This window comes from Aspergillus welwitschiae (genome assembly GCF_003344945.1).
Source record: "Aspergillus welwitschiae strain CBS 139.54b unplaced genomic scaffold BDQ94scaffold_28, whole genome shotgun sequence".
NCBI classification, from domain to species: Eukaryota; Fungi; Ascomycota; class Eurotiomycetes; order Eurotiales; family Aspergillaceae; genus Aspergillus; species Aspergillus welwitschiae.
Window position 1 is genome coordinate 323,706 of NW_020798722.1, and position 122,602 is coordinate 446,307.

The 122,602-nt window shown below is 50.1% G+C and overlaps 47 protein-coding genes across 47 annotated transcripts in view; 24 read left to right on the forward strand and 23 right to left on the reverse strand.

The window, feature by feature from the left end:
- Positions 1-1,325, reverse strand: part of BDQ94DRAFT_148410 (Lactonase, 7-bladed beta-propeller-domain-containing protein) — a gene marked incomplete at its 3' end in the record, with an annotated part of 1,763 nt that extends 438 nt beyond the window's left edge. The window contains exons 1-3 of the mRNA XM_026767189.1: positions 781-1,325; positions 235-727; positions 1-171 (exon numbers count right to left, since the gene is read on the reverse strand). The exon at positions 1-171 is cut by the window's left edge and continues 438 nt beyond it. Of these exons, the coding sequence (XP_026623748.1) occupies positions 1-171; positions 235-727; positions 781-1,163 (1,047 nt within the window). The remainder of the gene's footprint in view (positions 172-234; positions 728-780) is intronic.
- Positions 1,326-2,383: 1,058 nt separating this feature from the next.
- BDQ94DRAFT_172801 (GMC family oxidoreductase) lies at positions 2,384-5,419 on the forward strand (the record flags this gene model as incomplete). The annotated part of the gene is made up of 2 exons (XM_026772027.1): positions 2,384-4,197; positions 5,299-5,419. 2 exons carry the CDS (start codon positions 2,384-2,386, stop codon positions 5,417-5,419), a joined length of 1,935 nt encoding a protein of 644 aa, XP_026623749.1.
- Positions 5,420-7,372: 1,953 nt separating this feature from the next.
- Positions 7,373-8,158, reverse strand: BDQ94DRAFT_172802 (uncharacterized protein; the record flags this gene model as incomplete). The annotated part of the gene is made up of 1 exon (XM_026772028.1): positions 7,373-8,158. One exon carries the CDS (start codon positions 8,156-8,158, stop codon positions 7,373-7,375), a length of 786 nt encoding a protein of 261 aa, XP_026623750.1.
- Positions 8,159-11,545: 3,387 nt separating this feature from the next.
- BDQ94DRAFT_172803 (FAD-binding domain-containing protein) lies at positions 11,546-12,998 on the forward strand (the record flags this gene model as incomplete). The annotated part of the gene is made up of 2 exons (XM_026772029.1): positions 11,546-12,175; positions 12,228-12,998. The coding sequence occupies 2 exons, from the start codon at positions 11,546-11,548 to the stop codon at positions 12,996-12,998; spliced, it is 1,401 nt and encodes a 466-aa protein (XP_026623751.1).
- Positions 12,999-13,060: 62 nt separating this feature from the next.
- On the reverse strand, positions 13,061-16,387 carry BDQ94DRAFT_161209 (FTFMHR domain-containing protein; the record flags this gene model as incomplete). Its single annotated transcript, XM_026769340.1, has 7 exons — positions 13,061-15,362; positions 15,418-15,469; positions 15,529-15,647; positions 15,694-15,889; positions 15,925-15,945; positions 15,996-16,023; positions 16,334-16,387. 7 exons carry the CDS (start codon positions 16,385-16,387, stop codon positions 13,061-13,063), a joined length of 2,772 nt encoding a protein of 923 aa, XP_026623752.1.
- Positions 16,388-16,699: 312 nt separating this feature from the next.
- Positions 16,700-17,787, forward strand: BDQ94DRAFT_161210 (zinc-dependent alcohol dehydrogenase family protein; the record flags this gene model as incomplete). Its single annotated transcript, XM_026769341.1, has 2 exons — positions 16,700-17,207; positions 17,261-17,787. 2 exons carry the CDS (start codon positions 16,700-16,702, stop codon positions 17,785-17,787), a joined length of 1,035 nt encoding a protein of 344 aa, XP_026623753.1.
- A 242-nt stretch (positions 17,788-18,029) lies between these two features.
- Positions 18,030-18,624, forward strand: BDQ94DRAFT_161212 (uncharacterized protein; the record flags this gene model as incomplete). Its single annotated transcript, XM_026769342.1, has 2 exons — positions 18,030-18,336; positions 18,389-18,624. 2 exons carry the CDS (start codon positions 18,030-18,032, stop codon positions 18,622-18,624), a joined length of 543 nt encoding a protein of 180 aa, XP_026623754.1.
- Positions 18,625-22,358: 3,734 nt separating this feature from the next.
- BDQ94DRAFT_161213 (tannase and feruloyl esterase) lies at positions 22,359-24,086 on the forward strand (the record flags this gene model as incomplete). The annotated part of the gene is made up of 1 exon (XM_026769343.1): positions 22,359-24,086. One exon carries the CDS (start codon positions 22,359-22,361, stop codon positions 24,084-24,086), a length of 1,728 nt encoding a protein of 575 aa, XP_026623755.1.
- Positions 24,087-24,646: 560 nt separating this feature from the next.
- On the reverse strand, positions 24,647-25,368 carry BDQ94DRAFT_172808 (uncharacterized protein; the record flags this gene model as incomplete). The annotated part of the gene is made up of 3 exons (XM_026772030.1): positions 24,647-24,808; positions 24,872-25,092; positions 25,224-25,368. The coding sequence occupies 3 exons, from the start codon at positions 25,366-25,368 to the stop codon at positions 24,647-24,649; spliced, it is 528 nt and encodes a 175-aa protein (XP_026623756.1).
- A 1,806-nt stretch (positions 25,369-27,174) lies between these two features.
- Positions 27,175-28,107, forward strand: BDQ94DRAFT_161214 (copper acquisition factor BIM1-like domain-containing protein; the record flags this gene model as incomplete). The annotated part of the gene is made up of 3 exons (XM_026769344.1): positions 27,175-27,373; positions 27,439-27,510; positions 27,560-28,107. The coding sequence occupies 3 exons, from the start codon at positions 27,175-27,177 to the stop codon at positions 28,105-28,107; spliced, it is 819 nt and encodes a 272-aa protein (XP_026623757.1).
- A 1,126-nt stretch (positions 28,108-29,233) lies between these two features.
- Positions 29,234-30,196, forward strand: BDQ94DRAFT_181083 (alpha/beta hydrolase). The gene is made up of 2 exons (XM_026773805.1): positions 29,234-29,690; positions 29,748-30,196. Exons 1-2 carry the CDS (start codon positions 29,280-29,282, stop codon positions 30,099-30,101), a joined length of 765 nt encoding a protein of 254 aa, XP_026623758.1. The 5' UTR covers positions 29,234-29,279; the 3' UTR covers positions 30,102-30,196.
- A 70-nt stretch (positions 30,197-30,266) lies between these two features.
- On the reverse strand, positions 30,267-35,425 carry BDQ94DRAFT_161216 (uncharacterized protein; the record flags this gene model as incomplete). The annotated part of the gene is made up of 6 exons (XM_026769345.1): positions 30,267-33,653; positions 33,684-33,725; positions 33,756-33,767; positions 33,830-34,044; positions 34,225-34,391; positions 34,638-35,425. 6 exons carry the CDS (start codon positions 35,423-35,425, stop codon positions 30,267-30,269), a joined length of 4,611 nt encoding a protein of 1,536 aa, XP_026623759.1.
- Positions 35,426-35,829: 404 nt separating this feature from the next.
- On the reverse strand, positions 35,830-36,867 carry BDQ94DRAFT_181085 (Aldo/keto reductase; the record flags this gene model as incomplete). The annotated part of the gene is made up of 2 exons (XM_026773806.1): positions 35,830-36,466; positions 36,533-36,867. The coding sequence occupies 2 exons, from the start codon at positions 36,865-36,867 to the stop codon at positions 35,830-35,832; spliced, it is 972 nt and encodes a 323-aa protein (XP_026623760.1).
- A 257-nt stretch (positions 36,868-37,124) lies between these two features.
- On the forward strand, positions 37,125-38,205 carry BDQ94DRAFT_181086 (putative cyclase-domain-containing protein; the record flags this gene model as incomplete). The annotated part of the gene is made up of 3 exons (XM_026773807.1): positions 37,125-37,530; positions 37,591-38,093; positions 38,158-38,205. 3 exons carry the CDS (start codon positions 37,125-37,127, stop codon positions 38,203-38,205), a joined length of 957 nt encoding a protein of 318 aa, XP_026623761.1.
- A 1,143-nt stretch (positions 38,206-39,348) lies between these two features.
- Positions 39,349-41,241, forward strand: BDQ94DRAFT_181087 (MFS general substrate transporter; the record flags this gene model as incomplete). The annotated part of the gene is made up of 6 exons (XM_026773808.1): positions 39,349-39,615; positions 39,676-39,833; positions 39,892-40,088; positions 40,156-40,308; positions 40,364-40,643; positions 40,702-41,241. The coding sequence occupies exons 1-6, from the start codon at positions 39,492-39,494 to the stop codon at positions 41,239-41,241; spliced, it is 1,452 nt and encodes a 483-aa protein (XP_026623762.1). The 5' UTR covers positions 39,349-39,491.
- Positions 41,242-41,476: 235 nt separating this feature from the next.
- Positions 41,477-43,805, reverse strand: BDQ94DRAFT_172816 (transcription factor domain-containing protein; the record flags this gene model as incomplete). The annotated part of the gene is made up of 2 exons (XM_026772031.1): positions 41,477-41,490; positions 41,549-43,805. The coding sequence occupies 2 exons, from the start codon at positions 43,803-43,805 to the stop codon at positions 41,477-41,479; spliced, it is 2,271 nt and encodes a 756-aa protein (XP_026623763.1).
- A 935-nt stretch (positions 43,806-44,740) lies between these two features.
- BDQ94DRAFT_172817 (peptidase M24, structural domain-containing protein) lies at positions 44,741-46,600 on the reverse strand (the record flags this gene model as incomplete). Its single annotated transcript, XM_026772032.1, has 8 exons — positions 44,741-44,934; positions 45,016-45,175; positions 45,229-45,340; positions 45,401-45,482; positions 45,530-45,628; positions 45,679-46,087; positions 46,138-46,404; positions 46,457-46,600. The coding sequence occupies 8 exons, from the start codon at positions 46,598-46,600 to the stop codon at positions 44,741-44,743; spliced, it is 1,467 nt and encodes a 488-aa protein (XP_026623764.1).
- Positions 46,601-46,952: 352 nt separating this feature from the next.
- BDQ94DRAFT_66818 (major facilitator superfamily domain-containing protein) lies at positions 46,953-48,827 on the forward strand. The gene is made up of 3 exons (XM_026776290.1): positions 46,953-47,543; positions 47,603-47,971; positions 48,025-48,827. Exons 1-3 carry the CDS (start codon positions 47,059-47,061, stop codon positions 48,698-48,700), a joined length of 1,530 nt encoding a protein of 509 aa, XP_026623765.1. The 5' UTR covers positions 46,953-47,058; the 3' UTR covers positions 48,701-48,827.
- Positions 48,828-49,532: 705 nt separating this feature from the next.
- On the reverse strand, positions 49,533-51,148 carry BDQ94DRAFT_181092 (phosphoesterase superfamily protein; the record flags this gene model as incomplete). Its single annotated transcript, XM_026773809.1, has 2 exons — positions 49,533-50,520; positions 50,585-51,148. 2 exons carry the CDS (start codon positions 51,146-51,148, stop codon positions 49,720-49,722), a joined length of 1,365 nt encoding a protein of 454 aa, XP_026623766.1. The 3' UTR covers positions 49,533-49,719.
- Positions 51,149-52,206: 1,058 nt separating this feature from the next.
- Positions 52,207-53,696, forward strand: BDQ94DRAFT_148429 (asparaginase). Its single transcript, XM_026767190.1, has one exon. The coding sequence runs from the start codon at positions 52,528-52,530 to the stop codon at positions 53,611-53,613; it is 1,086 nt and encodes a 361-aa protein (XP_026623767.1). The 5' UTR covers positions 52,207-52,527; the 3' UTR covers positions 53,614-53,696.
- Positions 53,697-54,284: 588 nt separating this feature from the next.
- Positions 54,285-55,647, forward strand: BDQ94DRAFT_148430 (asparaginase ahrA). The gene is made up of 3 exons (XM_026767191.1): positions 54,285-54,469; positions 54,527-55,227; positions 55,288-55,647. The coding sequence occupies exons 1-3, from the start codon at positions 54,304-54,306 to the stop codon at positions 55,555-55,557; spliced, it is 1,137 nt and encodes a 378-aa protein (XP_026623768.1). The 5' UTR covers positions 54,285-54,303; the 3' UTR covers positions 55,558-55,647.
- A 1,032-nt stretch (positions 55,648-56,679) lies between these two features.
- On the forward strand, positions 56,680-58,116 carry BDQ94DRAFT_161226 (fatty acid desaturase-domain-containing protein; the record flags this gene model as incomplete). The annotated part of the gene is made up of 3 exons (XM_026769346.1): positions 56,680-56,748; positions 56,814-57,603; positions 57,671-58,116. The coding sequence occupies 3 exons, from the start codon at positions 56,680-56,682 to the stop codon at positions 58,114-58,116; spliced, it is 1,305 nt and encodes a 434-aa protein (XP_026623769.1).
- Positions 58,117-58,375: 259 nt separating this feature from the next.
- Positions 58,376-58,933, forward strand: BDQ94DRAFT_172823 (uncharacterized protein; the record flags this gene model as incomplete). The annotated part of the gene is made up of 3 exons (XM_026772033.1): positions 58,376-58,380; positions 58,430-58,774; positions 58,828-58,933. The coding sequence occupies 3 exons, from the start codon at positions 58,376-58,378 to the stop codon at positions 58,931-58,933; spliced, it is 456 nt and encodes a 151-aa protein (XP_026623770.1).
- A 243-nt stretch (positions 58,934-59,176) lies between these two features.
- Positions 59,177-60,148, reverse strand: BDQ94DRAFT_181094 (uncharacterized protein; the record flags this gene model as incomplete). The annotated part of the gene is made up of 2 exons (XM_026773810.1): positions 59,177-59,881; positions 59,936-60,148. The coding sequence occupies 2 exons, from the start codon at positions 60,146-60,148 to the stop codon at positions 59,177-59,179; spliced, it is 918 nt and encodes a 305-aa protein (XP_026623771.1).
- A 983-nt stretch (positions 60,149-61,131) lies between these two features.
- Positions 61,132-63,051, reverse strand: BDQ94DRAFT_161228 (cytochrome P450; the record flags this gene model as incomplete). The annotated part of the gene is made up of 7 exons (XM_026769347.1): positions 61,132-61,467; positions 61,570-61,837; positions 61,897-62,188; positions 62,246-62,641; positions 62,730-62,799; positions 62,859-62,951; positions 63,034-63,051. The coding sequence occupies 7 exons, from the start codon at positions 63,049-63,051 to the stop codon at positions 61,132-61,134; spliced, it is 1,473 nt and encodes a 490-aa protein (XP_026623772.1).
- A 1,117-nt stretch (positions 63,052-64,168) lies between these two features.
- Positions 64,169-65,991, reverse strand: BDQ94DRAFT_181095 (MDR family MFS transporter; the record flags this gene model as incomplete). Its single annotated transcript, XM_026773811.1, has 2 exons — positions 64,169-65,274; positions 65,366-65,991. 2 exons carry the CDS (start codon positions 65,989-65,991, stop codon positions 64,206-64,208), a joined length of 1,695 nt encoding a protein of 564 aa, XP_026623773.1. The 3' UTR covers positions 64,169-64,205.
- A 519-nt stretch (positions 65,992-66,510) lies between these two features.
- BDQ94DRAFT_181099 (methyltransferase) lies at positions 66,511-68,035 on the forward strand. The gene is made up of 3 exons (XM_026773812.1): positions 66,511-66,835; positions 66,886-67,401; positions 67,460-68,035. Exons 1-3 carry the CDS (start codon positions 66,548-66,550, stop codon positions 67,982-67,984), a joined length of 1,329 nt encoding a protein of 442 aa, XP_026623774.1. The 5' UTR covers positions 66,511-66,547; the 3' UTR covers positions 67,985-68,035.
- Positions 68,036-68,855: 820 nt separating this feature from the next.
- Positions 68,856-70,364, forward strand: BDQ94DRAFT_181102 (putative O-methyltransferase; the record flags this gene model as incomplete). The annotated part of the gene is made up of 4 exons (XM_026773813.1): positions 68,856-68,921; positions 69,017-69,149; positions 69,297-69,423; positions 69,497-70,364. 4 exons carry the CDS (start codon positions 68,856-68,858, stop codon positions 70,272-70,274), a joined length of 1,104 nt encoding a protein of 367 aa, XP_026623775.1. The 3' UTR covers positions 70,275-70,364.
- A 132-nt stretch (positions 70,365-70,496) lies between these two features.
- Positions 70,497-71,382, reverse strand: BDQ94DRAFT_148436 (uncharacterized protein). Its single transcript, XM_026767192.1, has 2 exons — positions 70,874-71,382; positions 70,497-70,818 (listed from the first exon to the last, which is right to left on the reverse strand). Exon 1 carries the CDS (start codon positions 71,228-71,230, stop codon positions 70,874-70,876), a length of 357 nt encoding a protein of 118 aa, XP_026623776.1. The 5' UTR covers positions 71,231-71,382; the 3' UTR covers positions 70,497-70,818.
- A 2,543-nt stretch (positions 71,383-73,925) lies between these two features.
- Positions 73,926-75,186, forward strand: BDQ94DRAFT_161233 (PQ-loop repeat-containing protein; the record flags this gene model as incomplete). The annotated part of the gene is made up of 8 exons (XM_026769348.1): positions 73,926-74,082; positions 74,225-74,259; positions 74,341-74,426; positions 74,512-74,602; positions 74,664-74,793; positions 74,848-74,904; positions 74,955-75,003; positions 75,057-75,186. 8 exons carry the CDS (start codon positions 73,926-73,928, stop codon positions 75,184-75,186), a joined length of 735 nt encoding a protein of 244 aa, XP_026623777.1.
- On the reverse strand, positions 75,047-77,189 carry BDQ94DRAFT_181104 (Zn(II)2Cys6 transcription factor; the record flags this gene model as incomplete). Its single annotated transcript, XM_026773814.1, has 2 exons — positions 75,047-76,536; positions 77,154-77,189. 2 exons carry the CDS (start codon positions 77,187-77,189, stop codon positions 75,196-75,198), a joined length of 1,377 nt encoding a protein of 458 aa, XP_026623778.1. The 3' UTR covers positions 75,047-75,195.
- A 411-nt stretch (positions 77,190-77,600) lies between these two features.
- On the reverse strand, positions 77,601-78,762 carry BDQ94DRAFT_161239 (isopenicillin N synthase family dioxygenase; the record flags this gene model as incomplete). Its single annotated transcript, XM_026769349.1, has 3 exons — positions 77,601-78,278; positions 78,351-78,518; positions 78,592-78,762. The coding sequence occupies 3 exons, from the start codon at positions 78,760-78,762 to the stop codon at positions 77,601-77,603; spliced, it is 1,017 nt and encodes a 338-aa protein (XP_026623779.1).
- A 717-nt stretch (positions 78,763-79,479) lies between these two features.
- BDQ94DRAFT_161240 (cytochrome P450) lies at positions 79,480-81,277 on the forward strand (the record flags this gene model as incomplete). The annotated part of the gene is made up of 3 exons (XM_026769350.1): positions 79,480-79,817; positions 79,873-81,071; positions 81,132-81,277. The coding sequence occupies 3 exons, from the start codon at positions 79,480-79,482 to the stop codon at positions 81,275-81,277; spliced, it is 1,683 nt and encodes a 560-aa protein (XP_026623780.1).
- A 170-nt stretch (positions 81,278-81,447) lies between these two features.
- On the reverse strand, positions 81,448-82,658 carry BDQ94DRAFT_161241 (putative quinol monooxygenase; the record flags this gene model as incomplete). Its single annotated transcript, XM_026769351.1, has 4 exons — positions 81,448-82,032; positions 82,163-82,286; positions 82,376-82,500; positions 82,584-82,658. The coding sequence occupies 4 exons, from the start codon at positions 82,656-82,658 to the stop codon at positions 81,448-81,450; spliced, it is 909 nt and encodes a 302-aa protein (XP_026623781.1).
- A 1,834-nt stretch (positions 82,659-84,492) lies between these two features.
- BDQ94DRAFT_161242 (major facilitator superfamily domain-containing protein) lies at positions 84,493-86,124 on the reverse strand (the record flags this gene model as incomplete). Its single annotated transcript, XM_026769352.1, has 2 exons — positions 84,493-85,923; positions 86,002-86,124. 2 exons carry the CDS (start codon positions 86,122-86,124, stop codon positions 84,493-84,495), a joined length of 1,554 nt encoding a protein of 517 aa, XP_026623782.1.
- A 537-nt stretch (positions 86,125-86,661) lies between these two features.
- On the forward strand, positions 86,662-88,326 carry BDQ94DRAFT_181107 (agmatinase; the record flags this gene model as incomplete). The annotated part of the gene is made up of 5 exons (XM_026773815.1): positions 86,662-86,769; positions 86,859-86,985; positions 87,058-87,720; positions 87,801-87,946; positions 88,031-88,326. The coding sequence occupies 5 exons, from the start codon at positions 86,662-86,664 to the stop codon at positions 88,214-88,216; spliced, it is 1,230 nt and encodes a 409-aa protein (XP_026623783.1). The 3' UTR covers positions 88,217-88,326.
- A 266-nt stretch (positions 88,327-88,592) lies between these two features.
- BDQ94DRAFT_181109 (uncharacterized protein) lies at positions 88,593-90,924 on the reverse strand (the record flags this gene model as incomplete). Its single annotated transcript, XM_026773816.1, has 4 exons — positions 88,593-89,139; positions 89,194-89,837; positions 89,937-90,839; positions 90,901-90,924. 4 exons carry the CDS (start codon positions 90,922-90,924, stop codon positions 88,593-88,595), a joined length of 2,118 nt encoding a protein of 705 aa, XP_026623784.1.
- Positions 90,925-92,973: 2,049 nt separating this feature from the next.
- On the reverse strand, positions 92,974-93,636 carry BDQ94DRAFT_161245 (ankyrin; the record flags this gene model as incomplete). Its single annotated transcript, XM_026769353.1, has 3 exons — positions 92,974-93,258; positions 93,295-93,539; positions 93,600-93,636. The coding sequence occupies 3 exons, from the start codon at positions 93,634-93,636 to the stop codon at positions 92,974-92,976; spliced, it is 567 nt and encodes a 188-aa protein (XP_026623785.1).
- A 2,000-nt stretch (positions 93,637-95,636) lies between these two features.
- Positions 95,637-96,088, reverse strand: BDQ94DRAFT_172839 (NADP-dependent oxidoreductase domain-containing protein; the record flags this gene model as incomplete). The annotated part of the gene is made up of 2 exons (XM_026772034.1): positions 95,637-95,847; positions 95,898-96,088. 2 exons carry the CDS (start codon positions 96,086-96,088, stop codon positions 95,637-95,639), a joined length of 402 nt encoding a protein of 133 aa, XP_026623786.1.
- Positions 96,089-98,618: 2,530 nt separating this feature from the next.
- On the forward strand, positions 98,619-100,098 carry BDQ94DRAFT_161246 (alcohol dehydrogenase; the record flags this gene model as incomplete). The annotated part of the gene is made up of 3 exons (XM_026769354.1): positions 98,619-98,994; positions 99,100-99,758; positions 100,033-100,098. 3 exons carry the CDS (start codon positions 98,619-98,621, stop codon positions 100,096-100,098), a joined length of 1,101 nt encoding a protein of 366 aa, XP_026623787.1.
- Positions 100,099-101,957: 1,859 nt separating this feature from the next.
- Positions 101,958-103,362, reverse strand: BDQ94DRAFT_181112 (cysteine-rich secreted protein). Its single transcript, XM_026773817.1, has 2 exons — positions 102,783-103,362; positions 101,958-102,697 (listed from the first exon to the last, which is right to left on the reverse strand). Exons 1-2 carry the CDS (start codon positions 103,282-103,284, stop codon positions 102,177-102,179), a joined length of 1,023 nt encoding a protein of 340 aa, XP_026623788.1. The 5' UTR covers positions 103,285-103,362; the 3' UTR covers positions 101,958-102,176.
- Positions 103,363-107,221: 3,859 nt separating this feature from the next.
- BDQ94DRAFT_172842 (fungal specific transcription factor domain-containing protein) lies at positions 107,222-109,395 on the forward strand (the record flags this gene model as incomplete). Its single annotated transcript, XM_026772035.1, has 6 exons — positions 107,222-107,462; positions 107,512-108,062; positions 108,137-108,407; positions 108,470-108,645; positions 108,692-108,878; positions 108,935-109,395. 6 exons carry the CDS (start codon positions 107,222-107,224, stop codon positions 109,393-109,395), a joined length of 1,887 nt encoding a protein of 628 aa, XP_026623789.1.
- Positions 109,396-109,573: 178 nt separating this feature from the next.
- Positions 109,574-111,363, reverse strand: BDQ94DRAFT_181114 (L-glutamate gamma-semialdehyde dehydrogenase; the record flags this gene model as incomplete). Its single annotated transcript, XM_026773818.1, has 3 exons — positions 109,574-111,079; positions 111,137-111,241; positions 111,313-111,363. 3 exons carry the CDS (start codon positions 111,361-111,363, stop codon positions 109,574-109,576), a joined length of 1,662 nt encoding a protein of 553 aa, XP_026623790.1.
- A 389-nt stretch (positions 111,364-111,752) lies between these two features.
- BDQ94DRAFT_172844 (pyrroline-5-carboxylate reductase family protein) lies at positions 111,753-112,689 on the forward strand (the record flags this gene model as incomplete). The annotated part of the gene is made up of 2 exons (XM_026772036.1): positions 111,753-111,789; positions 111,854-112,689. The coding sequence occupies 2 exons, from the start codon at positions 111,753-111,755 to the stop codon at positions 112,687-112,689; spliced, it is 873 nt and encodes a 290-aa protein (XP_026623791.1).
- A 224-nt stretch (positions 112,690-112,913) lies between these two features.
- BDQ94DRAFT_172845 (Endoribonuclease L-PSP) lies at positions 112,914-113,294 on the reverse strand (the record flags this gene model as incomplete). The annotated part of the gene is made up of 1 exon (XM_026772037.1): positions 112,914-113,294. One exon carries the CDS (start codon positions 113,292-113,294, stop codon positions 112,914-112,916), a length of 381 nt encoding a protein of 126 aa, XP_026623792.1.
- Positions 113,295-113,659: 365 nt separating this feature from the next.
- On the forward strand, positions 113,660-115,444 carry BDQ94DRAFT_161249 (FAD-linked oxidoreductase; the record flags this gene model as incomplete). Its single annotated transcript, XM_026769355.1, has 4 exons — positions 113,660-113,883; positions 113,950-115,088; positions 115,149-115,222; positions 115,286-115,444. The coding sequence occupies 4 exons, from the start codon at positions 113,660-113,662 to the stop codon at positions 115,442-115,444; spliced, it is 1,596 nt and encodes a 531-aa protein (XP_026623793.1).
- A 436-nt stretch (positions 115,445-115,880) lies between these two features.
- BDQ94DRAFT_172847 (dicarboxylic amino acid permease) lies at positions 115,881-117,782 on the forward strand (the record flags this gene model as incomplete). The annotated part of the gene is made up of 5 exons (XM_026772038.1): positions 115,881-116,242; positions 116,312-116,462; positions 116,530-116,959; positions 117,024-117,128; positions 117,184-117,782. The coding sequence occupies 5 exons, from the start codon at positions 115,881-115,883 to the stop codon at positions 117,780-117,782; spliced, it is 1,647 nt and encodes a 548-aa protein (XP_026623794.1).
- Between the last annotated feature and the right edge of the window lie 4,820 nt (positions 117,783-122,602).

Below are 122,602 nucleotides of genomic sequence, written 5' to 3' on the forward strand. Positions count from 1 at the left end.
CATCTCGAACTGGCGCGGCGACGACCCGTAAGCGGGGTAGAGACCACCGAAGGTGACGTTGGTAGGGTGACTGCCGGACTCATCGGCGCAGTTGAAGACGGCGATGGAATCGTTGTTGGTGCCGAAGGTGTTGTCATCGCGGTTGCTGACGACGAGACGGTTGTTTTGGGGCTATAGTTGGTAGGTATTAGTAGGTTATTGTGGAGGGAGAAGCAAGGGGTAGGTGTGACTTACTGAGATGGCAATTTCTGCGACCTTGGAACCGTTGGGCGGGACAGCACCGCCGTAGGAGTTGGCGGTATAGAACTCTGTGAAGGAGATGGTTCCGTTGGATGGATATGTCACTCTGTAGCCGGTGACGTGGTTTTTCAGTTCCGATGTCAGGTAGAAAATGACATCTTCGTGCTTGGCCTGCTTGGCTGTGGTGCCCGCGGGTGTCCAGAAGACACCGTGGCGGGGACCAGAACCGGGTGCTGCTACGAGGGGAGCTTGAGGTTCAAGAAGTCCAGTGGAGGGGTTGATGTGGAAGATGCGAATCAAATCAGCACCGAGGTCTGGGACGAGGACGAATTGTCCTGTTGGGTCGACGACGACGCCGTGGGAGTGGGGTGCATCCTGTCTGTCCGCGACGGGACCGGGAGCCGGTAGGGTGTATGTGAAGGTTTGGGAGCGGTTGAAGACACCACTGATGGGGTCAAGGGAATAGCTGGTGACAGCTGATCCTTCACTGCGATGGAATGTTAATATGGTAGTGGTATAGAGATAGAAATATGGACGTACTAATGAGCCACGGCGAAGAACTTGCGGTGTGGCACTCCCGGGGCCGAGTAGAACTGCGACATGACCGGGCCGGCGATGGTCTCCAGCTGTACCACCTTGGACAGAGTGCCATTGGGCCGGATGGCAAAGGAGGTCAGGGTACCGTTGGCAAGGTCAACAGCTTCGTCCAGGCAGTAGAGGACACGGTTGTCGTGATCCAGCATCAGCCAAGACGGGTTGGTGCCACAGTCAGTGGACTGGGCGACTGTTTCCAACTCATACTGTCCCTTGGAGGATTGGGACAAGGACAAGGTGGTCACGGTGCCTGCATACGAGGCAGCGTAGAGTCTGGAGGCAACGGCGGAGGTTGCTCCGAAAAGGAGGGGCACAACACTGATTTTCATCGTGACAGGGATATTCAGCTGTATCTCTGCAGCAAGAACAATGTTCACTGATAAGTAATCGGAGTTCAGTTGATCTGGCTGAAGAATTGCGTGGTGGAATTTGTCAACGACCTGGTTGAAGGAGAGAGTCTGGACACGGCGGGATTGGTAAACGAGGTGATTTGCAAGCAGGTAAGTTCCAGAACCCGAGGGAGGTTCTGAGTGATAAGCGCCGGTTTTAACTCAAAGGGGCTGCCTTGTCTTGGCTGCAGACCTGCGTGAAGAACAATTGCACTATCGCCAAGCAGGGATAGCAGAGACTCCACGGTGAGACAGTCCCTTCCTTCATGGGCCCAAATGGGCCTCTAATTGGCCCTCGGCTGACTGCTAGTTTCCGACGGCGTTTCTGGGCGCGGATGCTATGCTCTCGTGTACATCATCTTGGCCCACCTGCCGGCATTATGAGTACGATCCATGGTTCCCGCTGACGGTCCGTAGATCATACTGTGCACGGGACTCTGCAGGTACCTGAAGCCTGCCTAGTTTGATCACCCTGAAACCAGCACTGCCTGTCTTGACCTTGGTGGTGAGTTTGCACGTGGGCTGGCTGTTCAAATAAACTCTCCAATTGACCCTCTCCCCGTGGAGAACACAGCAAACACTATAGGCTTTCCATTGAGGGCATGACGAGGACCCTATGGTTTGTGCACTTGGCGAGGGCTGACCGGAGCACGAATCGGGAAGGGCAGAACTCAGAATTCGGTGTTCTCGGCATGCCGAAAGTCGGTATCCCTTGGCGCCACGATGATTTGCGTCCAGGATTCGTATAGTTCCTCGTCCACGAGGCTGCCTACCGTCAGCGTTAGGCAGTGAGCTATTATGGGGCCAATAAGCCACTACGAGGATGACATAGCCTCTACAGAACGAGAGACGCAGAGGATCAGGACGCCAATCCTGCGCCCCACCTGTCTAAGGATTCGCTTTTGTACTATCCAGGGATTATGGCTTCGGATTAATGTATTCGGGATACCGACGGCTGAGCACACGGAGGATGAGGTTCAGCTCACGGCCCCTATCAGTATGCATTATGAGGATGGCTTCTTGGAAAGCAGAGGAATTGGATTATCGAACAACTTGGTTCTGGACCATTGACTCGAGCGTATAAGTAACCTCGTTCGGTCCTCCTGTCACCTTCTGATCAGCAACCAGCCTTTCCTCTCTCATTCTCTCATCTGCCCATCATGCAGACTCTCCTTGTGAGCTCGCTTGTGGTCTCCCTCGCTGCGGCCCTGCCACACTACATCAGAAGCAATGGCATTGAAGCCAGCCTCCTGACTGATCCCAACGATGTCTCCGGCCGCACGGTCGACTACATCATCGCTGGTGGAGGTCTGACTGGACTCACCACCGCTGCTCGTCTGACGGAGAACCCCAACATCAGTGTGCTCGTCATCGAAAGTGGCTCCTACGAGTCGGACAGAGGTCCTATCATTGAGGACCTGAACGCCTACGGCGACATCTTTGGCAGCAGTGTAGACCACGCCTACGAGACCGTGGAGCTCGCTACCAACAATCAAACCGCGCTGATCCGCTCCGGAAATGGTCTCGGTGGCTCTACTCTAGTGAATGGTGGCACCTGGACTCGCCCCCACAAGGCACAGGTTGACTCTTGGGAGACTGTCTTTGGAAATGAGGGCTGGAACTGGGACAATGTGGCCGCCTACTCCCTCCAGGCTGAGCGTGCTCGCGCACCAAATGCCAAACAGATCGCTGCTGGCCACTACTTCAACGCATCCTGCCATGGTGTTAATGGTACTGTCCATGCCGGACCCCGCGACACCGGCGATGACTATTCTCCCATCGTCAAGGCTCTCATGAGCGCTGTCGAAGACCGGGGCGTTCCCACCAAGAAAGACTTCGGATGCGGTGACCCCCATGGTGTGTCCATGTTCCCCAACACCTTGCACGAAGACCAAGTGCGCTCCGATGCCGCTCGCGAATGGCTACTTCCCAACTACCAACGTCCCAACCTGCAAGTCCTGACCGGACAGTATGTTGGTAAGGTGCTCCTTAGCCAGAACGGCACCACCCCTCGTGCCGTTGGCGTGGAATTCGGCACCCACAAGGGCAACACCCACAACGTTTACGCTAAGCACGAGGTCCTCCTGGCCGCGGGCTCCGCTGTCTCTCCCACAATCCTCGAATATTCCGGTATCGGAATGAAGTCCATCCTGGAGCCCCTTGGTATCGACACCGTCGTTGACCTGCCCGTCGGCTTGAACCTGCAGGACCAGACCACCGCTACCGTCCGCTCCCGCATCACCTCTGCTGGTGCAGGACAGGGACAGGCCGCTTGGTTCGCCACCTTCAACGAGACCTTTGGTGACTATTCCGAAAAGGCACACGAGCTGCTCAACACCAAGTTGGAGCAGTGGGCCGAAGAGGCCGTCGCCCGTGGCGGATTCCACAACACCACCGCCTTGCTCATCCAGTACGAGAACTACCGCGACTGGATTGTCAACCACAACGTCGCGTACTCGGAACTCTTCCTCGACACTGCCGGAGTGGCTAGCTTCGATGTGTGGGACCTTCTGCCCTTCACGAGAGGATACGTCCACATCCTCGACAAGGACCCCTACCTCCACCACTTCGCCTACGACCCTCAGTACTTCCTCAACGAGCTCGACCTGCTCGGTCAGGCTGCCGCTACTCAGCTGGCCCGTAACATCTCCAACTCCGGTGCCATGCAGACCTACTTCGCTGGGGAGACTATCCCCGGTGATAACCTCGCGTATGATGCCGATTTGAGCGCCTGGACCGAGTACATCCCGTACCACTTCCGTCCTAACTACCATGGCGTGGGTACTTGCTCCATGATGCCGAAGGAGATGGGCGGTGTTGTCGATAATGCTGCCCGTGTGTATGGTGTGCAGGGACTGCGTGTCATTGATGGTTCTATTCCCCCTACGCAAATGTCGTCCCATGTCATGACGGTGTTCTATGCCATGGCGCTGAAAATTTCGGATGCTATCTTGGAAGATTATGCTTCCATGCAGTGAGTGGTATGATGGGGATATGAGTGAGGATATTAGGGGATAGTATTTAGACGGTAGGGAGGTATAATCATAGATTGGATAGAATGGGTAGATTACATAGACAGGTTACATGAATAGACGTTCGTTATATGTGAGCAGACAATACTATCAAACAAGGGCATTGTTCAGTTTGTCGAACGATAGTCATATGTTTTGTACGGGAAGAAAGTTTCACTAATTATTAAGCAAACGGATCAGGGGTTGCCAGCTGAAATACAATCATCCGATGTTCTATTTTCTTCGAATTGATTTACCAGTCAGTTAATGAATGCATGAGAGCAACACTGCGCATCCACTGGCTATCTAGTCAATAATACGAATTTTTTTCATGATGAAATACCGACATGGACATATTCTGTTGCTGGTGAAGCAAGCCCTCGCTAAATATGCTGATAACTTCCTATGCCAGTAGAATAATTTCCCACTCTGGCTGCGCGCTCTCAAAAGCTTTCCATTTAATTATAGCCAAGCCAACCCGCTCCCAGAGCTCGCCACCTCGATAAAGGAGAAGAAAAAATGGGACACAGCGGGCTTGATCGAACTCATTGTAAATCCAATCATCAAGGTCGTATTCTGAGAGATCGCGGACCAGGACATGAGCGTAGCACAAAAACACATACTTGCATTTGGGAAGAAGATGGTTTAGATTGGATGGTGTTTTACCGACCAAGATCCCGCACCGATGGCCCTGGGAATCGATAATTGGTATGCGAGTGCGAGGATCATGGCATGGGGGATGGGACCACCTCTCATAGTAGAAGTTTATGGCTGGAACGGCCAAAGTGTAGAAGTGTAGGACACTGTGTCCTGGGTGCTTAGAAACAATATCACACGGAACCATATCATGGAGAGTGTCTTGGGCAGGCGTTCGGCTAAAAATCGACCATGAGGGGTAGCCGTAGTAACAATATCCGGGGGGCTGATGGACAACTCTTTGGACCCCATCTGGCCGTATAAGCTCTATTGTGCATGGTGTAGATATTTCGTTCATCCACACTCCTGGATCAATGCCCCTCGAGCCAATAGGTTTATAATTTATCTGACACACCCAACCTATCCAGGACCAGCTTGGGAAGAATTCTTCATGTCGGCCTGTTACCCTCGGCAGCCGGCGAGTGGGGGTCTCTTTGGGAGACCATAGAAGATAACGAAGGAACTCCCGTCGTGGAAGACCAGCAATAAGTTCTTCATAGCCATCCATTTTATATTTGTCGCTCAAGATGGAAGAGATACCGGTAAAAGCATCTATAATATCGGCAGGATAGGACAATTTCCGTTCCGTGTATTTCTCAACAAGACCCTCATACACTGATCTCGAGCCTCGCCAGTCATACGTATTTTTGTCAACCCCTTTCCATAACAATAGAATCTTTCTCTTCAGTCCGTATGTCTCCTCAAAGTCGATACCCTCCGTGCTGGGTGTGTCTTCGCATCGGACTCTATTCTTCTTGCAGTGAAAATAAACCTGCCGATCCGACACAAACAGACGCCTGGGAGAGAGCAAAACCTCTTGAAATGTCCATCCACGAGTGGTATGCAGAGACAGCCTCAGAGAATCTCCTAGGCTTGGAAGAGAAGAGAAGAGGCGGGCTGTTCTCACGTTTTCAATGATTTGTGGGGGTCTAGAGTTAGGCCGTACACCAGGTAAGCCATGATTGGCGTCTGCCCCACTGAGTGCAAAGATAGTTAAAAGTGCATGGGAGTAGATTTTACCCATATCACGGATGGTGGCGTGCTTTTCCCCACTATCCTGCAAGATACACAGACGGTCTACCCAGAGGTAGCGTTCACGTAGCTCTCGGACAAGCATCATACTGTCGGCGATTGTCCGCGGTATATTACTTCTGTCGGGGGACAGGGCGCCCTTATCCTGCAATGTCTCATAGTTCCCAGTCAATGTCTATAGTCCCCCTGCTTGACCCCAGACGTAGCTCAAGGCTAGATATCGGACATTTGACCTCCTTCGCACTAATCGATTGTCGTGGACATCGATCAAGATTATGTCAATTGGCTCTGATGGATTGGTCGCGCAGTCATGATCTGCACTATTTCCACAGTCATGCAACCAGGAATGCACAAAGGTGAAATCGATCTGGCCATGTTTTATCTTTCGGCCAACATAAGTCGCCTGATAGTTACGGGGCTGGAGTCGCAAGCGATCCCTATCATCTTCTAATATCCCGACACTTCCAATCAACATACGGTTATTAAGGTCATAGCTATATACCAGAATAGGGTCGAAGGCCAAGGTCGAAAGTATGAAGTTGAATTTCTTCACTTTGGTATCGTTGGCGTCATAGGATTTGGCCCGTATGGTTTCCACAGCCAGTTTGCAGAGGGGGCAGCCAGCCTCAACTTCAACTGATTCCCGGATGTCGTGGTATATGCTATCACGAATCGAGTCACGAGATAAGCATTCTGATCTGGGAAACTTGAGCCAATCTTCTATGGGTAGCTTCGCACATCTATGGCAAAGCACGTTATCTGCCGCGTTGACAGGCAGTTGAGATTCTTGATGATGTGCCAAGGTTGTCGTCCCTGGATGAAAAGAAGAATCTAAATTATCTCGACTCATATTCCCCACAGCTCAAATGATGATACTGAAGAGAGGAGAGCTCTGGGAATGACAAGAATGTTGTCCCCAGTGGCATCAGCGGAGTCGAGATTGGGCATCAATGCAGCAACGCCGGTATATTCTTAAGGCTCCATTCTTAAGCTAACCACCCGCACTCGATCTGCCCGACTTGGCAATATCAGTCACCCCAGTTGCGATAGCTACTAGTCTCAATGGATAAAGGTATCTACCACTACTTATGCTGTTCAGGGGTATCTTGCCTAATAACATGTATATATTCCACGTCTCTATTTGAGTACTTGGACCAGACCAATTCACCTTGAACTATACGGTGATCTCCCTTGGCCAAAAGGTATATTAACGAAAGACATTAACACATAAAGCAGAATTAATTCACATAACACATATATTCCATGCCTTCAAGTTCCCAATATACACTTTACAGCACGACGAGTCCATACTAGACACTGTGACTGCAAACACACAACTTAAACACAGCTAGGCGTTATGCCACACATGGATTACCATGTCCCATAGCCCATGTCATTGATATGGGCTTCTTACCAACCACCAGCGGGGCCGCTGGGGACAGGAGTCGGGGTGGGGAATCCACCGAACTGACGCTCCTCAAAGCCACCCGAGGGGGTAGGGGCCGGAGAAGGAGTGAAGGAAGGCACGCCACTGGGGAAGGGGGGAGCCTGGCCTTGCGGGCCCTGCTCGGGTCCCTCTGCAGGAGATCCGAACTGGCGCTTGAAGAAGCCTCCGAAGCCCTCAGAGGGTGCGGGACCGGGGGCACCAGAGGGAGCACCCGCAGTGGCAGACTCGACGGGGCCACCGAACTGACGCTTGCCGAAGCCACCGAAGTCACCGAATGGGACGGGGGAAGGGGAGCCGGAGGGAGGGGGCCCAGCGGGGGCGGACTCGGAGGGACCGGGGAACTGATGCTCCTCGAAGCCGGCTCCGGGGAAGGCGGAGGGAGTAGCGGAGGGAGTAGCGGAAGGAGCAGAGTCGAAGGGACCACCGAAGCCGCCGAAGCCATCGAACTGACGTCTACCGAATCCTTCAGGGAAACCGGAGGGGGCGGGGCCGAAAGAACCGGAGGGACCAGCGGGGGGGCCGGAAGGCTGGGGGCCACCGAACTGGCGCTTTTCGTAGGGCTCGGGGGTCACGGAGGGAGGAGCGCCGGAGACCGAGCTGGGAGGAGGCGGAGGAGGGAAGGAAGATTCCTCAGGAGCGGGAGCCACCGAGCCAGAGGGAGCGGGAGGAGGGCCGTTGAAGAAAGGCGCCGGGGGCAGGGCAGCGACGCAGCCGACGAGGCTGGCCAGAACAGCTCCGGTAAGCTTCATTTTGAAATTAGGATGTGAAAGAGGGAATGACTTTTGAGGTTTGATTCCAGAGTGATTGGCTTGTGAGGATGGTATCTGAAGGAGCGGACAGAGAGAGGCTTTTATAATGATTTCAGCTGTCCTGAGATGCCTACCCATACACCTTCTTGAGGAAGGATCAGCATTTAGCGTGGGAGGTGAACAGGTTACAGAGCACCTGGTAGATTCTCTCCGACGTCGGCATCATTCAGGTACCATGGGGGTTTGCTGGCGAGGTTAGACCACTCCAGGTCCTCAGTTGCCGAGTGGAGAGATCAGCGAGGACGGCTCGTTCTCAAACCAATTGGAATACTTTCTTGATGGATGCCCATAATCTAAGCTTTGAAGCAAGTGCAAGGGGCACTAACAGCGTTTGAGGGCATTATTGTGACGTGGAGGTGATATGATATGGCGGCAATGTAACAAGAACAGGGATTTTCAGTGAAGTCACCGTTGTTTCAGTGTTGCCTGAGAAAAACTCTCATCATATCATTGTACCAGCCACACTGCACAGTTACTGCTGCAACATCTGGGCCCTTGTGAGTTGTCTGTGACCGATCGGCACTTGAAGGTGGAACCAGAACAGGCTGTGTCGATCAACCCTCCAGCCATCCCTGGAGAAAACTGGTCGTGGGATATCAGATTGATAATCTGTATCCAATCAGAGAGACATCTGCCGGGACAATCCTGTCTACAATGGAAGCGAAACGCTCCTGCTCTTCTCCTGTGCCTGGGCCAGACTTGGGCTGAAGCTAACTGTTCGGCCGTGTTGGCCACATTGAGTCAACGGTATCCACACTATTGATTCCACCGGATGGCCTGCAAGGCTGGGATCGTGAATCCTTATTCTGTTTAGGTAATGCCGGTACAAAAGTGGTAGGAGAACTGTCATTCACCATGTCGACGACATGGTAGCGATACTGCGCGATGGTCTTCGCCGAAAACAAGCCTTTCGGCTAGCTCGATTTCGACACGAAGACCATATGACTTCAAGGCTTTGAAGCATGTCAGTTCTTCAAACATGAATTATGACTTTGTGGCGCCCACCTAAAGCGTCTGGACCCTGACGCTCTTCTGGGTGTTGCAACAAGGGACCTGGCAATCAGCCCTGTCCTGAAACGTAGAATGATGCAAAATGGAAGGGTCCCAGCCACATGAGGCCCAGGAGCCTCATTGGAGCATTTCCTGGGAGGTCGGGGTGGCGGCTGTGGTAGCGATACACTTCTGAGGGTTGATGGGGACGCTGGCGTGGCCTCCTGCCGATCATCTTCGGCTCGAGGGTTGAGACTGATGGATCTGCGCGCCAATTACCCCTCCACGGCATCACTCCGGCAACGAGGGTCCACAGAGCAAAGTGATCGGTGAAAGCTGCAAGGAGAACACTATTGACGTAGGTACGATGCAGGCTTGATGACGGTTATGAGCTTATCCACGTTCTGGGACGATACTTCTATCAGTTTAGTAGTTTTCCAGAGTTCCGCTGAGTAAGTACATTCTGCCCCACAGGGATGCCACTCCAGTACTGCAAGCTAGGCAAAGGGTATCTATGGATCAAGAAAGCGAGTGCTCCCGGCTCGTGGCTTCTCCCTACAGAGGGTGAGAAGGAATACTGTACAGACATCTTCCGGCCGAGTAGGCTGTCGAGTCATTCCTAACGCCTAGGGTTAGCTCTGCCGTCGCGGTCCCGCACAAGGAAAAGTTGCGAGCAGAAGTGACATCATGCAGGGCATTGTTGGTCTCTTGTGCTTCCATGCGCAACCTATGCTCGCAATGTGTTAGGAGTATCTACCAGAGTACCTATGAGATATACTGAGTATACTTAAACGATATACTGCAGCTTCTGACCGCAGACGGCGAGATCCACAGCAGAGCAGGTTAGTATATGCACTATCGTTGGAAATAAGGTGAGACATCAATCAAAGCTAGTGTATGTAGCACAGGGCCGAAATTAGCTAGTCTAGAACTCGCACGGCAAGTCTTGGCCATGCTCAGTTTCACGGTTTGACTAGCAGTGGATCCGTTTCAGAGAGTGAAAGTCCAACACAAAGCACTTTATGAGAGTCACATTCGTATATGTTGTTCAATGCCATAAAGTTTGGCAGGAAGTTCAGTCGGCATATATCGATACTCTGGTTACTTGATGCCGAAAAAGGTGTCAGATCAGTTGCCCAAAACAAACCAGGGTCTCTAGACCGGGGCGCCATTCCCGAAACAAGCATCCATCAAAACTATAGTAGAAAGACCGGGAAATATATTTTGATTTCCTGTGTAGCCAGCTACAACCGGAACTTACTCCCCAAACAATGAGATTGCCCTATGGGGACGGATACGTCTTTTCACCCTGACGCAGATGGTTCATTTTCTATCTACATACATTTTCTATCTTCTCACACTTCATCAGTTGTCCCCTCTTTTGAGCAAATAACTGAAATGTCGGCCCGTAGAGTTGGGAGCGATATTTACCATCGGCATTGATCAGGTATTCTCCAGGTCATGTGCAATTCATGGAAACGCGTGCCGTGGTGTTCTCCCCATTTCCGCATCTAATATCATATGCATCCGAATTCTGCCGCATTTCATGTGCAAGTAACCCTATAATAACCATTTTCACACTACGTCATGATCGCTCAAGCAGGAATAGTAAGGGATCTGGAACCGAAAGCTTCACTTAAGATAACAGGGAATGCTATGGGCATGGAGGGTTCAAAAGTACGAGCAGCTGAATAATGGCCATTGATGGGAAATATACACTAAGGACTTGAAGTCTGATTACATTATACACTCCTATACTGATGGAAGACTAGCAACGCTGTAACAACTGCAAAGGATTCACGAGGATCAGTGACCCACAAAAACGCTCTGACCAATGTTCCTCAGGATAGACGAATGGACCAATTATAGATGACGCAGTCGAGAGCCGAGCAAGCTACAAGACAGTAGTGCTGATCCCGAAACACTAATAACTGCATTTGGAGATGTCGAGTGTCAGGCTACTGGAAAATGGAGATGGGAGTTCACTCCGAACGACAGTCAGCGAACTCACAATGAAATAACTATGAACGGATACATGGAGCATTCAAATAATCGCATTAGCGGGCATAGTCTGGCAGTCAGCTTCAGAAATGCCGGGGCTCCTCCCGACCAGTACTTCAAGGTGAAGACTGGGGATGATGAGGTGAGATTATGGAACAACGGACCGCGCGTCAGAGCCAACCTTATCCAAATAAGCTGATAAATTTGATGACCACCTGGCTGTCAGCAACTGCACAGCCTTACGCGACCCCTCTTTTGCTGGTTATAAATCAAGCATGAACACTTCTCTCGTTCGACCCTCAATCTCTCCTCCAAAAACTTATACTGATTGTTACCATGACCGGTTCCAACCAACTTACAGCCCTGGAGGCCTTTCTCCTTTCGCATCCCAGCATCGGCTACATCCCGCCCACCTCCGCCGAGTATGTGCCCACAGCCAACCGGGTGTTCATCGCCGGCATCAACGCCCGTCCACTGGCCATCGTGCAGCCCCAGTCTCCCGCAGATGTCGCAGCACTCGTTAAATTCGCCAAGACCCACTCTGTACCCTTTACCGTTCGCTCGGGCGGCCACAATCTCGAGGCTCGCTCCGTCGTGAATGGCGCCCTTCTCATCGACCTGCGCGCCCTGACGGCCGTTACGGTCGCCCCGGATCGTCAGTCCGCTACCGTCCAGGGAGGTATTCTCCAGGGTGAACTGGCTAATATCCTCTGGGAGGAGGGGCTGGTTACTCCGACCGGTTCTATCCCCAGCGTCGGATATGTCGGCTGGGCCATGTATGGCGGCTATGGGCCCTTTTCGTCTCATTGGGGACTGGGCGTTGATCAGATTCTGGGTGCTACGGTGGTGGATGCTAATGGGGAGATTGTTGTTGCTGATGAGTCCCTCCTCAGGGGTATCCGTGGTGCAGGGGGAATCTTCGGCATCATTGTTGACGTTACTATCAAGGTCTACTCCCTTCCAAAGGTACGCCCACTTTCCCCAAATGATAGTAACAGCAAGTGTACTAAACGTACAGCTCCTCGCCGGCGCAATCATTTTCGACTCCTCCGACATCACTCAAACCATCATTACTTTCAACGCCGCCTATGAGAATCTCCTCAACACAGAGGGCCTCCCTCCTCCACTGACCCTGCAGCAAGTCGCCTTCAACAGTCCTCAGGGTCGCGTATTCGCTGTGCTCTTTACATGGAGCCACCCCGACCTAGAGGAGGGCCAACGATGGGCAGAGAGAATCTCCTCCCTCGCCCCGTTGCTCATGAGCACCGTCGCCCCCACGACCGTCCCGGACTGGTTCACAGGTAATGGTGCCCTGGTACCCGAAGCTGTGTATGGGTCCCTCCAGACTCATAACGTCCGGCGCATCAATCCCGCCGTGGCGGAGGTGATTGCACGGAATGTGGCATCCATGCCGTCTGATCCGGGCACGATGGCCACAATCCATCAGTTACGGGGACAGTCTGCTGGTGAAGACGCAGACAAGCTCGAGCATTCTGTCTTTGCGACAAGGGAGCCGCATTATATGCTTGAGTTTGTGGGATGTGCTATAGATGAGCAAAAGGCGGCGGCATCTGAGGAGTGGGCGGTTAAACTGGCAGAGGAGATTGTGCAGGCCGATGAGGGGAATGTCTTGCCCACGGCATATGTGTCTTTGATGAGATTCGCGAGCCTGAAGCCGGAAGAGGCAGTCAAGAAGGCGTTTGGGGCCAATGCAGAGGCGGTGCGCACGTTGAAGCAGAGGTTTGATCCGGAGAATGTGTTTGCGTTGGCGCTGCCAGCGTTGAAGTAGAACATGGTGGTGTTCTTTAGAAATGGTGATAGTATGCACCGATGTTAATCAACTCGTTTCCCTTACCGGCTTACACTGCCAGAGCTGGAGGAGAGATAATATGTCTCACTACCCCCTTCCCCTTCACCTCCTAGCATGTCCGCAATCCCCCTTAACGCCTCCCCAATCCTCCGCACCAGATCAAAGACATGAATCCCGCTCGAGATCTCAGCCCAGACCTGCGCCGTCATCCCCGCCAGCCGCTGGATCTTCTCCGCTTCACTCTCTCCCTCCTTGCCTTCATCTCCCTCCACAGCATTTGTCTCCTGAATCAAGTACTCCGCCATGCGGAGCAGCTTCCGTTCATCCTCCCGCAGACTCCCCATCCCGTGTGCTGCCACGGCGCTAGCCAGCATCTGCATCCACCGTATCAACAGCACCGCGCACTCTAGGTGGCAGATGGAGTGCTGTACGCTCCAGCTCAAGGTCTGCGTGCGCGCGACGTAGGGGATTCCCACCCGCACAGGGATGCTCAGGGCGTGAATGCACTGCAGGATAGCACGATTGAGGGCCGGGGAACGACTAATATGATCTAGCGGTGGTGTTGGGGAGATGAGTGATTTGAGACGAGTCGTATCGCTGGAGAGGAGCTCATGACAGAGACCCGTCCGACAATTCAATCGGATGTAGGCGAGTCGTAGCAGTGCGGTCGCGTTGAACCCCAACGGTCCCTTGGGACAGTATGGGTCCAGACTCGACTCCCAGGTGCTCTCCCAGCTAGATTGCCAGTGCTTCAGTGCTGTTTCGAGGGATTCTACGAGTGGAGTACGCAAACTGCCACCAGCGGCTTGTCGCTCAAAGTAGATGCGCTGTACCAGGCCGTGAATGAGGATGTAATTGGAAAAGGGAGAGATAAGGCTATGACCAGTGATATCGTTTCCGTTGAGAAGTTCGTTGAGCGTCGAAGTGAATCCGCGTTCATGGAGCCGGGAGACGGCGCGATGTCGCTCCCACGCGGCGGGTGAAGAAGCCCTCCATTCTGCTTCGCAGGATGGTAAACACACGGCCACCTCGCTAGTAAGAATCTGCGGTGGAATATTGAAGATGATGCTCTGCAGGTTAAAGACGATGTATGAGATTAAGAAGGTACGTCGCCGCTGTTGGTGTGCCACCCATGCCAGCCAGCTGAGTTCGGCATCTGCGCCATTGTCCGTTTCCTGAATCCCCAGTGTCCGCACGAGCACCGCCAGCTGGCTGCTCATCGCTAGACTATCCTGCGCGAGGACTTCCTCACCCCAGGAGCTCATGGCTGTCAGAACGATCAAGGCTTGTGCTCGCTGAAGTTCGTCAGTAGTATCTTCAGCCGTCTCGTTTGCACTGGTCGGATTGCTCGAACCGCGGCGACTGTCTGAAAAAGGACTGGCATATGCTGCAGATCCTGGTGAGCGGCCGACTAGTTGCCCGACCAGTCTGCGACGGCGATCCTGCGTGTTCTGGTCAATCAGGGACCGCGCTGCGACGTACAACTGGTGGCCCTTGTGATGCTCGAAGCGATGCAAGGCGCCGACAGCCGCCATTGCGAGGAGGAGCTCGGGCTCGACGGTCTCTGCACGGAAGGTCGGCATATGAAGAAACGGAAGATGGTCATGAAATCCTCGGAAGTAGCCCTCCAAATATCGCACGAGGGCACACCTGGATGGCAGTGAAAAATCGATCAAGGCAGTCCGCTTTGCGGTCAGTTTGTCCACGATCGTCTTGTACGCGCCCGCAGAGATTGCCCACGGACATCCTGCCGCGTCGAGTTGCGCCTCCAAGCCACTTTTGTGCGGCTGGTCATCTAGCGATGGCAGGCGGCGCTGTGGTTGGTCCTTTGGATCGGGCAGGACACTAGGATAGTCGGCTGTGTCGTCGAGAGAGGGAGCAGGAGGACCAGCTGGCGTTGAAGACAGCCGTGGTCCCTGAGACGCCTGCCCCTGTGCAGGAAACTGCTCGAGTAGATCCGAGAGAGAGATCTCAGTGTCCAAGAATTGAGAGGGAACGAAATTGGGAAATGCAAAGGCAAAGTTATCGGAAATTGGGTCCTGCCCCAACTCCATGTCGGGGAAGCTTGCCGGGGTTGGTTGAAAGAAAGTAGGAAGTGTCTGGGATGGTCCGTCCCATGCCGGCGGAGTGATTATACTCTGGAATGGCGCTGTCGGAGCGGACAGATTCGGCGCCGAGATGACATTTTCCAAGCCTGCACTGACTGGTAAGGTCGAGTTGTTTAAATCAAATTGAGCCGGACCAGTGCTCAAAGATCTAGTAGGGTTGGAAGAGGATTTCTCTGGAGGCGATTGGAGTCCAGTGGACGAGTGGGATACCCGGTCATGGCGCCTCAGAAGGTCCCTTCAATATGTTAGCAAGACATTACTAAAGGAACTGTTACATGATAATGGCTTACTGTCTGGAAAATGCACGGCCGCAGTGACATTGGAACGGCTTTTCCTGCGTATCTACGACAAGGTGAGTGTCCACCTGATTGCCAAGGGTGATCCGGTGAAGGGACACTTACGAATCAGCTCATGTCGCCGCAGGTGTTGCGACCGACTGAAGATCCTCCCACAGAAGGTACATGGAGGGACATGGAGTTTGGGTCTTCCTGGAGCCATTCGGAAAGGGATGGAAATGATGCTTGAATTCCCATGATGGGGAAGGTTGGGACGGAAATTCGGGGCACAAATTGGGGTGCAAAATGCGGGCAGAGAAGGAGAGGGTAACATATGAGTCAGCATGCCGGATAGCCCCCACTCTTTCATGGGTTCGGATGCAGTCATTGGCTATCGGTTCTTCAATGATTTCATAAGTTTCCCAAAAGAAAAACGTAACCGGACAACGAAGCGTCGCGACAACGAGCCGTCGGTGACCCTCACCACCTTATATCTCCAAGACATATAATATTGAATCTTACAAAATTGGGTCAGAATTGAAGCTATTTAAATATATAGAGAGTATTTGTTAAGATAGAAGACTAGCACTTACCTGTAAAGTCTTTAGTTGCGGTCAATTTCTATGAGTAAAGTATATACTGCAGTATTAATTTAAAATTAAGCAGATAATAGAAAATACTTGATACTGGCTATTATACTACAGTAATTACAATAAAAAAGGCTATAATTGGTTTGAATATCTAACCAAAGGCAATTTTTAGTTTATTTATATATATTTATCTATATAGTACTGAATTACTTTAATTTTAATTGATTATTATATTTTTGGTAGGCAGAGCGGCGGCTCGTTGTCCCGCCGCTTCGTTGTCCGATTATGTAACCTCTATAAATGTTTTTTGGGGCAAAAAGTAACCATATTTCTGCCCCAACCGCTGCAAAGGAGGGTACGGTTCTGACCCCAATAACAACCTTTCTTAGAACCATCTTTTACGGGGCAAGCCACCAAAAAAACATTAATTGGCTTTTTTCCTTTGAGTTCTGTACCATTGTTTGATTTATAATGATGTTATATCGCATCACGACCGTCATGGCGATTCTAGTTGGGGCAGAAATGTGGCGCCTTCATACATATATAAACCCGCCGACTGTAGACAAATATTTGGACTTCACAAATCAGAACATACGGATAACACTAGTAATTTGAAGATTGTGATATCACATTACTACCGGCGCTATAATTTCGAACAACTCCATCGAACCAACTATTGTCACACATTACAAACAGAACATCCCAACATGTCCCAAACAGTTCTTCGTCTCTCCGCCCGCGATTCCTGGGACAAGCTGGTCCAACATCAAGAAGCCATCCCCTCCGCCGGCAAGCATGAAGTCCTTATCAAAGTCCGCAGTGTCGCCCTGAACTTCCGTGACATTGCCATCTCCACCGGCCAGTACCCCTTCCCCGTCAAGGACCAAGTCGTGCCAGGCTCTGATGCCGCGGGCGACATCGTCGAGGTGGGCGAGGGTGTCTGCGGACTGCAGCAGGGGGACAAGGTTATCGTCAACTTTGATCTTGCTACTACGTACGGCCCCTTGAAGAGCTGGCATGCGGGCTTGGGTGGACCTGTTGATGGTGTCATGCGGGAATACTTCTCGGTGCCTGCACACGCTGTGGTTAAGATCCCGGAGTCTTCCAAGTTGAGCTATGCCCAGTGGGCGGGTGTCGTGTGCACCGGAGTTACGGTATGGAATGCTCTCTACGGCAACTTGCCTCTGCGCCCGGGCCAGTCGGTGCTTTGCTTGGGTATGTCACGATGATTCATTCTTCTTTGTGATTGCATTATCTGACCTGTCTAGGAACCGGTGGAGTGTCCATCACCGGTCTCGTCCTGGCCAAGGCGGCTGGCGCGACTACTATCATCACGTCATCCTCCGATGAGAAGCTCCAGTACGTCAAGGAGAAGTATGGCGTGGATCATACTATCAACTACAAGAAAACGCCCAACTGGGCTGCCGAGGTGCAGAAGATTACGAACGGCCAAGGCGTGGACTACATTCTCGAGAATGGAGGAGCGGGCACCATCAAGCAGTCCCTCGACGCCGTCGCGTACGGTGGCAGTATTGCGGTGATTGGTTTCCTGGCTCAGGCTTCCCAGGAGGAAATGCCGGATGTTGCTGCACTGGCTCTCGGCAAGGGCGCCGTGGTTCGTGGTATCATGACGGGATCCAAGCAGCTGCTAGAAGAAGCGGTGCGCTTCATCGGAAACCGGGACCTTCCCGTGCCGGTCGAGAAGACGTTCAAGTTCAGTCGTGACCAGGTGGTCGAGGCCTATGGCTATCTAGCTAGTGGACAGCATGTTGGAAAGATCTGTATCGACTTTTGATTTGAGCACGGGGTTATGGTGAGCGGGTAGATACATGAGGTGTTATGTATATCATAAATCAAATTGCTGTGATTGATTCACATGAAGCGAATCTCAGAGTCAGCTCTATCGGGACACTGGCCGTGACTAAACTGTAATAAAACGCACAAATCACCTAAGCCGGATCAGTCTATTGTCTATCTTCGCGCACCATATTCCGGTAAGGATTGTTTGGATCCTGCTCCTCCTCCTCTGCCGACGGGATGGTCTTGCGCACGCGACAGGGATTTCCCACGGCCACAGAGAAAGGAGGGATATCCTTGGTGACAACGGAACCCGCACCGATAGTTGAGCCCTCGCCAATGGTCACCCCAGGCAAGATGACAACGTTGCCGCCGATCCAGCAATCATCGCCGATGCGAATAGGATGGCCAAATTCGACGAACTTGCGGCGCGACAGTACACTGACGTCATGTCCAGCCGTGAAGAGATTGACGTTGGGGCCCAACTGCACGCGGTCGCCGATGATGATCAAGCTGGTGTCGAGGGCAGTGAAGCTGGCTTCGATTAGTGTTTTAAACCCTGCTGCATGCATGTGTGCACTCACTTGAAATTGATGAAGCAATCGCGGCCAATGACAATGTTACAGCCATAGTCGGGGTTAAATGGGGGTTCCACAAAGGTTCCCGAGCCGACTTTACCCACCACCTTCTGCAGCAGCTCGTAGCGCACGTCGGCAATCTTCTCATACGACACAGACTTCGCGTCGAGGTTGTTGTAGTCCTGAGTGACTCCGCGGGCCCGATGGCGGGCTTCCATCAACCTGGGGACGATGGGATTATACCTGAAGATGGTTAGGTTGTGCATGAATGGCCCAATGATCAAGATCTCCTACAGCATGCCGGAGATCATGCGCTCGTATTCCTCGCACATGGGAACATGATTCAGACCCCGCGCAATCTCGATGATCTCCGGTCGCTTCTCTGTTGCAGCAACAGACATTATAGCAGGGTATACTAAAAGAAGAGAAGTGGTTTCTGGCGATAGTAGTGTGGTGGGAGAAAGTTAATGTTAATGGACACTTGGGCTCCGGGAACCGCGGGGTAACCTAAATGTGCGGGGCATCCTGGTTAGCCTGCAACCACCTTTACTCGTTGCTGGAGTAACCGCAGGTCTGACTGCGAGGAGTTAAAGAATCCTGGCTAGATCGAGAGACATATCCGGTGCAGATGCTGCGAATAGCTGCAACACGTTTCGGCTGACAATTCGCACCGAGAGTGGCCACTCCTACCTAACTCACCCTGAAGAGCATTGCCGTTCATCAAAGCAGACATGCTCAAAAGGTCCGAGCTATAAAAGGAGAAAAGATCTAGTACATAATCGGCGTAGCAAACGAACAGGCTTATGGTTAACTCTGGTGTTGATTTCAGGCCTGGGTCTAGGAGGTGAGAAAACAAAATGAGGGTCAGTTTATTTGTCATGTATTCACAGCACAGTGATAATACTAGTCCCCTATATACTGCATCTTCTTGTGTGCATCCTCAGCCCGTCCTAATAGTGTCTGGCCTACTATACACCCACCTGTCGTACGTACAAGTACATGGCGGACATTGCACGCAAATGGGAAGTCTATTGTCTGTAACAAAGCTGGGCGTGGCAACGCCCCATCTGAGTCTTCATATACAGCGCTGTATGTCCATAACCAATGAACTCATTTGCATGAGTGAAGGTCTCTGAAGGACTTGATAGAGGATTGTAGACCTGCCTTCAGTTCGAAAAGCAGGAAAGAAAGGGAAACTAAGCGGCAGAAGAAAATGAGGTAAGAAAATAACTGAAAGAAAAGCGGGAGAGACTGCCTACTTCTACCTCAAAGGGCTGAACAGATTACTAGCCCCTCTTATGGGTAAAAGAATGGCCACAATCTGCCGGGTGGGAGGCTTTCGTCGAAGACCGATGTCAAGAACGCGCAGTTTTATTATAATAATCCTCCCAGTCAGGTAATTCCTTGTAATGGCTGCCTAGTCTGCTGGTTGAGCAACCGCCAAGTTGATGAACAGGAAGGCTCTATGCCCCATATCAGTGATTTGTCCGACGCAAAGTTCTCTCCCATTGTGCAGCCAAGATTCTGGTTTCTGAGAAAGATCGTATCGCACTGGTAATCAATCAGATACCAACTTCATCTCCCAGCCCACAGCTATACTATTTTTGTCACCGGGTGGATATGGCTGCCTATCAACTCCCCCACAACATGAACGCAAACGTCAAACGGAGCCATGAGGATCTTATGAAGTTATCACCGCAGAGTAACAAATCCAAGGCCCTCTTTCCGGGGTCCCACTACCGTGCTGTTAAGCTTTTGTTTGTTAGTTAAAACCTTGCTGCCTGAACCCATCAGTGTCTATCTTGCCGTCAACCTCATTAAGAGATTGTTGTGCTGATGTACACTATCATCCTGCATATCATAGCCCGGGGCATTGCTTTATGATCGACCCTGGCATCTCATGATGACCAATGCGATATTAACGAATGAAAATATTCCGTGGTCTCAATAAGCGTGATATGTGACTTTACGAAAGAAAGACTGTGATGGGTCCCTGGGTATCCACTGAACTTTAGGGATTTGCCACGCGTCTGTTTCAACCCTTGTCAGATTCAAAAAGATGCCGCTTAGTAACATGCAGCTAGGGTTACAGCTAATCAATGTGGAGAGGAAACAGCGGGGCCGAGAACTTAGTTCAGGAGTTTGATACGGATTAGATCTCTCCACCCGGCATGCCGAATCATGATTCTGCGGTAGAGGACCTGGCAATCAGCCAGGAATGGGGGCTATTTCCGGAATAGACTGGTGTATCTAGTAGTTTATTGTTTGTCGAAGATAGCCTGAACCGCTATGAATGGTGCCATTCACTAGTAGTCACCATTGGTGTCTCCTCTATGTAGATCGACATAACGACCTTTACTATGAAAACCCCTGGTAAGATCCCTTTACTGTACACTATGGTTATCCTGATCGAAATGTTTTCGAAAGCAGTTCTTATGCTATACGTAGCAATGAAAACGATACCCCCACATAGGTACCAACCAAGGTTGAAGCCAGCAAAACCACGATTCCGCGGGATAGGCTTAATGATTGAAACCTGTGTAGTGACTACTAAAGCTGTGCCGTAGCGTCTAGAACGATCTTCAGAGCATTGCGTACCTGCATTAGTCCGTCAGTGGCGCGGACGCACCACGTACTATGGATAGTTAGTACCTCCCAGTCCCAGGATTATGGATTATACGATAGAGTTTTTGATTCCCGTTCAGCCTTCTTGCCTGGTCCGCATAAAAATATACCCCGGGTCCCACCAGGATACGGGGTCGCCACGTAAGAGCCCATATCAGAAAACTGATGAAGACCTCTTTGACGAATAAGTCCCGAGAATTGGCCGTGAAGAGGTTCCACTCTTCAATTAAGCATAATCCTGCTCATCCACGAGCTGATCCATCAGCCACGAGAGAAGCTGGTGCCTAACGTGAACGAGGATTTACTGTGCAGGATGGGGCAGTCGAATGAAAGTAGGATAGGAAATCTCGTGATTATGTTAAGATGGATGGATTCATGATCGACAAGCTTTTACGTACAGGGCGGATAAAACTTTTGACGGCACGGGGCGACAACGAACCCAGCCTGACTTGGACCCTGAAAGTAGATAGTGCCTGGACCCCAAACTGCCGACATGAGTAAAAATCCAACATCATGAACGTGTATGTAGAAAACCTCATTGAGATGATCCTTGTGCAAAGGATGCCGCAGATTGTGAATGAAAAGGCTTAGTGAATATTGCTCGTGGTAAGGGAGCCGAGAAGACCCTGAAGCATCCGTTTTCATTTTCTTATTTTAAGGTTACGCTAAACGCCGCGCCACGAGGTCACTATTGGCCGCTGTGAAAATCTACCTGAGCTAACAAATTCGATCCGCGTCGTGGAATATCGTCAGTTCTCCATAGGACTCTTGAATAGGAGTAATGACGACAATAATAAGGAAGAAGGCCACAAAGTCATCAACAACTTGTGTTCGAAATGCTCTAGCCTCATCCCGGGTGTATTTGCAGATAATGATGCCCTGGGCCCACCCAGCATCCAGTTGTGACGAATCTGCCAAAGTGCGTTCTAGCCTGTTCCACTTCGAAGCTTTCAATTGATCGGTCTATGTGGTAGACAATATCTATGTGGCTACTAGCGTAATTTGTTCAGTGCCCCGTAGGACACGCGTTCTTGGCTCAACCACAACCACTATCCACTCTGTGGCAGGGGAGAGGGAGGCGTTTGGACTCCACCTTCACCCGCATCCACTGGCACCGTCTCTTGACCAGCTGTTCGCCTGATTCCGCCACAATGATGATCTCCCTTGCACAGTAGTTTAGAAAAGAGCTTGTCATGGTCAGATGCTGGCTATATAAGTCTCGAATTCCTTCCGACCATATCACATCTCCAGAAGACATCAACCCTTCATCCACTCCTTTTTTCTCCCTTAAAGACTTGCCTTAACTTTGTATCTTCGTCAACACTCTTTTCACATTACTTCTGCACCTCAATTCTCCAAGTTCATCATGCGTCGTGCTGCGATGATGGCGGGCTTGACCGCCACCACCGCTCATGCGGCTTCTCTGGCTGATGTCTGTACCACCGCCAATGTCAAGGCTGCCTTGCCCAGCTCTGTATACGGACTCACCATGATTCCTTCTTCTGTTACCGCGTCGCCCGTCTACAACGCCTCTACCAGCGGTCAGGTCTTCTTCCCCGATGCCACCTACGACTACTGCGGCGTCACCTTCAACTACACCCACAATGGTCGCGGCGACACCGTTAAATTGCAGTACTGGCTTCCCGCCCCGGAGAGCTTCGAGAACCGCTTCCTGGCCACAGGTGGTATGGCTTACATGATCACTGGTGGTTCTAGCTATCTGCCCGGTGGTGTCATGTATGGTGCTGTTGCCGGTACTACCGACGGTGGTTTTGGCGGTGAATTAGACACTGTTTTCCTCCTGGCCAATGGCACGATCAACTACGAGGCCCTCTACTCCATGGGCTACCTCGGTATTGGCGAGATGACCACCGTCGGCAAGGAGTTCACTAAGAACTTCTACAGCATGGGTGACAAGAAGCTGTACACCTACTACCAGGGTTGCTCCGAGGGAGGTCGTGAAGGCTGGAGTCAGGTCCAGAGATACCCTGGCGTCTATGACGGTGTTATCCCTGGCGCCCCTGCCATTCGCTACGGCCAGCAACAGGCCAACCACCTTTACTCCAACGTTGTTGAGAAGACCCTCGGATACTACCCCCCTCCCTGCGAGCTGGAGAAGATCTTGAATGCCACCATCGACGCCTGTGATTCTCTTGATGGCCTGGTTGACGGCGTCGTTGCCCGTACCGACCTCTGTCAGCTCCACTTCAACATCAACTCCACCATTGGCCTTCCCTACCACTGCGCCGCCAGCACGAGCAGCAGCATTGGCCTCGGTTTTGGCAAGCGTGGCACTGACCCCGCCATCAACGGCACTGTCTCTGCCGAGGGTGCTGCTGTGGCTGCTGAAATCCTGAAGGGTCTGCATGACTCCAAGGGCCGCCGTGCCTACATCTCCTACCAGCCTACTGCCTCCTTCAGCGACGCTGAGACCTCCTACAACTCGGAGACTGGCGAGTATGAACTGAGCATTGCCTCTACCGGTGGTGAGTGGGTTGCTAAGTTCCTGGAGCTCCGCGATGCCGACAACCTATCTACCCTTGACAATGTCACCTACGACACCCTCCGTGACTGGATGGAGTTGGGTTGGCAGCGCTACGAGGATGTCATGCAGACCACCTGGCCCGACCTGACTGAGTTTGAGAAGGCTGGTGGTAAGATCATTTCATTCCACGGTGAATCTGACCAGTCTATCCCTACCGGCTCCTCGGTCCACTTCTACAACTCCGTCCGCAGTGTCATGTACCCTGACATGTCCTACAACGCCAGTGTCGCTGCCATGGGTGACTGGTACCGCCTGTTCCTTGTTCCTGGTGCCTCTCACTGCTCTACCAACGATGCCCAGGCAAACGGTCCCTTCCCCCAGACCAACCTGGCTGTCATGATCAACTGGGTTGAGAACGGTGTTGTTCCCCAGACCCTCAACGCCACGCACCTGGCGGGTGAGTGGGAGGGCCAGAACGCCCAGCTTTGCTCCTGGCCCCTTCGGCCTCTCTGGACCGAGAACGGCACCAAGTTCAACTGCGTCTACGACCAGGCCTCTCTTGACACCTGGGACTACACCTTTGACGCCTACAAGGTGCCCCTTTACTAAGCAGCCGATCAAGGCTGCGCATTGCACAGTTGACGCATAATCGTCAGAGCGATTCATGTATATTAGTTAGTGTCACTTTCTATGTGCATATTTAGGGTTCACGGTGATGGTCCTGTCTCGATTAGTATTTCTCTAATTTGCGATGGCATCACCTTTGTTGAGCATATCACTTCTACTACTCGACTTCCTTATCTGCATCTGTGAATGCACATGTAATAGACATAATACATTATTCAGCAAAAATCCTATCATCCAAGCTAGAGCCATAAAAATTTCAGCGAATAACATAGTTCAATCTAAATTTAACTGATGAGAAGTTGATTATTGTCGTATTTTCGGGTATAAGTCCCTTCTGGTCCAATTGTAGCCGCAGAGCATTCGCGCTCCTAATACTAGATGGATGTACGTCTATTTATTTCATGTTTCATTCTCATTATACACAGTTATACTACACAGACACGTTTTGTGTCATCCTTATATATTACTTCCGTCTTCCCATACCGCATCCTCATGATCCCCTCCCTCCATGAACTAAAATCTACTCTCATCCAGCAGAACTTCTACATCAAAGCCCCTACCCCGGCCGCAGCAGCCAACACTAGCACCAATGCGTTGAGACCGAGCGAAGTATTTGCGCCGGAAGTAGACGTTGCGGACGAAGCAGAGCTACTACGTGTAGCCGTGGAAGTGATGGTCGCCATATTCCCAGTGTTTGTAGCAGACTGCAATGAAGGTCTATTAGTTACCTCTTGGCGTAGTACAAGACACTTGTACGAACAACATACCCGGTTAGAAGCAGATGTAGCCGTTGCTGCAGCGCCAGTAGCAGAAGAGGCACTAGGAGTGGCGCTGTCCCCGCAAGCCTCGGCTGCAGACTTCACGTCGTCGCCGTAGTATTGCCAGATGTTGTATGTCAGAGCACATTTCAGACAGGCACTGAGCTCAGACTTGTACGTCGAATTGGAGCAGTAATCGTCGCTGTCTTGGGAGATGAGGATGACGCCGCCTGCGACAATTGTCGATTAGCTGCATGAAGGGACAGGACTGGGAAGGGATCTAGCAAGGGAGAAAAGGGATCGTGAGGGTAGTGGAGCCGTTCCAGGAAATCCATATAAATTGGTGTTGCACCACACGTACCGCAATTGGCGTGGCATTCATACAAGGGACTGCCAGGCTCTATCGATTCCCTCCTCACTATAGGGAAAGTGCCAGGGAAGCTCCATGAAAGGCCAGGAGCGACAAGGGCTGCAACAGCAGTGAGAATGAAAAGAAGTGACTGCATCTCTAGATCTGCAGCCGTGTCTGTATTTGGCAACGTGTTAGAGAGAAGTAAGATGCTTCACGTCCAATAAGCTTGTTATGTGGAATAGCTGTGTTGGGTGGGATCAGCACGGTTATATGCTCCAGTGAGTCCGTGTGATGCACTGGCCTCAATCTTGTAGGGCAGTACATCAAGTCATAATTCGCTCCATTATTACGCCGACGCCGGTAACAATGGGAAAGTTGTCAGACCACCAGATCATGTTCCGCCGCATCTTTCTGGTATCCGTGGCACTCCTTTCCACAATCTCTGTACACTAGTAGATATTTTTTTTCGGGCTCAGGCGGGTTCCTGGTCTGGTGACTGCCTTGAGTGCGACGTAGAAGGAATCTGCAGCACAATGTAGGAGGAGCTAGGGGTGGCGCCCGTCTGGACTCTAATAGATTAATCCCGCAAGTGTACACTGAATTTCGGACCATTGAGCTGCCTGAATGGTGCAGGGCTTTTAGTAGTATATCGCGAGGTTACATCATAGTGTCTATCAGCAGGGCATTCGAGGGTCCGAATTTCGGACGTTCATCTGCTTTCGGCTCGGTATGCCAGTCAAGGTAGGGAGTTTCTGGTGGAGCTGGTCTGCCCGGATAAATTCTTCCAGTACGGCCCTGGTCATAGCTTGTCATCCTAATGGGCGTGAATCCCGATGAAAATACTTATCTGATCCGAAGGTAGTGACCAAGAAGTGAGCTAAACCACATGCTGCCAGTCATGCCGGTCCCAGAATACCCACTCAGGAAGAAAAGGTTGGAACGCCAAGAGTCCGTCGATAGCTGGCATCGGTGGTCGGAGATATTGTACAAAGGGAGGAACCCGGTCCATTATTTCCGTGTGTCATAGAGAACAGGCCAACGGCTTGGCAAGCAAGGAAACGGCGTTCGGACAGATTTTGCCATTAGGATGCAGACAGGCATTTTTCCACGATCTGAGACCCCCTCCAGCGCTGGGGACCCACCGGGTACCCTTTCCAAGGCCCACAGCCCCCTATTCGCTTGCTACCTGTTGCCCGTCGTTGACTGTGAGGGTCCAGTGCAATACGTTTAATGCAGTTCAACTGTTTTTCCAAGTGAGTATAGCGAGAAGTTAACTGCTGCAAGCGAATGGAGAGTGGGATTGGGCCGTGGTGGAGCCCCTTCTTATCAATCTGATATGATCCGATGCCGGGAGCTGCCCTTTCCGACTGTCACTTCACAGATGATTCAGATGCATCGGGACCAGAAAGGAGGGGAACTTGCGATTAGTGCCATTCCTTCCTTTCCAGAACCAGGCTAGTCTTACTGATTGATAACTTAACTCACCGTTAGTGGACTGCCACCCTTGGACGCCCGACCCTCTTGGACCAGCTCGCCTACCGACTTGATTTGGAACCGAATGCATGGTGACCAGCTCCAAAAAAAAAAAAAAAAAAAAAAAAAAAAAAAAAAAAAAAAAAAAAAAAAAAAAAAAAAAAAAAAAAAAAAAAAAAAAAAAAAAAAAGAGTGGATGTTTATCACATGCCATTGGTATTCCCGAACTTATTCCCATTGGAGTTGGCCACATCCATGAGACCGGGCCTGTCATGGGTTGGTGCGGGTGCATGGTGATAGAACCGACAAAACGGCGAGCTTTCGGGCGCGAGGTCCGGTATATAAAAGATGCAGGGAACAGATCATCCTTCCAGTTTCTCTTTTGACTCCACGCCGATCAAGCTTCAGTTTCAAAAGGGAGCCACGGAGCCACCTCAGTGTCTGGAAACTCGCTTTATTGCAACTCACCTGCCTTTTCGGGAACAGAATGCCTTCCATGAACATGTTCACTAGCTTGCTAGCAACGGCTAGCCTGATGGCTTCAGGCGTGTATGCTGCCGAAGCCTCCGACATGGGTGCTGCGGCATTCCTGTGGCCACCCGACAGAGCCTGGGGAGCCACCTGGGACACCACAGCCCCCTGCGGTTCATCAGCAGGTGTTACGAACCGTACCGAATTTCCTCTCAGTAAGTAGTGTTCTGCCTTAGTATGCCTCCATTGCATATTGACTGACACCACACTTCTTCATCAGCAAACGGTGCCGTTTCTATAGTCCTTCAGGACGAATCATATTCTGTCAACCTTGCTATCTCCTTTGACAATGGTCAGTTTCCCGGGTTCGCATCATTTCAAAAATTATTAAGAGACAGTAGACCCCACCAAGAATGCCGACTTTACTACCGTTGTGGCTGGAAGCCGCTTTCCCGACGTCGAGCCCGGTCATGAATGTTATTCAGTGCCCAACCCACCGTCCAACATCACTTCCGGGTCCAACGCTACTCTTCAATTGAAATATATCTCCGACTTCGACAATGACGGTAATGAGACGTACTATGCCTGTGCCGATATCACCTACGTTCCGTATAGCTCATTCACTACCGACATCCCATGCTTCAATGTCTCGGAGGCAGACACGAGCAGCTCGTCTTCGTCGTCGTCCTCTTCGGCAACCACATCGACTAGCAGTTCCAGCAGCAGTAGCTCGGGAGGCTCGAATGGCCTTTCTGGAGGCGACATTGCAGGAATCGTGGTGGGAACAGTAGCTGGTGCTGCCCTGATAGGTGCAGCTGCATTCTTCCTGGGTCGGTACTGGCAGAAGAGGGTTCAACGCGAACATGAAGTCGCTATGAACATGATGAACCCGGTGCAGAAGACGTGGTCGGCTTCGACGGCGGGTCGCCAGCAGCAACAGCAGGCATAGGATGCCAGAAAGGCCATGATAAAATCAAAGGGACTGTGTACATAATGCGGATGACTCCTTCCTGGCTGGCCCTTGTCATAAGGAGCGGCTTGAGGGACTAAGGATTATCTCATCGATTATGAGAGACGATGAATGTTATTTTGTACAATTAATGTTGTATCTGGAGAGAATTTATTATCCACTGCATTAGCTTACAGCATCAGATAATGGGAGAGACGTAGTCTTCCTTTTAAGAAATCTGTTTTTAGCTGTAAATGCGGGTTAAGGGGGGTAAAATCTCGTCGGTAGTCACACCATGTCGCGGCAACACTTTTCTACCTTTGTTAGTTATGAGGTGTGGTACTGGCAACTGGGTTGTATGACATGAACATCCAAAGAAGGTCCAGATCTATCATTTAATTCAGCTAAGTTAGATTACTGAGTCAACTGGTAAACCTAGTTACGGCTGGTTTGATAGCTGCAGCATGATTTACATAACCAGTATAGGTAGACTCTCTTCGGTATCAAATTAGGCAAGTTATAATAACAAAATTGCATAAAGACTTCTTGGAACTCATTCCTATATAGCACCTGCAACAATGTAAAAGGAACTTATACGTGAAATGTCCAACCTGAATACTTCTAGAAGGTGTGGCAGGAAAGAGATGGTGGGTGCCAGCAGTGTGCAGCACATAGCCCTACCTACTACCAGTAGTATCCTTATTATTGCTTCAATATGTAGACAGCTTCTGACATGTTGGCTACCTCGCACCTAGCTTATCTGCGTCTTATATGCTCTTTGTTGGGAGCGGGATTCACTGGCCTGACATTGCGCCAGAGATGCTGGTAGCCGCCAAGAACCCAATAGGAAAACCAGTCAGTCTCATAAATTCAAGGCATCACCCTAGCCAGCTGAAAGGGAATAATGAAAGTTAGCGGAGGGGTAAAATAGCCAGCTGGTCAATTCAGGAAGCTTATCCCAATAGGGAAATTTTTGGGAATATGTCAGCACTAACCACTTCCTTTAGCTATCGCAAGGCTGAGCGACAAGCTTCTCGGATGATATTCACCAGCGATCCAGTTTTTGACAACTGTGCCATATATAAACAATTTAAAAGGGCCTGTCATTTTCACTTTGACAGCAACTCATCCCTCAAGCATTATTTTTCATTGAAACAACCTATCCTTTCCCAATGGCAACCCTTGTCTTCATCCCCGGGGCTTGGATCACCCGCGAGCTGTACCAGCCCTTCCTCGATGCCTGCTCTGTTGCTGGCTACCCCGTTCACTATGCAGATTATCCATCCATTGATCCGGCGGATCCTACTGTAGCCGACTGCAAGACCGATACGGACGTTATCAGGAAAACACTACACAGATTGGTCGAAGAGGAGGGCAAGGACATTTTCCTGATGATGCACTCATATGCCGGAATGCCTGGTGCAGCTGCCGCCCTCGGGTTGGCCAAGTCGCAGCGAACCCAGCAGGGCAAGCGTGGTGGCGTAATTGGGATGATCTTCATCGCAGCCTTCCTGGTACCAGAGGGTGTAAGCTGTGCAGGATTGCAAGGCGGGAATCTTCCTGCGTGGATTCTGCTGGATCAGGTGAGTTCTCCTAGAAATAAGCCTCTCGGGGAAGACACACGACTAACGTTCATACAGCCCACTGCCAACCTTAACGTTCCGGCTGACCCCGTCGCCAACTTTGCGGCAGATGTTGATCCGGCGCTGCTCAAGGACCTCAATGAAAATGTCAAGCCTCATGCGACGCTGGCGTTCACCTCTCCTCAGCCGGCTCCTGCATGGGCGGAGGAAGCCTTCCAAGGACGGTTGGCCTTTATTGTCACCACGGGCGATCCTGCGGTTCCAAAGGAGGCACAGTATGTCATGATGGCTGCGACTGAGCAGGAGTGGATTATCAAGGAGATTGATTCCAGTCACTGTGCTCCGTTCATTGATCGGATTAATGAGACGGTTCAATTGGTAGAGGAATGTGTGAAGGAGTTCCAGCTTTGAAATGCATGCCAGGATGTTATTCTGTCACTCTAGTAACTGTCTAGCGATGAATCGTGTAGAAGCATACGTATAATAGAAAAACATTTAAACAACCAGGAATAGAACCAACCAATACGCCAACTTACATTGCACCAGCTCTAGTGCCAATTTGAAATGTAATCGAATCTATGCCTTCAACAATACCCGTACAGTTTCCTCCACCTGCTGCAGCATCTGTGCCTTGTCCTGACCCGCGTTCACAATGATGACATCGCCCTCCGACAGCGTTGGCTCCTCCAAGATATCCAGCTGGGAATCCACCATCGTCGAGCGCATGTAGTGCTCCTCCTTCGCCAACCGTTGAACCATCCGCTTCTTCAATGTCTCCCGATCGGGGACAGACAAAAGCAGAAAGGTGACCGTGACAGGGAAATCCAGCAGCTGAGACAGCTGCCGCAATTCATCGCGGTATACAGTGCGCAGCGCGGAGCAGGTCACAGCAACAGCCGGTGCGGTGGTCTGCTGTAGTCGATCCATTACTGCCCCTCGGATATGCGCCAACCAGTCCCACCGGTCGCGATCCTCCAGCGGAATTCCCTTGGCCATTTTTGCCCGTGCAGCCGGCGAATGCAGGTTGTCGCCTTCGATTACTGGGATTTCGAAGCGCTGTGCCAGAGCCTGCGCAGCTGTGCTTTTGCCGCATCCGCATGGTCCAGTGAGGAAGATGACTTCGCGTGCTGGCGCTGAGGTGGTGGTTGCGCCCGTAGACGAAAACCAGCAGTGGGTGCGGAAGTGTTGGATGAACCGGCTGACCAACTCAGGGGTGAGTCCTCTAGCTTCACGTAGAGCAGGGGCCCCAGCTACGGCCTGCTTGGTGTCGTATAGGAGTACGCGACTAGGCCGATCATGGTCGTATTTGCTGGTGAAGAATTCGAGCAGCTTGATGGGCGGGTTGGCATCGGGATTCTGGTTAGACTCGCGCAACCGTTGCAGCCATTCACGCCGAGGGAGCTCCTCGAATTCTAATCCAGCTTGTCTGAGGAGAGGAAGCAGGTCTCTTGTCCAGTGGTTCAGCATCGGGTTGGTCAAATTGACCACTTCGCCTGCTCCGGAAGCCATGGTCAAGTCAATCACACTGGTCGCCACAACATCGACGGGCGTCCAGGAGAGAATATCATCGAGCTGCGGCAGCGCATGGATGGTTTCGGCCGTCTGGAACATCATAGGGATGGCCTCGGTGGCATTCCAGATTCCATGAACACTGTCGGCGATAATCTGACCCACGCGCAACACCCGAGCGGTCATTCTTGCATGATGAGCGGCGCGGTTCACAATGTGCTCTGTCACTAGCTTGGACTGCGCATATCCCATGCCCTGGGCGCAGGCCAGACTGTCTGGCAGCGCTTCCGGCACCCAATTGCCTGGCGTCCGGGCGACGGTGCTTACCGACGAGCAGAAGGCAAACCGTGCTGGTTGGGGTCCATGAACATCCAAGCAGAGGTCGAGAAGATGCCGGGTGCCCGCGATGCAGCTGGACTCGAAGCTTTCCAGCGCCCAGTTGAAGTTGACGGACCAAGCGCAATGCATCACCGCCGTCACAGACTGCACCAGTTTGTTATATAGGCTTTCCTCGAGGCCCAGTCGATCCGGATTGGCAAGATCAGCTGGCAAAGCAACAACCTTGCGCTCAGTAGCTGGTGACAGAACAGACGACAGGCCACGCGCGCGCAGTGACTGCCGAACACGACGGAAGGCTGCTTCGCGGGACTCCGCACGAACCAGGCAGTAGATGGTCTTGACATGATCCATGTGAGCTAACTTGGCAACAATATGGGCCCCTAGCGAGCCGGTAGCACCTGTCACAACAATATGTTCACCGGTTTCATCGCGAGGCACTGCAGTATGAGGCTTGAAATGGTTGCCGTACTTTTCAATCAGATCCGCCATCCGCTCTTCGACCGGTCGCTGCTCTTTAGGGGCTTGTCCTAGTCGCAGGCGGGTCAACTCGTCCGCCATGGCCTGCACCGAAGGATACTCGAAAACGAAGTTCTGGGAAAGCCTGTGGCCTCCGATGTCGAGAGTCCGGAGAAGTGCCGTACGCAATCGAATCGACTGAAGACTATCCACGCCCAGACTGAAGATGTCGGTCGTCGCACCCAAGGTAGAGGGATCAATACCGGGAGCGACCTCCAGTAGCTGCTCACGGAGGAATGCTTCCAACTCGGCCCCCTCCAGTACCTGGTCACCACTCGCATCCTCGGCCTCGTAGATCTGGTCAATTTGGTCCTGATAATCGCGATAAAAGGCGGCACGAATGACCGTGCCTTTGTCCGTCTTCCGATAGGGCGCATCTGCGGGCAGAACATGGATCATATCCCGGGAGATATAGGCATAAGCCGGCAATTCCGCATTGCAGCGCTCGATGGCCGGGAAGACCGCCTCAATTAGCTGGTCATCTGTCTGGCACCGGCTACTGGTTGCTGGGATGAGGAACAATCCGAGACGAGGCTTGTTGGCCCCAAAGGCAATCGCTTCGGCAACGTTGGGATCATTACGTGCCACGCCCTCGATAATGAGTGGATTTGCCTTCTCGCCGTTCTCCAGAACCAGGGTATCATCCAAGCGGGCGTAGTAGCGCCACGCGTTGGGCTTAGTCGGGTGCTTCTCGAAGAGATCCTTAGTTGCATATGAGTTGTCGGGCCGGTTGCTGGCGACCTTAGAGGGCCAGCCTTCCAAGACGCACAGCTCGTAAATCCCCGACATCTGTTCCTCCCAGCGCAAGTATGGCAACAGGGTTGGACCCGGGCGAACATAGTCCCAGTCCAGATCATCCCGCTCGCGGAAGGAAGTCATCAGTTGACCGGTCTCAGTGGTCCCGTAGTGGGAGACCAGACGCACTCCGTTCTGTACCAATTTATCTCCAATGGGTTTCGGGCAGGACGAGCCTCCAAACATGACCAGCTCCAGACGGGCCATCATGTGCAGGCCCTCGTCGGATTCGGACAACAACTTCAGGGCATATGGGACTGCATACAGGATCTCAATTTCTTGGTGGTCCTTGAGAGTTGCCAGTAGATGCGGGGCTGTCAGAGGCAGATTCGCATTGTAAAGGTAGATCAACTTCTGTGAGTGCATGGCTCGGAAGAGAGAGCTGATGCCGTGTGCGTGAAATAACGGTAGGGTGATGAACCCCCGGAGTCCGAAGTTGTTGGCATAGTTCTTCAAGGCTCCGGCGTGCGTCTGATAGATGGGTTTCGGATGGCCGGTGGAGCCGCTTGAGTGGATAATCCAGCAGATGTGCTTTGCCTCTACGCTGCCTTCCAACTGGGTTGGCGGCAAGGAGAGGGTGTCTGCGCCGGGGAAATCGTAGTTCTCACTCGTCAATACCGGCTGCTGTACAATGGCTGTCCGTGAAGCCACTCTCTCCCCTACCGCCTGGAAGCTGGGATATGTGATGAGAAAGGCAGCCTTGGTGTTTTCGATCAGGCTGACATAGGCATCTTCGGCGATGCGCGTCGATAGCAGAAGAACGGTGTGACCGAGACGGGAAATGGCCAGCAAGGTGATCATGTACTCAAAATCGGAGGGACCTAGCAATCCCACAACCTGTACGGGATCGTCTGAAGACTGTCGCTGTGGGATGACCTTTGAATAGTGGACCGACGCGGCTTCCACCAGGGTGTCCAACTGTTGGCAGGATTAGCTAGTATTTCCCCAGCCTTCGAGCATTGATACGGAGGTATTCTCACCTGTTTGGGGGTGTAGTATGTGTACTCAGTACCCGACGATGGGTAAGCGACAATAGGCTCGTTGCCATGACGTCCCTTGGCTCGAGCCTGTATAAGGTGGTTGATCGTGTGAATGGTTTCCTCTGCAGGTTCCGAATCAAGCTTGTCTACGGATGTTGCGGGCGACGATGCGCTCAGTCGATTAGGGGAAGAGAGCGACGAAGGAATGGGAGAAACTGCCACGGATGCCATCTTGCAATGCACAATGGCGTACGGGAGGAAGGAAAAGTGAGAGGATCGCTACTGAGGAGAAACCCATAGGGGGGTTACCTTGAAGTTTATGAGATGCCGGCCACAGGGAAGACTTACCCCAGCATGCTCGTGTGTCGGACTCCGCATCCTTCGGATTACTCTACGGGCATTGACCAGAATGCCGATTGGAAGATGTATTGGACATGATGCAGATATGCCCTCCATGCCGCAATTCCGCCAACATTTCCGACATTTCCGCCACGTCTTTTCTCCATCGGCGGAAAAGTCTCGTGCGGGGAAGGGAAGAACTAGAGGCGCCAGAAGCCATTCTCTTCATGGCATTTGTGCTATTTATGCGCTTTCTCTATTGATCATCTGAACCATCGGATTATATCTGGCGGAAATACCCCTCTGCTTGTCACGGGTGGACAATTACATCACCGGCTGTGACTCGAGCCGTCTCTGCTCTGTAGGACCTACGCCAGGGTAGCTTGGCTAGGGAGGAACATTCAAAGCAGCAATAGACCGAATGATATCTTATAAAATCCAATTCTAATTACTGCCGGTAAAAGTCGACGATTCTAGCTCGGGATCATAATGTACAAACGAAACCAGCCGCGACAACACCGCAAACTCCAGCTTCAACTTGACGGTATAGAAGAAGGTCTTCAACGAGGTCTGCAAGATAAACAAGTCCAAATATTCCAAGGTTAACAGCGAAATATCCATCAAGATAATCGCTGTGTTGATAGCCAGTAGCTGCTCCATGATATTTGTCCTCCGCTTGCTCCGGTGTGGGTAGAGATAGAGCAGCCGAAACGTCTGCACGATGAAGATCGTCGAAATGATCACCTCCTGCACGAAGAAGCCCGTGAGCTGAACCTTGGCCCAAATGTTATAGACATATGCGAATCGAACCCCGCCGTAGACGGCACCATAAGACAAGACGATCTGCGGAATCTGCAGGATGATGGCGTCGAAGATGATCATGTAGAGGACGAAGCGGAGAATAGTTCGATTCGACAAGATGAGATGAAGTCGCGAATATAGTACGACAGACTGTCCGGTGACCATGACAGCCCAGCCAAATGTTGAGAGCGTCACTGGAATCCATAGCGGCGCCAGCTGGAAGTACTTCAACAGCAGTCCAATGGCTTGCGGGATGATGCCAAGCCCGGTCGAAACGAGTAGACTCCAGAAGTACAGTCCCCCATAGACGTGAAATGTGAGAAAGACGAGGATAATGAGTTCGATTGAGCTGTACAACGCACAGGCTAACAAGCTAGCTAGCACCGCCTGGACAGCCAGGCTGTTGCCTGTATAGCCCCCGGCGATGCCCTCAACGGGGGCCGAGTAATTGGCCATCTTCCCTGGGGAGCAACACCGTCATCCAGGCACATTCTAAGAAGCGACTCCCCCCTGAGATATATGCCATGTGCTGATCGACATAGGAACGAAGTCGGGGGGGATGAAGATGTTCCGGCACTCGGATCCGTTCACCTCGCCTGACACATGTTCCATGGTTCGTTCTACGTTGAACCCCGGATCATCCGCCTGAGCGACCAACCAGCCTCATGCACCGCGCGACTGAAAGCTGGGGTTGGAACCGTTAGCCAGTCATTTTAGATGGGCGTGCTAAAGCCTACCACTGCCAGGGATCTGGCCGGCTGTTTAAGGTGCTGACGCGTGGGTGGCCGGCTAGTTTCATCGGGTTACGCAAACTTATCAAAAAACACTGAATTCTATTTCTAAAAGTACGTTGCGATCGGCTATACAGTAAACTTAACCTTGTTACTGGGGCCTGCAGCCAGTGCAATCTGGCGCACCGCCTCCTCACCGACTTCCTCAAAGATGTCATAGCCCCAATGCCCCGGGAAGTTGAAGCGTTTGTGGCGTTCCAGCGAGTTCAACTGCGCGAAAGCCCCCTCTGGCAATGCCCGGACTCGCAAATTAGCTGCAATTCGAGCGGGAGTAACACTCTTGGATAGCACGACAGTGCCACGCTGCACCCCCCAGCTGGCCAACAGTGGTCCGGGGTCCAAGCTTAGCTCGCCCGCCACGCGGTGCACGAGTGGATCGTCGACGGTGCGCGGCTCGCCAGTCTGGTTATTGCCGAGCGGGGAGTAGGCCTCGATGAGAATGCCTTTGCTCTGGCAGAATTGCAGCAGGTCCGGCTGTTGCAGGTAAGGATGGGCTTCAATTTGGTTGACGGCGGGCACAACGGAAACTTGGCCGAGCAGCTCTTCCAACCGGCGAATGTTGAAGTTGGACACGCCAATGGCGCGTACCTTGCCGGTTGCTAGCAATTTCTCCATGGCGCGGTAGGTGGTGATGTAGTCGATGTTGGCCAAGTCGAACACTCCTTCGTCGTCGAGGGGAAACCATTTATCGCCACCCTTAAAGGCGCTGTACAAGGGGTCAATGCTTAGTCTCCACTAGACGATCCCGGATGATGAGTAGACAATCACTTACCAGGGCCAGTGCATGAGATAGAGATCCAGGTAGGCGACGCCCAGATCTTGCAGGGTCTTGTCGAGGGCTGGCTCCACGTCCTCCGGGGCGTGCTTGGTGTTCCACAGCTTGCCAGTGATGAAGATCTCTTCGCGAGGCACCCCGGACTTGCGAATACCATTGCCGACTTCGGTCTCATTGCGGTAGATGGCAGCGCAATCAATGTGGCGGTAACCCTCCTTGAGGGCCACTTCGACGGCGTTATCTACCTCAAGGGGCTTGGCTTGCCAGGTGCCGAATCCCACGGCAGGGATTTTGGCCCCGGTGTTGAGGGTGAAGTGCGATGGTAAAGACATGATAGACGACAATATTTTCTATATTTTTAAGCAAGAGGAAGATAGCAGATGGGTCTGATGGTGGTGATGATTGATATAGTCAGAGCAGCACAACAAGTGGGTCGGATATCCGACAGACCAGCGGCGGATAAAGGAAGAACTTTCGGAGATGATTGCTGGATCCCTCAGATGCATGCAATTCATTCATTCAATTTCATGATCCCCTCACTATTCCTTCTACCCCGCCAAACACCCCCGAGTCTCATCGCTGCAACGCAATGCCGTTCCACAACAAGCCCGCCTTCGATGACCTGCCCCTCGATAAGACGGGTCCACCCGGTAATGCATGGGGATTATTTGGGCCCAACGACCAGTGTGGCATGTTGAATCTCCTCACCGCCGATCGAACCTGTGCCGCCGCGAGCGAAATCCGCGATGGGGTTCGCATCTCCACCGACTGGCCGTTGGATCGCATTTCCACGCCCGCCTTCAATCGGATCCCGTTCACCCAGACCATCTCCAACATCGCCCCCACCTCTGTCAACGATGACATCCTGCACTTCAACACCCAGGCCAGCTCGCAGTGGGACGGGTTGCGGCATTTTGGCTACCAGAAACAGCGACTGTATTTCAACGGCCGTACCCTCGACGACATTCTGACCACCAAAGTCAATGGGATTCACGGTGCGTATTTCCTTCCGGAAATCATGATCCCGGATGGGTTTGTTCTGACGGTTCGTGCAGCATGGGTGGAAACCGGTGGCATCATCGGGCGGGGAGTCCTGTTAGATTATGTCGCTTGGGCGGAGGCCAACCATGTCCCTGTGAAGCCTTTCACGACCCAGTCAATCACAGTCGCTGTTCTTGAGGAAGTCGCCCAGGCCCAGGGTACGGATTTGAGGCCTGGTGATATCCTGTTCATCCGAGCAGGCTGGGGACGGGGATATGCAGAACTATCTCAAGACGAAATCTCTACGCTGGCCGAGATCCCCACACCTCCAGCTATCGGGCTCGAGTCCTCGGAGGCCACCCTCCGGTGGCTCTGGGATAAGGAGTTTGCCGCTGTCGCTAGTGACACCCCGAGTCTCGAGGCCTGGCCGTGCCAGGACTCCAAGTACTGGCTTCATGAGTGGCTGCTGGCCGGCTGGGGGCTTCCGATCGGGGAGATGTTCGATTTGGAGCTGTTGAGTGTTGAGTGTCGCAAGAGGCAGCGCTGGTCATTCTTCTTCACCAGCGTTCCATTAAAGGTGCGTTATACTGCCGATTGTGATCTGTTTATCCGTAATCATTAACATCCTGCTCTCCAACTAGGTCCCCGGAGGAGTGGCTAGCCCGCCAAATGGAGTTGCCATCTTGTAGCGCTGAACATTAACCATATGACCAGCTGGTCTGGCCAAAACACTGCAAACCTAGACTACCCACCATCCTGATTTGCATGCTGGAATCTCGACGATATCATGCAGGCCGGGGCAATGGGAGTTTGATGAACATGAAGAACACCGTGGGAGAAGGCGACTCTAGAAGAACACGAGCCGAGGAAGTGTAATATAGAAAGCCTCCAGTAGAAATAAAATCTGACTAGGGATTCAACTCTGAACCTATAGCGATGGTGGTACCTGCATGGTACCTCCGATTAGTATCTGCAATATCCTAGCCGCAACTAACGGCCACAATACGGCTCCAGCCAAGTCAGGTCAGCCCAAGCCCTATTACGGAATGAGCTATTCGAGTCACGGTGTTGAATCTTAGCTTTGTCCTCACATGACGTAAAGAGGGGATATGGGACAGGCTACTGACATAAAATCGTGCCATTCATCTGACCCTGTCGGGAAAAGAGTTACATACCTCGAGCTGGTGTTACAGCAGCAGGAAGCGGATATACAACGGAAATGTCGGATAGCTTTGGAAGCTTGAGCGATAATAATGCCAGGTAAACTTTCAAATACCATGTCGCCGTCCCAGTCGGGTGGCAAGCGAGTTAAGCTGCCGACCGCTAGGGTAGAAACGGAAGCACGAAATGCAACCATTAGGGTATACAACGATAGAACGGTTAAATGCCCAACAACTGACTTATAGATTAGGATCATCTTGAACTTGCATACGCGACACTGTTGATGAAAGGGGTAGAGATGTGAAGACTGATGCATTCCGGGCACTCAATGGCCTAAGCATTGGACGCACTATCTAAGCATAGTCGAAGCATTCGGACCCCATCTGGGGAAGCTGACAAGTCAACCACACGAGCCTCGGGTGGATTCAACACTGGCCTGATGCTGATCTGTCGATACGAGGACCCCGGAACAAGTCCGGTTTAGTCAGTGTCAGTCGCCAACCCCAGACAGGAGGAATATCCGCTCCTTTCCCGCTCGTGGGGACCCCGCACCAACGATGGGAGATAGTGTCATGGCATCTGGGGTACAGCAGCCCGACTGCAGCTGCTAGCAATATAAAAGACATTATGCTATGAAATATGAAGGAGGTCGAGTCCTTCTTCCTCCTCATCTTCTTCATTTCGTATAAATCTGCCCATTCACAGGCCTAATTCAATATCCGTCCTTCGCAACCCCTTGTGGCCTTAGCCCTTGATACTGTTCCGATATCGGCTGTTGTAGCCCCGGCAGTACATACCCACATAGTCCGGCAGCATGGCAGAGGTTGATACTAAAGCATCATCTCGTCATGTCGAGTCCACTGGGAAGCCATTGGACGTGGTGGATGAATCGTTCGAGGGCTTGACCCCGGAGGAAGAACGGGCCCTGGAGAAGCGCCGTAAGACTATACGCTGGTTCCATACTACTGGGGTGACCGTATGGTGCTGACCGCAGACAGTGGTGCGCAAGATCGATTTGCACCTGATTTCTTCGTTGTTCCTATTATTCATTTTCAACATTCTGGACCGTTCCAACATCGCCAATGCGCGTCTGGGTGGGCTACAGGAAGACCTAGGCCTGTCGGACACGCAGTATCAAACTGCGGTAGCCATTATGGTATGTCAAAAGACAAATCTTCAGATGTGAAACAATGCTGATCTTTATCGATGCAAAGTTTGTCGGCTACCTGCTAGGGCAGGTGCCAAGTAACATTCTGTTGACACGACTGAAACCCTCCCGCTATATCCCAGCAGCCATCTTTATCTGGGGAGGGATTTCAATCTGCATGGCTGCAGCACATAATTTCGCTGGCATTATGTGCGTGCGTGTATTCCTCGGGTTCGCCGAGTCACCATTTTTCCCGGGGGCTTTGTAAGTACAGTTTACGAAAAGCAAATGACTTTATCTCTGAACATACTCTGACGAGGGGTACTACCAGGTTACTGATAAGCTCATGGTACAAGCCGTCCGAAATTGCGGTGCGAGTAGCCGTCGTGTACTGTGGAAACACCATCGCCAACGGGTTTGGCAGCATGTTTGCCGCAGGCGTTATGAGTGGATTGAACGGCAAGGGCGGGTTGGAAGGCTGGAGGTTTGTGATTTTCCGGCATAGCGTGACCGCGTATAGCTAAACGTTGCGCGAACAGATGGCTATTTATCATTGAAGGGGCTGGCACAATGGTGGCCGGCCTGCTCGCCGTCGCGCTTCTCCCCGACTTTCCTCGCTCCGGGCAGCGGAAGTGGCTATCGGAACAGGAGCAGCGCTTTGCCGAATGGCGTCTCGCCCGCGCTGCAAATGATGAGGTCGATGAGAATGGATCCATTCGTGAGGGCTTGCGCGATGCCTTCCTAGATCCCAAGGCATGGATGTTGATCCTGATCCAAGTCTGCCAGCTCACCTCTCAAAGCTGGACCTATTTTTTCCCTGTGAGCATCAAACAACATGTTTGTCACTATCCTCGTTCTAATACTAATGTGTCATTAGACCATTGTCAAAACATTGGGATTCAGCAACATCATCACACTGTTGATCACGGCCCCAGTCTACGTCTTCGGCTTCATCACCGCTCTAGGCAATTCCTTCATTGCGAATCGAACGAGCCAGCGCGCAGTTCTTATCGCATGGCCCCTAATTGTGGACATCGTCGGGAACGTCATGGTTATCTCGTCGCGAGCCACTGCAGTCAGGTACATCGGAATGTTCTTGATGTGCGCTGGCTCATATTCTGCGTTCAACGTCGTTCAAGCCTGGATCGCCAGTACGATACCCCGAACGCGCACCAAGCGGGCCATTGTGTACGCATTGGTTAACCTGTTCGGTAACTCCTCTAATATATACGGCTCGTATTTCTTTCCCACATCCGACTCGCCGCAGTACCGGCCCGGTGGAATCACCCTTTCGGCATTTGCTGCAGCCGGTATTGTCTTGACGGGGCTGTTGGCATTATATCTCCATACGCTCAACGTGAAGGCACAAAGAGCGGAGGACGGGGACGGTCAAATCCGTTACAAATATCTCTGGTAACCGGCTGTTGAGAAAGTGACAATTGTCAGGGTGTAATCAAATGGCAACATACCAACTTTCACGATGCAACATTTTCACTGTGTAAAGCGGTCCTCTTGTAGCTCTTGCATAGATATGCTGTCCGGCTTCCTTGTACAACGATCCAACCGGACATTCTTATAATAGGTGTATACAAGTCCCGTAGTTGACGGTGTCGGGCCCCAGTCGCACTTCGGCTCCCGTATCACATCCAATATCAACCGGGATATGCTGGATCAATTAGCACTTATTGATGGCCTTCATCGACCGCCGGCATGATAAGACTTACTGATAGGTAGACTTTCCAATTGTGGCCAGAAATCAAGCACCACGTTTTCGCCCATGACGAAGGTGTCCAAGAGGGACTGGGTCCTCGGATCGAGCAACCCTGGGTCAACAGCGGGGTCCAGCCCAGCGAATATGGGCGGCAGCCCGTTCGGATCAAGGTTATAATCTCCGACAGGGGCGGGCCCTGCCTGCTGTTCATGGCGACCCGTCTCACCTCCGTGTTCGGTTGGACGAGGGATCGATTCGGGAACTGGACGGGATAACGCAATCGGTTCTGTAGCTTGAGCGTCGTCATTTTCCAATATTGGGGGGCCAAGGCGGGCCAGCTCGTGTCGCAGACCCTGCAAAATGACACTGTATTTCCAAGAAGGAGCGTTGCGAGCTGTTGCGTCGGCAAGGTGTGTCACTGCCGTCTCAGACAGTCTATACAACATGGTTTCGTCCAGATCCGTGTGTAGGGTGTTTTCCGGGCTCGCGACGAAGTCGAGACTCGCAGATGGCAGACGGTTGCGTCTGACCTGAATCAGATATAGATATATGATAGACAAAGCATTGAATGCGATGTACTGTGAGTACCAAAATGCTGGAAACAATTCATCCTCACGCACGAATCCAAGGATCGATTCGATTGCTTCTCGCGCTGCGGTGAGACACAGATGCAGGTGGTATCGGTAACTGCTTCGGTGCTCAGGCCACATTTGCCCGTAATCCCGCAATAAGAGAGGTCGCGTGATGAACATCAAGGCATGGTAACGAGCCAGCTGCAAAACAGTCAGCTGGCGCCGAAACACCGGAACCAAACTACTGGGCTGGATGACCCCGGAAAGAAAAGGAGGCAGTTCCGCTTGCCATTTCGCGACCTCACCACACAGGCCTCGGATGGTCTCGATCTCCATCTGATCGGAGAGGCCCGCGAGGACGTAAGGTTTTTTAGCTGCCTGGGTGAGAATCTGTGCCAATACCGCATGAAAGACCGGCGCGTCCATCACACAATCACGTCTCGTCAAACGCCTTTCCCGCATCGTCAGGTCCTCGTCATTGACGCGTGTGGGAAGATCTTCATCCAAGTCTTCGTCATGCCACAGTCGTGGTCGACCAAGGATCACGCTGAGATACTTGTCCAGGGTGTAAGAGCACCAGACAAGGCGCCGTTGACACTCCTGCTGCACTAGATCCTCTTCTTCATCATGGTGCCTCCTCGCCCGTCGATTGTGCAACCCAAGGGCCATCATCAGCTGGACTGTTGTGCCAAACACGAACCACGCCTTCTGGGCTCGAGAGGAACTCAGCAGATACAGCACCATCAAAAAACGAGCTTGCGCCGATGCCAGAGTAGGGGCACCCGTCTCGAGCGACAGCAGATGCTCCGCTTGTGCGTAGTAAAGCTCGCTCTTGCGCCAGCCATCCTCGTCGGCGTCTCTCATGCGCCCGTCTTCGTCGACTCGGAACATGGCTGCAGTACTCAGAAGCAAGAGCACGACGGCCTGGGATGCTACATCGAGCTGGCTACCGCTCCGATGGCCCTCCGAACCCTCCTGGTACAGGCGTTGTACCAAGGCATGAATCGTAGGCTGATGGAGCACGCGGTAGGTCGGTGCTGCAAACTCGAAATATCGGCGGATCAGACTTTTGGCCTTGGCCTGGTCTGGCCAGACAAAATCTGATAGCCGAACCTCCGGGACCACACGATCACCGTGGGAAAAGATGGAGACCGCTGCTGAGGCATCGGGCTCTGGTGCAGGAGCAATAGGTTTGGAGGGAGTGGCATGCAAGTCCTCCACAACCCTGCCCAGAAATGAATGTGCTGAGCTTGGACCCCAGTACTGGCCGGTCCCGTCTACTGAGCCTCGTCGAACAGATGCATCGACAATAGCAGACTCGGGGAGTATGCCTGGCCCCGATGCCGGGCTGATCTGCAGGCCTGGACGTACATACTCGATTGCTGAACGAAGTACAGGGGGCGACTGCAGTGGCTGGATCACATCTGGGGCCGGATCTGGACTGCTACATGACCTGTCGGGCTCCCGCAGTGGACGATGGTTCTTGGGACGCGATGTTGAGGGAGGAGGGCTGAGCGCCACACCTCGATTGTAGGCGGAGTCGTAGGTGCATGCCAAGTGACGGCGGGAGCAGGGACCACAGGGGATATTGCCCGTACAAGCCTTCTTTTTGGCCTTGCAAGCATCGCAGGCGCGGGTCACCTTTCGGATCTTTCGTGCGCGCATGGCGGGGGAGGAGGCTTCCTCGCTGGCCGTCATTTTCCGCTTGCTGTTGCGAAGTTCCGCACGCAGCTTAACAGGCGGATGTAAGTAGAGAGTCGCCCCGAAACCCGCGCATTTGCCCTTTCAGTCGGATAGTCGGTTGCTACAGCTCGTCTGCTTGCTCGTAGGATCCCATAGGTAGACTGACTGACTGAGAGGAAATCCGGTCTCAGAACAAATCCGCCGCTTGTTTTCTTTATCCGCCGCCATTTTCCGCCCTCGGCGCCCTCAGCTGACTCGGTGCTGACTCATCCCAAGCAATGCAAGCCGAACGGTGTGTAGGAATAGCTATCGTTTTGGATTCTGCGAAGTAGGATTTCAACCAATGGTTGGAAGCACTTATTGGAAGCAGTGCTACTAGCAGTGAGCAGTTGGTGAGGCTCTGGCCGGAGTAATAGGAAGATGAAACAAGTAGTAGCATCATATTGACATTGGTACTTACTGCTACTTAGTAGGTGTAATCGAAGTTGATTATATATTTCTCAAGGTAGTCAAGTAAGACATCGAACTTAAGTCCGAGACTATTATTGTAGTACTAAGCATTTTCGTTCTAGATCACTTCAAATAATCAACCGCCATACCAGAGGGTTATTGGCATTGCAATCCAACGTCCTTAGAACAGTAATGAAGGTTGTCAATTGTTGCAAAGCACAGCACTACAATAAAGTAAGACGACTATGGTAAAGGGAAAGAGAAATTGCCGACCGGGAGAGCCGTGGGTCCCGTGCTGAGCTGAGTGCCTGAGGCTTGAAGTCTCCACTGCTCTCCACGTCGTCCTCAGCACCTTGAGAGAGCAACACCCAACACAACAATATTCACAGCATCACTCACCATCACCACCACCTCTCCTTAACTGCTGCAGCCTTTCCTATTGGACTCTCTTAAAATTCCCCACGATTCCCTATATTGCATGTATCGCCTACAGCGAACAGCTATGGGTCCCAAGGCCCATCTGCTCGACGACCGGTCAACAGCTCGGCCTCCCCACCCTCCCGCACCAGAAAGATGTCCTCGTGCCGCACTCCGAATCGATCCACCAGATACACCCCAGGTTCCGAGGTGAACGTCATCCCGGCTTGGAGGAGAGTCGCATGGTTGCCCTGGTTCAAATAGGGGCTTTCGTGGGCTACGTCGAAACATCAGCATCAGTCCGACCCCGCAGACGACAAGCCTCCTTAAGGCCCACACACAGACCGTCGCAACTCACCTTTGATTCCAATTCCGTGGCCAACACGATGAGTGAAGGCTTCCCCATACCCGCCGTCCGTGATCACCTTCCGAGCAGCGATGTCGACGCTGGCAGCACTGGCATTCACCTGGAACTGCCCTATGGATCGGGTTTGAGCTTCAAAGACAATGTCCCACACCTACAGAAGTCAATAAAACCACCTCTCTTACGCATGTGAGGAATGACGTATACCTCCAACTTCTCTCGCAAACGTGCGGGGGCGGGCATATCCGGTGTCGATGGCTCAAGGAACGGTGGGAAGAATGTTCGACAGATATCCGACGAGTACCCAAAGAGATGGGCGCTGGCATCGGTCAGCAGCAACAACGGCGAGACGGGAAGCGCTTCTGCGTATGAAGCTCACCCTACATCAATCAGAACAAAGGTCTCCGGCTCGAGAACCTTCGAGCCATTGGTACCTCCATGTGGGTTGGCGGCATTTTCGTCTACCTCCACGGTCAACCTCGCACCTTTGCAGCGGTCGGACACATACCAAACAAGACAATATCAAAAAATGGCTCCAACCCAGCCGAGCGAAGGGTATTGTCCAGGGCACTTGCGATCTCACTCTCAGTTAGACCGGGGTACAAGCCTATTGAGTGTCAGCCCGTCCACAGTGCGACCAAGTCGGGGATCACGAACATTTCCGCATCTGCCGCACGGCTTCCACAGTTCCCGTGTTCACAGCGCGGAGAATTCCCACTTCGGTGTCGGATTTGATCTGCCGGACTCGCTCCACTTCTCCCATCAGCCCGACGATTTCGAACCCGGAGTGACCAAGGCCCCGTTGGATAAAGTCCCTCATTTCCTCGTCCACCATGAGTCGAGGTGCTCGATCCAGAGCCGAGAAGATGACGGAATTTTTGAGCGTGTCGTATGGGTTCCAGTGTTCCTCCCAAGGAATGATCTCGATCGGTTCAAGAAAAGGCATGTTCAGCAGTCGGGCTCGCTCCGCCTCGAAGGATGGGGCTAGGAAGGTCGTCTTTGCGGTAACATGACCCGACGAGTGACGATAAGGCTGCACCACCATAAGAAAGGGGCGTTCCTCCGGCTGAGAGGAGTCAGTACACATATGGCATTCTGGGGAGAAAGAGCGCTGACCTCCCACACCTCCCATTCCGGCTGGCTCACGTTGGCAAAGTATTTAAACGTATACCCCGGCTCCACGACAAAGGCGTCCGCCCCATCGGCGACCAGAGCCCTCGCGAGACGGTTGCGGCGCTCATTGAACTCCTCAACTGCGATGGGCGTAGCAGTATCCAGAAAATAGTATCCTGTCTGTCGGAGATTCTCAATTGAACATCTCTCGAAGGATTCATATGGCGAGACGGATAAGGGTTGCTTAATGGAGGTAAAGGGCGATAGCCTCTGCCCTGGAGTCAGATCCCAGCCGTCGATCCTGATGGCGAAGCATACTTACCGGGAAGAGCGTGTAAATGGTAAGCAATAGTAGACCAGCGCCGGTGATGAAGCGCAGAACAGTCTTTCGGTGTTGATGCGGTGGCTGACGGAGTAGCGGTAATTTCTCCGCCAGCGGGAGAGACTCAGTCTGTTTGTCCAGCATGATGCCGCGGAGACCGAAAGAAAGCACAAGTAGTTGTGAGAGTTCCAAACAATGGATTTATCGCCGTGCTTCTGCAGGAGTTCGGAGGAGATCCGAGCGCCTGCAGGTCCTGAAAAGAGGGGAAGATGCGCTGAAGGATGCCAGCTAGAGATTCCCCGCCCGGCTGGATTCCCCTTGATTGGAGTCACTGGCCATCCCCTTCGCGACGTGCAGCTTATCGGCGAATGTCGCGGTTGGTCCGCCATTCAGGCCGGGGAGGGGACAGGCCGTGCTTCATTGGCCTTATCAGATATGTTGGCGCAGTCGCTTGCGGGAGAAGAGAGGCTCGGATCGGCCGACAGACGGGACAGATAGGCAAGGCCCAGCAGAGATAAATACGTACAACTCGTCATGGCGGGGTCCAGTAGGGTTTAGATAACTGTTAGGTTATTGAGGAAGACGCAAGGCTGACCGCTGAGATGGATCGCAAAAAGGATCAAGACTCGGTACAGACGACGGAAGCAGCTCAGTCTGCCAAACAGACACAGGTGCAAATATCATCAGATGCCGCCGAAGATGTGGCCCCAGATCAAAGCCGTCGAAAGACTTCCAAACTTTCGGTCTTGCTGATGATTGTGTTTTCCGGACTGGCCATTGGCTCCGACGGTTTTAACGCATCCATCATCGGCAACCTCGAATTAATCATGGAAGTCATCTACCCAAAGGCTCTCACCACGGCTGTCGCATCTCGTCTGTCCAATGCCTTCATGGTAGGTATGATCATTGGCATGTTGTCCTTTGGATACTTGTCCGATAGGTTGGGCCGTAAGACCGGCGCAGTCTTGACCACCGTTATCCTAGTTCTAGGGATCGCTTTGAGCGCTGGTGCGAGCGGAACGAATCGGGATGGGATGTTTTGGATGCTGATCATCGCAAGAGGAATCGCTGGCGTGGGTGCGGGTGGGTGAGTTCGCTAATCATCATCTCAAGCAATCAGGGATCTGTTACTCACTCGTTCCCCAGGGAGTATCCGGTCGCCGGGGCTGGAGCTGCAGAAGCCACCGACGAGGATCTGGCCGTCCGAAACAAACGCGGGTTTATATTTGCCATGATCGCCGACCTGTCGGCCTCGCTTGGGTTCGCCTTTGGTGCTTTGGTCCCTCTGCTGCTGCTGTTGTGCTTTCACCAACAGGTCCATTATTATGAAGCCGTCTGGCGGATTTCCCTCGCGCTGGGGGTGATTCCTCCGCTCTCAATCTTCTGGTTCCGTTATCGAATGGCAGTCAGCTCGGCCTATCGCAAGAGTGCGATGCAGAAGCAAGCAGTGCCCTACTGGTTGGCACTCAAGCGATATTGGCGTCCGTTGCTGGGCACTTGCGGATCCTGGTTCATGTGAGCGATTCAGTATATGCTATTGCTTGTTGTGGCTCTAATATCAGTGCTAGTTATAACTACATTTCGTACCCCTTTGGCCTGTTTTCATCTACGATTGTCGGTCGTGTGAACCCGACCTCCTCTCTGGCGCTGACAATGGCCTGGGGCACTCTTATCAACTGTTTCTACATTCCCGGGGCATTCATCGGGGGCTTCCTGTCCGATCGGATTGGGCGGCGGCGGACCATGGCACTCGGGTACTTTCTCCAGGCGGCCCTGGGCTTTATCCTGGGTGGCGCGCTGGGACCCATTGAGAAGTCGCTGCCGCTCTTCATTGTGCTCTATGGCATCTTCCTCACCTTGGGAGAGGTGGGTCCCGGATCGACGATTGTTGTGACAGCCAGTGAAAGTTTTCCGACCGCGATTCGCGGGCACGCCGTGGGATTTGCAGCGGCGTGGAGCAAGGCGGGGGCGGCCATTGGCACGGCGGTCTTCAAGCCCATCCTCGCCAGCTGGGGAGACGATGAATTTCGCGGTACGCAGGCCGTGTTTCTCATTGGCTCCGGGTTCGCCGTCTTAGGGGGGCTACTGGCCTGGTTTGTGTTCCAGGATGTGGATCACGCGCTGGACAACGAGGATCAGGCTTGGAAGGACTATCTGGCTGTTAATGGCCATGGGGATGTGCAGTGGGGCATTGCAAGCAACTCAACCCATGAACTGGAATCGAAGGCAGTGCAGATGTGGTAGTCTCAGAAGATGGCCCAAGGGGCCCTTTATAGTGTTGCTCTTCTGCGAATCTGCTCTGTAGGACCTAAAAATCATCCACCGTAACTATGCATCTTCTAGCACCTTAAGCATCCCGGGAAAGCTCGTAATCTGCGGCTTCAGAGCTTGGATGTATAGACCTGTCGGGATGGCGCTCCCGGAACAGCTCGAGACGGAGGACTTCTTCACACGCATCCAGTCTATTGTGCAGAAGATCGGGCCTGCGGTGATGAGGTATGCACACGTGGTGGTCTCGGCGGTACGTCCAGTTTTCACGGCTGTTGTTCAGCCTTCAGCAGGAACTACTGCCCATGTGGGAACCTCGTCACCGACTCAGGGCAGCAGACCTTCCCCGACAGCGGGCCAGTCGACCCTGGAGGTGCCGGGAGGAGGCGTCGGTGGGTTGAGGAAGCGACCGAGCCAGACCTTCTTCGACAAGGTGGTGGGCACGGCCAATGATAAGTTCTCTGCCTTTTTCACGGTATTTAGGAATGAACTGAAAATAAAGTAGGACTCAGAGTGCAGGCCGCTCCTGCTTAACCGTGTTTCAGAGAGCCAGGATGTGGATAAGGCTAATGGATCAAATCAGGATGGGTTGATGTGGACCAGTATGGAGATTGCGTGAAGAACGTTATAAAGCTCCTGTGTGTGCAGGATGGAATGCAAAGTCTGGAATCTGCGGAATCTCTATAAACTGCCGCAAGACATGTCAATGTAATTGGGATATTCTTCCGCAGCCTGTCATTGGGCTCCAGTCAGTAATAGTTGTGAAAGAGATCATAAGGAAAGTTCTACAGCCGGCGACAGCCATTGATGTATTACAAATATTTATTTTGGCTTTATCATTAATGATACAGGACCTATCATCCTCTGTACCGTGCTAAGCCCAGGAAATATCCGACCAAACGTGTATATCTCGGACGCGGCTCAGCTTTTCAGATCTAACTTGCCCTCCGTTCATTATGCATTAGACGTTTCCACGACTGCACTCAGTCTGCCATTTACTTCCGAAAAGGCACCGGACTCGGCAGGGCAGTCGGGGTGTTATCGCGGGCCCGCGTCTGCACCAGATGCTCAAAGGACGGCGCATACTCGACCCGCGGGGTGAAGGGGTCAAAGTCCCAGAGGTAGCCCAGGGTGCGCAGGATCGAGGAGGCGGAGTAAGACACGGTTTCGCCGGTGACGCTGGTGCCCTTTTGCTCGACATATCCCTTGCCGACCCAGGGGGAGATCAGCAGAGTGGGGATACGACCACCCAGACGGTTAAAGTTGAAGGTGTAGTCCTCGCCGCTTGGGGTGGTGGCCGTGTAGGTGAGGTTATCCGGCCGGGGAGCAAGGGGCGGGGGCACATGGTCGTGGAAGCCACCGGTCTCGTCGAAGCTCAGGATGAAGAGGGTCTCGTTCCACTGGGGCCCGGCGCGCAGAGCGTCGTAGACGTTCTTGATCAGCTTCTCGCCGTCAGAGATCAGGCCACTGGGGTGCATCGAGTTGGTGCCGACACCGCAGCACGAGGGGTTGACGTAGCTGAATTCAGGCAGGGCACCGGCTGCGGCATCCGTGTAGAACTGTTCCAGGGCCTTGACCTTGTCGGTGTTGTTGGAGGTGTAAGTCCAGTTGTAGAACTCGGCATCAGGACCAGTGCCACCAGCCGTGTCCCAGTAATTGATCCAGGAGTGGCCGGTCTCGGTCAGCTGCTGGAAGATGGAGCGCTGGGGGAAGGCATGGTTGTCAAAGGCCTCATCGTTGGTTCCGTGGCCATAGGAAGTGCCAGAGGTGAGGGCAGCCCGGTTGGGGTTGGTGGGCTGAATCTGAGTTAGCACGTTGCCAGCTGAAAGGTGGGGAAGGGGAGGAATGGGGGCTTCATACACCAGGCACATCCGAGTGCCAATGGTTGAAAACGACATAGTTTTGGACGAGCGAGGTGAGCACGGGCACCTGCTGCTCGGTGTAGTAGTTCATGACCTGCACGGACAGCTCGGTGCGGTTGGCATCGGCGCTGTACAGGCGCAGCTGTTCCGTGACGAACCCCTGCTGGGAGGGGGTCAGCTTGCCCTGGGCGATGGCCGCATTGTCGGGGGTGAAGGTGCCGTAGAACTCGATGTTATTGCCATAGACGGCGTGATCGGGATCATCGGTGACTGAGTCGTAGTCTCTGGCCGCACTGCAGACGGTGCCCTGGGAGAGGTCGGTGATGTTGTAGGGGTTGCAGTAGGGGCCGTTGTTGATGGGGTTCTCCAAGCCCTTGATCGTCTGACCTCCCAACAGGTTGTCCAAGGAACGGTTCTCCATGACCAGGACGACGACATTCTTGATCTTAGACTTGAGATTCTGGATGGCCGAGTCGGAGTGAGCCTTATGGCTGGGGTTGGCGGGGATGGCCGAGGCAGCGGCAGCAAAGGCCAGCAGACCGACCAGCGCACTGGGATGCATGGTGAGCTCTGTTGTAATTTAGAGTACAGATGGAGGAGGCAGAATGCGATACCCTGGTGAGAATAGCCATTGACAAGATGGTCGAGGGGGAGCCTTCTTATACCATGGTCAGGGTGGAATTAGAGCTGTCACTCGGGACAGCCTTTCTCCTCGTCTCTCCCCTTGCAGGGTCTGCACGTGGTGGTGTCAAGTGGTCGAGACACCATCTATTTTCATTAAACGAGTACTACATCTTGTGAGTCAAGCGAGCCATTCGCATGGACGCCATTATTCACCCTCCCTTCTCCATCGGTGGAGACGCGAAGCACGGGTGCATCTCCAATGGCATCGATCTGCAGGGGCACGAGGGACCAGTTCGGAGGGTATTTGAGGGTTTACCCCATATCTGGGAGGGAAATACACTGTAGTAGAGACTGGCCGAGGCTTGTCCTACCGTCCTTCTTCTTCATGGCTTTGCCAAATGCACGATCATCGGGGATCGACAGCCCCCGTGCGTGGCCACTTTCCCGTGATTGGCTGCTACCAGCCGTCCGCAGTAGTCGGTCTACTACTACTGAGTACTTCATGATGTTGAATGGCGACCTGTCAAGCAGTCATGCCAGAGGCAATTACTTTGTACCTTAATTTTCCATTGGGAAAGAATCAGAGAGAGAGAGAGAGAGAGAGAGGCAGAGTAAGGGCACAGCCATGGAATAAGAAAAGGGCCGGAACAATGCGGCGATCGGTAGCTTCCGGCCCGCTCGGATACACACCACAGCAGAGAGCCAGGAACAGGAAGGATGGTAGAGAACAGTGAGATCTCATAACCAGTATATCTACAACTAGCACAGGCACCGTGAACAGCCTGGACATTATTCGGGATGGATATTTATTGGATGACGAGCTGGTCCTTCGCCTTGACACCTCAGGCGGCCAGGCGGCCAGGCGGCCAGGCAGCGATAATTTAATGCCTGACCATCACCTGACTGCCTGACTGCCTCACTGCCTCACTGCCTCAGGCTGTCAATAGCAGTCCCGACCGGGTTTGGGTGATTTTTGTTTCTTCGGTGGCATCTTTCACACTCTGGTTGGATCTGTTGAAGATGATGCGCATAGACCGTAGATACTACAGATAACACTCCAGCTGCTTCAACAGCACACACAAACACCGATCGAGTTCAACCATTTCCCCAATCCTGCGATGAAAAATTCTCCTTCCTGTCCATTCATTCCATCGCATCCGCGCACCGCATTGGGAATAGTTCCCCCATCTTCATCGTCCATCCACCAGATGTCGCAGACCACAGCAGGGCCCCCTATAAGACTCTTGCTTACCCACAAGAAATAATGATGGCCAGACTATTTCTCGATCTTGCGTCGCCCGTGTGCTATCACCCACCATGGCCGTACCTCCCAACCCATCTCTGAGCGACTCCGCTCTCGGTTATGTAGTGACCCATCGCGGCAGCGTCGTGGAAAACCGACACCAAGTGCACGCTGCCGTCACCGATGCAACGGGCCGCATCTTATATGCCGTGGGCGATCCCACGCGCGTCACCCTGGCCCGCTCGGCCGCGAAACCTGCCCAAGCCCTGGCGGTGGTGGAAACCGGCGCTCTCGAAAAGTTTGACTTCAATGAGGCGGATCTAGCGTTGATGTGCGCCTCCCACAGCAGTGAAGATCGCCATCTTGCCCGGGCTCGCGCCATGCTGAGCAAGGTCAGTATGCAGGAAGAGGACTTACGGTGTGGGGGTCATGCAGCCCTGTCGGAGGCTGTCAATCGAGCCTGGATCAAGCAAGACTGGACGCCGACGGCCATCGCCAACAACTGCTCGGGCAAACATGCCGGTATGCTGGCAGGTGCCAGAGCCCTGGGTGCCACTACTGCAGAGTACCACTGCCCCACCCATCCCCTGCAGCAGCAGGTTGCCCACGCTGTCGAGGAGTTGGCAGGCTTACCTTCAGATCGTGTCCAATGGGCCATCGACGGCTGTAATCTGCCGGCCCCCGCGTTACCCCTTCAGCATCTGGCCGCTATCTACGCCCGTATTGCCAATGCGGCCGATGCGGTCCCCTCGGATCATCTGTCTCCTCGAACGCAGGCCCTAGGACGCATCTTTCGAGCGATGGCGGGCCATCCGGAACTGGTGGGAGGAGATGGTCGGTTCTGTACCGCGCTGATGCAGGCATTTGAGGGAGCTCTGATCGGCAAGGTGGGAGCGGACGGCTGTTATGCCATTGGGGTGCGTGCTTCGAATTACACGCAGCAACTGGGTAACAGCGGGGCTCTGGGGATTGCGGTTAAGATTGAGGATGGCAATCGGGGGATACTCTATGCCGCCGTGGTTGAGATCCTGCGCCAACTCCAGATCGGCTCTCCCGTGCAGCTGCAGTCGTTAGTCGCATTTCATAAACCCGAGATCCGAAACACGGCCGGCGTGGTGACAGGGCACACCTCGCACCAATTTCGGATGGGCAAGGTATAGTGGGAGGGATTTGCATCATACTTGTTACTACTACTACTACTAGTTACGTACTACTACTTGCCGATGAATAGTAAACAACCTGCTTGTACTGGATATATATTTTGGGCTCCGGGAGTTTTGATAGCAGCAGCCAATCAACCAGTTAATGTTAGTACTAGTACTCTAGTAATTTGTGGCGGATAAGAACCCGGGCCATGAGAACTGATTTGGGGATCTCCACGAGACAACGAGATAAGATGAAATATTGCTGTCATGGGTGATAACTAGATGCTTCGAGAAGGATTCTCGAAGATTGCCTTATCGCATGGGATAATATCACCCTCGGGTGGACCTTCCCGGCTGTTGGGGCTTATCGGGGAAGAGTCACCCCCGATATCGGGGGCTAAGCCTTTTATCAATCATCATCCTATCAGTTTCCACCCACAAGATAGCCTATGGACCCTGATTCCCTTCTAGCCACAGAGACTAGTACTAGTCTATCATGTCGACTCCATGTGGAGAAACCCTGATAAGACCATGTGGAGGAGGAGATAGCAAGCCTCCACAGAAACAATATCATCTCCACCTGCAATCACGGCTGGATTCCGAATACACCCACCGCCTGGCAAGCACATGGGGGTATAAAATGCTGGAACCAGCCAAGATGAACTGTAAGAGAAGCCAGCAGAGACCATCGCATCCGTCTTCATCATGCCTCTCAAGCCGATTCTCCTGTCTGCCCTGGCCAGTCTCGCCTCGGCCTCTCCGCTGCTCTACTCGCGGACCACCAATGAAACCTTCGTCTTCACCAATGCCAATGGCCTCAACTTCACCCAAATGAACACCACCCTACCGAACGTGACCATTTTCGCGACGGGTAGGTGGACCGAGTATACCTCAGGTAGTGCGACCGATAGTTAACCGCAGTTCACAGGTGGTACCATCGCGGGCTCCGATTCCAGCTCAACCGCCACGACCGGCTACACCTCCGGAGCAGTCGGGGTCCTGTCCCTCATCGATGCGGTGCCATCCATGCTGGACGTGGCCAATGTTGCCGGCGTCCAGGTAGCCAACGTGGGAAGCGAGGATATCACCTCTGACATCTTGATTTCCATGTCCAAGAAGCTGAACCGCGTTGTGTGTGAGGACCCGACCATGGCCGGCGCCGTCATCACCCACGGCACCGACACCCTCGAGGAAACTGCCTTCTTCCTGGATGCCACGGTCAACTGTGGCAAGCCGATTGTCATCGTGGGTGCCATGCGCCCATCTACGGCCATCTCAGCTGATGGGCCCTTCAATCTGCTCGAAGCCGTGACGGTGGCTGCCTCCACGTCGGCGCGCGATCGCGGTGCCATGGTGGTCATGAACGATCGCATTGCCTCGGCCTACTACGTGACCAAGACCAATGCCAACACTATGGACACCTTCAAGGCCATGGAGATGGGCTACCTTGGCGAGATGATCTCCAACACCCCTTTCTTCTTCTATCCGCCCGTCAAGCCAACCGGTAAGGTGGCCTTTGATATCACCAATGTGACTGAGATCCCCCGTGTGGACATTCTGTTTTCTTATGAGGACATGCACAACGACACCCTCTACAATGCCATCTCCAGTGGTGCCCAGGGAATTGTGGTGAGTGTGATTGCCTTGATCTCTCTCTATAACACTTGGAATGGACGCTGATGAGAATAGATTGCCGGGGCTGGTGCCGGAGGCGTCACAACCTCCTTTAACGAGGCCATTGAGGATGTCATCAACCGTCTGGAGATCCCTGTCGTGCAGAGTATGCGCACAGTCAATGGGGAAGTGCCACTGTCAGACGTGAGCAGCGACACCGCCACCCACATCGCCAGTGGATACCTAAACCCGCAGAAGTCCCGCATTCTGTTGGGATTGCTGCTATCCCAGGGAAAGAATATCACCGAAATCGCTGACGTGTTTGCTCTGGGCACGGATGCGTAGGTGTCGATGGGACCATTGTATATAATAATGACCGGATATTATGATCATGATAGATTGCAATAGAAAGTGACTGGATACACATCAGCAAAGGATACCCAGCGTTGCCCTCAGGCGTTCGTAGTAAAAGTGTATCCTACTGAAGATCACGCTTGATGTCTTATCTTCTGTCGGGCATGCAGGGTGCTTTGGGTCTGAAGGATCCGAGATCAAACTGACGCGAGCCAGAGTCTGATACATTCATAACAGTGGGTATATTTGAAGTCCATTGATAGTGGTTGTTTGTGTCGGGCAGTTGGATTAGATAGGGCCTGGCTTTGTGGCATATAGTTGGACTAATAGATGGTAATCAATTAGCGAGGGACTGTCTCCTGTCATCATTCTCACATTTCTCACCAGCACGTTTTCCCTGTCTCGCTTGGATCTGCACTAATTTTCCCTCTTCATCACATTTCCACGTAAAGACCATCCAGACATCTTGCTCGGTATTCTGGACCGTAAGACTGTTGTAAAAGGCAAGTATAAAGCGTGATTGGTCTACGTCAAGCCTGACCAACCTAGTAAGCTGGTCTTACTTTGGGTGTAGATGGAGGTATTATGTAGTAATAGGGCAACTAGTTCGCCTGAACTACCACCCAGGCGAGGCACGCCACTGCTGATCAGGCGCGAAATGGAACGAAGTGCGAGGTCCACTTAACTTGATGCACGCGGATACTAAGGCGACCAAGACCCTGGATTGATCGCTATGATTCGCGGAACCCCGCGGGTTCTTCACGGCTTTCGATAAGGCAGGATTGGATCCTCCCAGCCTCGTCTCTGCAAGTGGGACCCTGAAGGGCTCTCCTGCACGTCATTTCTCAGACACTCCCATCTTTTGCTTATTTGCAATGAATCTTATGGGCCGACCCTCAGCTCGGCGTGGGATGCCTGAATCGTCGGTGAAAGTCTATTCGAGCAATCCTGGCCTGCTGGTAGAGGCGGATGATTATAATAACCAAAGCACCCTACTTTAAGGATGGAGGCTTGTCCCTGGTCAACCATCACTCTGGTTATTGACTAGTTGTGTTTGGGAGACAGCTGAAGCCCATTGTCGGTAATCGTCCCCAAAGAATCTGCCCCTGCATCATGGAGTCAGGAAAGACCGGGTTTCGCACGGTCGCAGAACCGCATCCAACACGTCTAGTAGAAGGAGGGGTAGGGATACTCATCCGTCTATTGTGTATATCTGCAACGACTAATCTATACCTGCCGGGATGCAGAATCTAAATCAGAAGGTGACGGTGGACGACCTTCGTCGCGCAGTGCCCGAGTACTGCTTCACGCCATCCCTGTTCTGGTCCTGCTTCTACCTGTTTCGGGACCTGGTATACTCGGGAATTCTGCTGACCGCGCTGTATCAGCTGCTACAAACCAGCGCAGTGCGGAACTCATCACTGCTCTACTATCTCACCGTCAACATGTATGGAGTCTGTCAAGGCATTGTCTGGACGGGCCTCTGGGTGATTGCACACGACTGTGGCCACAGCGCCTTCTCGCGCTGGAGTGTGCTCAATGACAGCATCGGATTTGTACTGCACTCTTCCCTCCTTGCCCCGTATTTCTCGTGGAAGTCAACTCATCGGCGACACCATATCTATGCCAATCACATTGAAAAGGATCTGAACTATGTGCCGCCGCTGCGCCAGTCCTACGCCGATAGCATCGGCCAGGCGGTCGAGACGCTCGAGGATATCGGGCAGGATGCGCCCTTTGTCCTCTTCCTCCGCATCTTGCTGCAGCAGACCATCGGCTGGAACTGGTATATCCTGACCAACATCACCTGCCCTCCGACAGCGGTTCCCAAGAAAGGTAAGTCGATGTGGCGCCACAGCCATTTCGATCCCCAAGGTGCATTGTTCTATCCCTCCGAGTGGCTGTCCATTGTGCTGTCGGATCTGGGCTGCTTTGCTGTGATCACTGGGCTTTATCAGCTTTATCTGCAGTTTGGCTCCTTCGAGACGCTTTTTTGGGTTTATATCGTGCCGTGGACATGGGTGAACCACTGGATCGGTATGTGCAACTCTCCCCTTTCCTCCGGCGAATGAAGTTGTCTAACAGGATCTGACTGAGTACCTAGTAATGATCACTTATCTGCATCATACCCATCCATCGGTGCCTAAATACACCCCGGAATCGTGGAGCTTCTTGCGTGGCGCGACCGCGACCATGGACCGCGACTTCGGCATCATTGGGACGCATTTCTTCCATCATATCTCGACCGACCACGTCACTCACCATTTATTCTCGCGCATCCCGCATTATTACGGGCCTGTAGCCAGTAAGGCGATTGTTCCCCTGCTGGGCCAGCACTACCACGGACGGGGGGAGTTCACTTACCAGGAGCTGAAGACGGCCTTCAGTCGGTGCCAGTGGGTGGAGGAGGACCCTGGAAAGGATGTAGCTTTTGGTTTACGCGCAGCGGAGACGTTGACCAACAGGGACGTGAAGAACACAGGGTTGTGGTATCGCGGAGGACGCAGTCCCTTGCCAGAGTATAAGATGCGCGGATCCAAGTCCCTCTAAGGGCCAAGACGCTAAATCCATGGTAGTAGCACTGTGGAAGGAACCTAGACCACGCTAGATTCCAGTGAAATCAAAGCAGTTATCAGGGGCTGCTGCCTCACATGCTTCTGTCATGGCTGCCTACCTCATGTTCTCCGCGCACACTCTCTCTGTAATAAATTCCTGCCATTTCCCATCCATAGGACTACTTCTGAGTTGTGGTCATCACCTTCAACCACACTCAATCCTACATCAATAACAATCTAAAACGGAATTCACCATGGGGTAAGTCCACCACACCGACTCGGCCCATCCCGAGTCTCACATTGGGCAGTTACACCCACTACTACGGCGTCCGTGACAACCACAGCACAGAATGGATATCTGCATGGCCCCAGCTCGTCCAGGATGCTCGGCGGGTGGTCGATGCAACTGATATTCCCTTGTCCGGTCCAACCGACGACCCCCGAGATGACCATGTCACGCCGCCCCTGGTCAATGAGGTCGGAGGGATTGACATCAACGGTGTTGCAAGGAGTTCGCATGAGCCGTTGATAATCCACCTTCGGGATACCAAGAATTTTGAATTCGTGAAAACAGCCCGCAAGCCATATGATACGGTGGTCGGCTGCATCCTGCTGCGGGCGCACGTGTTAGCCCCGAAACAATTTCGTCTAAGGTAGGGTGATGCACTTCCTAGCTGGTACGACACCCCTTGCTGATATGCGTCAGTTCCGATGGATACTGGGATGAGATGGAATGGAAGTTGGCCCGCAATCTGTACGAGTCTCTCTGGCCAGACCAGCCCCTGCTGTCGCCGTTTTCGGATGAGGAATAGGCCAAAAGGGAGTGACAGAGACGGATCTGGTTGGAGCGGATGAATCTGTGAAGCAGATCTGCGGAGCATTGAAGGAAGGCTTGTTCTTAAAGTTAGTACGATTATGCAAATCCAGAATGCCCTGGCTCGTCGATCGTGAAAAGGAAGCTTCTCCATTCTATCATTCTCTAGGGATCCTATATCCATAACCAAGTGAAGTAAATTCGAGTACAAAACAACAGCCCAGCAAGCAGTTGGCCACCATCAGTCCCCCAGCCAGATATCTCCGGTCGAGGGCACACCCACAATCCATGACTGGTTGAAGTACTTCTGGAGAACCTTTTGTGCATAGGTCTGATCATCCACGCAGTAATCCCCACCAGTTGGCCCGATATGGGGACAGTGCAGCGCAGGATCATACTGCACCATATGTTCATGAACCTCTCGACATAACAGGGTGTTGCGGCCCAGCTCGTAGTCTTTGCCGAGCGGGATTGCCGAGGTCAGGAAGTCAAGACAAGCCGTATTGTTATCGTATTGCTGGTTCGCTCCAGTGCAGTATTGATCATGCGTAGCGCAGATGGTTGTGGCGAGCAGCTGGGTCAGTGATGCCGTAGCCTGGCTGGTGGTGCCGTTGATGGATTCAGCCAGCGCCTCCACCAAAGTATCCAGCAGGAACCCGAACCAGCGGAAGGTGGCATCATATTGCATAATGCGTCCGTCAGCATCCCACATGATCCATGTGTCGATGGTGACCGGTACCAGCAGATTGCCGAACGAGGTGGCATTGAAGGTGACCACGGTGGTCGCGGATGCGATGTTTCCCTGGGCAATGAACTGCGTGATGCTATAGTCAACGGGCACCCCGACGAGGCTAACATGACCAGGGTCGGAAAATAGTCCGAAAATATACTCCGTGTTCAATTCGCTCCCATTAAACACGCGGGTGATGTCTACTCGACCTTGTACCTGCCGGGAGGTGTCAGCGACTGAAGGGCAGAACAACTACCCTGCACCACATACATCCGGAGTAAATATAGTTGAATTAATTGCCTCCATCTGCTCAACATTGGCAGGATATAAGAAGTTGTCCCAGAAGGTAGTTTCCAGCTTCCACAGCTCCTCAACGGTATAATTGGGCGCAGTCCCGTTGGACCTCCCCAGCACCTGGGGAAGCCACAATATCGCAGCCGAGATAGCAGCCGGCCAGAAACGCATGCTGGACAAGATAGACATTTTGTTGATGCTTTAGATTCAAAAGAATAGCCATTTCTAACCTGTGCGCTGGCAGCGCGGTTATGTACTGATTGGTGAAGAATGTCAGGTGCAGCCAAGAGCAGGCTTACATCTGACGAATGACGGTTGGTATGCAGAGAGGCCAATCATGAGATTGGATCGAGTCATCATGGGCAATGGCGAATCGGACTCACAAGCTCCGTGGCATGCCGGTCTTGAGTGTTTATTGGAGATAAATGGATTTCAAAATCCTCAGCTTGCCACGAGGATCATTAATATTTCATTCCCGTCTGCCGTCAGCATCACCTGGACCGGTCTTGGGGCCTATGTCTAGAGTAGGCTGCGGTGAGATGTAGAAGATTACGGTTGGTATTTATCAGACCCTCCTGCTTGTGATCAGCCAAGCAGAATAACCGCAATCGTTAGTCCGCCCAATGATCGCTATGCCCAGTGCGGACGTTGTTGTGGGGTTCAGCATGTTATTTGCAGTGCAGAGGATGGATCTGAAGGTAACTCAGTACCGGGAAAGGGGCGCAGAGTATCTTGCTTCATGGAGTTGAGGTAGCAGATTCAATGTCATTTGCCATTTTGTACCATATTAACTGGCAACAAGATAGCATAGATCCCATTAAAATAGGAGGGAATAACAGAGAACACGGCATTATTCTCGACCAGTTTGTGCATACCACAGCATTGGCTGACGATTGTGGCTGCCTGCAGGAACGCCACCAACTGCCGTTGCTGGGCATAAACAAGACTGTGACACATAGCAGGCGACTAAAGGAAGACACAGGATCAATCGCATCTATCTAAGGTTCTCTTCATTGAAGAACACGCAGTTGGCCATACCATACGCTAATTCGGCTGCGCTCCCCTGGTAGGGCAAGGACGAAAACGTATGATATGTAGCGAATGCATTGATGCAATAACCGCTAGTCGCAGAGGCCGGAAATGTCACTTTGGAAATATGGAACAGAGGCACGTCAGTAGCCAAGGATTCCTGGTGTGCGTGGCTTCATAATTACATCTACCTCTAGACCAGTCCAGTGTAAAGTGCAGAGTGTGTCCCGCTTGATGTCAAAGTCCTTGTTGACCAATTCCATAGAGTAAAGGTACAGGAGCTTGGCGACGAGGATACGGAACATCTGATAGGCCATCTGGCGCCCTGGACACTGACGTGTGCCGATAAGGAAGGGTCGACATGCCTTGAAGACGTCCTTGCCGCTTGATTCAAGCCAGCGTTCCGGGCAAAAGTCATCCGGATTTTCCCAGTACTGTTCGGAATGACCCAGGGTGTAATTGTCGACCGTCACCGCAACCTGGCCAAACGCAGTATTGTCAGTTGTTTATTGCCTGTACCCTGCAAGGAACGGACGGAAAACAGGAAATAACAAGTCGCAGAATAAGTTGAGAACACTTACCCCCGGCGGAACATAGATACCATCAACGGTGGCTCCACAGGATACTCGCTGTAGAATCCCTCCATTGAAGGCTGGCGCGATGCGGAAGGTCTCGTTGATGCAAGCGTTGAGGTAGGGCAACTTGGCCAGACGGTCATCCGACAGCTCCTCGACCGAGGTTCCCACGGACAACACCTCCATTTCCAGCCGTTTCAGACACTGAGGATTCCGCAGCAGATAGTAGAATATTGCGTTCATCATATGATCGGACGTTCCATATATACTGAATCTATGGCTGATTTAGATTGGGCTTCGCTATTGCGGCCGCAAGGTGCGTTGGGCACTCACCGGAGAATCATGCAGTTGATTAGCAACGAGAGCTCAGAGACATCATGAAGCCCAGCCTTAATGGCTGCCTGTCGCAATCGACTGCGCTGGTTGTCTGGGAAAGTAGACTCATCGTCAATGAAGTTGATCTGTGGTGACTGGGTGTTTTGTCCACAGACAAAGCAAATGGCTTGAAATATTTTGAAGACAGTAGTCACATGTTGATGGATGGTCGCCCGGGACATAAAGACGAAGAGCGACTCCATGAAGGATATGAAAAGAGTGGGCCATCTGACGTGGGAGTTGAAATTGTCTATTTCGCGAATTAGTCTCCGCCTCTATACCGTTTTCGCTCAAATCTAGCTCCTACATCGGTCTTCCTCCCGGCCACGATTGCCAAAGGCCACCATGTTGGCCAGTTGCCATAGGTACCGGTAGTTCATCGTGTGTAGGGATATGGGTGTTGATTCAGTCTGACCCACATGATGGGCTGCCAGTTGCTCGCCCAAGGCCAAGTGACAGTACCGCTCAGCACTAACAGCCGTAAGTTCTTTTAGTGTGTTGGTCACCAAGGGTCGAAGCTTCCGGCGGCTTTCCTTGCTCGTAGTGTTACCCAGCGATTCCTCGGTGCCGGCCATATTTGCCAGGAGAGCCTTTCGGCTTCCAAGGAAGGCGAAATTCCTATCACCTTCGAATCCATAGATACTATCAAATGCTGTGACGGTCGCAAATGACAGTTCACTAGGTCCGATGCGAACAACAGGTCCTACAAAGAAGAGTTAATTAGCTCTTTTGTTAGCTCGGGCTTCCCTGACAGTAGCTGAGGAGCCCAGGCTAAGAAGTGGGAGACTGACCATAGGTGTCGTGCAGCTCTTTGAAAGTAAATACCACTCGCCCCGTGTGGAACATTCGAATGTTGCAAATCTGGCATCACGAATGAGCCTACTCTCAATCGTGCAAGGGGAAGACCGTCTTGAACGCACCGGGATGAATTTAGCTAAGAACGGGCCGGGGATATGCGAGAGGGGGTCGAGGTGCAGCCGGTAAACCAGCCATCCGACAAAGACAACTGTAATCTGAGTCGCAAGAGCCCTGGAATTAGTCCGTGCTGCAGGCTGTGCCAAGGCTGGACCAGAACGTATGGAGGTAGCGCCGTACCAGGTAGAGAGCCAACATATTGAACTTTCGGGGAGTTGAGATAATCGGCCCAGGTGCAAAAGATCGTATGCAGCATTTAGCTAGACCTGTAGGAGTAATGGAGGCCCCGAGTGTGTGCTTATACCCAGACGCACGTCTGCCTCTCGCCCACGCCCCCCCCAATTCAACCCCTTGTGTTTGGCAATTAGCCACTCGGAAAAGGAATCACTGCAGGGATGACTGCATGACCGAAAGGTGTGGGAAGGGGTCAGACAATGGAACCCAACCCTGCGGTCCACTCATTACTCATATGTTACTCTTGTTATTGCATCCCCGACGGCAAGGGGGTGCTTTCTCCACCCCCTTGCGTTGCGACAGGCGCAGTTAGGGTGTGATCGAGAAAGCTCGCGATAGCAAGACTGACAGAGACTCCCGACAGCAGCAACATGGACGGACATGAGTAAGGATAGGATCAGTGTCTTCCGCATTTATGGTGGGCCCTCTGCTGCTGTTGTCGATTGTGTAATTTGGGGCCACTGAACCCATATGCTGGCCCCTTTTCTAGGTATTGAAAATGATGTGACCGCTCGATATGTGGATCCGAAGGACGGTGTTGTATGCAGTACGGAATGGATTGGATAGTCTGGAATGTCCAACTCTAACATGTCAGCGCCGGCGTGATATCTGACTCCACACGCATAGCCAGCCTGTAACAGTCAGCTCAGTTTACCCTACCTTTCCCTGCGTATTCCGATCTTGGAACAAAGGAGCCTGATGAACCTCTGAGACTCGTCGTATCGGACAAAATGGACGTGACACAGCATAACTTTGCTTTTGTGTCTCCTGCTGAACCGTTGATGTGGTTTGTGATTGGTTAAATGATAGTCCACCATGTATGTGCAATTTGATTGGCAGTGACCTCCGATATAAGATTACTCAGCCTCACGGGAAGCCAAGAGGAACTATGGGGATGCAGTGCAGAAAGAAGGCATAGGCAATGAAAGGGGCAAAAGAATATGACAGACTAATGGTCGAGCACATGGTTGTTCCTTTACAAAAGTACGAGGGAAATAACAACCTCTGGTATTCTAATCGAAGTCCAGTCTAAGATATGATTGACACCGATAGCACCCCAGCATTCCCTCATCAGAGGTTTCACGGTATGTCAGTCAGGCGTTGAACCGTTCCTGACTCTACAGTTCCTGCTCGCCAATGGCCTTGGTGGAGGGTCGCCACTGGATGACCGTAGCGGCGAGGAATGAGGCGGCAGCCAAGCCAATGGCAAGGTAGAAGGTGTGCACCACGGCATTATCATACAAAGCAACTAGTGTCGTGAGAGTCTCCCCAGAATACATCTCCCGCAGACTGGTAGGACCGGCATTAATCACTGCCGTAGGGTCCAACATCGGCAAGGCCGTGCGGATATCGCTAGCTAACTGATTGCGAAATATGTTCTGCGCGACCGAGACGAAGACAGCACCGCCAAGGAGCTGAATGAAAGTCATCAGAGCGGTGGCGGTGGGGATATCACTGGAGGCCAGGGTGGTCTGGACGACGAATATAGGCAGCTGGAAGCCCATGCCGATGCCCGACCCCAGTAGCACCTGGTACCCGATCCACTCACCTGCTCCGGAACTTGGATGCAACATCGAGAGCAGCCCAGAGGCAATACTAGCCATAGCCGCGCTCAGGAGCATGAAAGGGCCAAAGTAACCGGTCGCGCTCACGAGCACGCCAGAGATGATGGCAAATATCACATTGGATATGACTAGCGCCAGGTTCCGTATCCCGGACTCCGTCGCAGAGGCCCCCTGGACAGCTTGAAACCAAATAGGGAGGTAGTAGACAAAGGTAAACATGGCGCCACTCAGACAGAAGCCGTACAGCGCAGAACCCCAGATATTGCGGCCCCGTAGCAGGCGCGGTGGAAGGGTGGCTCGCTCGCCGGCCCAGAACTGCAGCCCTACGAAGCACACAAGTAGGACCCCGAAGAGGACGAACAGCGCAACTATGCGGCCGTCGCCCCAGGCGTATTGTGCACCACCCCACTGAGTCGCTAGCAGGAGGCACACAATGGCTGGCAGGAAGGTGGCCGTCCCCAGGGGATCAAGCCCAGCCGCCTTCTCCCGCACGCTTGCCTGTATCACTGGCTTGGTGTTCTGGAACGTGAAGAGGATGACAACAGCACTGACGAGGCCGAATGGAAGATTGATATAGAAACACCAGCGCCACGAAATGTGGTCTGTGAATGCCCCGCCCATGCTAAGAAACAGCAAGCGAAGAGGTTAGCTCGCAGGGGTAAAGAGCCGATCTCGGTCTTGCAACCGAATGGCCATTTGGATTGCAGGCTTACAGAGGTGCAATGACGCTTGCCACCGCAAAGATGCTCATGATGAAGCCGGAGAAAGCCGGCCGTCGCCGTACGGGAACGCATTGAGTAATGATGAGGAGCGAACCTGAGAACAGCCCCCCTCCCCCCAGGCCGGCCACAGCGCGGCCCAAGATGAGACCCAGCGAGGAAGGGGTGATGCCGCAGATGAAGGAACCAAGTTCAAACACAAACAAGGCACTTAGATAGACCCATTTAATGGGGAAGAAGGTGTAGAGGCGCCCGAAGGGGAGGGTCACGGCGCAAGTTGTGAGCAGGTAGGCACTGGCATACCACCCCACATCATCCAGCGAGTGGAACTGCTGGGTGATTCTCGGCACCGCCGTGGCGACGATGGTATTGTCGAGTGAGGTACAGAAGATGCAGAAGCAGAGCCCGACGGTGACCAATACCAGCTTGTAGCCTGTTAGAGCGCCGGTGTCCTCTTCCCGCTCAGGCCGTTGTTGCTCATCTTCCTGTCCCTCTTCCTCCTTCCTGGAACTGTAGGAGCACACATGTGTCTGAGAGGCTTCCTTGAAGCTATTTAATTTCACCTCTCCGCCTAGAGGAGATGTGGATGGACCGCCTGAGATCCGCGCAGTGTCAGACATTGGGACAGGGCCCCCAACCGAGTGAGTAGAACCTGCAGATGAGTAGCGAGAATAACAGTGCTGGTATATTGGAAAAGCAGTGAACGGCTGCAGCGAACTGAATACACAGAGTCGAGGACACTGTTACGCCACCAATAGAAGTGGACAGAAGTACAGCATCGTATGAGGGCGCGAACATGACCCTTTGTTTGCGGGCCGTAGGAATGTTGCGCGAGATTGCTTACCAATGCAAACAATCGTCTTGATGGGGTCACCCGGTGGCTTAGAATGATTGCAGCTGACTCCTTGTGTGGCCAGACGGGAGCAGCTAGGTCCAGCCACCTGCATGTAACTCGGCAGTGTCACAATCCTTGATGGAGCGATCGAGACTTGGACTGAGACACAGACGGATGGGGTCATTGGCCAAGCCCCCTGCCCCTTTAATCTCCCTTGCTTGCCTACAAATGGAGAGGCTCTCTTTTAATCCTGCTATCGATATCGGTCGCTACATGGTACATGCATTTTCTTCCTCGCCCTCAACGCAACGGATAACCATATCAGTGGATTAAGCGCCGTGATGGACGATCGTCTCTCCTCCCAACTTGAACGCTATGCCAGCCAGGTGACTGCGAGCGCCACCCTCATCATACGTCACCTTAAGTCCCTCAAAGACGAACCATCGACGCTGCCTAGCCAGACCAGCGTACCCACGGCAGTCGGCACGGCACAACTACAGCTGGCGGAAGCCGCATTTCAGCTGCTGCAATTTACTCGGGATCCAGGTAACGTCCTGACCCAGTTAACGGTCGATGTTCGCATATCCCATGGCTTCCCAGGGCCTTCCACTCTTCCCTTACATCATTTGGTGCGCATGAATAGCTGATGATAACGTTTGTGTGTATTTCCATATGGCAGCTCCAAGTGATCAGTGCTGTGCGATGGTTGCTCCACTTCGAGATTTTCTCCTTGGTGCCGCAGGAGGGCAGCATTTCGTATCACGAGCTCTCCAGCGTGGCCAACGTGCCCGAGAATCTCCTGCGTAGTCACATTCGACTCGCTATGACCTGTCACCTGTTTCAGGAGTCCGGGCCGATAGGGATGGTTGCTCATAGCTCCGTATCGCGCCAACTAGCCAGTGACCCAAGCTTAGTCTCTTGGGGTCAGTACTTTGCGAATTCCGTCTTTCCGACTGCGACGAAGAACGTGAATGCTACTGCGGCTTGGCCAGGTAGCAAGGAGCTGAATGAAACGGCGCATAACCTCGCCTTCGACCACCAGGGCTCCTTCTTCGACTACGTCTCGCAGGATCCTGCCCGCACAGTGGAGTTTGCCAATTCCATGAAAGCAGTATCCACCACCAGCTTTTTTGACACCTGCCATTTGTGTAAGAGCTTTGACTGGTCGTCACTCGGCGACGGGGTTGTAGTTGATGTAAGTCCATATACACTCTATATTCCCTTTGTGCACATTATCTTACCACGACTTCTAGATGGGCGGCTCTACGGGCCATGTCAGTATTGCTCTCGCAGAGAGCTTTCCGAGCCTGCGCTTTGTGGTGCAAGATCTCCCGGACGTAGTTTCCAACAGCATCAAGCGATTGGAAGAGCGCCAGCTGCCCCTGTCGGTAACCACCCGTATCCAGTTCCAAGGTCATTCGCTGTTCGACATGCAGCCAGTCAAGGGTGCGGCCGTCTATCTCCTGCGCCAAATCCTCCATGATTGGCCAGACCGCAAAGCTGTCCAGATTCTTCGCAGCATCGTGCCCGCTCTGGGACCAAGGAGCAAAATATTCATCGCAGACATTGTTCTACCAGAAGCGGGCTCCATTCCAGCTACCGAGGAACAAGTGATGCGCTGCAATGACCTGTTGCTTCACCAATTTACCAACACGCTGGAGCGAACGCTCGAGGATTGGCAGGCCATTGTGAGTCGGGTGAGTGATAATTTACGAATCCAACACGTCTATAGACATCCGGGTAGCATCCTGTCCTTGTTGGTCATAGGGACTGTTTAGACCTTCTCAATCTTGTAATTTTAATAAAACAATTCTACTGGTCCATTTTACATGACACGGGGTTGTATTGGGACAAGACATGCATTTCTCTTTCGAACGAGGTGTCGGAAAGTGGAAACCTACCCCACCCTCATTGATAAGGAAGGTCTACAGGCATTGGCCCTCGTGCAGCAGAGGAAACAGCCAAGACGGGCGATTTGTGAAGTGCCATTCCGCATATGCGTTTGTTGTGTCACCACAATCTTAGTACGAGATAAGGCCTGTCGTTTGCCTCCATCGGCCATCGTGTTTCTGGCTGGCGGCCGAATGCCAAAGACCCTGCTGCCCCCGGTGTAAGCTGACTACTAAATAAGTGTGCGAGTCAGGCCGTAATTCCGGCTGTCACCATCCTTGCTGCCGATGGTGGTGCCATGCATTTCCCCCGTGCGGCGGAATGGAACATACAAATTCATTATCTCCCGCGCACGCCGCAGACTACTAATGGTATTCTGACCCAGCCAGTCTGAGTCTAGGTAGAGCTTATCAACAGTTTCTGCCAGGGGGCTCAAGACATATTTGTGGCTTGCTTGGTATGTGCAGTTCGGGTGTGCATACGCCAGGCGGCCTCCCTATATTGGTTAATTTGGGGGCCATCGTCCGATAAGCCTGACGCTATGCACCCGCTCGGGGTATCACCGGAGTTGATCGTCCACGGCGTAAGTAAATTAAACCTCTGCGGAAAAGCCACGGCTAGCTGTGGAACCACGAGTTATCGCAGTAGGTGAGCTGGGATTCCCTATAATTAGAGGGTTCATCCTGGGACGCTCTCCTTCCAAGACTCGGTACCTTGAGCCACACGCCGTCTTTTCCGCATCTCATCATCTCCACAAGCATGGCCGCTCCGCAGAATGCCCCCATCCCCGAAGCTGGGAAGAAGGTCATGAGCACTGTCACTCTGGTAGGCTGATTCCCTGCCCCTCACTGAGGGTGATGTTACCCTTGGTGGTTGTCTTTTCTCATGGTCATGCTCACCTCACGTCCTGCTTCTGCTAGGCCCCTGCTCTGGGGTTTGTTCCCATTGCCGTCCACTTTGATCTCTTCGGCTGTCTGCAAGAGATCGGTAAACCAGCCACCGCACAAGATGTCTGCAGTTTCCATCACACAAAATATGGCGATACCGACCTGTGTATGTCATGAGATGGCGTCCTTGTGAAAGGCAACTCTAGCTGACAGTGCGATCTATTCCCATGAAGCGGTGCCTCTGGCCAGTATGTAGTTTCTATCACGTTGTTCCATAACAGATCAATGTTCGCAAAGCTTAACCACTCTTCAGATGACACGCTTTTCCTCATGGGAGGGCTTGGCTTCCTCGACCTTCTTCCAGACGATGTATACCAGGCCAACGCCGTCACCCGATTTTTGGTGGATACACCATCGGCCCAGCATGGGGCCATGCATTTGTAGGGACCCTTCCTAAACATGCCTTCGAGCTGTAATGTTGGTGGCTGACCGCAGGGCACTCCATTTACCCAGCACATCCGAGGGGCTATTGGCTTCAGCTTTTCTGATGCGGCGTCTGATGGATACCAAGTTCGAGTATCCGTTCCAGGAGTGTGACACCCCATTCCAGTATGCCCACAAACTCATGGGCAATGATCATCTTGCCCGGGAACATGTGTATTCAGTGATGCATGAAACAGGCCGTCTTGACAGCTTCAACACCTTCATGACGGGCAAGTTTGGTCGCTGGGGCACCATGCCCGATCGCGTCCGCAAACTCGGGTATGATCTGGACGGCTTGCTTCAGTCCACAGCTCCCGAAAGGATCCTGGTAGTCGATATCGGCGGTGGCCGAGGCGAGCTGCTCTTGGAGATGCAAGCGACATACCCACACTTACTCAAGAAGGAAAACCTCATTCTGCAGGAGTACAATGCCGACATCGGTGTGGTTCCCGAGGTGACAGAGATGGGCTGGAATTATAAGGAGGATGCCAGCGAACAGCCCGTCAAGGGGGCGCTACTATACTCCATGGCGCACGTCCTCCACAATCTGTCCGATATCGAGTCCATCAAGCTTTTAACTAAGGTCGCCAGGGTCATGGCTCCGTCTTCACGTTTGCTCATTCAGGAGTTCACGAAGAATGCAGCTAGTTCGACCACTCACGCCGCGATGATCTTGATGCATGCTGGGCGGGAAAGGACTAGCGCCGAGTGGAGGGATCTGGCGGCCTTTGCGGGCTTGGAAATCACCTTTGAGGCATATCCACCCAATGGGGAGTGTGTAGTCGAGATGAGAAAGGTATTGAATTGAATGGTCGGGTACAGCCGGTCTTGGGGCATAGGCAAAGCTTTTAATGTGTTTTCAGAATTTCTTGCCTACGTAGCTTCCATTCACTCTAGCACAGCAGGTTCATGTCTTAGTGTCCTCCAAAACAGAACCGTTCCTAGTGCAGTAGTCCTATGTTGTTTTCAGTCTGTCCGGGTGGGCTGATGCTTGCAAGACCAAGATTGTACGAGGTAAAGTGTCTTATATCTGGCGACACTGAAATTCTCATTGGATTTGCAATACTACAATCTGAGAACAGGTGACTTTCCGCTGCGTTGCTATAATCGCCATCATTACCCATCCCCTCAACTGCGCTCCATCCCTCAATTTCCATTACTTCCGAGCCCATCTTTCACTATAGCCAACATTCCGCCTCAGATTCCCACCCAAAAGTAGCCTTTCATCTTACTAAACCCAACTATTACCAAGCACTAATGCATATCCTCCTTATGACATGTGCCAGGATTGTAGGGTGCCTAATTCAAGCATAGTATTCCCCCTGCCAGTCTTCAACGACAAGGAGGTTATTCTGATCCATATCAGCCACAATATCAATGGGCATTTACTAGCGGAGCATGCACTCACTAATCCTCGACAACCTTGACCTGCTGAATATAGGGGTCTCCACTATTATAGTTGAGGGTATGGGTGCCGGTGGCAAAGACCACCTTGTAGTACTCGTCTCCTTCCGAGTCGTAAAACACATAGGTACTTGCGTACTCGCCTTGTCTCTCGGTCACGTCAAAATCGAGCTGATACTTGTAAATGATTCCGTCGGCCTGGAACAAGCGGTACCTGGCGATGCCGGTCTCTCGCTGAAAGACTGAATCGGTAGCCTTCCATGTGCTGTCACCGACAGGCCAACCAGCATAATAGGTGCCGGACCTGGCTGCAGACACCAACTGTAACAACCCCAACAACAAGAGGAGCAGAAAATGCATGATGGTAAATGAAACAGCCGTCGCCAGGAAAAGGTTTATAGTCTGTCTGGGAATATGCGTTATGGCAGGACAGGCCGATGATGGTTGAAAGAAAAGACAGCCCCCGGGGAGAGCCTTCCAACTATATATAGGCCGACGGTCGCACACTTCAGTCTCGTGGTTAACTAGGGCCTTTGGCTATAGAGGAGCTCCGGGCGCGTGTGAGTCGTACAATTTGGAATCAGTTGAGTTCTTTTCAGCTGGCTCATGCAACCTTGCATGCCATGAAGCATCCATTGGTTCAATTTTCAGAAGCACCTAGTGCGAATATAGAAGCATCACAACTTTGAGACTCAAAAGACACCGCCACTGGCCCATCTCCAGGCGTGAGAGACGACTAAGTTGGGAATTCAGAACTGAACTCGCAGATCGGTGAATTCAGCCCTCTTTAGCTGCGTGGCAAAAATCATGATTAGTTTGTTTTTCGCTTTACTCCCGCTGTGATTCGGCACTAACAGGCTCACCGAGGCAAATATGCGTGGCTAGTGCTGACGAGCTATGGCCCTACTACTGTGGCCGGCGTGCGGCTGAACCCGCGGATCGCAGCAAACCCCGATGGTATTTCAATAGCTCTATGTTCTACTGGCCAGCCGCTTGGCTCAGCACTCATCAATTCCGATGCCTGTTGTTTCCTGGCTATATGCTTGGGACGACCGATCTGTATGACAAGCTGCTAGTTGTCGGTGCCTCTAGACGGCTTTGAGCCTTGTGCGCGTGCGGATCCCAGGGCGTGATACATCTAATCACGATGCCGAGACCTGCACGGCTTTATGGTAGGTACTTGATATTCGCGCTGATATTTCTCCATCAAGTTCTCATCTCAAAATGTGCAAGTTAATTGAGACTGCGTGTAAAAACATCACACACTCGCCCATTGCTTAGTCGCTTCTCATGAACAAAGTAGACTGTTTCATAAGGGCCATTCTCACCAGCCCTGCATGGGGGTATTCGGCAGGGCAGTCCATCAGAGGAGCAGCATAGAACTGGCCTACCAAAGTACAACTGCGTTCACAGTTTTGCAGAGCTTTGAGACGGACTGATGGGTCATGAGGGTTCGGAACGGAAGTTGGCCTCTCACTGTGGGACGTTGTTCAAGGGTCTTCAGGGGTGGAAGATGTCGGGTCTAGGTTATGAGGACATAAAGAAGGCAGATAACATGTTGCCCTGTCTTGGGAAATGCGAGCGGATCGAGTTGTTGCATATCGAAAGGTGCCAAAACAACACGTTCTTCCTAGCATATGTGGGAAAGTATAAGTCTCATTTTCGTTGAACGACGCTTTTGCAATGTCAATATACAGTTCAGAAGAAGCCAGGCAACATTAAAATATCTTCTTACTGAACGATTAGAGACCCGCCTTTTCATTCCCTGTGCCTCATCAAAACAAACATAGCCTCCGTCCGAGTAAGCGAGAGATTTAATTGCAGTAAAACGATTTGGTGTCAGCTGAAGACGGCCATAGGAAACCAAGATGTTGAACATTTATGCACAGGTAAAATGCTGGTCTAGGCCCAAAGCCAATCATAAATAACATATTACCTCGGGGGAACAATAGGGCGCAGAATGCTGTCATATTAGCAGCCCATGATTTTCAATGCGTGGACCTATACCTTATATATTTCGCAGGTGAAGACGCGAAAGTTCCAAGCATATGTCCATTCATGCGGCCGCCTTTGTAAACAATATCGAGCTGGACCATGTCTGGGTATGATTCAGCAGTATCTCTGAGCGGTACATTCTCAGATTTGACGTTGATAGAAGCCGGTAAGACTTGAGGCTATGAGTTTGAGGTCCATCTATCTCAGAAGAAGAAAGCCATCGCAGCCCACTGTCTCATTTAGCAGGAGAATTCCCCCAGTCAGTTGATGACAGAAAACAGAGGGAACGGATTCACAACGGAACTGCGTTGTTGGAGGCTTGGGCAGTATGACTGATATACATTGCTACTGCCAGCCTGTCAGTAGATGGAGTTAACATGAGGAAGTGACAATGCAAAAGGCGCTCGGCCAGGGATAACTGGCAATACTCCAAGGCTCCCGCAGCCAAGGGTTAGGTGTACCAACCTTCCGATTCTGAAGAGCACGCGAGGTCCTTGTCTTAATGATCCTGCACCTCAATCGATGACTTTTTTGAAAAGACAGATACGAAGGGGAGATGGGGAGTAGCCCATGGCTAGAGACTTGCTGTATCACGCAGATCGATCAGAGAGCCAAACCAGTGCACCGTCAATAACAGCACAAGGTTTACAATGTCTGGATAGTGGAGATTCCAGGGGCATGTGTCCACGGATATGATTCTACGTGGTCAGGTACGGGTTAATTTCCATACTGAAGCCCACATGCACTGTCTCCTGGAAGGATGAAGGCTACCTCTCAATCTTCGATATTTTATAGATTTTGCGGTGATGGTGGTTCTAGAACTTTTTCTCACCCGACTTGCCTGTTTTGGTTATCGCGCGCCCCACTTTTCGGATCTCCAGAGTTTGGTGGCATAAACTAGATATTTACCCTGGGGACATGGAAGCTGCGTGCGATGAGTAGAAAAGGATGGCGGATACCAATTCTGGCCTTGTCAATACGCTCTTTCCAGTGACTGTTCAAGTATCCCAAGCTCGCCCTCCCTCCTACAACGACTAGTTTCTTATCCATCATTTTACCCATGTCCGCACCAACTGACGCCACCCCGGCATCCAATGTTCTTGGCACCATTGGCACCGTATTCTGGTGTATCCAGCTTGTCCCCCAGATATGGTATAACTGGCGACGGAAAAAGACAGAAGGATTACCTCCTGCAATGGGGTTCTTGTGGGCTGTTTGTATGGACTAATTACCTCCCTACCCCCCCTCCCCGGTGATGGTGATGTATATATAGCACCAGTGTACTAGTAGTATCCGCGATTGGTACCGTGCCAAAGACAGGAGTGCCACAGTTAGTAATATTGAATGAAATCCTATCAGGTGCTGTGCCCATGGGTGTGTATTTGATCCTACAGGTAAATGCCATCCTTCAGTTTGTCCATCAGGTTCTGGTCATGACTCGGAAAGTCGAGGTGCTTACTACTCATGAATGCCAGGAAGTCAATCTCCCGATGCAAATCCAGCCGCAGATATTCGGGACATTTTCGGCCATCATTTGGGCTCAGATTTTACAATATGATCAGTTAGACCTACTCTTTTTGTTCCCCAGCCCTGGAAATATCTTTGCTCAAGATGTATCGATGTCGATATACTAACAAGCGTGACAGCAATTATACCACTCGGAAGGCCACATTGGCGTGTGTCGGGTTATTAGCAGTTATGGGTGGGCTCGAAGCCCTACTCATCTTAACTTTGAGGGCATGATGACCGTTCTACCCGTTCATTACAATCTTGCGTACTAAATCGGCCCTGGTCGCAGATACCATACAATAAAGGCATCACCTGGCCGGATATCTTGGTTGGTGCGATAGCAACAGTGCTTCTCGCCGGCGGCATGTTACCCATTTATTTTGAATTGGGGAAAAGACAAGGCCGAGTAATTGGAATCAGTACGTGTTGCTCCTGTTTCTCGTGGGCAAGGGAGCGAATTCTCATCGACATAGATTGGGTCTTCTTGTGCATCGACACACTGGGAGGACTGTTCTCAATCTTTGCGCTTGGTATGGCCGTTACATCCCTCCCCGTACGACATGCTAACGGACTCCAACAGTGGCACAAGGGTCGTTTGATATCCTTGGCGGGGTTATGTATATTGTTGTGTGAGTCCAATCCTTGCCTCGCCGTACATGCTGAGTGTCTAACCCATGAATAGCGTGGTACTCGAGCTGGGAATCTACCTCAGCCACATCATATGGCGCATCCGATTCCGGGAGGCCCGGAAAGAAGCCAAACATTCGAGTAGAAGTGTCGAGGATATTCTCCAAATGTCTAATCCCGCGTGATAGGTGGTCTTAAAGAATAAGCATCCGCCTTTCGGGTGCCAGTCTCATGTATTGGATCCACGTAAGGCCACTGTCCGGCAGAGACCAGAACCGCTGCAGAAACGACAAGACGTTGCGTCGGTCCAATGTGCCGCTTATCTCCATCACCAGTTCGATCTCGTGCGCTACCACCTCCTGCTTCTGCGGACACCCGCGGCACTCGGTGCCTGCAATGAATAGCGGCCAAACAAGGTCATGAGCGAATGAGCGCTTGTCAACGAGAAGGGCTAGATGAGCAAAGATGGAATCTCTCCAGGACTGGCGTGTCGTGTCTAAAGAACCATCCCGGGCGAGGACGTGGTAGACATAGATTAGGCTAGCGTAATAAAAAATCCACACCAGGTGCTGGAAACTGCTACACGCCTGGTCTGTTTGCCAGCGAAGTATGAGACTAAGCTGAAGCATGCGGGCCTTGGCGGCTTCCAAGTCCCCTGTCATAGTGCGAAGCAATGAAGAATCGATCGGATGGCCATGACTATATTGCAGGCGTTCCACATGTGTCGCACGACTGATAATGGTGATGAAATCGCCAAAGATGGCATTTGCATCAGTTAGCGGAACGGCTTCGTACTCCTCCAGGGCATCGAATGTTGTGAGGCCAGCAAAGACACTTGCGTAGTACTGCTCGTAGATCAAAAAGGCATCGATCTCATCCTCGCGTCCGGCGTCCGTAAGTGCATGATCTTTCCATTGACGGATCACACGCGCGGCCTCCAGGTGCATTCGCCACTTAGCCGACGCGGCGCCGAGGAGCTCGACGTTATATAGGATGAGCGTGGCGGCCAGCGCACATTGGGCCTGGCTGGTGGAGGAGCCTTCCTGCCTCATGTGGCAAAGCAGACGAGCAACCGACGACAAGGCCTGATTCCGGCGGCACATTGAGACGAGCTGCAGCTGCTGGCGACGCGGATGCCCGATCGGGAATCGTACCGCAAGGTCTTCCGACGAAAGTGCGAGCACCGCGTGGAGGACCGTCAACGATGCCCCAGCCAGCGGGACTATAACCTGTCTCCAGGGGTTCGTCGGACCATCCACCCAGGCCAGCTTGGCAGAGACGATCCGATGGTAGTGATGCATGAGTTCGGATGATACCGCATCCGGGTAGTGGGCAATAGTCGGGGTGGATGGTATAGGTAGCTGCCGGCCTGCCAGTCTACCTCTGCTGGCAACTCCTTGGTTCCATCGGAGAATGAGGCCGTATCCGGGACATGAGAAACCTCGTGTGGTGCATTTCCGGTATGCTGGGACCGACCTGTCGCATTTGATGCGACGGGTTCGGCACTTGGGACAGTCTTCTTTCTGATTAATAACCTGTAGGATTGGCCAAGAATGAAGGGACGAAGATCAAGCAATGCCGGGGACATATATATACATACCTTTATCTGCAGAGATGCTCGCACGTCGAGGCGCGGACATTGGAGGAGGCGCCGATGATGTTGTAGTTGATGAAAGCCTTCTTCCGATTAAGGATTTATTGCCAAGGCTGATGCTCAACTCAAGAATCCTGATCAGTGGGCGAAGGAACGGTAGAATTAGTGAACAACTACTTATGTCCTCTTACTAATATTGCTCTGCATAAAGTACTAGCGAACTAGTTCCGCCCCACCGACTTGGCCACACTTGTGATGCCATACAAAAGACGCCTTTTTGAAATTAAGGTATATCGATTATCAGAGGTCAGCGGTAGTTAAAATAAGGCATACTAATTATGAAGATAGTAGATGATGTTCAATTGCGCATGATCAATTTCTGCGGTTTTGGCATTCGAAAGTGTGTATATGATGAGAATAAAATATATAATTCTAAGGCTATGACGTCATTATATTAGGGTTCCTAAGAAGCAGAAAAAGTCGAAAAATGAATAAGATACACAATAGTATCTGGTACGACTTTATACTCAATTACAGACCAGTAATTATGACCATTACTGCGATAGATCCACCTCGAAACAGGACATTGAGCATGGCATTACATGGGTGGCCGAATCGGGCGGAAACTACGGTAGTTGCATTTGACAAATCTATTGTGTTTCTAAGCCTCCCTGAGAACTTCCTTTATATGAATACAACCAGGTAGATGACATTGTTAGGACATGTGTCATAAGAATTGTCTCAATATTAGGAATATGGTCATAAATGTTGACGAAGATGCTGCTAGGACTGGGTACTGATAATGAATTATATACTCTGGCCCTATGACTTTTGAACTTTCGCCCGCATCTTAAAACAAACACTGCCATAACGTGAATTGCATCAATGACCTGCACAATCTATTATTCCTTAAATTAGGGCCACGCCCCCTTCCATCTGGGTCTCTTTCTGTTCGCTCATTCTTTTTTCATGATGCCACGCAAAGGTCATGGCCATCTTGGCCATCTAGCAAGCTCCGTAGATCTTCTCCAACTTGATCTGGTTCCACTCATAGGCCGTCATATGGGGATACTTGGCCGGATTGGTCTCCGTCACGAATTGCCCAAACGGGTAGATGGAGTTATCGCGAGCCACCTTGGCAAAGTACGTGACGGACATGCGTTCCTTCAACTGTCCTTCCTCTCGCTCCCGCTCGGAGATGGGCAGCGTCACGCGATGACTGACCGATGTGAGGTAATCGTTCGTTAGCCGCTGCAAGCTATCCCCGATATTGACCAGCATGACATGCTTGTTCTCGCACGTCACAGGGAAATAGGTGCCCAAGTTCGACTGGTCCTCAACTTCCAGTCCTCCGACGGAGTCCTGGAAGAGCAGAGTGACGGTCCCAAAGTCCGTATGCTCGGAAATCCGGCTCATGTGGCCTGATCGCAGGTCGCGGATATCTACCTTGGGATAATAGTTTAACCGCATCTCGCTGACATTGGGCATGCAATGCTTGATCACCTCGAATGGCTGGTCTTTCGTGCTCAGGGCCATCTCCAGAGCCTTCAAAATGTTCAAATGAGCCACGTGAAGAAGCTCATAGAAAATTTCCATGAAAGAGCGGAAGCCTGGGACTTCACTCTCATCCGGCCATATGTTGCCGTATAATGGGTCATCAGGATTTCCGATATCAAACGACTCCTTTTATCGAATCAGCGAGTGAGCACACAAGGGCGGTTGGATGGTCTATGGATGGATGATTGGAATGCCTACCTTGACATCAAACACCTCTTTGTGCTCCTTGCAAACTCCTTTCTCGAAGTCTTTGATCGCTGAGCTTTTCTCTTGTCCGAGGCTTACCCATCCACGATTGGGGTTGGCACAGGGTGGATGAGGATACTTCTTCTTAATGTCCTCTGGCAATTCAAAAAAGGTTCGGTTCTTTTTTCACACAAAAAGCTATTAGTTTAATACTTGTAGCGAGCAACGCGGGCCACTGGCAGGACTGTCTTACCCATTCAAATGCCTTGTCGATTGCAAGATCAGGGACGCCGTGGTTGACCAGCTTGACAAACCCCTGGGACGCAAAGCATTGCAATAAGTCGCGGGCAAACTGGGCTCGTTCTTCCTCACTCCCAAGGAAAAACTTTCCCATGTCCAACGTCACAACAGTTCCGGCAGCCATGACTACGGTGAGTTAACGGTTGGTGTTGAAGGTCTGGAGAAATAGAGATGATTTGAGCTGGGCATGTCCTCGAAGACTGGAACTTGGCTCACCAGACCGGGCATTTTAAGCATCGTCTGTGTAACTGAATAGACACATCGACTATGACATCCAAGATCTCCATACACTCAGCCCCGTGGTGTACGTGGCTGTCGTAGTGGTTCTGCATACCGCGGAAGCTTCCGACATGCGTTGTTTTTCTTGCTGGAATGTAGGAAGGCAGGATAGACATTTGGTTTTCCTTTCCTGGTTCGTTGGACGCGCAACGTCGACTTCATTAGGGCTGACTTACTTGTTTAATTCCCTAGGGCTGATCGAAGGATCTCCTCCTGACCACAGGCAAATGTCACGACACAGCCACCTCCTCGCCCCGTAAGTTGGGGGTAACCAAATGATCAGCGAGCGCTTAACATTAAATCAGCCAGCCGCAGAATGCTCCTGTGCTGTATATAGTCCGAATTACGTTGTACAACGATTTTTGTATGAATATGCACCTCTCGGAGGCCTCCGAAAGGTACTGCCGCTATAATATCGATGTCCAGCGACTTGCGTGATCTCGTCTGCATATTGGTTTTTCTAATTTGCTTTTTATTCCTGATCACAGCATATGGCTGCACACTTTCACCATAACTAGCTAGTTCTCCCCTACATCCTACACCTGTGAGCACAATCATACCCATGGAAGCCAGTATTCTGCCCAGCGTGCCTGCGTGTGCAGGCGTCGCGCTGGTGGCCTTTTTCTTGTACCATTTCATTATCTATCCTAGCTTCCTTTCTCCACTGGCGAAGATCCCTAATGCTCACCCATTGGCTCCATATACGTCCCTGTGGATCCTGTGGGCGAGGTATCGGATTCGTGAGAATAACACGGTTCTCCGCGCGCATCAACAACACGGCGAGGTCGTCCGATTGGCGCCAAATGAAGTTAGCATCAACTGCGTGAACGATGGCATTAAGACAGTGTACGGGAAGGGCTTCGAGAAGCCGCCATTCTACTCTGTCTTCGTGAACTACGGGTTTGTAGAGTTCGTGCCTTGGTATTGTCACGCTGCTGACCGTTCATATGCACAGAGCGTTGAATATGTTCTCCTCCTTACACTCCCCTGAGCATGCGATGCGGAAGAAGCGCATCTCGAACATCTATTCCAAATCATTTTTACAATCCTCACCCGATGCGGCGGCCATAATTCAGGAGGTAGTGCAACGACGACTACTTTCGCAATTCGCCAGCCATGCCAAATCCAAGCAGCCACTGGATATTTATCCCATCTACAAAGCGACTGCCATGGATCTGACTACATCATATTTCTTCGGACTATCAGCCGGCACCCAGTTCGTGATCGACCCGACAGCTGCCGCCCGTTGGCAGGAGCTGTATCTGGACGACCAACACCCGGTGTCGCTGTTTTGGTTGCAGGAGTTGCCCGATCTCACTGCGTGGCTGGCCAAACTTGGGATCTCCGTTGTTCCTCAGGCACGTCACCTTGCACACGATCAGATCGCTGCGTGGTGTCTCAATATGAGCGATGGCGCGGAAAAGATGCTAGCCAAAAAGGCAGGGGGGTCTTCCTTGCCGCCGGGACACTTGCCGGTAGTCTATGAGAGACTCCGTCAGAGCACCGAAAAAGAGGGCATGTCTACCACACCCAGCATCACCCAGAATCCGGTAATCAACGATGACGTCTCCGACAGCATCGGTGGAAATGTAGCATATACTCTCCGGAAGCCAAGGTCCCCACAACAATTGCAGGTTACCAGTGAGTTGCTAGATCAACTTATTGCTAACAATGGAACCGTTGCCACGACACTGCTCTATGTGACCTGGCAGCTGTCGCAGAATTCGGCGGCATTGGCTCGTCTTCAAGAAGAACTGCGCAGCAAGCTGGGTCCCGAAGCTTTTGCATGGTCGGCATCGAAGGAGGAGGATACGTTGCCCAAGGCAAAGGACGTGGACGAGTTGCCTTACTTGAATGCAATCATTATGGAGACACTGCGACTTCACGCCCCAGTGGCTGGTAGCCAGCCGCGGATTACCCCGGAGAATAACAAGACCACGCTGGGTCAGTATGAAAATATCCCGGGAGGAGTACGCGTAAGCGCAGCTGCGTGGAGCCTCCACCGCAATCCTGCGGTATTCCCGCGCCCAGATGAATGGCATCCAGAGCGTTGGCTATCGGAAAACCTGGAGGGCGCCGACAAAAAGGAGCGCTGGTTCTGGGCATTTTCGAGCGGGTCGCGCATGTGTATTGGGAGTAATTTGGCATTGTACTGTAAGTGTTGTTGCTGTCGCTGCTGCCGCTGTTGTCTTGGCTAACTCTCCTTCTCTTTAGTGTTGAAGTATGTGGTGGCAGCCATCTACGCCAATTTCCGGACACATATTGTAAATGACGAGGGAATTGAGCAGGAGGACGGCTTTATCTCAGGACCAAAGGGGAACCAGTTGACGGTTAGATTCGAGAGCATAACAGTCGATTGAACAGTGTACCCCTGAATAGTTGGCAATCCTGATTTCTCTATCCGTCCGGCATATATGTGTTGTGTCTCCAGAGTAGATGTTAATACCTAGTAGCAGCGTACATTAAGCCCATTAAGCCCATTGAAGACAGTGACAATTCCAGAATGTCAAGTAATGCACAACGAGATCAGCTACTCAGAATTCACCCAAGCACTCAACGAATCCGACCAAATTTCCAACTTGCCAATCCTACCCTGGGCATCAAACTTTCCAAACAAAAACACGAATGTCTCCACCCACTTATTTCCCGTCGCATTGCTTCCAACTGTCGAAGTCAGTTTGACCATGACAGCATCGTCACTCCCATTCGAAGTCGAGACCAAGAACTGATCAGGCGGAGAGGTCGGCTCCCGATTGTCCGGCTCGAAGAAGAGCGTTTGTCCGAGGACGTCGAAGTAGGCATCACAAGTGGTGTCCTCCTCGGAGGACGGCGCAGGTGAAGACCGTCGTCCAGTCCAGGACCGTCCCAGGTAGGGAAGTCGGGATCGTGCCCAGCTGGGACCGTACTCGTAGATTTCAGGGTTGCTAGTGAAGCGCGAGTCAAGGATGGTGGTCGGGTGGGTTCCGTTAGCGAAGTCGGCACAAAATGCTTCAACGGTTGTGCGGATGTTCATGGTTGCGACTATGCTCTTCACTGGTGGTTCGGTATTGAAGTTGGAATATGGAAGGAGGAATGTAGAACGATGATAGAAAGTAGCTAGTACTGGGGGGTTGTTCTACGACAAATCGAAAGTGATGCGAAGTAGGATATAGTATTTATATCTGTCTACTCCTCTACTCTGCCGGAGAAACCCTCCGAATCATGCATAATAGGCAACCACTAGTCTAGCTCCGCTCAAACCCCACCAATGGCTTCACACTCTTGATCAGGATGGGTTTGGCCATGAGTTCCTCGGAGCGGAAAGTAGCATGCATGGCTTGGAAGTCGGGCAGTTCGGCGTGAAGATCATATGCCTCTTTGTTGACGTATCTAGCAGAGTCAGCATGCGTGCGACCGGGCGAGTCAAGAGAAAAACGCAAAAGAAAAAATAAAAAAAAGGAAAAAGGACAGAAGCCTACTTCTCAACCAGAACCAGCTCCTCTTGACCGGTCTCACGATCGAAGTCTTTGTACAAGTGGAAACTCAAAACACCGGGCTCATTCTTCTTGACACATGCGGTAAGCTTGGTGAGAAGCTCAGCAACCTACAGACATGATTAAGTCAGTAAGTTCGAGAGGCACAGTGTAGCAGAATAGGTCCCTGCGGCCACCGTGGAGGGTAACCCACTCGATCCAATTTGCCAGGCTTAGGGGTCAGGACAGCGACAATGTCGCATTCTTCGCCAAACTGAGTGTTGGTCATTGTGGTGGTGGATTTGCAAGGGATGGATGAATGGAGGTTGTTTGTTTGGGAGGGGGTTGTGTTGAGATGATGATATATTTCAGACAACACTTTATAAGTGTTGTTCGGTACCTTCGTGGTCTATGCTGCTCTTCCTACGGACAACACCGAACTCCTTTCCTAAACACCCTTGCAGTGGTTGATTGGAGGATCAGCAGTGTGTTCATCTTCGGCCCCACCCCGAGCCCTGCAGATGCTAAGCAATTCATTGTGTGGAGATCTTCCCCGTCCGCGTCTCACCGAAATGTGCAGCACGTACAGCATTTTTCACCGTGTCTCTTTGTCAGGGCAGTCCCTTGCCGAGAACCGGAATGTTAGCCGCAGCAGTGGTAGTATCTGTTAATAATAGAAATAATAGCATTTGGTAATAGTAAGAGGTTCTGAGGTGGTAAATCCTATTATGATTGTATTTCAGCTGGGGAGTCTGTTCTACAGAGTAGAGAGAGTTAGTTCCCGCCCGGGTCGGCCACCCATGTAGTGCCATATGAAAGACCCTGTTTTCACATTGCAATAGCCCATCCAATATAATATCTATAAGTTTACAAATCAAACCCCATTCACGGGCTATACTGGGTCATCAAAGAAGGCGTAAGATGCTTATTTGACGAAGATCATAATTATTATCTAGATTCTAGTAATAGCGTCAGCAATTCAACATGTTATAATCTAAGTCGAAAGTTTCAGTCGGAATCCTACAGCCGTCTATTATTTTACTTTCAGATAATATTGTAGATGTGTTAGTACAAGATATGTATATGTAGATAATTCTTGTCTTTCCAATTTGGGTTTACCTTCCAAAGTATATCTTACTGGATAGGTGCTTCATGTTCTGATTTTGTTATGTTTATGGAATCTCAATCATGCCGAAGTTGCCCTTCAATCTTTCCTACCCTTTTTTAATTAATTGGTCAATCACAAATAAAATCATAAAATCATCTCTAATCTAATCTTTCCTATGTAATTAGGGTTGTTACCTATCATCATACATCTGTAAATTAAAATATTAGTTCCATATGTTCTCTTTCGGTCATCTTAGACTACTAATCATTGAATCATGAAGAAAGGTGAAAGATCTAGATTAGTCTTGTTTATTTTGATTGTGTAGTACCTGTTAAAATATATAGGTTAGGTAATACTATTATAGGAAGATATCCAGCTATATATATATCTTATACAATGTCATCTACAAAGGAAAACAGTATTTTCGTTGCTTGAAATTATATATATATATATATATTATACATTATTATAACTTGTTAGCACCATCCAACAAAAGTTTCGAAGTCAAGGAAAGTGAAGGAACGAATATAAAAATTATCTCTGTATGTGAACCTATAAGAATAAATACATAATACAGGATAAGGAGAATATGACAAATAACCTACATGTTCTACAGAAACATTCATCGTCACATATTAAATGCATAAAGTATTGCACTGCATAGATATCTCAACTCAACAACCGTTTTTATTAAAGATAGACTGTTATTTTAGAAATCGTAGAATAATTAGACACATACAGAGCCTTCTGCACTTTATGATGTTGTAGTAGCTTTAGGTTACACCCAGTGTACAAGAATCCATGCAAATCCGTACTCGAGTGAACACCTTCCAAAAAAAAGGGGGGAATTGTCAATATCTATACGAATACTCTAGGAGAGGTCTATTTCTCGCAATACGAGACCCTTTCCACCGGAATGTAGTATTTGAAAGGAAGCGTTCAGAGCGTAAGCGGTGATTGACAATTTCATATCAACCCCGGGGGTGATAGTGAGAATGAACGAATCCTGTCCCAGTTATTGCAGGACATCCCCATCCCGTCCATTCACTGCAATGTCTGTCTCCTGCTTGGGCACCATCTCCGTGTCCCCTGAGTTACCTTCCTTCTCATCCACTGTCACCTCGCTCTTAGCGGGCTTAATCTTCACAAAGAGCACCATGATGATCAGTCCCAGCCCGGCCAACCCCACCGCCATCCAGAGTGGAGCCTGGTATCTCGCGCGCAAGTCTCCCTTCACCTGCGCCGAGGTGAAGTCACCCCACCCCAGCCAAAAACTAATGCCCAAGAACAAAACGCTGTTGGCAACCGCAGCGGCGAGCCCTTGTTGTCGCTCGGGAAGAGAGGTAGTAACGAAGATGTTGGTCACATTGTACGTGACATCCATGCCAAGGGTGCCGCAGATCATGGCCGGAAATACGTAGGGCCAGTAGCTGGCTCCGAGCGGCATGATAGCAAATAGCAGTGGTGCCATCAGCCATCCAATGCCCGAGATCACAAGAAGAACCGTGCCAGGAAGAACATGCAGGAATAAGCCTCCAATCAGGCTAAAGAAGATGCCACCTAGCGCGAAGGGGACAAAGTACGCTACCACGAGCAGGGGCGAGGCGTGCATGATATTCTCCATGTACTCCACACAGTATAGCAGCCAGATGCCAAACACGCCGTAGAAGCAGAACAGTCCGAGGAGTAGGGACGATAGTTGGGGGATGCGGAAGAGACTAAGAGGAAGAAGTGGCTCCTTGGCCACCCAACCTTCGACGTAGATCGCAGCTAGCAGCACAAAACAGCCCACAATCAACGTGATATACACGTAAGGTGTTCGCCAGCCGTCGGGTGCATGGCCGCAGTCGTTGATGGCGAAAAATATCAGCACCAGACTGCAAAAGAAGAGGCCGGCGCCAGCCCAATCTATGGACATGTCAGGGTGCGGAGGCTTGCGGCGAATACTGGCTGGGACGGAGAGGACAGCTGCGATGAGGGCCAGGAAGAGCAACATCGTCCCGATCCAAAAATACCAGCGCCAGTCGAGAAACTGTCCAGTCATGCCGGAGACAAAGATTCCGGCGACAAATCCGATGGGCGCGCAGGCGCCGTAGATACTGAACACCAAGTTCTTGCGCCATCCCGGTCGATAGGTAGTGCCCAAGAGCATGATTCCAGCCGAAAGAAAAGCAGCTGGGCCAAAACCCTGCAACGCCCGACAAAAATACATCATGAGGGCATTCTTGGCGAAACCGGCAACGAGCGACCAGACAAGATGCCAGGCCAACCCTCCTGCGAAGACGACAAACCCTCCATAGCGATCCGCCAGACGGCCGAAGAAGAGCAACGAACCACCCGCCGTCAGGGCAAAGGCACTCGATGGCCAGCTGGACGAGGCTTCTGGGATGTCCAGTCCCTCAGCTAAAGAGGGGAGGAGAACATTGAAGCCGGAAATGAAGTATTCCTGATGCAGGTCAGCGCATAGGTCCTCCCAAGACGGATATCTATACCGGTGAACAGAAGAAACCCTGCTGAAACTTACTGCCATAATCTGCGAGAGCACGAGCGAAAAGCAAAATCCCAGTTCCGATAGCAAATTAGGGAAGATAGCCGGCCTCATGCGACCAAGTCGCTCCAACTCGGCTTCCGAGTACATGTCGCCCATCCTAGTTAGGTGGTACGGGAGGTATCCCGTGAAGACGTAACAATAGGGAATAGGGCAGGTTGTACAGCCACAGTCACCAAAGAGACTTTCTGACTATGTGCGAAGCATCGAAAGAAAGGCAAAGAACCATAGAAACTGGAGATTTGGGGGAAGAGGAACGAAGGGAAAGAGGCAAGAGGAGGAGAGCGGCATTCACGAGGACCAGCAAGCAAGGGGGGTTCGTGGGTTTTGGATTTGTAAACGGGAGCCTCCTAGTGTCTCCGGAAGGTGCAGGAGTAAGCTGCACACCCCGGGGGCCTCCGACCATTAATTGGTCGTTGGGCGATCTATGACGGCCCCGTGCATGCAAGGGCGTCATCGGGCGGGCCGAGTATGGGGGCACCCAAGGCTGAAGACGCATTCGGGGAGGGCGAGGTATGTCGCTATAAATCGATTGGCCAAACCACCCAAACCCTACGCGTCCCTCCCTCCCCACCGGTTCTCCAATTACCACCCTACACATTATTGCTGACACACCAAACACTTGGTCCTCAAATCATGCGTTCCTCTCTGTGGTGGTCCATTTTTGGTCTTATTGGAGGGTCCTCCGCCACTCAAGCTTCGCCGGCCCACGTGCAGGAGCTCAAGGAACGCTGGGGTGAGGATGTAAGTTGGAGTCCGCCGAAGAGGCACAACCCTATGAAAGAGCGATCGACAGAGATGAGCTTAACATTTGGATTAATTTGATTTTATAGTGGGCGTTTTCAGGCATTACCACTTTCGGCCACTTGGAGCATGTCCATTGTCTCACCAATCCCGACACGCCGTTTGACATAGGGATCATTGGCACGCCTTTCGACACGGCCGTGAGCTATCGACCTGGTATATTCTGGTCCCCTTTGAACTGTACTATTTATGAAACCTGTCTGATACCATTCTTTACCACATTAATAGGTGCGCGCATGGGCCCTCGTGCCATTCGCACCGCTTCTGCCCGCCATATCCCATCTCGCGCGTTTCACGCTGCAGCCCAAATTAACCCGTATCAGTCATGGGCGAAGGTCCTGGACTGTGGAGACATCCCCGTCACCCCCTTTGACAATGCGGTGGCCATCCATCAAATGACCGAGGCCTACCGGGAGCTGGGCTCTCGAAGGACGACCACCGGGACGGGCAAGCCCAAGCTCATCACGCTCGGAGGAGATCATCTCGTGGCACTGCCCGCCCTCCGGGCTCTCCGAGAATCGTACGGCGAGCCCATGGCACTCTTGCACTTCGATTCCCATCTCGACTCGCTGCATCCCGATCGGTACCCCTCCGCCTGGACGTCGATGCAATCCCAGTTCAATCACGGCTCCGTTTTCTGGAATGCCATGAAGGAAGGACTCATCTCGAATTCGTCGTCACTGCATGCTGGCATCAACACTCGCCTAAGTGGGAACTCCTTCCAGGACTTAGATGACGACGACAAGCAGGGCTTCTTGCGCATTGCTGCCGACGAGGTTGACTCCATTGGCGCGGCTGGCATTATCGATCGCATCCATCAGCATATTCCCAAAGATCAGCCAGTGTACATGAGCATCGACATCGATGTACTGGATCCCGCGTTTGCCCCAGGTATGTTTGCATTTGCTGTCCCTCTCCCTCTGTCCCGAGGGTGCAAGACCGTTGATTGTGGATTTGCGTTACGTACATAGGGACGGGAGCCCCCGAACCGGGTGGCTGGACCACGCGCGAGATGATCAAGATTTTGCGGGGCGTCATGGATCTCAACATTGTTGGAGCTGATATCGTCGAGGTTGCCCCGGCCTACGACACTCCGGGGGGTGAAACTGCGTATCTGGTAAGTTCACTCGATGAATGCGGCAGCCGTTATCTCAAGGCTCGAGGAATGAATCTCCATGACTAACTGAGTGTCACTATGCAGGCGGCAAACCTGGCCTACGAACTGGTCACTGGCATGGTGGCTAGAGAACAGGAAGCCGGCGGGCGGGCGGGCGGACGACAAGTCCCCGTAGGGATGATGCAGGAGCCCAACGAATATGAGGTTTGCTACCGCCTGAATCCCGGAGCGGAAACTGTCCTTAATGGGCTTTTGAAACAAATCAGCTAGCCACTCATGACATGAGTGCACTGCTAAGTGGTATCATCCCTTGGTCCTGCTGACCTCTGGATCACGGCCGCGTGGGCCACGAACACGGCCACAAGACACGTCTAGCCGACTTCAGCTTTGTCTAGACACAAGACTGCAAACGATGCCTGTTAGACTTGGCATGCAGTTCAGTACAGAGCATAATCACGGTCACACATGGTCAGCATGCCACACAATAACCATGCTTTTATTTTCTTCTCATCCTTTATATTTAGATATGATGTAATAGACAAGGTGAACATTCATGCCATTAGCCCTTCCTACCATATAGCCGGGCTTGAGAAAATACAATATTACTTCACTTTTGAGCAATTCTGATACAACATAGGTACAAAAATCACCGTGTTAGTCCCGGTAGTCGCAACGTATCATGTGGGGTGGACGCCGCTAAACAAGAGTCAATCGCATCCAGGTTGGAATTGATCATCTCGGGATGGCTGGCAATGCCAACGAATGAAAACGGGTCGCCGCTATCCTGACATATGATGCCCGGACACAATGGATCAGTCGTCGCAGATAGAATAGCGTCGAGCGATAGGTCCATATCTGGCTGTTGCTGGTCCCTCTGCTCGTCTCTGACACATGGCAACGGCAGTGAGGAAGCCCAATGCTGGCCACAGTCTAATCGAGGTGACTTTCCGGGACAGTTCCAGAACGGACTCCCCATCGACCTCTGGGCCATCTGATACCCAGCCACGTCGGACGGGGGCACCACAAGCTTTACAAGTGCGATGCTAAGACAAAGGCTGTGACTGGACTCCCAGCAGAAGATGGTGTTGTGGAGAAAATTGATCCAGTCCCTACGGTCCGCTGCATCCTGTGCCGCCAGCAGAACGTGCTTAGCGACGATGAAAAACGGAAATAGACTATAACTCCCTTTCGGCCTAGACATGTCATCAATCCAGCAAGGACGGGAATGGGGGACAGAGGATTCTTACCAACTGCACCGAGGATCCGAGAATAGAGTACTCCCCTGAGCGGAGGGTGGGCAGAGTTGGGACAGAGCGTTTCGAGCGCTGGCCAGGACTTCGTTGGGCGCGTCGGGCAACATGCTATGCGCGAGAACAATGGAACGCGTTGTGTGGTATTCGTATAAGAGCGCCCGCTGGGTTGTAGGGTCTAAAGCCCCCGGGACAAAGCCGCCAGAAAGGTCGGAGGACGCAAAATGGGTTTCCATCCAACCTTCTAATCGGTCCACCACGTCAACAATAGCTTCCTGACGCGTCCGATTATTGTGGGTGTTACCCGAGGCTAACAGAATTTGATACGCGCGTTCTTGAATGAGTGCCACACCAATCCTTGCTGACAGGCCTTCCACGGGTACACTATGGAGAGACATATCTGGAGTTGGAGTGTTGCAATCAAAGCTTGGAAGCATATATGCTCGGCCCAGGGTGAAAGCGAAAGCTTTGTCCAGGATGAAGATGGTCCAGAAGAGCAACCTTCGTTCCTCGGCTTGTTCGACATGATCATCGTTTGACTGGCGTTCTCGATGCAGACCCATCCTTTGAGTGATGGCACAACATTTATGAAAGGCCTCATCGGCCAGCAGAAGGTCTTCTGCCTGTAAAGCGACGATCGTCTACCCGCTCCTGTTAGTATATTACAAATTCCCACGACCAGGCCCGATGACCTGTTCTTTAGGCTTCAGGCTACCATTCCCCGGACGGAAGTTACTCACGATGCATGCCAAAGCTTGAATGTTGACGACCGTATTTGCCTGCAGCTGACCCTGCACCAACGCCGCCCTGGCGGCGGCACAGAAGGGATCAGAGTTCGTCTGTGGTAGGCCGTGGTCACGGCCGTCAGAGCCATTTCCTTCACTTTCAGTGGTGGTCTGTAGCAGCAGGTACTGCAGGCATAGCTCCATACCACTTTTGGACACCCCCAAGTTCCCAAGGAAGTACATTTGAATTCGTGAACGCAGGATGCTCGGATGAAACAGGTGTTGTAGATAGCCACCCTGGGCCAAGTACCGCTCGGTTGCTTGCATCACGGCCTGCTGTGACAGGTGCGGGAGCCGGAGGGGTTCCACGGTGGAGGAAGTCTTGAAGATTCGAGGTCCAAGCAGGTTGCACAACTCTGATACCTGCTTCAGCAAGGGGTCGGCATCAGCCGTCTGGTCATGTCGTCCGGACCTCAATATTCGCAGAATACCCAGGCAATGAGCCACATTTGAGTAGGGTCCGTAAAGAACCTGTTGCCCATCCCCAAGTGTGAATAGAACACGACCTTGAGGATCATTTTCTACCAAGGGAGCCGTGGATGTACGACGGGGCACGGGTCGATCTTCCTGGTAGCAGTGCGGCTCGTTCACCAACCGGTGCTCGATTATCTGCGTCAAGCGCTCCACGGAACTCTCTAACTGGGCCAGTCGATTGCCGAGAGGGCTGATGCCCCCCTCGTCAGCAGAGTTAATCGAGCCAGGGGCAACGACCTTTCGGTCTCTAGAGGTGTATTCGCAGGCGACACATGCCCGGCGGCAGGCTCCGCAACGCGGCCGGGCCCGGTCACACCGGATTTTCTTCCACCGACAGTGATCGCAAGCTGGATCATGAGTAGAAAATTGAAGCGACGCGGGACTCTAGAGGAAGAGAGGTGTGAGTGTGGTGGTCAGTTAGTCCAATACAAATGGGAGAACAAACCGAGGCACTTCCGGAGGGCTCCATTGTTGCGGGCAATATTGGTGAAGTACCATCGCATCGCAACGTCCGATTATAACGGATTGCTCATAATGACAGGAGCCATTGCCCAACACGCTTTGACCGATATTTTCCTGTTCTGAACTTCGTGAGCTGATGTTTCCTTGCAGCTCACCTTCACCTCCCAACAGAGCAGCTGAGTCTAATGGCCTCCCAGTGGTTCCCACATTTCAAGTGGGCACCTGCTGATGACGGGTAGGCATGCAAGGGGCCGGTCAAAACTGTGGGGGGGTAGTATTGCGAAAAAGCAATTGATGTGGGGAGTTGAAAACCTCGATCTCCTGCATACACAAAGATCCACGTTGTGGCTGGCTGGTAATATCTATGGCTGGCTGTCACCGCTTGTTGGCTGTTTATGTCTTATGGAGGGTAAGTTGGTCCGGAATGTAATAAAAAGGGAGGAAGTGTGAGGCCTCAGGCTTGTATGCCTTTCTATATGATCTCTCACATACTCTAAAATCTTTTGACATAACGAACACATCAGTTAATTTGCTTTATGCTTTTACCACTTCTCCATGTATACATATTTAGTATGAGACCCTAGGTGTGAGGTCACCGCCTCCCATGCCTCATGGCGTTACTCTTATATGGTAATCACATGACCTGTTTCACTCCAGTGCTCCCATGCTCCATCACGTGAATCCATATGGTAGCTACAAGGCCTAACCTATCTGCGAGACCTCGGCTCTCTCATGCATTCTCACGTGACTTGTAAGTGGTGGTCACATGATATATCTAACTGAGAAGTGAGAACAGCAGTAGTTGAGGATATATTCAAAAAGCTATAAGTAAAATTAGTAAAGTCTTAAAATAAACTCAGTATAAACTAGATCTTTACTTGCGAGAATTCTAATATTACAGTCACACATCATTTAAATAATACGACAGTAGAATAATCCTATATTTGTACTAAATAATCCTCATTAAAAATCTACAGTGTACCGTAGACTATTATAATAGACCCAAACCCCATCAAATGTCTTAGACCTAGGTCCAAAGCTCAACCCATCGTGGGCTCGGACCTGGGCCAGAATAGGCCGTGAAGAAGCGTAGATGGCCAATCAGATCTCGCTATCCTACTATATCTTATTGTAATAAGCCCTCATTCTACTACCATTCCTGGATTAGATACCTAGATATAAAATAGCGAGATCCTGACAATTATAATATTAAAAAGAGGGTAGGCAACGCAGACACAGATACATTGCCATGTACTTTCGGTAACGGGGAGGAGGGAGGGGGAGGGAAGGACAGGGACACACTAGAACACTAAAATTAGACCTATCCGCGGTGCAGGATGCGAGAGGTACGTGGATATTAGGATATAGAGACAATGCTTTAACCTTTAGTCGATGTTATAAAAGCCGTGCATGCTAGTCAGGGATTTCCACCGGAATGACATTATTGATAACACGTTTGAGCAGCCTATGGGAGTGCTGATCACAGAAGGTCCACTGAGACATACACGCTTGACAAATATCAAAATCTCCCCTTAAGCAATTCCGCAATGGTAGTCAGTGTCAGCATCTATAATCTCTGACCCGCAGAATTTGAAGGTGATGAGGCGTTAAGGTCAATTACTGGATGAAGAACCAAGTCATTACAAAACATAATCTCTCTCTTGTGGTATTTTCACGTAACAGTTGAATGATATCAGAATAATACTCGTCAAAGGCCCATGGCGGTTCTATGCGGCCACAGTTGTCTTGAGAACAGAACTTAATTGTATTCTCTCGTCCATGAGCGGATGCTCCACCATAGCTTTGTTCCCGCGCCGTACGGCCATCAAAAGTGGAGTTTGACTATTACCATATTTAGAGTTTGTGTCGAAATTATGGACATATGGGCCAGAAAATAATGCTTGAACCGTGGCCTTATGCCCACCTGCCACGGCAAACGTTACCGGTGTCCAAGCGTATTTGTCTTAATGGCCACATTCAACATCTACCTTAAACAGCAGCTGGACCACCTTGTCATGGCCGTATTATGCAGCCCGTGATAGTCAATTCCGGGCAACTAAGTACCCTGAACATTCAGCTTGGCTTGGACATTCTGAATCAGTTCCTTCACTGCCTTCTCATGCCCGTTGCGTGCGACCAATGACAGTGGAGTCCTGCCTTCGTTAATTTTGGAGTCTGGCTTAACATTTCTTTTGCCCAGAAGCAGGCTACTACTGCCTCGTGTGCCATGCATTGCAAACAACGCCACAGGTGTCCGGTCATTGCTGTCCAGACAGTCCGGATCGACGCCGTCTTTCTTACAAAGCAGCTTTGGAACCGTATCATGCTCATTACGTGCTGCCTAAGACAACGGCGTCCAGCCGTTCGCATCCTTTACACCTGGGCTATATTTTGTCTCAAGCAATGCCATCAATTGTTCCATCAACCCGAAGTACGCTGTGAGATGTAATCTGGTCATCGTGCTTGGCAATCTATTGTTGAAGTCAGAATTCCACGGGTGCTTTCTGGTAACCAGCATAGCTTGGCTGGCGGCATGTATCAAGGATTCGTGCTGAAGATATTCCAGGGCCTGCTGCTTCGTCTGCGGAGATGCATGAGGTGCATGATGTCCCCAATATCGTGCTGCGTAGCCATAAAGCGGTTAGAACTGCAGCCGTTCATCGAATTCAATTTCGGCCTCACAGCAGCCGGTTCGGAAATCATCAAACGACAGATACATGATGCGTACGGTTGTAATATCATTCTGTGCGTCAGGGCACCATGTATCCTTGTCTTGTTTGAAGTAATGTTGTCCAGGCCTCTGCGGCAAATAGTAATCTTGAAGGCGTTATCTTCGAACTTGGGGTAAAAAATCACTCTCAATCATCTTTTCTGATGCAGACCTCAATAAGGCCCTTGGGAATTTCTCACAGAACTTTGAGCTCAATTCCGGCTAGATCTGCTTTGCTGCGACCAGGGTTATCATCCATGACGATATCGCCGAAAAGTTCGCGACAGGGCTAAAGGCGCGCTTCGGGATGTTCAAGAACGCCATGGGGGACCCTTTGGCGAAAGCGACATTCCTTGGGCCGTTAGTTGATAAGGTACAAACAGAGCGCGTCCGGGCGTTTTCCGAGCAGGGTAGGGAAGATGGGGTCAAGTTCATCACGGGTGGGGAAATCAATGATAATTTCGTCGAACCAACAATAAAGAAAAACCCCCCGCTTGAATATGCTGTTTGGAAGGGAGAGATCTTCGGTCCAGCGTTAGGAACTAAAAGCTTCAGATCTGAAGGTGAAGCTATTCGACTTGCAAACAATACCAACTATGGCTTATCTGCGTGTGTCTACACAAGTGATATTGCGCGTGCATTGAGAGTGTCAGAACGTCTTGAGTCTGGAGCTCTGGCCATCAATTATAGTTATTTCCCGGCAATCACTGTTTCCAAGAAGCGGGAGTGGAGGTCGTGAGGGCAGCTATGCGGCTGTTAAAAGCTACCTGGAATTCAAAACCTTTACTGTTAACATGGACGTTGGATCTGGATAAGGACGAAGTATAACCATCGATTGTGTGCTTTATGCTGTGCATGTTTATCATTGATAATCTGTCATATACAACGGGCTCAGTCCTGCTGTTTTTCTCCACTCTTGCTAATTTAATTAAATGCGACTTTGAGAATGTTCATCGAAGAATTGGGAGTACTCGCCAAGGGGTTCAATAAGACGAACTCAGGTGGAGCAGGAGAGACTGAAAAGACGTAAGGGACAGGCTCGGTCACTTCTCCCTAAACCATGGTTGTATTGCTCAGCCATTGGAGTTCTGGCGCCGATGTCGGTTATTGTTAAAAGTGGATTGCTATACTTGCCGTAATCGATATTCCGTTACGCTCGTACTATCTTCTTATTTTCCTTTCTTTAGAACTTGGGACCTTTTGCTTAGAAAGTACTGGGTCTGGACTATCTTGTAGTGAATTACAAACTTATTTTGAGGAGGCGAATAAGAATGACCTGTTTCTGGTTCTTCTACACTAACAGCATATGCAAGCATTACCAATCGTGGACGGGGGTAATATTGCCAGTTTTGCATCGGCAGTGTTGCAATTTACAGAATGTGCGGGCGTTATATACTGATGGATATGGTGTAATCAACTTCCAGTCTCCTTTCGCAAAGTAAGATGATGTCAATCATCCCGGGGGAGTCATCTCATCGACTAGCGTGCTGCACCGCGGCAACGGCCAATTAGCTTCCTAGGCCGTCTGGGCATTCGGCCGTTCAATGACTTTTGGTCCTTGTTCGTACCCATCAGACTTGGTTCTGTTGGTGGCAATAATTAGCCTGTTCAGGTATGGTAGCATGCTCAGATTTTACTCGGTTTGCGCCAATCAAAGCTTATCAGTTCGGGCTCCCCCTCAATGGAGAGACACCTTCAGATACTAGGAGTCAAAAGACAGCGCACACTTGTCTGCTATGGATATTACCAACTAGGAGTTCTTCTCTACCGTTATTCACCATATTTATCGCCTGTCCCCAGAGTATACTTACTAGCCCAGTAGATCGATTCTATCTTGTAAATAAGTATATATCAAATCATATTTCCCTCCTTGGCTCCAATCCCTTGCATATATAAATACTATACGTAGAAGTTCTTCCGGCAGCGGGTCTCGCCCGATGCCTTCTACATTGGATCCGATCTGCGCGATCGAGCTGGCGCCTAATATTATCCCGTCATTCTCTGCGTGCTCAGCGATAATAAGCCCATCGCAGTGCTGCGTTGATGGTAGTAACTCCAAAGGCATTTGTCGCTTCCTCCAGTCTTTTAAGTGCCGCGTCTAATACATCTTGGTCGTACAACTCTCGCATGGACCCTCCTAGGGGGTTATGGGCGCTAAATCGTGTCCCTTCGTCTGTCTGATGGGTGAATTTGCCGGAAAGGAATCCGGAAGCAAGGACACTAGTAGACTATTAGCCTACTCCGTGCCCGACTTTGGGACGTTCACTCACCAGAACGCATTGTAAGCGAGTTCGTGCTTTCTTAGAATCGGAAGCAGCTTCTTTTCCATTCCGTGGTTTATCGCACTATAGTCGCCTTGGTAGACGCTAGGCTTAACGGAACCGTTGGCCTTACAAATAGCGAGGAGTTTCTGGAGCAGGTCAGGCTGGAAGTTGGAAATGCCGAACCACAGAACCTGCATTAGTCTAGACTTAAGGGAGAGCTAATGTACGAACGCGTTTGAATTTCCCTGCTTGGTATAAATCAATCATAGTTCTGGCATGCTCTTCCAACGGAGTGTCGAGACCCGGACAGTGGATGTGCATAATGTTAACTGTCCTCTTAACCATTACAACCCTTCTGACATACACGTACAGCTCACCTGATCGACACCCATACGCCGCAGGCTTGTTTCAACCAATCGTACCACCGCGCTGCGCTCCCTATAAGGGATACGCGTTCTGAGTCTGTTGACTCAGAATTCTAGTCTTTTACCGGATAGCCTAGTGGTTTTAGATCCGGAGGATTCACTCCTGAAGCGCACCAGGATGGGATCCTGACACTTGGTTGGCAGCCTGCACAAGAATCTTAGTGTCAATCGTAAACCCCTGCCTTGAGGCTTTAGTCTCTCTGAGCGCCCGGCAGAAGTCGGGGGATATCTCCAGCGGTATCAGGGTGTGTAATATGGCTCTCTTTGAGAGAGAGCGAGGACTCGAACTTTGAGTGGATAGGAAACCCATACCGAACGAAGCGGCGCCAAAAATAAGTTTCGGAGAACTCATGTTGGAGAAATTGGATCCTGATCAGTGGCTGTTGTTTGTCTCATCCCTTGTGTACGGAGACTGACAAGCCTCGGGTATGTCATCATGATCAGTGCATCTTCCCCTTCTCAGCAAGCCCAGCCGGCTACGCTAAACCATTTTCAAGGTCAAAAGTAGTTTGGTACAGCCTTCTTTGTAATTGGGCTCTGCTTCACCTTAGTCACTTGTCTGATTTGCGATCCAGTTGATAAGTAGGTGGAGATGTCCGCATACTACTTAGCTCTTTCACTATGTCCAAGGAACATAATCCAAGATTTTCCCATACTGGTATTAAACCTTAAACTTTAAGGTTGAAAAACGCTTTTTCCGGTCATGATAGCTATGTGAGTTTATTATTAATCATAAGGTTTTTCCGGTATGGTTTCGAGGAGTGATCAATAGGTAAAGGGAAGTAGTTTAATGCCTATAAAAACGCGTTATCAGCTATTGAACCAAAACAACTCAGAGTTTGGTTGCCTAAGTCAATATCAAACTGGTAAATCATGATTTGCCCACCTACCGCAAATTGTTGATCAGCAGACAAATAGAACCAAGGCCGCATTCTTGCGATAAACTACCTCTAAACCATAGTTCTAGGACCCACGGCTTGCAAATGCCTTAATTCTAGCTTCGAAGTATTATGCCTTGGTGAAATTCTAAATGCTTAGTACTTGTTTCATTACTCCGATTATGTGAGTTTTATATGATATTCTGTTTTATTTGGAAAGGTGCCCATATACTATAATTGAAGTGACTGGCGTCGGTGCCACAACAATTTATCTTCAAGATCTCATATAGTCCATCTATATTCGAATGAATGGTGTCAATGGACCAACTAAAAATAACCTAAAACCTTATAGTTATAGTCCAGTAGGTTAGTATTTAATTTGATTCATATAACTTAATCTTATCTAATCGCTTAAGCGTTCTATTTGATAGAATCCCTTTACTTGGCCAGACTCGGGACTAGAAGAATCCTTATCCTGTCATATCTATCTAACGGATTGTCTTATAGGGTAGGCTTTTACAGATGTATACAGATATATAAAGATAATACAGATATATAAAAATTTAAAGAATGATTTAGTTTATCCTTTAGTACTTAGTATTACTGTTTTAAATTAGTAAAAGGCCATTTTGCTAGCTCATATAGAATGGATTATTATTACATAGACCTCCTCCACAATGCTAGTCAGCCCTATGCCCTTGTAACTACCACGGAAAACGTATCATTTGGTCAAAGGCAAAGGGGCTGAGTGTGGCAGCGGTCTGGGCTGCTCTGGAAGTGGTTATACCTAATCCGCCGATTTAGAGTCCGCATTAGGAGAAACGGGAATCGGCAAGGAAGAGGATGTAGCCGGTTGCAGAATACCTAAACTGCACGAAGAATAGTGGGTATCATAGGTATGCTAATGGTACACCTTTCGGGGGATATCCATTGGAAACATGAGCCAGTTTCCCTGAAGGAGTTTGGTAGCCAATCGACCTGCGACGGCAGACTCCGAACAGATTGTTCTAGAGCTCGTTACATATAAAATTCAGCTTTAGTTTTCGTATTCTTTGCCACACTTAGATTATTCTCTAGAAATATCAGCCGTTTCCGGTGGGTTTCTGGTCCTCCCTGATGATCACTGGAAGTGAAGCGTAACTGGAATTGTCTGGGACTTCCTTTGCATTTGCTGGGACTGACGTGTCATGAAACGTTAAATTCTTGAAATATGACATCAGGTGGTGTGCATACGTAGACCTTGTACTGAACTAACGGGGCCGTAGAGGTCGCCACCATATAACATAAAACAAATTTCTAATCCCGACAAGTATGGATCTTAGACAGTTTGAATCCAATAGCAAATCCCTCCGTGCTCCAATGGGGCCACCCAAGGCATTCCCACATTCACAACGCTTTAATAGCGTAATACATCTTTACGCACCATGACGGAGGCGCATAGCAAGCATGGAACAATGCGGTCTGTCATTTTTGATGGCCAGCCGCTTAATGTTAATGTCCGCGATGTCCCAAAGGCACATATCACCAGACAAACCGATGCCGTGGTTCGGGTCACTTCAGCAGCTATCTGTGGCTCCGACCTGCACAATTACCACGGCGTCTCTGGCAGTTATCAAGTGCCTTATCCCATTGGACACGAGGCCATGGGTATCGTCGAGGAAGCCGGAGCAGAAGTTAGTTCTGTGAAGGTCGGGGACCGGGTTATTATCCCTGACATTCTTGATGGCATCGGGTTGGACACGAAAACCACAGCAGTGTTCGGAGAAGGCCCTCAATTTGGTAATCTAGGAGGTTGTCAAGGTATGTTGGGCCGCTGCAGAGTCATGCTTTACTATCACGCGAGAAGTGAAAGCTCGAGTGATCAGTAGAAGAACTATATCTAATTAGCCACGCGATTGTCAACAGCCGAGTTTGTGCGGGTTCCTCTTGCGGAAAAGTCCTTGATTGTTCTCGACAAAGAATTCGATAACATCTCCGATAAGGATCTCGTTGTTCTTTCAGACATTTTCCCTACTGCCTGGGCGGGAGTAACCTGGTCGGGCTTTGAGGCCGGAGACAGGGTCGCTGTTTTTGGGGCCGGACCAGTGGGATTACTTGCGGCGTATTCAGCAATCCTCCGTGGGGCCTCTCGTGTGTACTCTGTTGATTCTGTTGGAGACCGACTGGAACTCGCGGCCTCCATTGGAGCCATTCCGATCGACTTCACGAAAGGTGAACCGTCGGCGCAGATTCTCGCCCGGGAGCCAAACGGCGTACAGCGCACTATAGACTGTGTTGGAGAGGAATGTCTCAATGAGGACTTGAAGCCCGAACAGTCCTTTGTTATCACACAGGCGACAAAGTGCACCAGCATGGATGGTGGCTTGGCAGTTATTGGGGTATACCTTGCTGAAGCGAGTTCCAAGGGGGTGCAACGAGGAAATACCATCTCACCATCTATAACCTTTCCTCTGACGCTCTTCTGGGGAAAAAACATGACCATTCGTGGTGGCTCAGTCCACAGCAAATTATATGTTGAGCCACTGCTGGAACTTGTGAGAGTTGGCAGAGCTAAACCAGGCTTCGTTTCTGGAGGGCCAAGAAATGCCTCCACAGACAATAGTACCGGCCACTCCGACAAAAGGAGTGCGGGCTCCCACGACCTAAGATATCTCGTCAGTCTTGGGCCACCAAGTCGCTAATTCGGTTGAGCAAAAGCGATATCTCATTACTTCCATATTCCGGAGCCACCTCTCCTAGCTTCTGAGAGACCTCAGACCACGTCTGTTCGGCCCCAATCGTCACCAACTCCAAGTGCTGGTCGAAGTCGAAATTATTGAGGCCGACGTACTGACTAAGACATCCTTTGCCGATGCGGACATGAACCCACGTCCGTATATTCCGATGTCTGAATTTGTTCAGTAAAGATATGCAATAGCCTTAACGACTCGACTGATCTAGGTCGAATTACAAATCTGGGGTTCAATTGCTTTTGAGAAGCCCAGGTCTGAGCCCTGCGTTGGAACTCCGGTGAATCTGGAGTCAGTATCTCATCAGGGCGTATGAGCGACCGCAACACCGCATTCTGTTCTTCACTAATAGCCTACGTCTCTAGAGTTTAGGAAATCAAACCCTCACACTTGCGTTCATTTATTGTCGCATTACTGAGGTATACCGAATCCTCTATATGTTGATAGGTTCTTTCTAGTCTAGCTACCTCGCTAGGATTACTAAGAGATATATTCAAAGAGTTAGCCTTCTGTATATTATATAGCTATAGGTATTATAATAAGACTTCGTTTGCCCAAATAGTCACAGCCTGGATCTGGATGCCGCTGGTCCTTATCTAATGTCTGCACATTTGGTCGAGATGAAGAATGTGTTCGCAAAACATAAGCTGGCAAAAGCAGAAATTACCCAGTATAGAATCTGAGAATAACAGGGTCAATGAATTCCATGTGCTTTCAACTCTGAAACATAGCATCGAAATCAAACTCATTGAATAATACAAACGGAGTCAAACCTGCGAATTTTCACTTCCCATCTACTTCCTGATGATATAATGCATTAACGGCATGCCCATGACTACGCTCAAATTCTTCGCTGAGAGAAGAATCCTCGTTAGCGAACATGTGTCGCACGAATTTGGCGATTCCCAATCACTTCAGTCTTAGAAATGCGTTCCGACCAGGTTGCACTAATAAGTTGTCGAGTCCGCACGCAAGGATCACAGAGAAGTTTTGGGGCTAATATTTTGGCCACAAAGTCGTCGACTGTTATTTCAGGCCAGTAAGACCCGGGGCGAAGAACCTTTTGGTAGTCAACCTTGTAGAATTTTAGCACTGGGATAGCGCATATTTAGGCCAGAAGTAGGGGGTAGGATGCGACTGACTTTTGGTGGGGGGGCGGCAATGCTGCGCAAATGATCACAGTCCTGATATAGGTGAAGGGTTAGTTATTATAGCGGTTCCAAGTAAATCCGCGAGAACAGACTTTTTGGTCGTAGCTATCCGCCCAGTTAAAGACGCACTTCGAAGGTTCGAGGTTGTCTAGTATAATGATGCACTCTGTCAGATTTCAGACATGCTTGAAGGAGGCCAGGTGCAGGCCTTGGAAAGAAATTGAGCGACTTCCCATAACTATAGGTATCGGTATACTCCCCTGTACTAGTAGAAGGATAAATTGTATTCAAATTGCGAGACACGAGTGGTTGCCTCAAATATCGTCGCACTGATCTAAATTTCGAAATTGGTGTTGCTACTTTGCGCGCTACGCCGGGACGAATAGTATCTGACTTCGGGAGGCTGGAATTGTCGCTGCTAAATATCTAAACGACGTCACATTTATTACCTCCACTACAAATGAAGTTTCGGGGTACTGAACGTTTGCAGTCCACGAAGGCGAAACCCTAAGTAGAGAGAAGATTAGATAAATACTGTACTACATGGTACTATATGAGTCATGGAGAAAATACTATCCCTGAGTAGTAGATATACCGCGCCTTAATTGAATGGTAATGATACTAGCTGTACATATTTATGATTACGAGCTAATGGCCGTGTCAACACAATCGCTCTTTGCGCACGGGGGTACTGGTTATGATAGCTGTATGAATTCAACACTTTCCCGATTGGTCAAGCCACGGAGAGTTGGAAGGTTGAAATATAGTATAATCTGTATGTAATCAAGAGCAACGATACAATTAAACAAGCTGTCTCCCAGTAATCGATCGCCTTTATCAGTTCTGTTCTACGCTGCTGAATATGATAAAACTGTCAATAAGCCCTGAGTATAAGAGACTAAAATGGCAATCCTGAGATTTAGACCCTTGGTGTCCCCACCGCGTGTACACAATTATATCCTAGTTGAATAGGAACGAAAAGACAGTAGGTACTTCACTAAAGCTAGATACACATAATACTCATCCTTCCACCGGCTACAAGTTCAGTTGACTAATCACCTTGCATGAACTCTTATCAAAAGAGTGAGCCAAGGTGTCAATCTCAGTGGCTCTTGCAATCAACCGCACCACCACAGCATTGGTCGTCATTATTCTTCCAGATACAGTTGTTCTCCTGCGCTTTCACATCGCACGGCACCTCGGTGAACTCGAACGGAATACACGCCTGCTTATCATTCTGGTAGAAGGTCATGGCAGGCGTCTTGGACGGGCAAGCCGGACCCAAACCATAGTCAAACCCACCCAGGCAGTACTTTCCACAAGGCCACTTGGTAACGGAGAACTTGCCGGCCAGCGCAAAATTGGTCGTCTTGCCAACGTGTGCGCCGTTCTTGGCGGAATTGAGCCAGCTATTCGCGTGCGCCCCGTTGGGCGGGTTACCGTGAATGTCCATGATGTACACCTGATCAGCCGGGTTGATGGCCTCTCCGGTCTTGCATTCCTCACTTTTGCAGAGCTTGAAGCGTCCAGATTTCAGGGCAATGCTTTCGGGCGCGGCGCTGTAATAGCCACCACCGAAGCCGAGGAGGTTGCCGTTATCGCCTCTGAAGGTGTAGCATTTCCCTGGGATTGTTAACACATTTTCTCCTCATAGAATCCAGATGAGTAATTATCCCCCGTTGGGCAGTGGGTGAGGGACAACACATACCGGTCTCCAAACCTGAAGAGCACTTAGCAGGAACACAGGTTCCATCCTCGTCCTCTTTAGTCCCCTTGGGACAAACACATTCGCCGTTCTTCAGCACCTTTCCGTTCTCACACACCGGCTCCGCAGCTTGGCAGGTGGCTCCGTCATAGGTCTGACCCTCCGGGCAGCATGTATATCCCGTGTCTTTGGAGCCGGCGAGATCATGACCCTCAGCACAGCAATCGAAAGCCGTCTCAGGAGACCCGACGAGTCTCTGCCCAGGGAGACAGCAGCCAGCATACTTCTTGCTGTCGCTGAGGCTGAGCTTCTTGTTTTCGCCTTGGTTGTCGCAGTCAATGGAGGTCTTGAAACCGTCCTCAATCCAGGTGATCGAGTTGCCCTGGATGGACGAAGTTCCTTGGATTTCCTTGACTGGGACATTGGTCGTGTATGTCTTTGCGGTGGCCAGGGATGCAGTGGAAAGAAAGATGGTGGTCACGAGGGAGAGTGAAAAGGACTTCATCTTGAAAGATAGACTTGGGCGTAAGTTCGTCAAATAGATAAATGAGTGTGGTTGTTTGTTATGAGATAGAGAAATGAGGGTGATTGTTTGTTCTGATAATGATGGAATGTTGAGAGGAGACGGGGCGTGTTCTGTCCCCTTTTATATCCGTCGAAACAAGGAACTTCATCATCGGACACCCCAGTCTATTCCATCTGCACATATTCCTTGCCCAATCGCATGAAGACGGTTTCTGAACAGCCAGGCTCGGCGCCGCCACCTCTATCGGGCTCCACTTGAGATCCATGACTTTCGTAAGAAGGGCAGGTGAACTGCATTGCTCGAATTCTATGGCTGGCTGGAATAAGCTGAGTATCTGCAGTCCGAGGTGTTCTTTTCTTTTGCGTTGGCATCTCCATGAGGGGATCGCGGAAATAGACGAAACCCAGCAAACTGCGTGCTGCAGACGAATGCCGCACAGCCACGGGCAAATCAGGGCTGCCGAGCTAACATATTCGTGCACGACATCAAAATGTGTCAGGCGGCAGAAGAAAATGGTAATGTCAAGAAGTAAACTCAGGTGTCTATACAGGTTTCATGACAACCCTTTTGCATTGCCCCATCCAGAAGAGAATGAAGTGTACATTCAGTGGCACTGAAGCATACATTTTTCGAAATGGTAGCAGTAAATGTCAATTGCTTTGGTGCTTCTTGTAAAGAACAAATTACACATTCTTTTCTGATAGTAGGAGCATGAATGCGACCCTATTATTGAGTTTCATAGCAAGGCAAAAACATTGCTTTTCTCGTCTATATATCACAACTACCGATTGCGGCACACGCCTCGGGTCACAAAAGCGTGAGCACCCGTAGCTGCCAGTTCCCACAACAGCTATTACCTAGTATCGTAGGCCAGCAGACTTATGCACGACTCGCATAAACACGCGAAGTTTTGCTGGCGCAACCCGGACAAGCTATTGGCCGGGCAACCTGCAAATGTGGAGCGATCATTTAGGCGTTGAAGGCTCATGGGGTCTCAGCTCAGCTGCGCCCATGTGTAACGTGAATATGATTTTGCTTCTTGAGAGGGCCGGTGGAGAACTGGCTCGCCTCCAATGGACCCACCGCGGCTGAACTACAGTGCTACATAGTATTTATTCATGATTATATCCACCTCTATCTACCCCCTGCATCGTGCATGTGCGCAATCTACCCATAATCCCCGATCCCCACATAGATCCCACCCACCTGCGACCCAAAAATGAGGCACAAATAGTAGTGGCCCATTTCACCACCCCACCAGACAATTATCTAGACAGCTTACGGGACTCAGAAAAGAGTGATAGAGCAAAGTACCTATAATAGTAATTTGAAAAGCTACTCATCGATTAGGCTGAAGCAAGAGAACAAATGTCTAATACCTAAACCGGAATCGAGACCATGTGACTACGTCTCCCTCTTGGCAGGTTTTCAGTTACCTGCAATCATCTCATCTTTGTTTCTGTTATTTTTTATATGCTTGACTGGAGCGCCTGTTACCGCTAAAGCCCTCACTTCATCGTCCATCTGCTTCAATACCAGGAAAATTCATCTGACATGTCACAGCTACCTCTCCGCATGCCATGGGCGTCGATGGATAGTTAACATAGTTCCTATCTGACTCAGCCACCCATGTCATACCACACGGAAGAATCTTTTTTCAGATAAATAGATAATTATCAGAAAGCTTCACGAAGATTCTGGAAAATATATTAGTATCTAATCCACGTGTAAATCAGTTGAGAAATGAGTAGCTATTAAAATGACCATGATGCCTTACGCTGAAACAGGTGTCTTTTATATGGTACATAGGTAGTGACTGTTTGCCACTCTAATCACTGAATTGGCGGTTTATTGTTGGGGTTATAACTACTTTCACTTACTATACTAAATTTGATATCTACTCATCGTATTACGTTTATAGAGAATAAAAGAAACATGCTCCAAAAGCACAGCATGAGCACCTGAAGAAAAGGCCTACGCTAGCAAAATGTATGCGACTATCCTGTGCTGCTGAACTTGGAAGAAGAACTGCCTTTCTTATTTCTATAAAAAATGGCGCAATATTAATTCTCGGAGAAATAATACCCCAACAATCGGTCTCACAGGCGGATGAGCTTGTTCCACCACAAGCCCGTTCATAAAATAGAATAGTAAGAAAATGTTATATTTCCTATCAAGTCCCACTCACAGATCTTTTCAATCATTATTAAAGCATAGCCTGTAGCACCTGTGCCATACCACTCGAAAGTGTCATGTGCCCCTTCTGGATCATATAAGTAAATTCATATATCTTATACTTTTTTAAGTACTACTATTTCGCACTTAAGTTATCTCCATTACTATTCTCGAACTCGGTAGAGTCTGAAGCTTGCAGAATATAGAAGATAGAAGGATAATCTTTAATTTAAATATAATCCTGAGACAATACATGGTTCAATACAGAGCGCAGGTACTTATTAAAAAGCAAGCGCAATGTGTCGCTGATGTTGATGATTACATAACCCGGTCAGGGAACAACATATTTCTATTAGGGATGGAGGTAGAATACGTGTCTGCACTAGATACTAAAATGTATAAAACAAACTTTGCCACTGTTACACCCAAGTGCTAAAACATTATTATAAACTGCTGAACGGTAAGGCCGATATTCTAGATGAAGCTGTGAGATCCAGAGATCTCTGGGGGTTTATGCAACTAGTGTAACAGGGAGCAATACTAGGTATATTCTCGAATAGGCGAGAAATAGTGGTATTCGCAATAAGTCGATATATTCAGAAGATTGACGCTGCGTTGGGATTCCCTCCCCGCGGGCGGGATCCTAACTCCTGCGTGGTCACATGTCGCGAATATCATGACTAATCCCGCGTAGCTAAGCTAGTATGGCAATACAGCGCCATATACATCATGGTGTTGATCTAGGGCCTTACAGAAGCCAGATTTCTGTTCTAGCCTTAATGACTACTAGGCTAGGCAAAAACCATTTTGAAAAACCGAAACCCCAGTTGGGTTTTGGGTTTTTCGAACCTCCCTCGATCTGTTGAGGATCACGGTGGCTGAACCTTGCAATAGGGATCGGAAGTGGATATATATTGGAGGCATCCCGCCATATAAAGATAATTTCTTAAGCCAACCAACAATAATCAATCTATTCTCACTCCAACACGACCCAACCCCAAAACCCAATGGGTAACCCACTGGGTTCCAGAAAAAGCCCAGAACCGCCGTCTCAGCGCCTTTGGCAGAAAATAAAGTCACGTGAAAACTTAGTCGCTGTATGTGTTTGTTTTTTTTGCTTGTTGTATGTGTTCCTTTTCTTTTTTTTTAAAGGATGAATGCACTCTACCTACTCGACGACTGGATAACCAACCCTATTCAGCCTTAATTACCCCACGGGGAATGGGGGAATGGAGGATATAAATCCGACCTTAACGGATAAAAGTGCCGCCCAAGTCCGTGCAAGACGGAAGCCAATACCGAGACTAAGCCTATCTGGGGATAGTATGCAGTGGGATGCTCGTGCAGAGGGCGCAGTGGCCATCATCTCGATTGCATCCTACCCTGAGCTTCAGACGGACTAGGGTAGACGACATGAATGAAGGGGAGATTAATAGTGGCAGGCGAGCGAGAAACGCGTAAGGAAGGAAGATCCCATGTCTGTGTCTGGCGCTAATGTTCATCCGCTAGATGCCGTAACTGCAAGCAGAGGAAAATTCGATGCTCAGGCGCCCACCCATGTGGTAACTGTGTACATCGACGCACGGAATGTATTTTTGATGAGCAGGGACGGAAAGTTGTGGTTTCCCAAAAGTACGTTCCACTTGCGTCTTGATGACCCCGCCCCTCGCCCGTAGCAGTCCACTTACATGTGTCGTGCTGTTGCAGGTATCTTCGGCGTCTGCAGCAGGCTGCAAGTCGCATGGAAACACAACCGGTCGAAAATCCAACCTCGACTGCTGGACATGCACAGAGTCGGCCATTGGAGACCGGGAGCGGGTCCCAGTTCCCCCGTGGTCGGGATACTCAGCCGGCTTCGCTGCCGAACCAGGCGTTGCAGACACCTACCTCCATTCAGCTACCCGACAACATCCATCTGGAAGCGTCAAATCCGCTGGCATCCACATCATCGGCCTACCTCTCTGACGACAATGGCCGGCTGCGTGAGTGATCCCTCTGGGCTCCACAACAGACACTAACGGGATAATGCAGGGTGTCTTGGCGAGTCCTCGACGTGGTCCTTCACACGCAAGACCCTGAGGCTCATTCATGATCATCTGCAGGACCAGGAAACCCCACTAACAAACATCGCCACCAACGAGGAGAGCCGTGCGTATCCATTGAGTTGGGGTCCGCGGAGCTTGGACGACCCCGGAAATTTCAGCGACTTGCCTTCCCCAGATCATGCGATATATCTAATTAGCGGGATCAAGTTCTATGTGGGCCAGCTCTACCATCTGTTTGACGAGTCCAAGTTCATAGAGGTTTTGCATGAGTTCTACCGGTCCCCGGCAGAGGTGGCCAGTGCGTATAAGATTTGGTATGTTCAGTTTCTGACGTTATTGGGATTGGCAAAGGCCGTGGTGATCAAGCCGTCCCGTGGATCCTGTGTTCTTCCAGGGTCCGATCTCTTTCTTCGCGCCATGTCGCTGCTGCCGGATACCCCGTACCTTTTCTCTGATGCCTTGACTGCGGTCGAGACGCTCTGTGCGATCTCGCTATATCTACAGTGTGCGGACATGCGAAACTCTGCCTACATATATGTGAGTGATGCTGATTGTATCGACTTGCCGATTTCCCCAAACAGTGTGGTTGATTTGTCTGCCACATCCTGCAGATTGGTTCAGCCTTGCGTATGGCTATGACCTTTGGGCTGCATCGCGAACGTCCCACGAATGACTGGAGTCCGCAAGCGACGGAACGATGCCATCGAATCTGGTGGACGGTCTACATTCTCGACCGTACATTTTCCTTCTCCATGGGTGTGCCGATATCCATCCAAGACTCTGATATTACGACTCCGATGCCCCAACCGGAGGGGCCGACGGGTCAGCCATTTCTTTACTTTCATGTGAAACTGTCGAATCTCATCTCCGAAGTGGTCAATAGTATGTTTCTATGCACAGTTGCTGTTCATTCCTATATCTCAGGTTCTGATGGCTCTGCGCAGAGGTTTACGGCGCGGAAGGTCGATTGCAGAGTAGTTTTCTTCCCTGTGTTCACAAAGTGTTGGAAAGTATTGCGTCCATCGCCAGTGATCTTAATGCGTGCTGTCCGCTTTCTTCGGATGGCTCGGACGGCAATGTATCGCGGGCCGCTGCTCACCTGCATCTTCTGTATCACCAAGTAAGCCCCTTGCGTCTGATCTATGGGGCTCTTCTCACCATCGCAGGCAATCATGCTTGCGATGCACCCGCTCCTACTGCATCTTTTCCATAAGAAACTGCAAAACAGAGAGGGCGATTCCGAGCCAAGACGTGCATTCTCCATCACCACTAAGGCGCTCCTCAAGACTTGCATCGATACCTGCAAGAACATGACTGGGGTTCTGCATGTGCTTCAGCAACAAGGCCTCCTGGGTGAGCTACCTATCTTATCCATCTCATAGACTAGACCCGACTAAAGTTACCATCAGGAGGCGCCCTGCCATTCGACCTGGACAGAGCTTTCGCCTCGGGTTTTGTCTCAGTAATGCTGTCACTGATCGATCCGGATGAGGCGAGCCAGCACCCCCTCTACGACCGGTCGTGTCGTCTTCTAGACGAATTCATCAACCATGGAAGTGTCCTGGCGCAGTTTCGCAAGTCCGAGATTGTCTTGCTTCAGGAGATGGTGCATCAGTGGACTTCAAGGGCCAGCCGGGGCCCACCCAGGGTCGATGAAGCAGAACAGCAACCGCCAGTCCCGCCGCAGGACCATTTCGGCGATGCAATGCCATCTGTGGATGAAGGGGGTGCGTTATATGGCTTATCCCCTGGCCAGATCCTCTCCCTGGCGGAGATCGTCGATGTCGGGGGGAGCGGTTGGCAGGATGATGTCGAGTGGATGGACGATGACTGGCTCTGGGCACAGTCAGTTCGGGGTGAACAATTATGATTACATCCCTCTGCCGAATATACTCATTGATTGATATGTACTTCCTTGTCTATAAGCAGGTATGTAATACTTTATAGGGTTCGCCACCTTCTTGATGAGCTGTGTATCATCTCGTATTACGGGGAAAGAGAAGCCTGGATGGTCCCACATCCACTTCTATATTTCCATTCCAACCTAGTTAGTGGTTACTAGGATACGAGACCACAGAGCTCGTGGTGAATTCTTCCTTGATGGCCCGCATACTCACAAATCGGGACAACAGGTTCATACTTCCAGCCTTATCATTCGTACCACTTGCCCGCCCACCACCAAACGGCTGCTGGCCCACGACAGCCCCGGTGCTCTTACAGTTGATGTAGAAATTGCCCGCTGTATCTCGGAGCCGGTCTTCCGCAAAGCGAATCGCTGTCCGGTCCGATGCAAACACCGCACAGGTGAGTCCGAAGTCTGACGTTTGGTCGACAAGTTGACACACGTCATCGAAGGCGTCCTCCTCCCTCTCCTCATATTTCTTGTCGTCATAGACAAACAACACCAGGATTGGCCCGAACAGTTCGGTGGAAAGCAGCGGATGGTTAGGATTGGTAGTGTGGTAGATGGTCGGAGTGATAAAGTACCCTTTACTGTCGTCGTATGTGCCGCCGCTCAGCAGTTCAAGCTCTGCATCTGCTTGTGCACTGTCAATCACGGCACGCAGTTTAGAAAACGAGGCCGCATGGATGACAGGGCCGACAAAATGCGTGTGGTCTGCAGGCTCGCCGATCGAGAGCGCCTTTGCTTCTGCGACGAGGCGGTCGGTGAATTCTTGTGCCCGAGAGGAAGGGACATAAACCCTCGATGTAGCACTGCACTTCTGGCCTTGGTACTCAAAGGCCCCTCGGATCGTGTGGATGGCGGCGTTGACAATATCGGCAGAGTGATGGAGGATATGCGCGTTCTTGCCGCCGGTCTCGCCGACGATGCGTGGATAGGACTTGAATCGACCCTCTGCGATCCCGGCTCCTATCTCGCCATAAAGCTGGCGGAAGATGGCAGTACTGCCTGTGTAATGGAGGGCAGCAAACTCGCGGTCGGAGAAGACGGTTTGAGTGATTTCACCGGGATCGCCGGGCGTCCATTGGATCACGTTACAGGGGAGACCGGATTCGAGGAGAATCCGGTAGATAAGATAGTTCGATGCAATGGCAAAGTCAGATGGCTTCCAGACGACCACGTTCCCCAGCAGGGCCGGCAGTGCAACAAGATTTCCTGCGATGGCGGTAAAATTGAACGGGGAGATAGCGTAGACGAAGCCCTCGAGGGGTCGATACTCGACGCGATTCCACACCCCGGGAGCGTGATGCCCTGGCTGCGAGGAGTAGAGCCCCTCTGCGTAATGCACGTTGAAGCGCAGGAAATCAGCCAGTTCAGCAGCGGAATCGATCTCCGCTTGCCATGCATTCTTTCCCTGGCCGAGGATCGTGGCGGCCATAATGGCGTAGCGGTACTTGCCCGATATCAGATCTGCCGCCTTCAGGAAGATGGCTGCCCTGTCGGCGAATGGAAGGGTAGCCCAGTGCTTTCGTGCACTCAGGGCTGCATCAATTGCCTTCTGGATATCAGCAGGTCCGGCCTTGGAATAGGTTGCTACGGTGGACTGATGGTCGGCCGGGTTAACTTGCACGCCCTTGGATGCTGTCGTAACCTTTAGAAAAAATGAGTCAAAAGCCTTGCGGGTGGTTTATATCAGGCGAGGGCTTACCTCCTGCCCATTGATCACCAGGGGCACTTTAACATGACAGTCCTTTGCCCGCTCAATGGCTTGGGTGAGTAGGGCACGTTGGGTCGAGCCTTTCTCATAGTGTTGCTGTGAGCCATTGGGAGGTGTTAGATCACTTCACCAAAGTGTGTCATAATGAATGGGAGGTTGCAACTGACGTTGGGCTCATTGCCAATCTGAGGCAGTTTGGGAATTGAAATCGTTGCCATTTTGGAAATACTTGGACACCCCTTTCGCTGGGGGAAAACAAATGGTGGCCATCTTGTTGAAATATATGCTCGAATACTATGACTGACTTTTAACAACAGATACGTAGATGCCGAGTTCAACTCCGTAAAGACACCGGGCAGTGTTTCCGTCTCAGTTCCGGATGAGATTTAAATAACGGATATCGATGCCGCTCATCGTCCGCCGGCAGACAGTGCCGCCTGAGAGTCACTGAGTGGATGCTAAGAACCTTTTCGACTTGGCGCCAGAGCAAAAGAACCCAAAAGATATAGAGTGCAGAGAAGCAGAGAGAAACCGAGCATATAAAGTGCTGATTCCAAGACCGAACACACGACATAATACTACACCAAACGTGACTCTCCTTGCAAAAATGGGAATTGACGCTCCAACAAGAATTGCCATCATCGGTTGCAATAAGTAATACGCAACGATAGCATTGTGTTCCCACAGAATATATTCCTCATCATACAGGGACTCTGGGAACCGCCATCGCCGCCGGTATCCTACAACCAACCAACAACACAGGTCTGAGTGTCGAACATCTCACCGTCACCGTCGGCACTGAACCCTCCAAGGGACGGGTTGAGAATGCCTTATCCCACCATGGGGCACTGGTAACTGTGTTGACCAAAGATGAGAATGTGCGAGCGGTCAAAAAGGCTGACGTGGTGGTATTGGCTATCAAGCCCATGAAGCGTGGTGATGTCTTTGCGGCCCTAGGGTTCAAAGAGGCGTTGCGAGGTAAACTAGTTCTCAGTATTATGACGGGGGTAAGCATCAGCGAGTTGCACCACCTGATCCTGGAGGGAGACGGTGTCTCACAGCAGGAAACGCCCATCCAGGCCATCCGGGCGATGCCCAACATGGCTGCCAAGATTCGAGAAGCCCTGACGCCGTACACTTCCAGCCCACAGACCACGAAGGAAAATATTGAAATTGCATCTTGGGTATTTAGTCAAGTGGGTGTGGCCTACCAGATTCCGGAAACGTCCTTTGATATCTGTGGGGTGTTGGTGGGTTGCGCGGGCTCACTCTTGCTTCTGGCGATCGATGGTCTGTTAGATGCAGCGGTGGCGGAGGGGGTCAAGAGACAGGAGGCGGAGGACTTGGTGGTACATAGTGCCATTGGGATGATAAAACTGGTACCATCAGGAGACCATTCCAGTGTTCTCCGCGAGAAGATTGCTTCTCCAGGTGGCTGCTCCATCCGGGCTCTATTGGAGCTCGAACGACTGGAGGTGAGATCGGCATTCACTACAGCAATTCTGGCAGTAGCAGCCAAGTCAAAGAGCATATCATCATCTTAGACGGATTTAAATCCTTTAGTTCATGTATCTGTGTTATTTCATTCGTTGTAGTTGAAGCGATATTCCCCCGTCACTTCCCGATCTGCGTGGGCTGGAGAAGACAATTTAATAAATAATTTGGATTACAAAGTATGGAACTTCAAAGTCTTTGTATATTTCAATAGACACATTTCATCACACTACAGGGTCTGCGGCCGTCCACACTTCTGCTTCGTGTATTTCCCTTATTCCGGCAAAGCAGCCACCACATCCAACCCCATCGGTGCATTCTTGGGCAGTTCCATCACTTTCATCGTCGCCCGTGCCGGCCGATGATCTCCCAAATACTCCGCCGAGACCTTATTAAAAGCCTCGAACTGCTCAAAATCGGTCAGGTAGACGTTCTGCTTGATGATGCGGTCCAAAGTGGTGCCGGACTCCTCCAGGATGATCTTAAGGTTATCAAAGATGCGGCGCAGTTGGTTCTCAGGTCCGCCTCCCACAATTTTCATGGTCGAGGGGTCGAGGGGAATGCAGGCGGTGGTGAAGACGAGGTTGCCGTGCACGATGGCGTGGACATAAGGGCCGATAGTGCGCGGCGCCCGACTGGGACAGACGGTCTTCATAGTGGAGGATAATAAAAATGGAGTAATCAGGTTGTCTCGTGGAGTGTGCGAATATCCAACCATATGAGAGTCGTGTGTCGCTCGTTTTAAATGGCGGTTGCATCCACGGCATCGTCATCCGTGTTGATCTCGGCATCCTTTTCCATCGGAATGGATGCAATTGCCGCCAGTAACTTGATATGGGGCTGCCATATCTATGCTTCGGCCCCCATTGGGGAGTGGGAAAGTTCACCACTGACATTTACCGCATTTCAGCCACCAAATTGCAACTTTTCAGAATGTTGCTGTCGATGAGACACAGGGCCATCGGGCCATCGCGGGTCATATTGCGGGCAGCCCAGCTGCGAGCAGTTCACTCACCCGCAATGTCAACCAAATCAAAGGCCTCGGATGTATGGAAAAACACGGTGTTGAAGTGGAGGAGCGTATCCCCCAAGAAACAGAAGATCGCCTATGTCGCTGGTAGTACTACTATCGCGGTTCTTGGTTTGCTGCTAGGGGGCAGAAACACAGTGCATGAGCCAGCTGATGCACATGATGTGGAGGCTCTCTCCAGGATCCCTTTCAGCAAGCTGTTCACCGGATGGATGTAAGTCATTCTACAACTCCTAACATCGAATCTGTTTGTAATATGGATGTGCTGATAGTACAATAGGGCCTTCACATTTTGTTCCTCGCCAACCTGGGTTGATATGAGTGAGACCCTCTACAACATCTTATCCAAAATACCCATCGTCTCTTCCGTCACCCATTTCTTCGTCATGAATATTTTTTTTAGTCAATTCCTTGGCGGGGAAACAACGGACGATTGCATCCCCAAGATCCAAGACCTCCGCAAGGGCCACATCGGCACCTTGCTCGGTTACAATATTGAAGCCGAGCTGGACGGGACGAGTAAGAATCCCGAGTTGATTCGAGCTCAGGTGGAGCGTGTCATGGAGTCTATCGATGCCCAGGGCCAACTGGGCCGGAATTTCTACCCCGATACAAGTGCAACGGGCGGCGATAACCGATCGTGGGTGAGAATCAAAGTGACTGGGCTGCTGCCGCAGCCCATCGCCCTTCTGCATGGTTCCGATGCGATTTTGACAGCAAGAGAATCAAAGGGTTTAGACATAGATGTGCCATACCCGGGACTACCTCACGATGGTGATTGGGAGGCCGCATTGAACGGCAAGCAGGTCACGCCGGCTGATCGCCAGCAACTCCTCGAACTATATGCCACGCTGGACAGAATTATGGCAAAAGCACGTGAGCAGAATGTACGGGTTGTCATTGACGCGGAACAGACCTGGTATCAACCCATCATTGACAGCTTGACGGATGAACTCATGCAGAAATACAATACCCTCGACGGGCCTGCGATCTGTGTGGCTTCGTTTCAGGCGTATCTCCGTCGATACCCGCAACTTCTGGATCAGCAGGTGCTTCGAGCGCAGGAGAAGGGGTACAAACTGCTTTTCAAACAGGTTCGGGGGGCCTATATCAAGACAGAGGGAGAGCGGTGGGCGAAGGAGGGCCGGAAAGGCCCTGGGCCAGTGTGGGGAAGCAAGGCAGAGACGGATGCCAGCTTCAACTATGGTATCGCGAAGACGCTTGCTACTGTGAGTTCGCAGATTCAGGAGACCGGCCACTCGCAGATTGGCGCTGTATTCGCGACACACAACTCCACGAGCGTGGACCTCGGGATCCGACTGCTTGAGGAGCATGGATTGGCAAAGCGCAGAAACAGCGACGGCAGACTCATTGTCTCGAATGAGGCGGCTGGAAGCATATCTTTTGGGCAAATTTATGGTAGCGCTTACTGCTCGGTTTCCCTGCACGAAGACAACCCGAGGGCTAACCCCATCCTAGGAATGAAAGACGACCTCACCAACAAGATTGCCGGTTCAATAGCTACTATCGATGGATTCCCTCTTGTAATCAAGGTATGATACTCCGCTTCTGAAGTATATTTGGCCCCGTCATACCTAACGAACTATCGTTCATAGTCCATGAGCTATGGGGATTTGAAAGAATGCTTGCCCTTCTTGGCCCGAAGAGCCACGGAAAATAAGGCCATTCTAGAGGGCAGAGGGGGTGCCAGTGCTGAGAGGATCCGGTTGAGTCGTGAAATGCGTAGACGCTTGCTGTGGTGGACTTCATACTAGTCTTGGTGCAATTATGTTAGGAGTTATAGATCTATCTTTAAGAAATTTATAAGAAAATGCGTCTGTCTCATAACACCAATCATACTGGATATCTTCCTCTAAGTAATCCACGTAATTAGACCCAGCTTCCAGGACAGTTGGCGAGAACGAACGTAGGGTCGGTGAATATTTAGGATCCCGAAGCCGAAGAAGTTTTCGACGGGATGGATTCCCGCGACGGAGTTGACTGCCGCCTCGCGAAAATGCTCGAAAAACGTTCCCCACACCAAGTCTGAGACCCCAGATAATGCCGGATAGCCCCAGATAAACCCCAGTTGCTATTATGTCATGGAAACCCCAGGTGGATATTGCGCGGTTATATAGGCTGGGGCTTGTTCCCTTTCCCCTGCTCGACGTTGATACCACCATTAGATCCGCCCATTTCGATTCATACAGGATGCCCGCAGAGGAAGACAAAATAACAACACCGAACAATGGGCTTACCACCGTCCAATTTTCCGCAGAGGAGGCGCTGAAGAGAGGAACGATCGAGGAACGGCCACCGGCGGAACTCAAACGAGGGTTCAAGAATCGCCATGTCAATATGTTCGCCATTGCCGGCTCGATTGGCACCGGCTTGATCATTGGAAGTGGTCAGGCTTTGGCCTCGGGTGGCCCAGGAAGCATCCTGGTTGCTTACCTGATCATGGGCACTTGTGTCTACACCATCATGACAGCCTTCGCGGAGATGGCCATCTTTGCCCCGATGAACAAAGGGTTTAGTGGTTATGCTACCAGATTTGTTGATCCTGCTCTTGGGTAAGTGGTAGTCTTCCCTTTAATCCTGCAGAGCTTTGAATGGGTTGCTAACTTTACTGACGGTGTCAGATTTGCTACCGGCTGGAATTATTTCTTCAAATACTCAGTCCTCCTTGCTAACAACCTCACTGCCACGGGTCTTGTGATTCGGTATTGGAGAGAAGACATCAATGTCGGCGTCTGGATAGCAGTCTTTGGAGTTCTCGTCGTGGCTTTGAATGTAGGTGGTGTTCCCCGCGCATTTTAAAGGTTATTCCTACGCCATTGGCTGATACTCTCGACTTTAGTTTCTCCCCGTCGAAAAGTTTGGCGAGACAGAGTTTGTGATGGCGATTGTCAAGATCATCGTCCTGGTCGGGCTCATTCTGTGCTGTTTCATCCTTTCTCTCGGTGGCTCTCCATCAGGAAAACACATTGGGTTCCGCTACTGGAAGGACCCTGGCGCATTCGCTCCATATCTCGCCAAGGGCAATTTGGGACGACTTCTAGGCTTCTGGTCTTGCCTTGTGCAGGGCGCCTTTATGTTCATGGGGTGCGAAGTAGTGGGAATTACCTACGGAGAGGCGAAGAATCCACGACGGGCGATTCCCCGTGCTGTCCAGCAGACAATTTGGCGCATTGCAGTCTTCTATATCGGGGGAGTCATTGTGCTGGGCATGACTGTACCGTATACCAACGAGCTACTGTTGTCGGCAAATCAAGAGAAAACCAGTGCTTGTGAGTTCAGCTGTGGTTGTGCACTGTCTTGAGGTAGTTGACCGCTAACCTGTCCGTCATCCAGCCGCTTCACCTTTTGTGGTTGCTCTGAAGCTTGCAGGCGTCGAAACATTGCCAGCCCTCGTGAATGCGTGCTTCCTCATGTTCACCGTGAGCTTTGCCAACTCTGGTAAACCCACCACCCGAAGCTGTCGGCGTGATATGAATTCGTTGACGCCGACTAGATATCTATATTGCATCCCGAACCCTGTACGGTCTCGCGCGCGATAAGCAGGCCCCCGCCATATTCATGAGAACCAACCGGTGGGGTGTTCCAGTCTATGCAGTCAGTGCTGCATCATTGTTTTGCTGCTTAGCCTTCCTCAATGTGTCCAGCTCGTCGAGTAAGGTGTTTAGCTACTTTGTCTCACTCTCCACCGTCCTCGGTCTGATAAACTGGCTCAACATTGTCATCACATACTATTGCTTCCAGAAGGGCATCCAAGCCCAGGGAATCACCCGGGCAGGGCTGCCTTGGAAGGGGCCCTTGCAGCCCTACGGAGCGTGCATCACCTTTGCCATCACCGTCATCGTCATTATCTTTAACGGGTACGCTGCCTTCATCGGCGGCTTCAAACTGGACAAATTTGTTACCTCATATCTGGGAATTGTACTGTACGTGTTCAATATTGTATTTTTCAAGACATGGAGGCGGACCAAGCGAGTTCGGGCAGAAGAGATGGATCTGGTTTCCGGTCGACGGATGTATGACCAGGACGCTGACGCCGAGGATGTTCCAAAAGCCGTTACTCAGCGGTTGAAGAGCGCACTATGGGGTCAATAGGCGGGTTAGTTTGACTATAATAGGTTCCAAACATGTCATGAGATTGTACCGACGCCGGAGAATATTCTGGCAAATCTGCCGAATGTGTAATACAATCAATGCTTCAGCAAAGGAGCAGAACTAGGGGTACATCGACGCTGGGTGTTGTGTTGCCCACAACACTTGGGCGAACCTTGTTCATCGTTCTACGTAATGACTGTCAAACGGAACACCTGTTCTGCCGTAAGTTACCGCCCGACGGCAAGGAAGGCCAACCTCCAAGCAACTTAGATAATTAAGATAAGAAAAATAATAAGAATAATAAGAATTTTTTGACAATCATCAGTCCATCTTCTTAAATATTACTAATATAATAATATATCTTAGTTCTTGATCCAGGAGATTAGAGAAAGAAAAAACTATTTATTTTATAGAAAATCTGAATAGAGCGGACTAACCGCAGTTAATTTTTTATTTAATAGTTTATTAAATATAATCTAATAGATCTGAATACCATCCTTCTAGCTTATCAACTATAAACCTTTATTAATATAAAATATGATTTTATAAAACAGTAGCTGTCTAATCTCATACTATATTTAAATAAAATTTTATATTAATACCTACTCCCACTGAACTTTACATTGTATCCGAACAACTAGATACATTCAAAAAAAATATTCAATGCTGCAGTCAGAAAATATATCTGAGTAATATTATTTATTATATCTGTGAGATATACAGATATCTTATTATTATAAAATATACTACAGAAATCCCTGGCCGAACAATCACGGGATACAGTTCCTGGAAGATATCTATTTAAGTAATTAATAATATTAATCAGTATATCTACAGTGGTACCGGGACTTCAATCCGTATCTATATAATAAAGAGAATAATTATTTAATAAATCTTATATCTAAGAGATTAACTCATCTCTCCAAGAAAAATTATAAGAAAATTTATAATATTAAAATCTTATAAGATTATCTAGTATTCTTGAATCTCAAGGCCTTGCTTAATCAGAAAATATCATTAAATTAAAGAATCTCATCAAACTAAAGAATCTTATCAAACTACAGAATCCTATTAAATAATAAATTAGAATATTATTCTGGTCTTATCATTCTACTAAAGAGTTATTAACAGAATCTACTCTATTAATATTAATTTCAGATTTCTTATTTAACTTTAATTATTTAACTATAGATAATAATTATTTAAATACTCGCATTGCAGTTCTTACAGAGATAGCAGATATTCAAATACCAGCTGTTATATAATAATTATAATAAAATTTATAATAGAATAATTTTTCATTAAATCTGTTCTCCATACAGCGACAGGTTTCTGACTATGAATGAGAAGATTTTATACCAGCTTAAATCTGTTATTTAAAATAATTAATAATTTAAATAATTATTAATACTTTTATTTATATTTAATAATAATAATTATCTTCTCAACTATTATCTAAGCTAATAATCAGATTTAATATTAGATCTGATCCTCGCATATAACTAGAGAATATATATAGTATATTTTTTAATATCTGTTATATACTATTTTATTAATTTTATTAATTTTAGTAATATCTAGTATCCTGTTCTTATAACCCTTATTAACTTTGTTTTTATGAACTATACTAAATTAATAATTACCAAGGTAATAGCTACCCTAATAAATATAACTATAGATATAATAATAGAAATAATAATAATAATAATAATAATAGAAATAATAACAGACAGCGGTTTAACTATTAATATATAACTGATATTGGCTATTTCTACTCTAATATATTTATAAACTGAGAACATGAAAATATTATTAATAAAGATAATAAGATCTGATATAAATTAATTTATACTTTTATTAAATATCTACAGTAACTAGCAATTATAAAAAATCCTTGGAAGATTATTTAAAATATTAATATCTGCTTCCGTGGCAAAGCGCTCAGTTGGTAGCTGAATAAGTTAAATCCAGATATTTAATAAATTTTATTCTAGTTAAATAATATTAACTTATTTTATAAATAATTAAAAGACAGATTTTATCTACCATCCAGTTATACTCAATAGCAGTTAAAAAATTATTATTATATAATTAATAATATCTATATAAATTATCCATCTTCCGTCTATATCTTTTAACTGGTAGAATTTATTTATTAATATAATAATAATAATTCTTATTCCCTGGTTCTATGCACCTGGTGATATATAAATATCTAGCTTTAAAAATTAATTAATAAGTTCTTTATATTAATAATAATTCCGGAGTTCATTCAACTTCTTACTAATAAGTTAATAAATTAGAAAAATAAATAAAATCCAGTATTTTACTATCTCCAGAACAACTACTATTCCTGAAATAATAATAATATTAATATTAAGAATTATAATAACCACCGCCCGTTCTTCTTTAACTGAAATTACGGAAACTAAAGGCCCTGGCAGAACCAGTCTAATAATAATAATTAATAAAATTAATAAAATAATAGTAATCAGCGCCCCTGGCAACAGAATAACAGGCAGCGAAACTATAATTAATAAAATAAAAATTAATAAAACTACAGGAACTAATAAAACAACAGAGATTAATAAAATTATAAAAACCAAAGAAATACACAAAATTAATAAAATAATAATATATAATCTTATAATAATAATAATTATAATTAATAAAATTATAATATCTTAAACTACTTCCGCCCTCAAGGAAATAATTATAGTAATAATAATTATATTTATAATAATAATAATAATAATAATAACTGTTATTAGTAATATTAAAGAGTATATTATAATACTGACACAAACAGCTATGATATTATAAAAGATAATTATTATAATAAAACTAAGAAAGAAATAGATACAAAATAATAATATTATAAGAATAATAACTGCTAACTAAATAAATATAATTAGAATTATCAGAATTATAATAAATCTATACAGAAGCTCAAACCAGTTAATAATCAGAATAACTAAAATAATATCTAATATTATTACTGTACAGAAAGTTTCTCATTAAACAACACGATGCACGTGCATTTAAAAAACTATTCTAGAAAAATACAGGTGTATTATATTAATCTTCTTATCTGTATAATTAAATCTAATATTGATTATCTATTAAATCTAACCGGGGACTGCTCTTTCAAAGACTAGTATTATACTATTATAAAAGTAGTCTTTACTTTTATATTTAAAGATATATAACCGGTTTGCTTAGATACTAACTATATAATAAATATTATAAACTACTAATTTATATAAAAATAAATTCTAAATCTGAATATTCTTAAATACACGTCTGTACTAATTCACAGTATTACTAATAATTTTATAAATACTAAGTATATCCTGCTTGATGTCTATTTTCTTATTTAATAATAAATTTAACCAGTTCTTATAAAAGTCATTCTAAAAATCTATTTAATAGATAATCTAAAAATAAATTTATTAATTAGATCTAATACTCTCAGTCCCGAAGATTTTATTATTAATTATAATTAACGCGAAGCAACTATTATTAATTATAATTATATAATAATTTTTATTATTATAACTTTTAAACCAAATTACCATCCCCAACCACGACCGGTGTTTGCTAGTAAATATTTTATAATTAAATTATATTTAAAGATAATAATCTTTATCTGATAACGCCAGGACCTAGCCGCTGACAGAAACTATTTATTTAAATTAAAGAAATAATCTTATAGTATTATATTATTTATATATACAGTTAATATAAACTTTTTTTATATCATAGCCTGTAATGACATAACTAGCCCTGTTATAATTAACTGTTATATAAGATTAGATAATATTACTGAATTTAAAGCTGCCAGTATCTACTATATATTTAATACAAATTTTAAAAAGACCTGACTACACTGGCTATAATCTAATTTATAAATAACAGACTATTATGACTATTAAAAACCGATTTTAAGATATATAAATAATTACTGAATAGTATTACTGTTTATAATATTTTAACTAAGCAAGAATATCTTAAATAAGTATATAATTTATATTCTAATATATAGATAAATTGAGATATTATCCAGATTTCTATAGACTGATAATTTAAAATTTATATGAAACCGGGCTGGAAAAACTGTCTGAAAAGATAATTAAAAGTCTATAATTTTAGTAAACTATATTATAATACAGTTAATAAAATCTTTGATAAACTAATTTATTTTAATTATATAAATTATTTAAAGAATTTCTACTGCATAGATACCCCAGTGTTTATTATAACCAAGACTATATATTATAAAAATTAATCTAAAATTAAATTCTGATTAATAATAAATATCTATAATTTTAATAATAATATTATATCTGATATCTATTTTATATTATTCTAATAGAAAATTATTATTAAAGTAACTGGAGATACACACCTCTTTATTATAAATATAATAATTATATTTTATTAATAACCGGTCTATCTATCTTCTTAGAAATACACCGGTGTTGTTACCTATCGCGGATAAAAATTTCTTAAAATTATACTAATAAATTTTTTAAACAGCATACCATACATCTAATACTAAGTTAATAATATATTTTAATACATACAGATTTTTTTATATATCTATATTAATAATTTCCTCTGCTATAGCAAATCATTTAAGGACTATATTAATTATTTTAAACAGTTATTTTATAAATATAATAAAATATAAATTATTTTAATATTAAAGAAGTTTTATATTACTTTCCTAATAATCTGACTACTCAGCCAGAATATTGACAGTCTTAGAATAACAGCCATAGAAAAGAAATTAGAAACTATTTTTAATATAAAATTCT

What these genes read in the sequence shown, in the direction of transcription:
- BDQ94DRAFT_181083 (XM_026773805.1), top strand. Translation starts at nt 29,280, where the DNA reads ATGGCAACCCTTGTCTTCATCCCCGGGGCTTGGATCACCCGCGAGCTG. An exon ending in CGTGGATTCTGCTGGATCAG is followed by an intron (nt 29,691 to 29,747) that starts GTGAGTTCTCCT and finishes ACGTTCATACAG; the next exon opens with CCCACTGCCAACCTTAACGT.
- BDQ94DRAFT_66818 (XM_026776290.1), top strand. Translation starts at nt 47,059, where the DNA reads ATGGATCGCAAAAAGGATCAAGACTCGGTACAGACGACGGAAGCAGCT. An exon ending in GCTGGCGTGGGTGCGGGTGG is followed by an intron (nt 47,544 to 47,602) that starts GTGAGTTCGCTA and finishes CTCGTTCCCCAG; the next exon opens with GGAGTATCCGGTCGCCGGGG. An exon ending in ACTTGCGGATCCTGGTTCAT is followed by an intron (nt 47,972 to 48,024) that starts GTGAGCGATTCA and finishes TATCAGTGCTAG; the next exon opens with TTATAACTACATTTCGTACC.
- BDQ94DRAFT_148429 (XM_026767190.1), top strand. Translation starts at nt 52,528, where the DNA reads ATGGCCGTACCTCCCAACCCATCTCTGAGCGACTCCGCTCTCGGTTAT.
- BDQ94DRAFT_148430 (XM_026767191.1), top strand. Translation starts at nt 54,304, where the DNA reads ATGCCTCTCAAGCCGATTCTCCTGTCTGCCCTGGCCAGTCTCGCCTCG. An exon ending in CGTGACCATTTTCGCGACGG is followed by an intron (nt 54,470 to 54,526) that starts GTAGGTGGACCG and finishes CGCAGTTCACAG; the next exon opens with GTGGTACCATCGCGGGCTCC. An exon ending in GTGGTGCCCAGGGAATTGTG is followed by an intron (nt 55,228 to 55,287) that starts GTGAGTGTGATT and finishes TGATGAGAATAG; the next exon opens with ATTGCCGGGGCTGGTGCCGG.
- BDQ94DRAFT_181099 (XM_026773812.1), top strand. Translation starts at nt 66,548, where the DNA reads ATGGACGATCGTCTCTCCTCCCAACTTGAACGCTATGCCAGCCAGGTG. An exon ending in CTCTTCCCTTACATCATTTG is followed by an intron (nt 66,836 to 66,885) that starts GTGCGCATGAAT and finishes TCCATATGGCAG; the next exon opens with CTCCAAGTGATCAGTGCTGT. An exon ending in GCGACGGGGTTGTAGTTGAT is followed by an intron (nt 67,402 to 67,459) that starts GTAAGTCCATAT and finishes CACGACTTCTAG; the next exon opens with ATGGGCGGCTCTACGGGCCA.
- BDQ94DRAFT_148436 (XM_026767192.1), bottom strand. Translation starts at nt 71,230, where the DNA reads ATGCATTTTCTGCTCCTCTTGTTGTTGGGGTTGTTACAGTTGGTGTCT.
- BDQ94DRAFT_181112 (XM_026773817.1), bottom strand. Translation starts at nt 103,284, where the DNA reads ATGAAGTCCTTTTCACTCTCCCTCGTGACCACCATCTTTCTTTCCACT. An exon ending in CTCTTCAGGTTTGGAGACCG is followed by an intron (nt 102,698 to 102,782) that starts GTATGTGTTGTC and finishes TAACAATCCCAG; the next exon opens with GGAAATGCTACACCTTCAGA.